At 43.4% G+C, this 144,179-nt stretch overlaps 1 protein-coding gene across 1 annotated transcript; it reads left to right on the forward strand.

The window, feature by feature from the left end:
- Positions 1-8,149: 8,149 nt before the first annotated feature.
- LOC145412148 (uncharacterized) lies at positions 8,150-113,234 on the forward strand. The gene is made up of 4 exons (XM_080282083.1): positions 8,150-8,663; positions 54,326-54,459; positions 106,367-106,424; positions 112,814-113,234. The coding sequence occupies exons 1-4, from the start codon at positions 8,609-8,611 to the stop codon at positions 112,951-112,953; spliced, it is 387 nt and encodes a 128-aa protein (XP_080138209.1). The 5' UTR covers positions 8,150-8,608; the 3' UTR covers positions 112,954-113,234.
- Positions 113,235-144,179: the final 30,945 nt, after the last annotated feature.

The following is a 144,179-nucleotide window of genomic DNA, read 5'->3' on the forward strand; positions in this document are numbered from 1 at the left end:
TGTGCAACTTACCTCCTGACTGTTTTTTGTGCCAATTAGGATACATCTCTCGTACTGAAGAGGTTAACGAAAGCTTGACCTAACCCCGCCAGTTCGAAAAGTCTCTCCTAAGCTAATATAAAAAGAATAAAATAAATAAATAGTAAAAACTGTTAAGACGTAGCAAGATAAACGATGAAAAATACATTAGCTTGAAAGGTGGAATATTGTACTCTGATTCAAGTTGTCGTTCGCCGTTGCCTGCTGGATATTCGTACGGGCTGTTCTGTTCAACGTATTTTCTCACACTTTTTCCCGCCGGTTGCAGCTGAAGGGACTGTTAATTCTATCAGCCCGAGGACTCACCCTGTATTTCATTTTAGTCAAAGCCAGACGATTCTTGCCAGTTTAGATCAGATACCCTCGAGGTGAAGGGGTTATGGGAGAAGGTGGGGATTTTTTTTTTTTTTTTTTTTTGCCTTCTCTTATTCTCGTACTGTGATTTAAGAAAGCTGTCCTCATACCGTAAAAAAATGGTAATATATATAAATAAAAACCATCATATATGGAGTAAGAGACCCACTACCACCATACCCTTGATTTGTGTCGGCAGGAAACAGTATGGCGGTGTATAAACCAGCCAACACGCATGAAACGGCCGCTGTATGTGTAGTAGTGCCAGAATACGTCAGTGGTTCATGGGTCACGTTATGGATATGGATACGTGAAGAGGATACACGGACACGCAGAGTTATGGGAGTATAAAATGGAACTGCTCTCTGTGTAAAGCCAAGTGCATCCGCGTAATGAAATGGGCTTCTGTGGAAAGTTCTGGGCGCCGTGAAGAGAAATGCTTTGGTGTGAAGGTCCAGACACATCGGTAATGAGCTGGATATCTGCAGGACGAACTAGCTCTCTTTGCAATGGCTCATGATTTAATTTTACTCCAAGTACCTAGACAACGGCATTAGATTACTGTGTTTTGCTACGTCGTAATGTCTTGTGTAATAGTCATCATTTTCATCGTTATAATCATCATCAACATTAACCTGAAGAACCCAACAGCAACAGGTACTGTACTTATGTGTCCTGGCACCGTATGTTCCTGTGTAATATTCATCATCATCATCATCCCTCTTCCCCCACCTAAGGATGTACTGAGGCTGGTCCAGGGGCAAGAAAAGCACGACAGAGAGAAACAGTGCATTATCTACTTTCAACTACCCCGGATGTTTACGCCCGAGGCTTCGCCACTGCAACAGGGGCGGTGATGAAGGGAGGGGGGAGGGGGGAGTCTACGATGCGTGCGTGAAAGTCAGGGTGAGAGAAGAAAGGAGTCCATAAGAAGTAAACTGGGAGAAAGAGAGAGGAGGTAGAATGGAGGAGAGAGAGGAGGTAGTATGCCGCGTCACGCTAAACCAGTGTAAAATCTGACCACTTCATCCCACCCCACCTGCCTTACCAACACACTTCCTCCACACCACCTTAATCAGCGCTGGAGCTATCACCATCACCACCATCTACTATCACCATCACCACCATCTGACACCACACCCCCTCCAAAGCTCCATATCAGTGCTGGAGTTACCTCCTTTATCACCATTATCATCGCCACCACTGTCTCCATCACCACGCCTTCTGCACTACCACCATCACCACCACCTAAAACCACAGCTTCATAATCAGTGCTGGAGTTATCACCTCTATCACCACCATCACAACTATCATCATCACCACGCCACCTGCACCACCACCATGCTATCTGTAGACCTTATCACCTGCAGTCACTACCTTTCTCACTATCACCAGTGTTACAACCATCCTCATCTGTACTATCACCACCTGCGCTAGGTACACCCTCCCCGTTATCACCACTTTCACCAACATGATCATCACCAACTCCAACACCACCGTTATCACATACTACAACACCACCATCGCCACCTACACTATCACCACCATCATCGCCACCTACACTATCACCACCACCATCACCATCACCCCTTACACTAGACCATCATCAACATTACCACCTATACCATTAACCCTATCACCACCTGCACCACCACCTATCACCACATCACCACTCTCAGCAGCACCTGAGCACCTGGTGTTGTGATAAGGGGCGAGAGAATGATGATTGAGGGTAAGCCTGCATGACCTTCCGTGTGGAGAGATGGAGAGAAGAGGAGAGAAGAGTCAGGACAGGTGTGGAGAGAAGAGCGGCGGAGAGATGGGCAGATGTGGAGAGGAATGGAGAGTAAGCCATATGTGGAGAAAAAGGTGTGGAGAGTACTGTATAGTGGAGGGTAGGTGTGGACAAACAGGTGTGAAGCGGAGGGCAAGTGTGTAGAGACAAGTGTGAAGGGAAAGGCAGGTGTGGAGTGACAAGTGTGGAGTGGGAGGGCAGGTGTGGAGAGGAGGGCAGGTGTGGAGAGAAGGGAGATCGAGATACCGACGTAGAGAGGAGAGCGGGTGTGGAGAGAAGGGGAGAGGAAAGATGGGCGGGTATGGAGTGACAAGTGTGGAGATAAGAACAGGTGTGGGAGGGAAAGATGCTGGACAGAAGGAAGTATGCAGAGAAGACGTAAAGAAGAAAAGTGTGAATACGGGTATAAGAGGTGTGAGAAACGAGAAGTATGGAGAAAAGAGCAAAGAGAAGGGAACGTGAGAGAGAGAGAGAGAGAGAGAGAGACAGAGAGAGAGAGAGAGAGAGAACAGCTGCTCAGAAGTGAAAATAATTGGAGAGATAAAGCAAGGTGTTAGTTCAAGATGATAGATACAGAACGTAGAGAGAAGAAATGTGGAAAGTAGAGGTGAAAAGAGAAGAGGATAGGAGCGGAGAGGAAAGACATGGAGAAGAAAAAAGGGAGATACGATATGACAATGAAAGATAAGGCTAGATAAAGGCCAGATTAAGAAGAGGAAGGAAAATTTTGGTGATGGCAAGGTGGATGGTGGGGAGATATTTACTATGGCGAGGTGTTGTGGAGAGAGGAGGAGAAAATTGATAATGGAGACGGGGGCAGGCGTGGTGAGATGAAAGGAAAAGGTGGAAGGATGAAGGGAGAGAGAGAGAGAGAGAGAGAGAGAGAGCGTATAAGCCTTGGGGGTCGAGGAAAAAAATGATGGCGAAAAATATGCATGTTACCCCTTCAGTATGATGACGCACTGAATTTAATTTTTATTCCTGCTGCCGCCAGACGATTTTATTCAGCTCTGGGTAAGCCTCTCGTAGTGAAGGGGTTTACTGCCCCCCCCCTCAACTGCCCCTGGATACGCCATATTATCCTTTGTAAATATTTAAAGAGCTTCCATTTCCCTTCAACTCTTTAGCCCGAAGACCTTTTTTTATTCTTGCTACCAACAGATAAGATTCTATTATTATTATCATCATTATTACTATTATTATTATTATTATTAGCAAATTCATCATCATCATCATCATCATTATTATTATTATTATTATTACCATTATCATCATCATCATTATCATTATTATCATTGTTATTATTATTATTATCATATTTATTCCTCTTATTATTTTTGCTCAAGGGACGTGTGGCAGTGAAGCAGGTAATGTATACCTTCCAAAATTCCGAAAAATCCTGAGTAGAAAAAATGATATGGAGGGTGGGAGAGTATAACATAAAAATTATTAAATAGTAGGGAGGTTAAATAAGGGTCTTTAATTTATTCCATGCCCGGAAAAAGGTCGCCAAGCTGGATAAATCGGCTGGTGACAGGGGCAACGAAACATTTAAGCGACGTCTTGCCTTCTGCAGTGTTATTTTAGACGGATATTGAGTGGCGAACAAAGTAGGGATGATGATGATGAAACTATTGACGATGATGATGAAAATGATGATGAAACTATTAATGATGGTGATGATGACAGTAACGATAATAAAAATAGTGGTGATGATGATGATAATAATAATAATGATGAATGACGAAGACGATGATAATGACAATGATAATTGATGATGATGATGATGATACCACTACTAATGATAATGATGATGATAATGACGAAGAAAATAACAATGATGACGTCAGTGCAATAATCCTACCATTTCACAAGATGCAAACTCCTGTGAACGAAGCCGCTCTGGCATCAGTGTCAACTACGTATGTTAATCATGGGCAGACAAAAATGTGTGTGTGTGTGTGTGTGTGTGTGTGTGTGTGTGTGTGTGTGTGTGTGTTTGTGTGTGTTTTGGGGGACGAGAGAATTAATTAGGTTTTCTCTCCTCTATCCTGCACCACACACACACACACACACACACACACACACACAAATCATCAAGACAGGTTAGTGAGTACCAGGGGATTATCGTAATTTTTTTCTCTCTCAAACAAGAGAGAGAGAGAGAGAGAGAGAGAGAGAAATTACGCTGGCGAGTGTGGTCAGGTTTGGTGCCGTAAAAAATGGTGGGAAATGAGCTTGAAATTTTGAGAGCGAGGAAGAGAAAATAAAACACGAATAAGGGACAAGAAAGACACGGAACTGAAACCAAAGGGAGGGAAGGAGGAAGGCAAAAAAAAAAAGGGGGGGGGGAGGGGGGCAAGAGAAAAAGTGCTGGTACATATAGGACTGAAAATGAGCCCACTAAAAATTTATAAAAAGAAATACGGAAATATAAGGGAGGAAAAAGGCGAGAGATGAAGGTGGAAGAAGAAAACGAAGATAAATGAGGAAGAGGCGAAAGAGGATAAATGAGAAAGAAGAAAAAGAAGATAAAGGAGGAAGAGGAGAAAGAAGAAGAGGAGAAAGAAGAGAAAGGAAGAAGATGAGAAGGAATGAGAAATAGGAAAGGAGAAAGAGAGAAGGAGAGAAGGAAAGGAGAAAAAGAGGGAAGAAGGAAAGGAGAAAGAGAGGGGAAGGAAAGAAAAGCAGGAAAGGAGAATGAGAACAAAAAGAAAGACAAGTAGAAAAGGAGAAAGAGGGAAGGAAAGACGAGTAGGAAAGGAAAAAGGGAGAAGGAAAGAAAAGTAGGAAAGGAGAGAGAGAGAGAAGAATAGTTTGGTAAGACTGGGGTCAGGTTTAGCTAAAAATTATAATGGGAGAGGGGAAAAGGTGAAAAATAAGGTGAGAATGGCCTAATGGAAGGAGAAAAGAAAGACAAGTGGGAAAAAATGAAAAAGAGGAGAGAAAATGAGTGCTAGGACGTGTGGTGAGGCGGGAAAAACAGACTGGAAATATTTATCAAAGAGAAGATGCAAGGAGGAAGGGAGGAAAAGAGTGAAAGAAAGGAGGGAGAGGAAATAAAAGGAAGGTAGAAAAGGAAGAGAGAGACAGAGAGAGAGAGAGAGAGAGAGAGAGAGAGAGAGAGAGAGAGAGAGAGAATGGCAGAACATGGGGGGAAAAAATAAACAATAGCATTAGAGAAAAAACAGAAAGCGAAGAATTTAAACAAGATAGATTTGATGGCAAGGGGGAACATGGAAAAGAAATTAAAATGTGAAACGAGAAGATTTATGGCACGTGTGGAGGAACCAAAAAAAAAAAAGATGAATAATATTAATACGAAAAAACTAAGGAATATATAGGAAGAAAAAAAAGGGAGAAATGCAAGAAAAAAGAAAGGTATAGGAAGGAAAAATTAGCAGAACAGTAGCTGACAGTGATAAAATTCTCGTGTTGTAAAAACTGATGAAAGAGACTAGACATTTTTTTTTGAGAGGATAGGGAAAATAGGAGAGGAGAAGGATAAGAGCGATACACAATGCTCGTGAGCGTAGCGAGACTAGAAACGAAAGCATCAGATTTTTTTTATTATTATTATTTTTTTTTGAGAAGATGGAAGTATATAGGAATAGAAATGGACAAAGAAAGGTGAAGAAAAAAAATGTTCGACAGGTAGAAAAGACAGCAAAGCAAAAGAGTAAAAAAAACAGGAATGCTAGAGAATGTTAAAAAAAGAAAAAAAAAAGATAAAAGGAGGGTAGACAGCAGAAAGAAAACGAACAGGAGATGAAAAAAAAGAGAGACAGAAAAGCAAAAGGAAAAAGGAACACAAAAACTAGGAACTGAAATCACAGACACGAAGGTAAAAAAGCCAGAAACAAACATGACTGCTACAGAACAAGAAAAAAGAAAGAAAAAACTAAAGAATGTAGAAATGGAAAAAAAATAAATAAATAAATAAAATAACGCCAGAGAATGAGTTGAGGATCTGGTACGGTAAAGACTGGCCCAAAAATTAAAATATATATATTTTTGTTATTGCCAGCGTCCACAAAAGGTATCTCGGCCTCCAATTAAGCGGCTTAGTGCTGGTATGCCCTTGTCCTTTGTTCTGGGGGCATGTTTGGAGGCATCGTTTAATCATGGGGAAGGTCTAAGGTACGTGGGACGGCTTCTGGGCCTTAGGGAACGGGCCATCGAGTCTATGTCCAGATTAAGATACATAGAAAAAATGTGGAAAAGGTCCTCTCTAAATTGAATAAAATGGCCGAGTAGCACAATGGCAAAAGAACGGACGGACGGAGAGAGAGAGAGAGAGAGAGAGAGAGAGAGAGAGAGAGAATGGGGAACGAGTGGGTATGGCGAGGGTAGTACGCCTTGCAAAAATGGGTGCCGTAGGACGGACAATACAGGCGTGGTAAAGGTTTAATTCGTTTTCTAACAACAACAACAACAAAAACAAGTATGTATGTGGCTGCTCTCATGTATGCACAGTACAAAAGACGTCACCAGGAATTATCGTGGTGTGTGTGTGTGTGTGTGTGTGTGTGTGTGTGTGTGTGTGTGTGTGTGTGTGTGTGTGTGTGTGTGTGTGTGTGTGTGTGTGTGTGTGTGTGTGTGTGTGTGTGTGTGTGTGTGTGTGTGTGTGTGTGTGACCATTTGCCCGATAATAACTACTCCCGGCTAATTAAAATCATTCGTCGCTAGTCAAGATAAAACTAACCAAGTGCAATATCAAGCAATGAAGGATTAAGGCAGGATATAGGAAAGGGGTAGAGAGAACGTGGCATTGGAGGCATGGAGGGAAGGAAGAGATGGGTGGGAGGAAAGACGGTAGGAAGGATGGAAGGAAGAAAGGGAAGGAGGGAGGGAAGGAGGGAAGGAAAAGAGGGAGGGGAGGAGGAAAGAAGAAAAAGTTGAGCTGGGAGGAAGGGAAGAGACAGGAAGATGCGGGGGACATGTGACCAAGGAGTGAAAGGGAGGGAAGGACATGGGGAAGGAGAATGGGAAGGGAGAGAGAAAGGGAGAACGAGCAAAGAAAAGAGAAGAAGGGTAAAGGAGGAAGGAAACAGGGAGAGGGAGGGAAAGCATGTCGAGAGGAATTGAAGAGGGGGAGGGGGGGAAGCAAGAAGAAAAAGGGAAAGGGGAGAGGGAGGGAGGGAAAGAAGGAAGACAGAGAGAAAAGGAAGAAGAAGGAGGGAGGGAAGAGAGGTTAACCTAGGGTGAGATGGGGGAAGAAGAGCAAAGGAAAGGAAAAGGGAAGGAGGAATGGAAAAGAGGTGTAGGAATAATGAACAGAGAATGGGAAAGGAAAGAGCGGGGGAAGGGAAGAAAGGAGGATGGGGTAACCTAAAGAGGAATTAAGGAAAGGAGAAAGTAATTGGGATGAAGGGAAGGAGAAGGAAGGGTGAAGGACGGAAGGTAGATGAGGCATGCAAAGGGGAGAGGGAGGAAAGTAGGAATTAAAACGAGGGGTGAAAGTAAGAATGGGAGGGGAAGAGAAAGGATGGGAAGGAAGGACGAGGGGATAAGAAGAGGGAAAGGGAGGGTTAAAGAGAAGAAGGGAGGAAATGAAGGAGAGAGAGAGAAATGGGGATAGAGGGAGAGAAAAAGTAAGAAAGGGGGAGAGAGGGAGAGAGAGAGAAAAAAAAAAAAGGGGAAAGGGGGAGGGAAGGAGGGGGTATTTGGGAGGTTGGGGAAGGGGGGGGGAGGCACCTGGTCCGTCTACCTAGCAGCCTCAGTCTCCGAGCGGCCGCCTCCCAGTCCACTACCCATCCCCACGGTCACTCACACAATCACTCACCCCCACTCCGCCAGTCACTCCCGCTCACCCACCCACTCCTACAGTCAAGACGTCAATTCCACTCACTAAGCAACTACCGCTCAACCATTCCCACCCAGTGTCTCCCACAATTAGTCATTCCTCTTAAACTAATCACTCCCACTCAATCGCCTGAACTCCACTAATCGCCCAGCTCTGCCACTTAACTCTGTCCCGAAAAGTGTCACTCAGAGTCACTTAAAAGCAACTTAGCTAGAGAAGTAAGACTGACGAGTTGCTTGAAGTTATTGGAGTGAGTTAAGTTAGTGACTGAAGTTAGTGGACGAGGTGGTTTAAGAGTGGAGAGGTGAATTTAGTGGGGAAATTTCAGTTAGTGGAGAGGCTTAAGTTAGTTGACGTAGTAAAGGTAGTGGGAGCCAGGTGAACTAGTGAAGCGAAAGACCTGACGTGATCTGGTCAAGAGAGGCTAAATAAGTTTGACCCGATGACCAGGAGGTGACCCCTGACCCTTCTCTCTCAACACATACACACACACACACACACACACACACACACACACACACACACACCGAGTCTCCCCGTGCTGTGTCGCCGTGTACACCTGAACCAAACGTGTGCACGTACTGCCGCCGTGTGCGTGTGAAAGGCGTGTAGACATGAGGGGGGGACGGTGTGTCGGAGTGATAGCCACGCTGATCACTCTATTAGCAGGTGAGTTTATATACTTTGTTAATTTCAACTTTTGGGCAGACACATGTAGATAACAGATGTTTACAAAATTCTCTTAGGCGATTCATTTGATGCTGACCTTCATCTCTTGCAGAAATGCCTCGCTTCCCTATTTCCCCTCCCCCCCCCTTCCACCCGCATCGACAATGGGAACTCATGAGAACGCCAGGTTTTAGGTGGGGTAAATGCTAAGAAAAGAATAATCTCCAACAGAAAATAAAGGTTAAAATAACTTTAATAAAAAAAAAAAAAAAAACGTTCTTTATCCAAACTTAACCACTACAGCCCCCAGCACCCCCAAACATTAATCTAACCTTATCTAGCCAAACCAGTCCGCATGTAATGAAAACGACAAAACTAAACGTGCGATTTTACACAACTCCAACCTCATCCAATCAAGCGTGATCTAACCTAACCTACAGCCGAACTCGTTTCCGTTATTGCAAATTCCCAAAGCATAAGGCCTAACCCAGTATGATGACACTAACCTAGCATACAGTATGATAAGTATATGAACAGTTCCTTTAAAATGTGTATATCATATTTACATTAATCCTCTTCTGGCATTACGATTTTATTTAACTGAGGGTGAATTATTGGAGCCTGAGAGAATACTGTCGTTACTAGTTCACTCACTTTAACTTGGCCAATACTTTCGTCCTTTTGCAACTTATTTGAAGGAGTTAAGTGACTGGAAGAGGCACTGCTACAGTTCTACATCCTTCCCGCAGCACTCTTTAATGACTAACATCATATTCTTGTGTTAATCTCTTGATACAGCTTAGCATTCAAGGTGGAAAGACGACAATATTAAGCCAAGTTAAACTGAACAGCGTACAACTCTCTCACGGTGGGGGCAACTCTATTATAGTATTTCACTTAACGTCAGGCTACTTACTGAACTGAGAGTCAAACGAGCCTGACTGTCAAAAGTTTTATGCCGTCTGATTTCCATTATGTATCCGACCCCGGCTATGGATCAGATATTCCATTCCCTGAGGGCGAACGATAATATACACCAGTAAATGATGTACACACCAGACACACCAACACGCGGCACCACTTGGGCATCAATATCGAACCTGCTCTAATGAGATGTGCCCGGGGCTGTCTCATTCAGGGCTGGTGTGGCGGTATTGTGCTGGTGTTTTTAATGACATGGCTCTCATGGAGGATCAGTAATGACAGGGTTAAAGAAAATTCAGATCTGGGGAATGATATGAGTGTCTGGCTTCAGGTAACGGACTGTCTAGCGTATGCCCTGAGTCGGATACATAAATGCAAAGGAAATCGGACAGCAGAAATAGTATGGCACTCAGACTCCTACCACCCACCCTCAGCTGAATAAAATCGTCTGGTGTTAGCTGGAAGAGAACAAGGAATACTAGAATTGTCCCCCCATCACCAATCTTACGTTATATCGGACAGTCTTCAACAATATTTCAGCAGTTTTCTATACTCTTTTTTTTAGCTAGTCCTTTCATCGTATCTATACAATTCCACGAAGCGAAACCATTCATCTTGTTCCTTTCATCTCTCTCTCTCTCTCTCTCTCTCATATTTATAATTCTCCAAAGCAAGTTCATGCATCTTGTTCCTCAGTCACCTATACCCTCCTTCACGTCTCCCATCCCTTTCTCTCACGTCAACAATCCCTCAGTATTTCTTCGTTCTAAAATGTTTTCTCCACACATGTGTCTTTCCAAAAGCCTCCAGTGATCCTTTCAGCTCGCCCTCAGATGCCTCACTCCCGACATGGATCCGCTCTCTCGACTAACAAGCTCTCTCTTTATACTACATGACTTCTATCTCTCCTCGTTACCTTCCAAATTTAGCCTTTATACTGTGACGTCTTCCATCATCTCTTATTGCTCGCTTTATACTGTGTGGGTCCTGGAGAGAGACGCCTTCCTGCGGTGGCACCGATATAACTCGGTGGCTCCGCGGCCCAGCTATACAAACGTCCCTTAATTCCCTCCTTATTCCGCCATTTTCAGCCAGTAGTCCACTGGGTTGACGTTTCAGATGACTCAGAAATTACAGGTACCAGGTACTACGATACTTATTCTACACGATCTCTCTCTCTCTCTCTCTCTCTCTCTCTCTCTCTCTCTCTCTCCGAAAATCTCCTAATTCCTTCAGCTCGAGGACGTCTGTAGTTTATTTTTCTACCACCCACGACTTCACTCAACATTATGCTGGATATCTATAGTTCACTCACCATAACCTGGTCCCAGATGTTTTCGTCCTTCTGTAGCTAATTTCTCGTGGCTCAGCGGCAGGAAAAAGAAAAAAAGGAATATTACAACTCTACATCCTTGCCTTACCAGTTCTTCGTGACTGGCATCATATCTTAGTGTTAATCTATTGTTACAACTCGGTGTTCAAGGAGAGATGGCAATAACAGGTCAAATTAGAGTAAAAGGACTATAGTAGCGAGGGGCTGATTTTAGCTATATCGAAAGCCACCCTCCCCCCGTTCAAAAAGTTTCTCTCCAAAGTTGAAACAGAAAAAACGTCATCGGAGGGAAAGGGTTAATAGCTACACGGGTTATGCACTGCCATATTTCTCACTGCTACACACCACCAAACTTCACACTGCCATACTTCACACTGCTACCCCTTACACAACCCAGCCTTACACTGCCACTGCTCATACTGCCATCACCTCACACTACCATACCAGTTTTCATTTGACCATAACTCACACTGCTAAGGCTCACACCGTCATGCTTCACACGGCTACACTTCACACTACCAGATCTCACAATGCCATACTTTACACTACTAAGCCTCACAGTGACGCACATCACACTGCTACACCTCACAATACCACAACTCGCATCACCACACATCGCATCATCAAACATCACATTACCACACATCACCACACATCATACCACCGAACCACACCGCTACACATCACACTATCAAACCACACACTTCATCCCCCTAAAAAAAAAACACACACACACACACACACAACCACAATTCACCCTTGCACACCACCTCACACAGACACCCCCCAGTATTCCAGGATTTTTTTCCAGACTACAGTTAACTCGCGCTGCCCAGTTTAAAACATTATTCTACGGTCCTTCAAAACCTGTAATAAAAATCTATCACGAAATAACAAATCTTCCTTAAACTAACCATTCTGAACCGCCATAGTCAGTGTTTTATTTTTCGTGTGTGTGTGTGTGTGTGTGTGTGTGTGTGTGTGTGTGTGTGTGAGAGACCAATTTACCAACGCTCTTCACAGGCTTCGCCACGCTTCCCAACTCCTTCAAAACCTCCTTCAGTATTTTCCTTGAGCTACCTTCTGCCAGCCTCAGTGTCCCTGAACCAACGTATTATATTCCGTCGCCGCCTTGCTGACATTTTTCTCGTGCTATTTTCCAGACTAATTTTCAAACGTCGTGACGTGCGCCAGATTCTCTACATCCTCTCAAAGACAAGCCCAATACTTTCCTCAGAAGCCCGCCGCCACTGTCACTTACTCTCACACTCTGACTCACTCTGGCTCTCTTTCTCTCTTACTTGCTCCCTCTGACACTCTTTCTTACTTGTTCACTCTGACTCTCTTTCTCTCTTACTTGCTCACTCTGACTTTCCCAGTAACTCTCGCTCTATCTTACTTGTTCTCATTCCGTTTCTGTGTCTCTTACTAACCCTCACATTCTCATTTTTCTTTTACTTGATCTCACTGTCTTTGTCACTAACTACCTCTCAGTTTCTCTCTGTCACTGTCTGTCTGTCTGTCTGTCTAACTATTTACCTATCTTACTGTCTATTTACCTATCTACCTGTCTGTCTGTCTCTCTAAAACAATTTCCACGCCAACCCCCCCGCCGCTGTTCCTCCTCGCCAATCCCTCATTCGCACTGCCACACTTTTATGCAGAACCTTCGTTTAACTTGAAGCTTTTATTCCACGCTTTTTTTTTTTTCACTTCTCTTAGTCCTTCAACTTTGCTCACTCACTCTCTCTCTCTCTCTCTCAACAGCTTCTGTTTCCACGGATAGCCACCTCTCTCTCGGCTTTGATTGCTATTCACTTTTCCAATATCTTCATCCAACACTCCACTATATCCCTTCACCTCTCTCTCTTTCTCTCTCTCTCTCTCATCACCCCTTCACGACGATGACTAATTAAAAATAGTACTACTTTCCCTGGCTACCATATGTCATTCACCTACAATGTCGGGTATTTTCCTCCCTTGCCAACATATTTCACGTTGACAATACCACGGCTCTACATCCTTTCCACTGCATTTTATCGTGACTAGCATAATTTTTGGTTTCAATCTCTTCCTACAGTTCAGGGTTCAAGATGCAGAGATGCCAATTATTCGCCTAGTTAACGTAAAAATAATATAGTATGTTTTATGGGGCTTAATGTGGCTGCCCTGGAAGTGGGTGAAAGAATTTTTGGTCATAAGGGTGTGATGGTGTTGTGTTGAGATCTTTTGCTTTCTGTATCTGCTTTAACTCTGGTAGGAAAGTAGTATAGTAACAGTTTACTAACAATGCAGTGGTAGGTGGTGGCTACCATCATCCACTCGCCTGATGTACTATCGCCTACTTCCTACTCCTTCATCATTCTATTTCTGTGTCTGCCCTCCTCTCTTCCGACTTACCTTTCCGTCCTGTCACTTTTTACAACTCTTCTTACCACTTCAGGTGGCTACAACACCGAATGACAAGTCTAATGGTTTCCTGTAACCCAGAAAAACATTTACAGCGCTGAGTGGTAACCATATAACCAGATCACGGGCCTTCTATGGTGCTCTTGTTAACTGGGTGGAGAGACACAAACGTGGTATCCACAAAGGAACAAAACCTCCACACTTTTCCCCACGCCTCGCCACACCGAGGCGCTGCCAACCGCAGGGGAACTTCGGGTCATTGTTTGAGAGGGCTCCGCAGGGTTTGTTGCTTCACTGTCCGTGATGGGTCTGTTTGAAAAAAAAAAAAAAAAAAAAAAAAAAAAAAAATCCAAAGTTACGACAGACAATCCATCGTAACTGTTTCTGAGAATCCCATCCCCGATTGCCTCATCCCTTAGCCGGCTTTCTTGTTAGCTGAGGGAATCTTAGTGGTTTGGAGGATTTCGCATCACATCTCCCCTATCGATTTATTCTGTACATTACACCTCAGTAATCTTTTGTGTGTTATTATTGCAAACTTGAACAGCCAAGATAGTTGTTGCTGGACGTTTGGAAGCCACTGGTCCAAAAAGGAACAAAAGGGACCCAAGACAACCTTAAAAGGAAATTTTATGAATGACTGTATTCATAAGGAATGTTAATATATTTTCCAACTTAGGAGTCTTTGAAAATGACTCAGATCAACGAGGAAACACCGCCTAGCATCAGGGTTGACACTGTGAAGATTGCCACTCGTAGAGCCACCCTGGGTGCTCAGTCTGGCCCAGTTCTTTCCTGGTTACAACGAGTGGCTCTCCGGGTTACAGCAAGTAACTCCTTCCTGGTTACAACACGTGACTCAAAAACAGATGCGTTGATGGGCCGGCCCCTGCCGCTAGCAGGGCCAGGCAACGATGTCAATAACAAAGCTTTATAAAGCAAAGAGTATACAGGGTGGTGCAAAAGTAGGTTGACATTACAGAGGCCTGCCAGGAAATCAACACCAACCTGGACCTGTGCATTACTGTGTCGAAGTGTGGCTGACAGACTCCAGGAATGTGTCAATGGTGAGGGCGGACACTTTGAACACTTACGAGACTAAAAGTGTGTCTTTTGTGTTGGAATAAATGGTAAATGTCAACCTACTTTTGCACCACCCTGTATAGAAAATGGGTCTACGATCCTTTCTAACACCTCTTCCTTGGCATGTTATTTAACACGTTACACCAATTTATTCCTTTCTATGTAATTATATATTCCATAAACAAACATATTTCACACACTGCATACACGAAAATGTTAATATACCAAATGCAGGTATTAACAAATGAAGAACAAGTCATTTAAAGATCCCGCTTGTTGTTGTGGCCCCAGGCTCATATGAACGTGGACCCAGTGCACTACAGGCTGCAGTATTCCTTTTCCTGCAGTCTACCGTCATCATTTCAGGCGACGGAGAAGGAGCTGAGGGACGTCTGTGTAACCAGGTAGTGAAATCACAGTTATATCAGTGCCACCACATAAAGGCGTCCACATCCAGCACCTTAACCGACAAGAATACGTGTATAGAGAGAGGTGTCCGCCCGCCTCCTCTACCTGTTTTATTACATTTTTACGACACTGTTGGAACAAGTGGGTAGTATTCCTTCCTCTCGATCTCCACGAGTTTATTATGATGACAAAGGGTGCGTCCTCTGACAATAAAATTGGAGAAAAAGGGCAGGGTACATATTTCCGTCTTTGAAGCCTTTCTGCCTCCGCCAACGAAGTTGGAGGAAGCTATATATTCACCTGTGTTGGTCCGTCTGTAATCTCAAAAAGTTGTTATCGGATTTGAATGAAATTTAGTGGTCTGGTAGGCAGTCGGTCCGGATACAGGAATAAATAACAAATTTCAACGCGTCAGTGGAGGAATGCGATCTCTGTGATTCAGTAACAGGGCAGACTAAGACCGCAGAATTAACTGATTGACTGTAAAGCAACTGATGTGACCGTAAAGTATTCTTCTGGTAGGAAAGAGGAATTACAGCAGTAAATCTTGAATTTCATTGGGGTTGGAGGAGGTATGCACTCTCGGAGTGATTTCCTCTAAGCGTTCTCGTATCTCGATAGTCGCTCTTAGTCTGTATACCTGTAACCCTAACCTAAGCTGACAAACTGACAAACTTGTCTAGCCAAAACTAATCTGACTGAACCCGAAGAGACTAACCTAACCTGGCCTGGTCCTGACAGACGAATTCCCATCCTAACCTAACCTACTGGCAACGGATCACACTAACCTAACCAGGTCCTAACAAAGTAACTTAACCCAACGTAACCTAACTCCACAGATTAACCCAACCTAACCTAACCAGACCCTGACAATTCCCAACCTAACCTAAGTTATCTGGCCATAACAAATTAACCTAAACTAACGTAACCTAATATAACCGTGCAAACTAACCTAACGTAGCCCAAGATGACCTGACCTGACCTGACCTAGCCTAACCTAACCTAACCCTCACCTCGACTCTACTAACCTGAACTAACATAACCTAATTTAGCCTTACCTATCCCTCACCTCACCTCACCTAACTTAAACGAACCCAACCTAATCTAATTTAGCCTAGACACCCCTGGAAAAAAAATGTCCAAATCATCGACAGTTTGAAAATCAGAGGCAGGAGACAAAGGATGGGGGGATGGTTGGGATTTTGGTGAGTGGAAAGAGAAAGCGTCGTGTCAAACGGTTTGGGAAGTACTGCGCTCTAATCCTGACATTTTTCTAAATGTTATATAGCATCTAAATATAAAATCAGATTCTCTCTCTCTCTCTCTCTCTCTCTCTCCACCACACAAACACTCTCCAGTAAATGGCTCGTGTCTCCCACACTCTCCATGCATCTCCTCACCTCCTGAGCCAGCCGCGCCTCCTCCTGCTCCTTGACCTGAAGACATGTGGGCGTGCGTTTGGGCATGACATGAAGTGGGCCAGCCTGTGAGGTGTTGGTACTGCACGGATATCTGACTATGCAATTCAAAAATATATACACACCCACACCCACATCTACACCCACACCCACACCCACATCTACACACACACACACACACACACACACACACACACACATATATATATATATATATATATATATATATATATATATATATATATATATATATATATATATATGTGTGTCGTACACATACGTATCCTACTTATTCACGCACGCAGGAGCACCCAAAACCTGCCGTAACCTTCATACAGTTTCAGTGTTGGCACAGTGGATGCTAACTCCGACACTGGCTTACATCTCGCACTGCCTTACATCAACACTCGCATATACACACAAGCTTCACTTCAACGCTTCTCTTCGCATTCTAACCCTCGACAGCAGTATATATCTTAGCTATTCAATTCACTAACAACAGACGATTCTCTTCAGTTTACAATCACGGTTCTACCCTTGTGGGTTTACAATAAAGAAAATCATCTTGGAAATATTTGAGCAGGTTTGTTATTAAACGAGGGAGGGGGGGAGAGGCTGAATGTCCAAACAGGCTGACGGTTTTGCATGAGTGTGTGCGAGTTACGGGCTGTTTTGGCGAGAAGTTTATCAGTAATGAGTGGATGGGAGCAGGATTTGGTGTGTGTGTGTGTGTGTGTGTGTGTGTGTGTGTGTGTGTGTGTGTGTGTGTGTGTGTGTGTGTGTGTGTGTTTAATTATGCCTGGCTTAGTTACGAGAGGTTACATCACCTGGCTTTCTAACTTTGGACAGTTACTAGGCGTTTTGTTACGTTGGTGGTGACTGCCTCTGGACTGACTGTATGCGGGCAGTGGATATGTGAGTTTGACTGAATGGGAGTTGGGGTGATTTAACTTGACTGAATGGGAGTTGGGGTGATTTAACTTGACTGAATGGGAGTTGGGGTGATTTAACTTGACTGAATGGGAGTTGGGGTGATTTAACTTGACTGAATGGGAGTTGGGGTGATTTAACTTGACTGAATGGGAGTTGGGGTGATTTAGGTACGGTAAATGAATAGGAGTTGGAGTAATTTACGTTGACTGAATGGGAGTTGGGGTGATTTAACTTGACTGAATGGAAGTTGGGTGATTTAAGCTGACTGATTACGAGTTAGTATGACCACGAGCTGTGGTAATCTTAACTGACTGGATGGAAGGGGTGCTGTCTATTAGCTGAACTGATAACTAACAGCCAACCATCTAAGCTGACTGGAGAGGAGCGGTGATGCTAATTAACTAGTGATTGCCAGGGTGACTGCATGCAAGCTGTGTCAGAAGCTGGGGGTTGACTGAATACAGCTTATGTGAAGCGTGGAAACGAAGACGAAGAATCTGCAGCATAATTTGTCACCCCTTCTGCTCTCATGACCCGTCTTACAATGCCACCTCTGCCACCCCAACCTCATTTCCATTCTTCATATCTCCTCCTCTCACCACCACCACCACCACAACCACCACCACTTTGAATGGAAACAAAGTGACATAATTGTAACACACTGACAAGAAAAAAGGAAAAATCTGGGATAAAAATAATCGTTTCTCGAACCTTCTCCATCCCCTTCCCATAACTTCCCCACCACCACCACAACAACAGCAACTGATCGCAGTGACTTACCTACAGTACACACCGAAACCATAACTTCCGTGGTTGAGATAATCGTTCCTTCAACTCTCATCAACCCCTCCTCACAATTCAATTTTCTTCCCATCCCACAACTCCCCCTATGCTTCCCCTCCCTCCAACACGGCTATATTAAAAAAAAAAGTTAAAAAAGTTAAAAAAAAAAAAAAAAAGTTAAAAAAAAAAAAAAAAAAGATTGACTAACATAAAGAACATTGACAAAATTTTTTCTGAATAAACACGATCACTTCTTCAATCCTCATCCGTTCTTCCTCACACATGGAATATACATGAATACAAACTGACTTACTTCTTGCATACTGACGAATACAAAACTGCAGGAGTACAAAATAATCCCTCCTTGAACCCTCTCCATCCCGCCTCCTCTGCTACCTCCATATTCACCATCGCCTCCTTTGCAACTCACCTGCAATGCAATGAAATAGAGCTATGTTGATTCGTAAAGTTTGCAACAGGGTCTACTTGCATTGTTCCGCCCCGCCACATCTCCGGTTTGAGCTACTGGGTGACAATTATAATATATGCAGGTTGAGTTACTGTGTGTGTGTGTGTGTGTGTGTGTGTGTGTGTGTGTGTGTGTGTGTGTGAGAGAGAGAGAGAGAGAGAGAGAGAGAGAGAGAGACGGGTATAGGAAGTAGAGATATAGCATGTCTTCATATTATAACAGTACTCAAGAGTCGATGAAATTAATGAATCATACCCAAATACTGATATGATGTTTATTGCGAGGACAACAGTTTAGGCCCTGCTTGGACCCTCTAAAGATTTACACTTATTTGGGTTCAGGTTGGCTCAAGAATGCACAGCAGAAGCATCCACACACCTCACTCACCTGAACAGAGACAGCAAATGGATCAAACACCGAAAAACATGGGTAGTGCACCGAGTAATTATTTTGTAGACTAAATTCATGATCGATTCAGCTGTGATGAGGGAAGAAAGAGACTCCAGTATTTCCCAAAGAACAGTGACGTCTTTTATACAGCATTCTTAGTAACGCCAGACGATTTTATTCAGCTTAGGTGGTGACCCCTCGTAATGAAGGAGGGTCATACATACAGAATGGACAGAGCACTTATTTTTCTAAATATTTTTATATACAGTATTTATTTCTGCTACAGCAAAACGATTGTCCTTGTCAGCAGCTACAGCAGTGGGAGGTCAAATAGCGAGAAATGAACAGAGAATCGATTTCTTGCTCGAAGTTTATGTTAGGTTCAGGTGTGATGAAGATTGTTGTCGTTATTGCTGCTCTACCTTGGTATGTCTTGCCGAGCAGAAACATCGACCACAAGCAAGCAGCCGCCTTTCTATGGCAGACAGCGCCTCGCCAGGCCCGGAACAGGATCCTTCCACATGGCTAGTTGTAGGAAAAAGCAGAAGGCATAGCCCCCAACAGGATAAGCGGTGTATAGAAGATATGTATGAATAGTTGTCTCCGCCCAGACTTTGACTACTTGGTAAATAAGGCTCAGTTTCCCGTCTGAGTTTTCTGCAAGGCCAGCTACCGGGTCTTGTCTCCACGTAACTTCCATCGTTGTACCTCCCGGGACGATAGTAACCATCCAACTACAACCTTTGTGGTGGGTTAGCGGATGCTGCACCTTGCCCAAGGGCGACCCTGAACTGTGTGGGGTAGAAGCGTCCATCAGGATACACGCTTCAGCCGCATACCAGTTGTGAGTCTTGTATGCCATATTCCTGCTACCGTTAGGCGATTTTATTTACCACAAAGGAGACATCGAAGGGGGGTTAAGCACTGAGAAATGGAGGCAGCCCTGATTTTTCCTTTCTACCATTTTTATGTGAGGTTCAGCTGTGATGGTGGGTATCGTGAGGATGTGCGTGAGTGTGAGTTATGGCCCTGTCCCCCGCCATCAAGACAAGATTTTATGTCCACTCCCTCTACTCATGTCAACCTCTACTGACCACTTCCCAGATTCATAAACTCTCCTAAGCTGAAACTGAGTATAAGATTGGTTGAATATAGGTTTGCCTTCACTCATACAATTGGCAACACTTCACAGCCAAATAAGAATATTAATTAAAATGCCATATAATAATGAAGTGTTATGGAGACTTGTTTATTTTGTCTGCTGACTTGGATCCTTTATACATACATCCCCTATTTTCGTGTCCTCCACACCTGGATTCTCTCTTGGTCTATTCTCGCTTGATCTACTAACCGTATAATATATATATATATATATATATATATATATATATATATATATATATATATATATATATATATATATATATATATGTATATATATATATATATATATATATATATATATATATATATATATATATATATATATATATATATGACTTATTCCCCTGATGGTAACTGTCATTTATGGTACAGTTTCTTTTCTTTCTTCCTTTTTTTTTTTACGATTTATCACAACATATCGGGATATTATCACCTTACTTGCAGAAATTTAAGGCCAGACCACCACACCAGAACTTCAAGGGCAGGTATCAAGTTGGTGACCCCAGTGGCATTACGTGTACGAGAAACATCCAATAACTTCATGGGACTATATACCTGCACACAGCACATAACCACTCCGACTGGCGCTCTTAGGTCACGACACCATCAGGCGGCTTGTCATATAGCATCATACTGTTCAGAATGCCACTCATCTATTGGTACATGATATTCTGTATGTAGCTTAAAAACAACCTGAAATATGGACAAATATTATGACACCTGGGTGACATTGTGATTTAAATGCAAATATTACCCTAGCGATCTTTTATTCCTCGAAATTACACAAACTGCACGATACAGAATTTTGCACATGATGAAGTTTGTAGATCTGCCTGTTTGATTTTTTTCATATCACTGGAATCCCCGTGACGCGATATCTTTTTGGTTGGGTGTACACAGAAGCTCACGCTGTTGTCATATGCGGGTCATTTCAGACTTTAAATGGGTACGGTTTCTCTCTGCTGAATAAAATCATCAGGAGGCAAAAACACATTCATACACCTGCAATATCAACACTATAATTCATAACACACATATATATCGACAGTGACGTATATTTCACTTAGGGTATATTTGGGCAGGTTGGGCTTCGTATTTGCCTCAGTCAGATACACAGACGCATCAGCAGCACCGAGGAGGTTAACTGAGGTAGCTTGCAATCCTCTAACTAAAATGATTTCCTTTAGCTGAGTAAAATCGTCTTGAACTTGCCTGAATCAAATCCCCAGGCGAGGTCGCAGACGCAAAAATGTTAATCGAGGTGCTCTTTAATCCCCTGCCCGCCTAAATTCCTCTCGGTCAGGTAAAATCGTCTGACACAAGCCTGAATTAAATACCCAGGCACCTCTATAGCAGCGAAAGGATTGATCTACGTAGTTTCTAATTCTCTCACAGCTACGATTTTCCTCAGGTGGGGAAAAAAATCGTCTGGTACTTGAGTTAAACATCCTGGTGCGACCCTTGCGTGAAAAGAGTTAAGCCTCTCACATGTAAACATAACTGCGCACCTTTTTTTTGTGAGTGGGATGAGTTGGAAGGGAGGAGTTAAGAGAAGTCAAGAGTGGGGCTTAGGGGACAAGCGTGGGAGAGGGGAACGAGAAATGGAGAGGGAAGTGAGAGAAGAATGAGGAGAGAGAGAGGGAGGGAAGAGGAGAGAGAAAGGGGAGAAAAAGAGATGTAAGGGGGAGGGAAGAGAAGGAGTAACGAGGGAGTGGGAGGCAAGAGAAGAGAGCGAGAGGGGGTAAGAGGGACAGACAAAACAGACGAGAGAGAGAGAGAGAGAGAGAGAGAGAGAGAGAGAGAGAGAGAGAGAGAGAGAGCGTAAAAGAAGCTAGAGAGGAATGAAAGAGGGGGAAACAAGGAGGGGTATGAAAGTATGAAAACCGAGAGAATGAAAAATACATTGGCAAGAGAGACGGGGATGCAAGAAAGAGAGAATGAGATACGAGAGAGGGAAGCGAGGGGGAGGAGTAGAGCACGGAAGGAGAAGGGATGAGAGGGGTGGGGGAGGAGGGATGGGAGGGGATGGGACCTACCTCTATGGATGAGAAGGATGGTGGAGGGAGGATGGGAGGTGTTGGGGGTGAGACAGGGGTGGGGGTGAAGAGGGGTTGAGGTCAAATTCAACTTGTGACAGAGAGGCTCACAAAGCCAGCTAACGTACGTGCCAAGTTTGGTGGCAATACGGTCACCAATGTAAAGAGGCCACGGCACGGACACGGACTGGGATAAGAGACAGGGGCTGGGACGAAAAGAGACAGGGGCAGGGACGTAAAGAGACAGGAACAAGGATGTAACAGACACAGGGGCAGTGACAGGGACAGAGAAAGGAGATAGGGGCAGGGATACAAGACAGGGACAGGGTTGAACAAGGGCAGGGACAGGGATGGGAGAGAGTGACGGGACTGTAAGAAGGAAGGAACAGGGGCAGGGACGGGGAAAGAAAAAAGGAACAGTGAAGTAATGGAAGCTCGTGACTCCTCCTTTCTCCTAAACCCCTTCTCGAATAAAACCTCCCTGACAGAGAAAGAATTTAAATGGTGTTGAATGGGATAATATGAAAACTGTTCTCTCCACGGCTACTAGTTACAATAATTAAAACTGGGTCGCGTGCTCGTGGACTTAGTATGTTCTCAAGCACCATTTTCTTACCGATTTATTCCTGCATAAAGTACGTTGCATGGTATTTATACAAACTACAAACACGTTCAGATAAAAAAACAAATATAAGGTAAATGAGAATATTAACGTAGCATGCAAAATACATCGCCAACTAGGAGATAATAGGGAGCTTTCTAAGCCAAAAGGAGTATCATCTTCTGGCAGCTGGAATTTCTCAGCTAATATATATATATATATATATATATATATATATATATATATATATATATATATACCTGTACTCGTATATACGTCTATTTATCAGCCTATCTATCCGTGTCTACATTTGTCCACTTACCTATCCACCTACCTACCCATCCATCTTTTTTTTCTGTCTATCCCTTCATCTATCTATCTATCTACTGTATCCATGAATTCTGAAAAGTGTAAATTAACGGTCAAAAAAATGTTGCATCCAAGTTACTAAGAATGTGGATCCTCTTATGTAGTCCCGGCATTATGTTCTTGTGAGTGCTCTTATCTCGGCTGGCTGCAAGGGGAGGGGGAGCCGGAGGGGATTGAGGTGGGGGAAGGAAGGGGGAAAGAGGGGAGGGAGGGAAGAAGATGGGGTGAGGAAGGGGAGGGGAGATGGGAAAAGGGGATGGGAATCAAGGAGGGACAGAAAAGGCTAAGAGATGGGGAGGGGACGACAGGAGAGGAGAAGTAGGGGAGACGCGAGAGGGGAAGAAAGGGGTAGGGTAGGGGTGGGGGAAGGAATGGTGAAGGAAAATGGAAAGGGAAAGAGTAGAGGGTGGGGGAGGGAAATAAAAAGGGAACGAGGAAATGAAGGAATGAAAGAACGGAAGGAATATGGCATGAGAAAGAGAGATGGAAGTTGGTACAGGTGGGGGAGGAGGAAGGAGAATGAGGGAGAGAATGAAAGAAGGAATGGAAAATAGAGGGAGGGGAAGAGGAAGAAGGAAAGGAGAGGGAAGAAAAGAGGGAGGTAGAGGAAAGAGTAGTGGCAGGAAAGGAGGGCGAGTTTTTTCAGAGTATCCGGAGCAGTAAGGAGTTGGAAGTTTTTCTCTCGCAAACTTTGGAAATACTGTACTCTTTGCATAGTTGAAACATGTGTGTGTGTGTGTGTGTGTGTGTGTGTGTGTGTGTGTGTGTGTGTGTGTGTGTGTGTGTGTGTGTGTGTGTGTGTGTGTGTGTGTGTGTGTGTGTGTGTGTGTGTGTGTGTGTGTGTGTGTGTGTGTGTGTGTTCATAACAATCAAAGGATCTATATTCTCCCGATCCTAGCTCTAAACTGCATGTGGTAAGGCCAGGATCGCTATAACACTTCTATTAACCTGCTGTAATATTAGATACTGTTTTAAACCTGCCCACTGAACGGAGGTGTGGGTGTGTAATGGCATCCAAGGTGGACGCACAATATCCAACCTTACCTAACACAATTCCTAACAATATCACACCCAACACCTAACCAAACCAACCCTAACCTAAACCCATGAACCAATACTAAACCTAATCTTGCATAACCTAGTTTAAAGAAACACAACACCTAACCCAACCTTGCTAAATCTATCATAATCTAACCTAACCTAGTCTACCCTAACCCAGCTGAACCTCCCTAGCCATCTGAGGCGTGGATTGTGTGTGGCAGAAGCTGGCGTAGACACCCAATATGACCCTCTAAGGAAATATTCAGTGACGGCGCTGCGTACCTGATCTTGGAAATAATGGGTGCGTTCAGGAATCTCGAAATGATCGGATCTTGAATTTGGCTCTCTCTTGTATTTCGTTTTTCTCTTGGAGGGAACTGTTATTGCGGGCTCATGGCCTTTGGTTCCTTCTTCCTCGCATAAAAAAAAAAAAAAAAAAGCTGGTGGCAGTCTTGGAATCTCTCTCTCTCTCTCTCTCTCTCTCTCTCTCTCTCTCTCTCTCTCACACACACACACACACACACACACACACACACACATCACCAGTTTTTGATAGTGACCTCGTTAGGACCGGCATATTATCATAACTATTAAGCGAATTAACAAGCGGCCATTAGCACTACGACCTGTTATTATTATAGCAAGACAGTGAGAGGAGCAGCCGGAGGGGGAGAGGAGTGAGGGAGCACCACAATGCTTTTTTTATTTTAACTTGGCCTAGAACTGCAATCGATCCATCTTGAATGTTGAGTTGGTGCTAGTCACGAAATAGTTTTATGGAAAGGATATAGAACCGCAGCATAGTCTATTTTTGCCACTAAGCTACGTGAAATAAGCTGTAGAAGGATGAAAATCTTGGCCATGTTGTGGTGAAAGACCTATACGGGTCGCCTCCACAGAAATACAACAGCACTTTCTTTTCAGCTGGAACTAGGTTGATGGCATTGAAATCGAACACTGAATTCAGACTGACATACTCTGTATCTATGTGCATGTACAAGTGCCAGTATGTATGAGGTAAATGGACCTTCTGTTTGGAGGGAGGCTGATAGGAAGGATTAATCCAAACTCTTGCTGGTCAGGTACGACTCAGGAAGAATTGCCAGTAGTGAGAGTAGTGCAAGTAGAGGGAGAAGTGTTGTACTGGCTAGGTTTGTGAGTGCCAGGGTCCGTATCTGCCATTGCTACGAATTTACAGAGTGACAACCCGAGCTAGCAAACGATAAACGATGTACTACTAGCGCCCTCTTCAAATACAGTATGTACCACGGCCGGATTGGAACCCAGACTCAAGGCATCGCTGAACGGGACGTAAACTCGATATACAGTGGGCCAATCTCGCTTCATTACACATATAATAGACAGGTACGTGGATGGTTACGGTAGGAAAATATAAATGTAAGTATGTGACTGCTGATACTAGATACCAACGTCGCACCAGGAAGAAGAAGGCACCTCATTCAGTCACAGCCATTCTCTAGCCACCGTGTATTAAAAAAGAAAAAATATTAAGGCTTAGTCGAGTATCCTTCACCTCCTCCTCGGCGCTACATTATCCACGTTACATTTTAATATTCTCCGTTACTTAATTTATCCCCTTTAGTATCGAAAACAACACGCAATATCAAGGTGCCATTACGTACAAACAAACGGGGCAGGAGGAGGCAGTATTGAGTTCGCCCCGCCATCAAGAACAGCGCCCTACCTGGAGTTTCCGTAATGAGGCGGCTGGATTACTCGGTGGTGTGTCCTTTGTCCACACCGCTTTACTACCTGCTTGTTACAGATCAATGGCTCCACGTCCCTTTAACCCACCACCCCACCCACTATGCCCCCTCCTATAGCCCATCATCCCCTACTCACCAACCCCTTTCCGTCCTATAACTCCCTCCTCCATCCCCCTTTCCCTCCTGTTACCCCTCCTCCATCCATCTTTCCCTACTATTACCCCTCCTCCATCCATCTTTCCCTCCTATTACCCCCTCCTCCATCCCCCTTTCCCTCCTTTAACCCCATCCTCCATCCTCCTTTCCCTCATATTATCCCTCCTCCATCCACCTTTCCCTCCTGTTGCCCCTCCTTCATACACCTTTTCCTCCTATTACTCCCACCTGCATACCCCTTTACCTCCTTTACCCCCATCCTCCATCCCCCTTTCCCCTTATTACCCCCTCCTCCATACCCCTTTCCCTCCTTTAACCCCCTCCTCCACTTCCTTCCCTCCCCACCTCATCCCCTGCCTTCCTTTAACCCCCACCCCAACCCCATTCCCTCCAATTCCACACGCATTCTATTTGTTCTGTTCCACACAAGAACCAACTCGTGAACAAGGAAACCCACTAGAACCCCCTCCTTGGTTATTTAATTTTACGCGTGTCTAATTATTTTCTAGTACAAGTATGTCATCTGTGTTGCTTTTAAATGGGATACAAAGAGATAATGATGATGGTGATGGTGATGATGATGATTAATACTGCCACAGTTTATTTAATCACATCAGTCTCTCTATCAATCGCCTAACGATGCCTCCTGTGAGAGATAACATCTACAACAAGACCTCTAGGCAGTTCTGTCCCTACTCAGTGTCGACCCCTCTTAACATGTCACATCATCCATCCCAGCATATTCTCGTAGCTTAGTTTTCCACCTTGTTCTCAGCCTTCCTCCTCTTCTCCCTCCAACCACCTCACTCATACACTCTCCTAGATGTAGAAACTTGCAATTCCCGGCTCATCTGAAGCTGAACCCAGTGGCATGCAGGTTGTACAGTAGTTGCCCTTTTCCTGCAGTTTACCATACACCTCTCGTGGGATTGGGGGGGAGTTGAGGGACATTTGCATAACCGTTTATATCACTGCCATAAAATCTGCAGTCAGGTTATACACAGCGTCCATTTCCTTCATTCTGGCTCGGTCTCTGCGCCTGTGAAGTAAACGACCACCACCCAGGTATATAATGTGTGTCGTACAGAGACCAGAGGGGCGCAAGTGGTGGTATAAAAACGACCCCTTTTACTTAGAAGCAGAGGAAAGAGCCATCCCACTTCATTTTTTAGGAAGTTTCGTGAGGTGTGGGAAACAGGAGGGAAAAAATTGTAAACAGGACTTCATCCTTCTCTGATCCATGTCGTAAGTGATTATGGAGTGTTTTGCTCGAGATCTCCCCAGCCCACGTTTACTCTCTCTCTCTCTCTCTCTCTCTCTCTCTCACACACACACACACACATGTCAGCTAACGGCCCTTACCATCCGGAAATAATGATAAGACATGGGCTGAACTCGACAGCAACAACAACACTGAATAGGGCCTTGAAATTCTTGATCCCATCCTCCCAAACACTCCAACACTCTGCTGACTCTACACCAAACAGGAAATAGTCTCTCTCTCTCTCTCTCCACTTCACTTCAATGCGCTCTACCTCAGAAGAGTCAGGATTCAAGATACGAAGCGATTTTTCAGTTTCTCCTCTTTTATCTTATTTTGCCCGAGCATCTATTTCTCGACCGTCCTATTTCACGTCGGTTCCATTTAATCTTCCTGGAACTGGGTATTTTACGGATCACCTTTTCATTTCTACTTTTATCCCATCCCTGATAAGAATTACACATATTTTTCGGTCGTCCTATTTCTGCTCCTGCTTAATCTGCCCTCATGTGAGTATTTTACCGGCCAGTTTTTCCCACTCTACAGAATGGGCATGGAACGGTATGTCTCCAGGGGTATGACGATGGAGGAGGAGGTTCTAAAAGGAAGCCTTTTCTAGCGACCAGGAGTGCCCGGGAGCACCTTGGAAAACGAGATTTTGCGCAGTGTTAGACCTCTACCCAGGCCAGGGGTTAGGTAGGGTAAGCCCCCAAGGGACGGTTAATTTCCAGTCAGACCAAGTTCTACACAGGATGCGACTCTGCCCCTAGAGGGAGAGGGCGAAACCGGGGTGGGGGATGAAGGGGGAATGCGTTTTTCCCTTCCACCTAGGAACATGAAATGTTGCACAGTGGCAGACCTCCTCCCGGACCAGGCTTTAGGCAGAATGGGACTCCCGAGGGTCCCCTCCATGAAACAGCGGCCCCCCTTCTTGGGAGGGAGGGAGGGATGCCACCACATGCATGGCCATTGTTTCTTTACCTAGGGAATGAAATTTTGCACAATAGTAAACCTCGACCTGGACCAAGTTTCAGCCAGAGCGGAACGGTTCCCCCTCCCCCTCCAAAAATAATAATTTATTCCCCGTAGAATACTTTCTGGATGGGTGGGGCTATATGAAATGTCCTTTGTCTTGCTGAGGTTAGCTATGGAATTTCTGGCGATTTCTTTAACCCTCGAGGTTTCTTAGTCCTCTGCTGTGAAGCGGGACTGAACAATTTTGCTATGCTTGACTTTTCCGTTCTTCCTTAGAAAAATATTCATATTATTCGACCGTCCTGTTTCATGTTCAATTTAATTTTCCTGTAAACACGTCAGCTGCTTTGCTGACATACATTCCCTGCCTTCTGGTCCGCGTGATGTGTGACTCCTCTCACCCCTGGCACCGTCTACAATAATAATAATAATAATAATAATGGGTATCCTTGGCTACGAGGTGGATCAGTTTACAGTTTCGTAACAGTCTATGGGAATCATTAAGTGTGGTTTTTACAGATGAAATTAAGGTAATATATTCAAATCTACATCCCCAGTGAAAAACGTTTACGGTACATTTTTACGTGTTATGTGCCTTATTGCATGACGCTAAGAGAGTTCGGATCTTTTTTGAATCATTGTGCCTGGACTAAACTATACAACCCATCTATTATTATTATTATTATTATTATTATTATTATTACCACCACCACCACTACCACTACGTTATTTGTGTATTTTCTCAGGGAAGTTAAGCATTGATTTGTGGTAACCCCTTGACTGACCAGGGTTTCTCTAAGCTAAATTAACTAGTCTAATATTAGTGAGGATAAATACAGGGTTGTCCATATATTACACAACCCAATGCCCGTAAATATATTAGAATTTCCAGCGTCTACCCTTCATTTTTTCCCTCACATAGCCTTTCCATATATATTTTTTACTTTTTCTTTTACCTTTTTTTTCAGTCTACCTTTTTTTTCTCCACTGACTGCATGAATGATCAGCAATTTCTCGAAGCTGCCTAAATATATGCACTCCCCACACCTGCAGACTGAGCCGTGCCCGCAACACACAAGAGAAGGACGCAATATACGGAAGTTAGAACATGGTCGTGAATGGGAAAAAATATCTCCTTCTTCCCCTTTACTTAACTACAAAATCTTAGATGTCAATTTTTTAGTTTTTTTTCTTTTATCAGTCTCAAAAATTGGGAAGGAAAATGCACCATATATTCTTCGCGACTTAGTTGATACAGTTTCTTTTTGGAGGGACTGACAGCACACGGAAATTGGATGTCCAGCCGATATCCATGAGAGGAATGGATAAAACACACACACACACACACACACACACACACACACACACACACACACACACACACACACACACACACAGCATAAGGAAGTGTTAGGAAAAAGTGTGTGTGTGTGTGTGTGTGTGTGAAATAACAGTAGTATCAGGAGTGGTATTTGCCGAAGTATAATAGGCAACAGTAGTGGGTGAAGACCATTTATTGTTACAGAAATAACGAGACAGCCTTATGCTTTTTTTATCAGAGTTTCCCACATAGTAAATAGCATCGATTTGGAGACTACATTGTTACCAAGAAATCCTGGACGCCCTCACCCTACTCCTGCATACTAGCCAAGAGTAATGTCACACTTCCACGATCGGCCTAAGCAGTTTATAGTAACACAGACTTTTAGCTTATGTTATTGGTTTCTCATGTTGCTGTTGTTGGCTCATCAGAAACGTGAACACGGTGGACTGCAGACTGAACATGCCCCTCTCCTGCAGTCCACCATAGCCTCTTGGCCGCTCATAATGTACAATATGAAGGGAGAATTTATCACATCAACCCCTTAGCTCAGACGACGTGTTTCCTGGTTCCCTCTTGCTGCCTTCAGACGATTTTCTTCAGCTCATGAAGGTTCTCTCGTGACGAAGGGGTTAACAGAGGCCGTATCTAACCCCTCTGTCTCAAAAATCACTCCCAAATAAAATCGTCTGAATTACGTTATCGGATTGAAGGAGTTAACGGCCAAGGAGGGGAAGAGGTTATGTGTCTACCCCTATTGTTTTTTTATTAACGCTCACACAACTTGAGTAATTTATTTTTCAGGTAACACAAGATTATTTTCCTGAACTGAGAGTGTCATACCAGCCTGAGAGTGCTAATACACTGAATCCCAATTTACTGCATAAACAAGTCACATATTCTATTCCACGTAATTTTATTCAGACGTAAGAGACTGTCAGAGTTATTTTTCAATATTTATAAAGAAACACTTGAATCACAGACCCGAATTTTTACAAACATTCTCGCAAACTACCCTCCTCTCCCCTCACCCCTTCCTGGCACAAGGCTCTTACAATAAGGAGCTTTACCGTTCCATTCATCAGAGTCGAGGAAGTGAGTTATTTTCATCCCCAGAACAAAACACGACAAATCTCCACAGTTATTCCCGTACAAGACTGGGACAGAACACGAGCTCTTGTACAGATATTCTCCTTTTCAATCCCCAGTTTGCTGAGGCTGCAAGTGAAACGAGATAAACTGTGCTTTTGTGGGGAATCTTTTGAATGTCTAAGAAGATTAAGGAAGTCTGAGGATTGCCGGGTGGAAGAATGGTACCCGCGAACATATCTCGTTATATGTGGCTCAGGGGCGCACTATAAATGGCTTTGGTGATTTCGCAGCACTCCTTCATTAGCGATTTATACTGCACATTACTCCTCGTCCTCTTGCTTGATGTTAATGCAAACTATGACGATGTTAAAACGACATAACACACAAGAGAATGTAAAAGTGTGATATGAACAGATAAATAAAATATAATAAAAAATAATTTCCTAATGAAAAGGGGTTACGAACCTTCTTATGGGACTTAGAGTACGGGGCTTATACCTTCTATGTGGTGACGTATTTTTTTATTTAATACAGTTTACCTCCCGACGATTTTTATTAAATTTGAAAAGGGCTTCCAAAAGTCAAAAGGAAAATGAAGGCTGCAGTGTATATCTCAGTCCTGTAGTAACACACATCCCCGCCAAGCTTAATTAAATCGTCTGAGGATAGCAAGAATGAAGCAGAAAATACGTCCTTGGAATGAAGGGGGTTAAAGAGGCTGGAAGAGAGCGTTGGAAACCACTCTCTCATCGTCTGAAGTTGGGATGCAGAAACCCAACCACGTAGTACCTGTGTTGCATGCAGTCTCACTCCTACGGCACAGGAAAGAAGGAAGACTGTATGCGATGCTGCCTCTCCTCTGACTCATGTCCCAAAGGAGTCTAAAGAGCCTTATTCTGCGTCTTCCCACGTGACTGAACATAAGAAACTGTGTAGGATGATATTAAGTCAGCGTCTTAAAACTTTTGCGTGGACGGCACGACACACACTTCATTTGTTGTGCAGTGAATAATCTTGTCTCTCGTGGATCTAGAGACACAAAATTTACTGTTCCAGAGTATCTGTGTGTGTGTGTGTGTGTGTGTGTGTGTGTGTGTGTGTGTGTGTGTGTTCTGCTTAGGTCTCATGGATGGTTACTGTGCTGGGGAAATTCAGGTCTTCAGTACGTCACTTCCCCCGTCAAACCCTCATAAGCTAGGGTGGCGAGGGAATGTCATACCCCTGCCTAGTGGACAAGTCATAGGCTGGCACTAAATATTACTGAATTTCGTTTTACGTGGACGATACTGAAATCCGGTGAGCTATTACGAAAGCAGAATAGCAGTCAGGATTACATGTTGTCATAATGTATTTACAAAAAAAAATAATGTGTCATTTACGGCTGACCCACCGACCCTAAAGAATAAACCTTACTGAAGGGTCGCCACCAGAAGTAAGCATTTTTTTCGAAAGCCTGTTTTTTTCGTAAGCGTTTTTTTCGTAAGCGTTTTTTCGTTAGTGTTTTTCGTATGCGTTTGTTAGTTTTTTATTCGTAAGCGATTTTTTTGTTCGTAAGCGTTTGTTTTTTTCGTCCCCTTTTTTTTTTTTAACTTTTCCAGTCCAATGACCTACACTTCATTTAATTCTTGCTATTTATATACAATTCTCCTCAGCTCAGTGGAGACTTTTCAATATGGGGTGTTCAAATAGTCTTCATTCCTTCCTTTACCACCAGACGTCCTTCCAAAACTGAATAGTATTATCTAGTGGTAGCAAAAATACAATGCTGAAAGATGTACTCAGACTGAAGGGGTTAAGATAATGAAAGTTTGATCTTATTATGACAGTGAGGATGAGGGTGTGGTATTAGGGAACCTGGTGTAATTTGTGGTATTAGGGTAATGGATGTACTTACCTTAGGTTTTTCTGTTTTTTCTCTCTCTCTCCCTTGCTAGACCTAACCCATCTAACTGTATTTATTAGTGAGAGACTTGGTGAATGTAATGGATGATGACAATAATAATAATAATAATAATAATAACAATAATAATGATGATGATGATGATGATAAAGATCAGGATGACGACAACGACGATGATGATGATACTGACGATGATGACGATGATGTGATGATGATAATGAAAGTCAATATTAAATACATGACTACGACGACGACGACGACGACGACGATGATGATAACGATAATGAAAGTAAAAACGATGCAAACAGTGTCAATCCGAAGCAAGGGAAGTCATTGTAGGAGGTATTATTGTTATGACTGCAGAGGACTGGAATGGGGCACAGGCGACCACAACGATTACTGCGGCGACCTGATTACGCGGGGCCTTGTGTTGGTCTGCGTGGTCTGTGTGGTCTGTGCTGGGTCTGTGTGGTCTGTGTTGGGTCTGTGTCGTCTGTGTTGGGTTTGTGTAGTCTATGTAACAACGTAGGGCCATCAAGGGGGTTTAGTTGGTTCTCTCTCGCCTTCTGACATAAAAAAAAGATACCTGTGCAATCTCTAGGTCTGTGTGGTCTGCAGGTATGTATGATCTGGAGGCTGTGTGTCTACAGGTCCGTGTGGCTTGTAGGTCTGTGAGGCTTGTAGGGATGTGGGGCTTGAAGGTCTGTGTGGTCTGTAGGTCTGTGTGGTCTGTAGGTCTGTGTGGCTTGTTGGTCTGTGTGGTTTGTAGGTCTATATGGCGTGCGTGGTGTATGTGACAGGGCGGGTACAACACAGGAAGGTTAGTGGCCGTCTCCCCCCACCTCACCACCACCAAACAAACACCCATCACCATCTCTGTCTCTTTTACCACAAATATTAACTCCACAAGAAAATTTATAGAACCCTTTGCACCACACAGCTTTCTCATTCTCCCCCCACTCTCTCTCTCTCTCTCCCTCTCTCCTTGTTCATTTCTTTCCCTCCCCTTCCCTCTCCTTTCCCTCCTCCCATTCAATTCTCATACTTCACTTTAAGTTTTTCCTCTCTCCCTCCCTCCTTCCCCTCCTTGTTTCTTTCCTTCCCCTCCCCCCTTCCCTCTCCTCCTTTCCCTTCTCTCATTTCTCTCTCCATTTTTCCCTCCTTCCTCTTACGTCCCTTTTCTCCCCCTCTCCCTTCACTATCTCATATACCTCTTCCCTCTCCCTCTTACACCATTTGTTTTTCTCCCCTCTTATTTCTCCTAACCCTCCTTCCCCCTCTCATTCAAACCTCATCCACTTTCCTCTCCTTCACCCTCGTACGCTCTCTTCCCCCCCCCTCTTCTTACACCTCCTCCCCCTTCCTTTGCCCTCTCTCATACACCTCACCTCCTCCTTTCCTTCATTCCTTCTTTCCCTCCCTTTTTTTGCACCTTCCATCCTTCCCCTCCTCCTCCCTTTCTCGTACACCTTTACCCCCTGCCTGTCCTTAACCCCATTGCACTTTTTCCCATTCCCGCCCTCCTTCTCCTTCCCATGCCCTCAATTGTATCTCTATCCTTCCTTCTCCTTCACCATCTTTAAAGACTTTTTTTTATTTTCTCCTTCTCCTCCTTCTCCCCTCCTTTTCCCACATTCATACTACTCTCCATCCTTCCCCTGCTTCACCCTATTGTACTCTTCTTCTCTCTTTCTTCTTACTGTATGCCCCCTTTCCACCTCTTCCCCATCTCTCTCACGCCTCTTCTCCCTCCCTTTTCCCCTTCTCTCTCCTCTACACTCTTACACTCTTCATCTTCTTCTCCTACGCCTCCACCCCCACCTCTACAATTCTCCCTTCCTTCTTACATGCTTTTTTCCTCCCTCTCCTTACATCTCCTCCCTCCTTTCTTCCCCCTTCTCGCTCACAGTTCTTCCTCCTTATCTCTCCCTCACTGCCTTGCATTTCTTTTCCCTCTTTCTTCTTTTTTCCCCTCCCTGCTCTATTACCTGCCCTACCCTTTCCTCACACATCTAGCCCTTCCCCCTCTTATGTTCTCTTTTCCCCCTTCTTCCTTTCCCCTCCTTCACCATCTTAATGTACAGCCTTAAAAAATGAACAGGTAAGACGGAGGTGCTCAGGGAAATTCTTAACCTGGGGGAAAAAAAAGTCCTCAAGATCCGTATTTTCTCCTGTTTAGTATGGTTTCATTTTCTAGGAGAATTAATTTAACTTCTTTCAGGTAAATATCGTCTTCTATCAAACTTATATTTCCTAGTGATTTATTTTGCCTCTTAAACGCATGTACCCTCTCATGTGCTACTTATACCTGGAGAAAAATATTAGTCCACCTCTTAGTCGAACGATCATGGAACGTTTGCATAAAATTCTGAAGAGTTTGCTTGAGTCCACGGAATTAACCTTCTGACTCCTGTATTTCCCTCAGCTGAAAAAAATCGTCCGGCGTTAACTTGATTATGAGTCTCTCTCTCTCTCTCTCTCTCTCTCTCTCTCTCTCTCTCTCTCTCTCTCTCTCCACTCAATTTTGGGAGGCTGATTTTGGATTTGTGAGGGATAAAAATTAATTGGAAGAGTGGTTGGTGGTGAAGTGGTTAGATAATGAGAGGCTAACGAAGAGTAAGTGGATGATGCTGAAGGGAGGATGAGAGTGCATGAAGGTTAACGAAGAGAGTGTTTTGGGCGAGAGTGCACAGAGAGATTAACAGAGAATGAATGGAGGTTAAAGAAGAGTAAGGAGATGAGGCTGAAGGGAGAGTGTGAATGCAGAGGGTTAAGGAGGAGTGTATTACGGTGAGAGTGCATCAGAGTGAAGTTAACGAAGAAAGTGCACAGAGGTGAGGTGATTGGAGAGAGAGAGAGAGAGAGAGAGAGAGAGAGAGAGAGGGTGATGCTGTTAGGCTGGGATACTATTATAACTCCTCCTCTCCCTCCGCAGCTTAAAAGGAAATTTCTATAACTCTTGATATTGGGTCAGGGAGGATAGAGAGAAAAGAGGGTTTGTGTGGGGAGAGAGGAGGGGGAGAGTGGATGAGGAGAGGGGAGATGAGGGGAGGGGTGTGAGGCGAGGGAGAAAGAAAGAGGGTTGGCGGGGATGGAGTGGGGGAAAGGACAGATAAATAAATAAATAAATAAATAAAATAAAAATTGTTCCTGGGTTTTCCTGGTATTAAAAGTAAGATCACGTGTATTAATATTAGTAAAGTGTCAAGTTCTGGTCAAAATCAGGAGGTAGGGTTAATGGAAGGTGCTGTTTTATAGGGGCAAATACTGAGTGACATAAACTGCTTTTACAACGGTAGTCAATCATGTGTAAAGTAGGGGGATGGTGAGTGTGTAGTTCAGTATGTTTTGGAGTGAAATAAGAGTGTGTGTGATAAACTCGTGCTGAATCAGAGTGACTCAAAATTAACTAAAAAACATAATGCCACCGGTGCAGTAAAGGCTTTTTCGTATTTAGAAACCTTATAGATCCACATTTATTAAACGGGATGATGATTGATGATGATGATGATAATGAGAAGGATGATGGTGATGATGATGATAATGATGATGATGAGGAGGAGGAGGAGGAAGAGGAGAAGGAGAAGAAGGAGGAGGATGGTGATGATGATAAAATTACGTAAAATATGCAGTCCACTTGACAATAGGAGACAAAATCAACCTTCTATCTGTCACTTAAGTCCTCCCTAAAGTGTTTCCAGCCACGAATATCCTATCCATGTATATTTACCAGCTCACCTACAGTATCGCACTCCTACCTCCCCTTACACCCCTTCTTTTATTTCAACCGTGAAACACATGTATAAAGATATTGATATAATGTCGCGAATGTTAGTAAGGAGTGTAGTTTAACAGTCACACAGAAATTACTTATGAATTCCCTCTTAATGAGAGAGAGAGAGAGAGAGAGAGAGTGAGAGAGAGTGTATCTCAGCGTGAATATATTGCATGTCTCTATATATCCTTCCGTATAACGTACATTTGGTGCTGGGTAAAACTACCTCAAAACCAAGCTAACAGAAAGCTAGATTATCCCCCTCAAAAAAAGTCAGAAGGCAAGAACAAACGGTAAAAAAAAAAAAAAAATACAGATAAAAAAAGAATACCCGGTACGAAAATCAGGAGGCTTGGGTAGTATGCAAACTTGACCTCACGTAGTACAACACATAACAGCCCAACTACCTCATTACTACTGTCTAATTACCCACCACAGCACGTAACTGCCTAACCACCCAATTACTGCCACATCCACGGCCACCAGTAACAGCCACAGACACCACCACTGCCACTTCCGCGTCCGCATCCACTTACTGCGTCTGCCTCCACGAGTCGACTTGTGAATTTCCGAGGACTGAAATCCTGAAGGAGTATGCAAATCACTGCCAGCCTGTTTCTGTCCGTGTGTGTGTGTGTGTGTGTGTGTGTGTGTGTGTGTGTGTGTGTGTGTGTGTGTGTGTGTGTGTGTGTGTGTGTGTGTGTGTGCCACAAACCTGTTTTCTAACCTCTGACCCTACCAGTACGGGGTGCCTTTCCTTAGCTGAATAAAATCTTCCGTCAACAGCAAAAGTAAAATACAGAGCGTCACGATATACCAGACTTTAATGAAGATTGTTAATAACCTACCTTAATATATTAAACCATACCATTTCTTTATTTCATTTTACACACACACACACACACACACACACACACACACACACACACACACACACACACACACACACACACACACACACACACACACACACACACTGCTTAACCGTTTGACTGTCTATGTCTTCTCTCCGCTGATCAACATTGTCTGCTGCTGGTGAAAACGTAAGGTCAAAGCTTGAACGACGCAGTGGAAAGGTTGCCGGAAGTGCTTGAACTGCTGTAGGCTTTTCTTTCCTGAATTATATTGTTTGTTGTTAGTGAGCATAAAATACAATAAAATACAAAACTGTGAGTAGTACAGTAACGGTAGGGGAAACACTCAATCCACATTATTCCTTTTGGCCTGGACGTATGGGGGGACGAAGGCAAAGCTACCATGGTCCAGATCATTTAAACTTTGCACACCACCCTACGTCTCTGGAAAGGTGTATGAGAAAGTCAACCCTCTTATCACCTCCTGGATTCGAGCCATAAACCCGTCAGCACGATCTCTTCCTATTTAAGACCCCTTCCACCGTGCCAGTGACATTGCGAGGCATCATTTGCAAACATTTCCCCCACAATCGTCTGGGAGTGCATTACCCTCAGAGCTATAGCACCACATACACCACCACCCACGCGGCCTAACCTCGCAATATATTACATTCTTTTCCCCCCGCCCTCACTGCATATTTTTCCCATTTATTTTCCGGCCTGAAGTTAAAAAAAAAAAAAAAAAAAAAAAAAAAAGAAAAGAAAGAAATTGGGGACAAAACAAACTCTCCGGCAAAAGTCGTATTGAGGTTCATTTTAAATTTTGGGAAGAAACTAAAAAAAATAAATAAAGTTGGTTCGGAAGGAAGCTCTGCGGCTACACACACACACACACACACACACACACATGGGCACGCACCTCCACCACCCCAAACTTTCCCACGTTGGCATTAATTTTCCCACACTGTTCAATATTCTCCCACGCTCTTTCATTTCCTCTCTCTCTCTCTCTCTCTCTCTCTCTCTCTCTCTCTCTCTCTCACACACACACACACACACACACACACACACACACACACACACGGGTGGTATACATAGACATTTTGCGGCTGGCTTCAATCATTCATCTTCTGGGTAGTATTTCCCCCCCTCCTCTCTCTCTCTCTCTCTCTCTCTCTCTCAGGAGGGTGTGAGACAGCGAGAACTTTCTGGCTTGGTATCCTCTTCTTAAACTTCAGTAATTAGAGACCTGAGTCCAATTACTATCATGGTCAGAACACCTAGTTAGGACCTGGAGAACTGTGTGGTCTGTGTATCTATGTAACTCTGGGTGTGTAATCTCTCTCTCTCTCTCTCTCTCTCTCTCTCTCTCTCTTTCTCTCTCTCCCCTTAACATTTCCTCGCTCTCTCTTTTCACTCATTCACTGCAGCTTTCACTTACATTGCCACATTTTTCTCCTCATCTCACTGCCACACTTTCTCACTCTCTTTTATAACCGGCTACCTGAGTTCTCTCTCTCTCTCTCTCTCTCTCTTGCACTTTTACATTTCTTTCTTTGCCCATCCTTCCTCTCTTCTTTTCATCTCGTCTCACATCTTCATTCCGTCCTTCTTCCTCTCTTCCTACCTCCCGTCCTTCATTCCTTCAATTTTTTCTCCCTCCTTCCTTCCTTCCCTCTTTCCAGCTTCTTTCTCTTCCCTCCTTTTTTCCTCCTCCCTTCCTTCCTCCATGTCTCCTTTCTTCCTTCCCCTGTTTCCCTGCTTCCTTCCTCCTTCATCTCTCCCTCTTTCCTTCCCTCCTCCTCCCTCCCCCTGCCGCTGTCCGCCACCTATTATAGATGATATTGTTTCTGACGTGAGAGTGGCTGAGACCCTGCTCCCATGCTACCCCACCCTGCTACCCTGCCACCCCACCCCTGTCACCCTTCCCCTTCCTGCCACCCTTCCCATACCACCCTACTTTCCTTTCCCTGCAGTCCTACCACCCCTTCCCTTGCCAGTCTGTCACCCACTACATGCCGACCTGCCAACCCTCCACTGTCACCCTGCAACCTTGGCACCCCTTCACTGCCACCCTCCCTCCCCTTCCTGCCACCCTGCTACCCCTCCCCTGCCACACTGCCACCCCTCCCTTGCTACTCTTTCCCTGCCACCTCCTGCGCAGGGTTTGGTCGGTGGAAGAAGCCGAGAGAGAGAGAGAGAGAGAGAGAGAGAGAGAGAGAGAGAGAGAATATTACACCGTAGTACACGAGACACCTACAACAAAACACCCCATCCCCCTACCGTGAGAGAGTAAAAAAAAAAAAAAAAAATCATCATCAACTTGAATTAAACCACTGCATGGCCGAATTTCCTCTCACCTTTCCCCACTCTGTTATATTTGATGTTAGCCTGTTCCATCCAGCCTCAGCACTGTTACGGATTTCACCTCTCCATTCTGTTCTGTTCCTTCTCCTCACACCCCATCTCTATCTCTTTCTGTCTCCCCCTCCCCTCCCCTCCATCATCTTTATCTCTCCCAATCTCCTCCTCTCTTTCCATCTCTGTCTTATTCTCTCCCAATCTCCTCCTCTCACCATCATCTCCTCCATTATATTCTGCCATTTTCTCCTCTCGTTTCATCTCATTTTCTTTATCCCCTCCTCGTACCTAATCTCCTCCATCGTCTTCTTACCTTATCTCCTCCTGTCATCCCATCGCCTATACAATATTCTGTCACTGTCTCCTCTCACTCCAACTCCGTCATGTTCTCCCTATGTCTTTTCCTCACCTTGTCTCCCCGTCTTATTCAGTCCATATCTATTCCTCCCACCCCATCTCGTAGAGAGGGACACCTTCTCGCAGTGGCACTGACATAGCTGGACGGCTGGGAGATTCCGCTGTCTGGTTATGCAAGCGTCCCTCAGCTCCCTCCCTATCCCCTGAAAGGAGGATGGTGAACTGCAGGCGGGGGTGTAACCAGCCTCCAATCTACTGAGTTCATATCTCACATGAGCCTGGTTTATCAACTGCCACTACTTCTAATATTATTATTACTACTATTACGCCGTCTCCATTTCATTCTCTCCTTATCTCTTCGTCTCACCTCAACTGCTCCAGTATATTCTTTCCTTGTCTTCTTTCACATCATGTTCATTATATTCCGTCCCTGTCTCCTCCGCTCGCGCCATCTAATCACTACATTATATCACTCTCTCCTCCTCTTGTTTCATCTCCTCTTATATTCTATCCCTCTTCTCCTCTCACCTTCTCTTCCCATTAAATTCTCTCCCTCTCTCCTCTTACCTCATCTCCTCATTACCTTCTATCCCCCTCTCCTCCTTGCATTTCCATCCCCATCTTTCTCTTCCTATCACCTCTTTTCACTGCACTTCCATCATTCTCTCCGTATCTCCTCCTCTCACTTCACCTCCCCATCTGCGTCTCTCACCTCTCTCACTTTATCTCCTCTTCTTATTCTGTCCCTCATCTCCTCATCTTATTCTGTCCCTCATCTCCCCATCTTATTCTGTCCCTCATCTCCTCATCTTATTCTGTCCCTCATCTACACATCTTATTCTGTCCCTCATCTCCTCATCTTATTCTGTCCCTCATCTCCCCATCTTATTCTGTCCCTCATCTCCTCATCTTATTCTGTCCCTCATCTACACATCTTATTCTGTCCCTCATCTCATCATATTCTGTCTCTCATCTCCCCATCTTCTTCCGTCCCTCATCTCCCTCCCTCACCCCATCTCCGGATTGCCACTCAGCTACCCTAATTGTCCATCTCTTCTTCGAAAAACGTGACCTGCCCGTATCCATTTCTTGTTATTTGTTGACGACGTACCCTACTTTCGTGTTCCCATACTCACGCTCCTTCTCCATCCATGTCGTACGTCACATTATCCTTCCCATTCCTCTCTACGCACTCCTAAGGCTTCCGTCACGATCTTAATTTCACCCACAGAATATTTAACAGCAAGGACGCACTGATTTCTTCAAGTAGTTCTTCATTTACCTCTTCTTTTTAGCTATTATGCCTTTATTCTGCTTCACTCATTATCTATACTCATTTAACCTTAACCTGGCCTAAAATTTCCATCTCTCCTTCATGAATGCTAACCTGAAACAATTGATCTACACTACATTATGGTGCTACTCACGAGGAAAGACTATGAAAAAGATGTAGAGACTAACACTGTATTCTCCTGTCACCGAACTATGTGACACAAACTGCAAAAGAGTGAAAACTTGGGTCATGCTAAGGTGAAAAGAATATAATAGTACTTACTTTGAATGAGCGAACAAAACTCTGCTGCCTCTCTCTTTCACTGATAGAAAGTTTGCTGTTTCCTAAGAATCAGTCAATAGTCAATCTTACCTCCTTCCAAGAACTTGTACACTCTGACATTTCAACATTCTGTGCACACTTCCACCATTAAATCTACTCCTAAGCACGCAAGCACGCACGCGCACACACACACACACACACACACACACACACACACACACACACACACACACACACACACACAAACAAACACACACACACAAACACACACACACACACACATACCTCGACTGCAGCACAGGACGACACACATCAGTCGATCGTGACTGGCCACAGTTAATTTGTGTGTGTTTTGTGAGAGAGAGAGAGAGAGAGAGAGAGGAGGAGGAGGAGACTTGATGCAATATACTGAAGAACTGAAGACAAACGATGGGGATAAAACAGAATTAAGAACAGATGCAATAAAGAACAAAAAAGAGAAAAAGAAAAAAGAAAAACTGGCAGGTGACGAAAGGGGAGAAGGATGAATATAAAAATGGAAAGCTGCGAAGAGATAGAATTTATGGAGGAGCAGACGGAGTGACAGACGGGAGGAAGAGGAAGACGAAGAAGAAGGAAAGGAGGGAGAAGAAGAGAGGAGAAAAATATGGTAAGTTGGGCGAGGAGGTAAAGGGAAGAAGGGAGGAAAAAGTTATGGCGTGGAAGGAGAGAATATAAAACACAAAAGAATGAGGAAGACATGCACACTCTTTCCTATTCTCTCTCTCTCCTTCAATTTATCCCAATTTCTTTAGGGCCCAGTTCTCTGTCTCCCCATCTCTCTCATTTCCCACACATTCCCTTCGCTTCATCTCCTTTTCTATCCCTTATTTTTTCGTCTCTGTTTACTTTCCTCTTCCTTCTCTGCCATCCCTTCCTACCCCATCTTCTGTTAACACTCTACCCACTTTTCCTTCCCTGCCCCATGTTTCTCCTTCTTCTTTCTCTCTCATTTCCTCCTAGCCTCTCTACTCCCGTCCCTCATCCGCAATCCCTTCCCAGTCCTAACCACCTCATGACCTATTATCCCCTTCTCACTGCTATACATCCCTTATCTATCCCTTCCTTCCCTTCCCCTAGCCCCAGTCCTCTCATCTCCTCCTCCTCTTCATTCCCTCCCCTACTTCTCTAACCCCTTCCATATCCCCTCCCTTACCTCCTTTCCTACCCCTTCCCTTACCTCTGCAATCTCTCCACTCCCTTCTCTTACTCCCTCTCTTTCCTCCCCATCCCTCCCCCTTCCCTCCTCATCTCATTACCTCCCCCTCCTCCCCCCGGTCACCAATTGTATACGTGATATAATAAGACACCGGCGGACACTTGGCCTCTCATATTGACGCTCAGAGTGACGTGTGTCCCTGTATTCTCTCCAGGCAGGAAGAAAAAATACGTATACATAGAAGACACGGACCAGAATGGACGTCTGTATGTATTTATGTATGTGTATTTATGTATGTATGTGCTGTAGGAAGGTACGTAGGTATATAGGTATGTCAGGTAGGTTAGTAGGTAAGTGTGAATTTATGGATGCATTTATGTATCTATCTATGCGTGTCCGTGTATGTCTGTATGCACGTATGTACTCGTATGTATGCATGTATGTATGGAAACGTCGGCCAAACCACTAAACGGATCTGGCTCAAGCTTAGCACTGGGTTCAATACGTTCAACTGGTTCAGAAGATTGCCTGATACCTTAACATTAAATCCTTGTAAAACCTTCCCTTCCAAACGCATTACAAGGGATGGTGAGAAAGTAGCTGTAATAAAGAACGACTAAGAAGGAGGAATAACAGGAAGGAAGATGAGCAAGGAGAAAGATTGGGAGGAGAAAGAGGGAGATTTGAGATGGACAAGGAGAAAGTGTAAGGAGAAGAATGAGAAGAAAGAAAAGGCACCAAGAAGGAGGGAGGAGAATTGGAAGAAAAACTGAGCATGAAGGGAAAAATGTTAATATCAGAGAGGCCGACAGAAGGCGTAATGATGGAGAGAGAGAGAGAGAGAGAGAGAGAGAGAGAGAGTCGCGGAATAAGAAGAAAGCAACCAGGAAGACAAAGAGTGAGTGGCAGTGGGAGGAACAATGAGGAAGAAGGAGGAGGAGAAGGAGGAGGAGGAGGAGGAAAAGTGAAAGAAAAAAGAAGAAAAGGTCATAAGAAAAGGAAAGAAAGAGGAAAAGCAAGAGAAAATAAGAGAAAAGGAAGGTAATTTTCTTTCTGCTGGGTGTGGAATTGGTGATGAAGGATGGAATGAGTTGGGACATATGCGGAGAGGATGTCCTTTTGTCCGGGGCATCTCTTTCAGGAGGCAACGTCAGGCGATAGACACAGACAGATAGATAGACAGATGGATAGAGACAGACCTAAAGAGACAGACAGGTAGATTCAGATAGACAGACAGAGACAGATAGATACACATACATACATACATACACAGACAGACAGATACATAGATGGAAAGATAGGCAGAAAGACAGGCAGAATGTCAAGATATCACCATCATCATCATCCTCATCACCACCACCACCACCACCACCACCATCACCATCATTCTTACTCAACCTACCAATGAACCATAAAACGGGGCATGAAGAAGATTAAAAAAACAAAACAAAACAAAACAAAAAAACACTAGGCATCAGGAAACAAACGTCAAGATTTCATATAATTTCGTGAAGTCCCATAAGGCTGAGGGAGACGATTCTTTTTATTAGATTTTCATCCTTAAATTCCCCTCCATTCGCACCAAGACAGATAGGTACAAAAAGAGGGAGAAGGGAGAGATGGAGGGAGTGGGAAGGAGGGAGGAGGTAAAAAGGAAGGGAAAGGAAAGGAAAGGAAAGGACAGGAAAGGAGAGCAGAGCAGGGCAGAGGAAAGGAGAGGAGAGGAGACGGATGGGGAGAGATGGAGGGAGTGGGAAGGAAGGAGGAGGAAAAGAGAACGGGAGAAGGGAAAGAGAGAAAGATGGGAGCGAAGAGAAAGGGAAAAAAGGGGGAAAGAGAGAAGAGAGAAAGAAATGGGGGAGGAAGACGGAAAGGGTAGGAAGGAGAGAGGAAGTAAATGGGAAAGGAGAGAGAGACAAAGTGGTGGGAGGGAGGAGGAAGGGAAGAGTGATGAGAGAGAGAAAAAAAAGGGAGAGGAGGGAGAAGATAAAGAGAGGAGAAGGGGGGAGAGAAAATTGCGGAACAAGAACGAGGAACAGAAAAAATAACTAAAGGAGAGTAATAAAAATGGAGGAAGCGAAGGAGAGAGGAAAAAACTGGGAGAGGAGGGAAAAGAGAATTTTAAAGAGCAGGGAGAAAAGAGGGAGGGAAAAGAGAGAGGAAATACGGTAAGAAACAATGGAGAGAGAGAGAGAGAGAGAGAGAAACTCAGGGGAGGGGAGGAGAAACAATAAGCATGTGATGATGAAAGATCCTGGACGGACAAAGAAAATGGAGAAAGAAATAAGAAAGAAGGAAAAAGAGCAGAGAGAGAGAGAGAGAGAGAGAGAGAGAGAGAGAGAGAGAGAGAGAGAGAGAGCCAGGATGAAAGGAGGAAGGAAGAAGATGAGAAAGGATAGGAAAGATGGAGAGAAAAAGAGCGTATGTATATGAAGGTAATATTAGACACAGAATTAATTACAGTGGAAACAGGTGTACAGGTAGCTATTTCTCACCTTCTCCCCGAACAAATTCTCACCCCCGATTTACTCTCCATCACCCCTTACCTGCATTCTCACCCCATACTCACTATCACCCCTTACCTCCATCCTCACCCCATTTCCACTCTCCATTACCCGTCCCCTTCCTTTCCTACACCATATTCAGACCCCATTTTCGCTATTCATCACCCCTCCCTCCTCTCCCCACTTATAACTCCCCTTTGTTCACCTCAAATACACCCCATTCACTGCTTAATAATACCTTCGCCCTGTTCTAATTAACTCTTATCTTCCCAACCTATTTTCACCCACTTAACCCCACCTGCATCCACACCACCTACACATCCATTCAAGACCCATCTCTTACTACATGCATTTCATTATCACCATCCCTCACCCCCTATCTCTTCCCCAACCCCATTCCCATCCCCTCTCACTCCATCCCTCCCTTCTTCCCCTCTCAATCCCCACTCTTCACTTTGAATCCTCTTCCCTTAACTTTCCCTCCACTAATTCCTCCATCCCCTCCCCTCCCCCTCCATCAATTTCTCTGTCCCTTTCCCTTCCTCTCCACAATCCCCTCCCTCATCTCCCCTTCCCTTGCTCCGTGCCCTCAGCTACCAACCCTTCCTCTTCCCTTCCCTCCCTCAAATCCTTCCTCCTTTTTCCTATCCCTTCCACTGCATTCCCCCTCTCACAAATCCGTCCCTCCCCAATCCCCCTCCCCCCCTCTCCTCTCACCCCTAGTCCCCTCCACCTCCCCTCCTCTCATCCCCTGCCCTCTCCCCATCCACTCACCCCGTGCCCCCCCTCCCAGTCTCAGCTTCCACTCCTTCCCTCGTGCCTAATCAAACCCTGTGTCTCCTTGCCTCATGTCCTTGGTTCTGAGGGGCTGTTGTTGTTGTTGTTGTTTATTGTACCTGTTTTGTTACTGGTGTTTGTTGCCGTTTGTTTTTGCTTTCCTGTTGTATTGCTTGTCGTCCATACTTAGTATTAAACCTTTTGTCTATAGTTATTTTGTTAGTGTGTGTGTGTGTGTGTGTGTGTGTGTGTGTGTGTGTGTGTGTGTGTGTGTGTGTGTGTGTGTGTGTATTAATCACATATTTTTCCTTTAGCATAGTTTCCAAATCCTGATAATTAAAATTTTAGTTCATATCTCCCTGAATGTCTGCGCATGCGATATACAACCTGCACTGAGTCTCAACCTCATTACGCAATATACTGAAGAGAAAACTGCACTTACTGTATAGATTTTTTTCCGCGAGGCCATGCACAAAAGTTTGGGGGAAAAACAGACCAGAGTTTTTGATAGACTTCCAAAGCGATTTTTTTTTTTTTTTGATAGCATTTTTATATAAAGTTCCTACAGTGGATGCAATTAAAAAAGTTCATACGTCATTGTTTGTTTTCATTTCCCCTCAGTTTGATTTCGGATTTTTAAGGCACATAAATATAGTGAATAGGAACCTTTGCACTCTGGTTTACGGTCCTGAAAGTAAATGTGAATAAAACTGACAATGGAAGGGGAAGGTTTCCTGAAGTGGCGTAAGAGATTTCGTTGGGCCTCTTCTTTAGCGATTTATTTGGCACATTACACCTTAACATTCTCTTGTATGCTATTTATATCTTTTTAATATCAATCCATTATGCGTGAGGAGTAAATCGCCAAGGAAGAAGTGTTACGAAATCCCCCAAATCACTTTCAATCCGACCCTGAAAGTGGATGTGCTGGTGAAGGGAGGGAAGCCCGTATTGATGGAAGGAGCTGAACCCGTCCGTGCAGTAATAGAAACGGGGTTCAATGCGAGAAGGAAGTGGAGAGTGGATTGGCTCAAGGAAGAAAGGTGGCCGGTGATGTGAAGGCCTTGATACGAAATGGAGGAGTGTGTGTGGCAGCTGCTGGAGGATTGCATGTAGAGTTTGTATGGATGAGAGACTGGTATGGTACGAATGTGGAAAGGCCATTGTGAGAGCAGTGGACATAGGTGTGTGTGTGTGTGTGTGTGTGTGTGTGTGTGTGTGTGTGTGTGTGTGTGTGTGTGTGTGTGTGTGTGTGTGTGTGTGTGTGTGTGTGTGCTTATATGTCTTATAAGTCTGTGTCTGGGCGTGTGCGCTATGTACCTGCGTTTTCAGAAATTAGATGGAATCCAAAACAGATTCGTGAAAGACGTGGATTAGGAAAATTTACTGACGAAGATGGAGCGTACTTAGGCTGGCATGGACAAAGAGAGAACGAATATATTGCCTACGCTGGGTGGTGACAGGAGCATATATGAGTAAGTCTGAAGGAGGGAGTAGGAGAGTTAGGTCAAGGTGAATGGATGTGTGGGTGGTTTTGCCTGTGAGGTGGGGCCGGGATTCTCAAGGCTTGAATTATGTATGAATGCTTGTGGGGCCCATTTCACGGTGCATGCTGCCTGGTGGTTCTTCAAGTTGCTGTGCTTTCTTATTTTTTGTTTCTCAGTCCTACCTCACCCCCATCTCTGAGGCGGAATGTGGGGTAGGATGATTAATGACTGATGAATGATGACGATAATGAAGATGAAGATGATGATGATGATGATAATTTAATCCGATGTCCCTAAACGCGTAAAAAGTGTGCGTGATGCAGAACTGTGCTTACAGGAAGGAGAGAGAAACATGAAACGAGGACGGAGGAAAAAGTGAGAAAGAAAAGGCAGGGACAAAAGCGAGAGGGTAAAAGGGGAGAGACAAAAATGGAGGAAAAGGAAGAGGACAGGTGGGAAGAGGAAAAAAAGGAAAAGAGGGAAAGAAACAAAAAGCCGAGCAGGGAAATGAAGAAGAGAAAAAATGGAGGGGGAGAGTGGGAGACAAAAATAATGAGGGAAGAGAAAAAAACAGGTAAAGGAAAGAGAAAAAACGGGGAAGTGAAGGAAGGAAGCAGGAACAGAAAATCGGTGAGACGGAAAAAATAAAGAAGAAAAGAAAGTGAAGAAAGAAAAAGTAGGAAGAAACGAAGATGAAAGGAGGTAAGACGGAATGAAAAAAAAATTACAAGGCAGAAGTAATCAGGAGAAGAGGAAAGAAGGGAAGAAAAGAAAAAGCAGGAACAAGGAAGAAGTAATCAGGAAAAGAGAAAAAAGGGGTAAACCAAGGAAAGGCGATGTAGGGAGAAGGTGAAGCAGGTAACACAACACAGTCTTTCATTATGTCACAAAATAGGTTAGTTACAGCAAGAAAACATCTCCTCTAAACACAATCATCTCGCCCCACCCCTCCTTCTCTCTTCCTATTATTTTCTCTTCCCCTCAACCTTTTCCCTCTTCCTGTCTTTCTTACTTCTCCTTCCCCCTTTCCTTTTCTGCGCCCCTCCCTCTCCATCCCTGTCCTTCCCCTTCCCTTCCCTTCCCTTCCCTTCCCCTATCTTTTTATCCTCCATCCCCCTCCCAATGCCCATTTCTCTTCCTCGCCATCCCACTCTCACATTCTCTCACTTCCTCTCCTCCATTTCCTCTCTGTCCCGTCCACCTCTCTTCTCCTTCCCTTCTCTCTCCCACCCCCCATCTCTCTCTCTCTCTCTCTCGTGGATATACCAAGTGGGTGCGCGGTCACAAAAACACCACTTAAAATGCAAAGCCGGTGTGTGTGTGTGTGTGTGTGTGTGTGTGTGTGTGTGTGTGTGTGTGTGTGTGTGTGTGTGTGTGAGAGAGAGAGAGAGAGAGAGAGAGAGAGAGACTGACTTAAAAAATGAAGTAACATTTCTCACTACCAGGTTCCTTTTCTCCCTCTGATTCCATTCCACCTCTTACCTTCCATGGCCTCTCTCTCTCTCTCTCTCTCTCTCTCTCTCTCTCTCTCTCTCTCTCTCTCTCTCTCTCTCTCTCTCTCCAACGTGTGAGAGGTGATGGTCCAGAGAGATAGGGCTTCTCCTCCTCCCTCTTAACCAGAAGGAAAGAGGGAGGGGGGAGGGAAGAAAGGAGGGAGGGAATACATTAGAGAGGGAAGAGAAGAGGGAGGGAGGCAGGAAGAGAGGGAGGGAAGAAAAGAGGGAGAGAGGACGGGAGGGAAGGAAGGAGAAGGAGGAAGAAGATGGAGGCAAAGAGTAGACAGGGAGAGCTGAAGGAATGAGGAAGGATGAGAAATGGCGGGAGAAAATGAGGGAATATGGAAGGAGGGAGGCAGAGAAGGAATGCGGCTGAGATTGGATATGATGATGGTAATGATGATGATGATGGTTCCTTCTGCCCTTATCTAACTCAATTTCTTACTCACTCCTTTTTTTTTATGCTCCTTTCCTCTCTTCCATCTACCTGTTCTCCCCTCCTTACTCTCTTCCATCTACCTGTTCTCCCCTCCTTACTCTCTTCCTTCCTTCCTCCCTGCATCCCTTTTCAGCCTGACTTCTGTATTCGTTCTCTTACTTCAAAATAATAGCCTCCAGTTTCTCACTCACTCCTCTCCTTCCCGCCCCTCCCCTCCCTCCCTTCCTTCCTCCCTGCACCCTTGTTCAGCCTGAATCCTTATTTACACTTTTGCTTCAAAATGCTTGACTCCATTTTATGACTCACTATACTTTCTTTCTCCCCTCCCCACCTGCCTCCCTCCAGTTTTCCCTCCCGTCCTTCTTTCCTTCCTCCTTTTCTTCCTTCCGTCGTACAATCTTACCCACTCTTACTCCCTTATTTACTCTCTTGCTGTAAAATAATTCTTGGCTCCACCCCACAGGCACAAGCATCCACGCCTCTGTTTCGGTTTGCTAACTTTCTTCCCCAGCACCTGCTCATTTCTCATTCTTCAACTTTTTCCACAGAATTCGCAACTTTTACCAATGACACTTTCTCGGGTCCCTCACTCCTTCCCTCTGCACCTCCAGACTCAGCCATATTAACACTCCCGCACGCTTATGACTCACTCCCAGCTGAATAAACTCGTCATATGTTAATTGATATTACATGGGGGGTTGGATGGATGGTTGAATGGATGGAGAAAGGACTGACGGATGAACAGGTTAGAAATCACTGAGTGGATGGATAGGTGGATGGACAGACGGAGGGACGGGCGGACGAATGGATGGATGAATGATTAAATCAGATAGATAAGCGGATGGAGGTCGCTTGCTTAAACCGATAATCGCAAAGTGAAGTGCAAACCCCTAATTTCTGACGGCGATTTATGGAACACCTGCGGGTATTAGGTATGGTCAGCCTGCATACCATACTACAGAATGCAGTCAACAATCATACAGGAAGACTAAATACATTCCATCATCGCCAAGTACGTCAAAAATTATCGTCAATATTTTGGGGTCTGCATCCCATTTCTCGATTTCAGGTTTAGGCATACGACCTATTAAAAAAACCTGAGTTGTTCGGATAATGGAAGTTAATGGTAGCAGTATTAACACTCTCAGGCTCAGCTAAGTAAAATTGTATAGCAAATAACAGGAATAAAATACTAGAGTTGTCCCAGTCATAAGAGTTAATGGTGATTGTATATGGACTGCCAACACGCCCAAGGAAATGCAAGATGGTCTCCACACCGCTACGGTACACTAGCATACTTCGGTGCATATTTCCACGATGATCAGTGAAAATATAAGAACATGGGATTGAAAAATTTGTGTGTCTGCGAGTTTGATCACTGACACCACGAATCACTTTAAAAGACCAAAATAAAAAAAATAAAAAATGTCTCGGGGTATTTGACCAAGGAAGAATTGTACCAAGTTTGACGAGAATAGATGAACAAGTAACAAGAACGGCGCCAAGATGAAAAGGGTATTTGGGAGAAAGAAAGAGGAAAAAAGAAGAAGCAAAACAAAGAACATGAAGAAATACAGCAGGTCGTCAAACTAAGGTGTGAAGACGTAAATAAAACTCTCAGGTTCTTTAGTTACCTGGAAAATACAAGACCTGTCCCGCTCATGAGGGAGTTCGCCATTTCTCCTTCATTTTTGAGCATTTTTTTCACTTTCATCCCTCCTAATTAATCACTTTTTTCCCACATTAATCACATTTCCGCGCCTCTTTTTCAGGGAAGGTCGGATTCATTTTCCTACGCAGCTCTTCATTAGTCCTTTTATTTTTCTCTTTACTCTTCTCTTACACCCACCAGACACTCAGCATATTTTCTTTTGTTTTCCAATGCTCTTTCTGGTTCTATATCCCTTCAGGCTACTTCCTCTCATGTTCTCTGATCTTACTGCGCGCACACACACACACACACACACACACACACACACACACACACACACACACACACACACAGAATGTCAGAATATACGTAAGATGATGATGGGATGGAAAGGAGCAAAAGACAGAATCAGACAGACCAAACCAGAAAGGAGACACACCAACTGACAAAAAAAACTGAAAAAGAAACAGAGAACAAACACGCCAACCTACCAACTGACAGACAGACAGACAGACAGAAAGCCGGTAGGAAAATCACAAACGTAAAAACATTTCCTACAAAATGTCATCAAAAATATGAGTGTGAGAGGTGGAGTGAAACCCAGCCCAGAGGATGAATGCAGGGCTGGATCCCGTCATGAAAAGCAAGATTATTTGTAAACATTGATGACTCGGCAGTTTTAAGTCGACGGATGGTGGGGGAGCGTGGTGGTGGTGGTGGTGGTGGTGTTGGAAGCTTATGTGAAAGTGAGTGACTGGGATATATATAGATGGACTGACGGATACAGACAGACATTTAGTTGGTACACAGATAGACAGAGAGAGACGGTATATATGCATGTAAATAATGTATGTACGTATATTGAGTACACAGAGAAGGGAAGGATAGAAAGCTCAACGCATCAGGATAACAGAAAAAGGATAAAGAGAGACCAAGAAATTTCACAGTGAAGGAATGTTAGAGGGATAAAAGAAAAAAGAAAAAGAAAGAGAACTGGATATTGGCAGAGCGACAGAGCGAAATAGAAAAGCCATAGGTATAGACAAGATTGGACAGCTGGGAGAGACAAATGCAAGAGAGAGAGAGAGAGGGGGGGGGAGGGGAGAACTCTGCCTATTCAATCTGCTTACTTCAGTCTTCCATTTGCTTTACTTTCTGTCCCTTCGTTTCATGCAAGTCTTTAATTCCTCCTGCCTAAGAACGCCTTTTTTATTATCTTATTCCGTCTAGCATAAGGCTATTATAGTCAGCTAACGAGAAGTGCCACGATTTATATAGAATAACTCTTTCTTTGATAAACTGAAGCACGTAGGTTAAATGAAACACGCTGGTTGTTCACTGTTAAAAAATCCATGCCTTAAAGTTCAGATAAAGGAAATCCATCAGTAACAAAAACGGGATAATTATTCTTTTTTGCCTTTAAACCTCGTAGGAATATGTTACTATACCATTTTTACTCTAACCTGGCCTAAAATTGCCATCCCCCATCTTGAACGCTGAGTTGTAACAATATTTTAACACTAAAATGTATTTCTAGTCATGAAGATTTGCTATGTCAAAGTTGTAGGGCCGTAGTACTGTCTTTTTCTGCCACTGAGCTACGTGAAATAAGCTGCAAAAGGACGAAAATCAGGCCAGGTTAAGGTAAAAGATCAATAATTAACTCGAACGCAAGACGATTTTTACCAGCCAATGAGAAATCTACTGAAGTCGGAGGATAAATAATAAAGGCAGACGATTTTTTCTACTTCCACGCTGCTCAGTCCTCTCACACCTCCCTCATCGGAGTGTTGTTCCAGTCTCTCTTTTTTCCTACTGCCGTTGTGTCTGTCCTGCTGGTGAACTGCTCCCTAGGTGGACATTCCCCATTCACTCACTCACTGCCTCGCCCTATTTTACTGCCTCTTACACTCTTACTCCTCAGTCTCCCCTACGTCTTTTCCTTTTCAGCCTGTACTTCTAGCCTCCTCCTTCTCCTCTCCTCCTTTTTCCTCTGCCTCTCTTCCTCCTTCTTCTTTGTCTCTTCTCATCTCCTCCTTCTCTATTTCTCCTCTCAACCTTTCCATCTCTCCTCCTCTGCCTCTCCACCCAGTCTCCCCTCTTTCTCCCCGAGCCTAATTTTTTCCCCCTCTCTCTCTCTCTCTCTCTCTCTCTCTCTCTCCTCCTCCTCCTCCTCTTCGCTCATCCCTCCCCCTCTATGTTTGCTTTTCCACCCAACTTCTCCTCCCCTGCCTCTCCTCACCCTCTCCTCTGTCATTCTTCTCCTCCTCTTTTAATTCTCTCCTCCTCCTCCTCTTCCTCTTCCCATGTGAAGTGAGGGAACCTTTAAATCCCTCTTACTAAACCCTGCCATATCCTCCCCTGCTTGCCCCCCCCTACATAATCCCATGCCTCTCTCACCCCTGCATATTCTAGCCTCAACTCTACTTCACCTCCTCCTCGTCCCTCACCTCCCTCTGCCTCATTCACCCTGCCTCTCTTCCTCCCTACCTCACCTCCTCCCTGCCTCACCTCCTCCCAGCCTCACCTCTCCCTGCCTCACCTCTCCCTGCCTCACTTCACCTTGCCTCATCTCGCTCTACCTCACTTCCCCTTGCCTCATCTATCTCTTGCCTCACTTCACCCTACTCACCTCTTCCTCTTTCACTTAAGCCTCTCCTGCCTCACCTCATCTGCCTTTTCCTTACTCTTTCCCACAAACTTTTCTACTCTCCCTTCTTCCATCTATCTTATCTTCCTACCTCACTGACGCCTTCCATCATCATTTAGGCTTCCATCCATCCCTGCCCTGCCTAACCTTCTGTGCCTCAACATGCCTGATGTGCCTGATGATGCCTTAACCTGCCTGATGTGCCTGAACCTGCATGATGTGCCTAAACCTATGTGAGATGCCTGAACCTATTTGATGTGCCTGAACCTGTCTGATGTGCCGAAACTAGTCTGACGTGCCAACCTACTTCAGCTACGCAGACATCCCTCTCACTCGTTATCGTTCTATCTTAAAAGTCCCTCGCTACTCTAGGTCTATTACTCCTCTCTCTTTCTCTCTCTCTCTCTCTCTCTCTCTCTCTCTCTCTCTCTCTCTCTCTCTCCACACACACACACACAATTTATATATATATATATATATATATATATATATATATATGATTCTTATCGTTCCCATATAATATCCTGAAAGTTGCTGCTTGCTTCTGTCCCTCTAACTCTGTTAAGCTGAGTCACCATGGAAGGATTACAAGGACTGAGTGTATCACTGAGTCTCCACGTATCAAATTATTTCCTCCTCTGCTCCCCGTCTTTCCACTCACCCCATCTTTCTTCCTTTCTGCCTTTCTCCTTGCTTTATCATTCTCTCATTCTCCAATCCTCCTCCTGCCTAAATTGTGACTAACGCTATCTCTTTCTGACGCAGTGGTGTCCCGCGTGGGGTGCCTGCGGTGCTACCAGTGCGGCACCCTGCAGGATGGCATGTCCACCGTCAACCCCTGCTTCGGCATCAAGCCAGAGGACAACCAGGAGTGCCCGCCCTCCCACAATCACTGCAAGGTAGGACACAGGGAGGAACAGGAGGGGATAGGGCATGGTGTCGAGTGGTAGGGTGGGCAGGGCACGAAAGAAACTAGGGTATGACAAGGAGGAGCGAGGTACGACAAGGAAAGGACAGTGTAGAGAAGGGAAAAGGTAGGAAGGACTGGGCAGGGCAGGGCAGGGCGGAGAAAGGAACATGGAAGGAGGCAGGGCATGGCAGAGAGCAACAGGGCATCACACGGCACGGCAGGAAAGAGATCAACTTGGAAAACGGGATGAGAGACACGTTGAGAAATTTAGGGAAGCATGGGTAAGATATGGAGAGAGAGGGAGGAGCCAGAGAATCCCTTACATAGTCCTACTCTCTTTGTGAGGGGAACAGGAAGGGGAAGTAACGATATGTGATGAAGGAGGATGAGACGGTGAGGAGCACTGTAAGGCAGCTGAAGTAGGCGCTGAAGGTGTGGTGAGGCAGAGAAGGGTATGATTAGGCAGGGTGAGGCAGGACAAGGTAGCATAGTGGGTATGGTTAGGCAGGGTGAGGTAGCATGGTGAGGCAGGGAAAGACAGTATGGTGAGGCGCTATAAAGTATGGTGTGTGTGTGTGTGTGTGTGTGTGTGTGTGTGTGTGTGTGTGTGTGTGTGTGTGAGAGAGAGAGAGAGAGAGAGAGAGAGAGAGAGAGAGAGACCATTACGTTAAGTGTCCTGCAGTACCACAACACTGCAGAGAGACAGGTCGGGGCAAGGTAACACTGAGGGGCGGGGGTGGGGGGTGAAGAGAGAGTTTTTAAAAATGGAGAGGAAAAGGGAAAAAGAGACAGGGGGAACAGAGCAAGAGACAGGAGAGAAAGAGGGTAAAAAGAAGCAGGGGAAGCGGAAGATGAAACAAGGAAGAAAGGCGATGAAATACGGGAGGAAGGGAGAAGAAAGATGACATGGAAGAAACAGGGGAGGGAGAGAATGAAACAGGGTGGAAGATAATGAAACAGGGGAAGAAACAGGGAAGAAGCAGAGTGAGAAAAGGAGTGGCTGAGGAAGGCACGAGAAGGCAGAGAAACACAAATGAAGCAGAAGCGATGAGTGGGCGGGTGAAAAGCAGAATAAGACAGGGGGAGGTTGACAAAGAAATGTGGCGACTGAGGAAGAAGCAAAAGGAGGGTGGAACACGGAGGGAGCGGGAGAAGAAGAATGAGAGGGTGGAAGGGGAAGGCAAGAGGAGAAAAGAAGGGTACGCAGGGGAAGACAATGTGAGGAAGGGGAGGCAGGGAATGGTAAAGGGAGATTAATAAAGGAAGAAAAGAATGTTAGTTTTGGGTGGATGACAAAAAAAATTAAGGAGACAGATAGACAGATACATAGATAGATAGAGAGAGACAGATAGATAGACAGACAGATAGTTAGATGGATAGACAGATAGATAGACAGACAGACAAACAGAAAAATAGACAGACAGATAGTGAGACGGGGAGAGAGAGAGAGAGAGAGAGAGAGAGAGAGAGAGAGAGGGGGGGGGAGGAAAGAGGGTAAACGCAAAAGACGAAAATGCAGGGAGGAATAAATGCAATCATGTGATGTTTGCTGAGCCTGTGTGTGTGTCGAACCGTATGTTATGTATGTCAGTGTACGTATGTATGCATGTATGTCTGTATGATTTAATTCGTGTGTGTGTGTGTGTGTGTGTGTGTGTGTGGGTGGGTGTGTGTGTGTGAGGCACAGAATATGACAGACAGGCAGAAAAACATGCAAATATATGAGAGAGAGAGAGAGAGAGAGAGAGAGAGAGAGAGAGAGAGCTAGTTCACATCTGTCCAAGGATGCGTGGACACTTTATTAATGGTCTGCCTACTGCACTCCCTGTACCACTACCACCACAACCACCGCCATGCCTACCAAAGTAACCATAACTCACACCATTTGCCACAGCCACTGCCACAACTACAACCACTACCACCAAAACCATACTATCACAACCTACCACAAGTAACACCATTTACTACAACTACCACCACAACTAGGCTACCACACCTACCACAACTAATATAATTTTCCACGTGCCACAATCTACTACAACTTGAAAAATTACTATAACTACTACTACATTTACCACTACCACCATTACCACCACACCTATCACAACCTATCGCAACTATTACAACGATTACCACCATCACCATCACCACCATCTGCAAACGTACCACAACCTACCATAACTAACACCTTACCACAACTACCATTACCACAACTACAAACACATCCTACCACAACCACCATCAATTGTCCCACCTACTTTCATCTGTTACTTTTTCTTCATTTCCGCGCGCAAACACACACACACACACACACACACACACACACACACACACACACACACACACACACACACACACACACACACACAGTACATTTGTAACACCATCACTGATGTTCTGTATTACAACCACTACTCTGTGTGTGTGTGTGTGAGAGAGAGAGAGAGAGAGAGAGAGAGAGAGAGAGAGAGACCTTAGAACGCAATGAGGTACATTACTAAGCTTCTACAATGACCATCTCCGCCTCTACCACATTCACTAACATCAACAGCAATACCAACATTCCCCAGCCAAAATTACCACCCCAATCAAACGTTAAATCTCCCACAATCACAATCCAGAATCACAATAAGTCCCCCAATCACGTAAACAATCTTCCACAATCACTATCACAATAACAATCACCAAACATCGCAGGCAGAAAATCAGTCTTTTTACAATCACACTTACACTAACAGTCTTGCACGGTCACTCTTACAGTTTTTCACAATCACATTTACAGCCTCTCACAAGCATTACCTCGTCCACAATCACAATCATCCGCCCGTCACCGCAATCAGCCACAATCCATCGCAATCACGCGCCCAGGAGGTGAAGGCAGAGAGAGAGAGAGAGAGAGAGAGAGAGAGAGAGAGAATCATTTCTTCCCCCCCTCAAATACCTCTCCCCTCCCCTCTCTCTCTCTCTCTCTCAGATTTTCTTCCCGTCTGCTTTGTCTTGCGGTAAGGCTTTTCTTTTTTTCATTCATTTTTCTTCTTCCCGCTAAAAATCATATTCTCTCTGTCCTTAGAAACCAGAAGCCTCCCTCGCTCTCACCCAGTCAGTTTTCTCCCTCCTCGTATTTCACCTTTCTTTCAGTCTCTTCCTACATTCTCTGTGATTGTTCTTGCTTATTTTCTCGCTTACTCTCTTTTCAATCTGATTTTGCCTTGCTTTTCTGTCTTACTCTCTCATTTCACTGGCTTTCTTTTTTCTTTATTTCCTGTTACTGAATGCTGTTTTTTTTTTCTTGCTTAATATCTGTCCTACATTATGCATCATATTAGCAGTTCGGCTCTACTTCTGTAAATTTGAGGCAGCATACAAACACCAAGCCCCACATTTCTGACAATTTCTGAAGCCCGAACACAACGTATCGGGCCTCTTTATAGCATTTCTGACTGCACTCTTTACTGTGGGAGCTAATAATAACCACATGCCTTCCACAAATGTTTCTTCTGGCAAATACCTATAATCCAAAAGAGTAACATGAAACTATTATACTCTACTTTGGGTTCCTTTCTTCGTCTCAATTCTCTTCTTTTTCACCTCTATTTTTATATACCCAACACTCTTCTCTCCTTTTTATTATTATTTTTTTTAACCTCCTTCAGCTCACTGAGGTACACCCACTCCTTCAGTCACTTATTGCCTTTCTCCCCTTCATCTCTTCGTCTATTGTTTACAAACAAAAACCCCGGCGGCCATCTTGAGCAACCCGTTCCCGCTCCTGATTGGCTGAGACAAAGAGAGTCGCCACAGGCCGCCACATCCTCTGACTTATGGTTCCTCATTTAAAAAACCGATGATAGTACCAGATGTTATTGGATTTTTCAGCCCCTGGGTGACAGGAAGAAATACTAGACATATTTGCTTGAAGCCTCCTTACACCCCGTGTTTGTCTACCGTGAAAAAAAAAAAAAAAAAAAAAAAAAAAAAAATCAAACTAACGAGCAGCTTATGGTACGTCCCGCATTTTCTTTTGTATAGGTTAAGCTTGCGTAAAGTAAATAAGGTTCACGGTACGTCGACTACAACTCCTTCAGTACAGTCACGTCCTCTGGGGTCTCCAGACGATTTCATTCACCTTAATTTGTACGACATGGAGGGGTTAGGTAAAGGCTCTAATCACCCTTTCACTACAAGACGTGCCCCTAAATTTGAATAAGAGTCTGGCATGAGCAAAAACAACATATGGAAGATGCCCCATAGTAGAAGGGGTTACCAAAAGTTTTTTACCTGCAATAGTTCCACATCACTTTCCATCTGAGACACGCTTTTATACAAAAAATAAATCCAATTTTAATCAATAAAACATCTGACACATTGACTGGTGAGGGAAAAAAAATCTCAAAGGTTGATATTTGATTATATCTCCCTTTCTTTTCCAACCTGACGATGATCCCCAACGTTTTCAGCTCAAACGATGACCAGGTGTAGTCTAACTGGAGGGCTGACAAGAGTAGTAAACAAGGAAACTCATCCCTCCTTCATAACCAGGGCCCATCGAGTGTCGAGTGAAAACAACTTATAATCCGAGAAGTGGAATCGGCCCAGTTCCTTTGGGTGAATGCATACCGACTATACCAAGGTTTCAAATATATAAAGAAATAAAACGAGTGATATAATGCCAAGCTTGGAAAGAATGGAAAACTGGCTGGCAAAAGGGAAGGCAGAGTTAAGAGCCGCAGGGCGGTGGGAACAGGCACGCGAGAGCAAGAGGAGGAGGAGTCAGGAAGCCGAAAACAAGTGAGAAACGCAAAATGCAAGAGCGGGAGGGCACGAAAAGGATGAACAGGGGTACAGGAAAAGAGGAGGACTAAGGAAGAATAAGAAAAAACAAGCAACAGAAGGAAAGGAAAACAGGCTACCAAGGAAAACAGTAAGACAATGAGGACTGAACAGACAATACAAAACCGAAGAACAGATGAGAAAAGAGAGTGACTTGGAAGAAAAGGAAGGAGCAATAACACAAAAGGAAAATGTGACACGAGAAAGAACACGAGGGAAGAAGAAAACGAGGCTTAGAAAAGAAGAAAAAAAAAAAAACATGAGGAGAAGGGGGACTTACATGGAGGCAGATATGTATGAAACGAAAATGAAAATTGGTCCGGAGAACACGAGAGAGAGAGAGAGAGAGAGAGAGAGAGAGAGAGAGAGAGAGAGAGGCAAGAAGTTATAACAAGATGAGCCAATTTTTGAACAGAACAGAAATGGTAGGGAAAGTGAGAGGAATGAAAAATTGGAAAGGGGGAAGAACGGGAAAGGAACTGGAGAGATAAGAGCTCGAAACAGAACAAAAAGGAGAACAATGACGTTGAAGGAGAGGCACAAGGAAAAAAAAGGAGGAGAGATAGAGGTGGAACAAAAGGAACGGTTAGTGAGCAAAACAACAAGATCAAAAAAGAGGAGGAGTATTAGAGAGGAAGAGAAGAGAGCGCAGGAGAGTGAAAGAAAAGAAATATACCACAGAACATGAACGAAGCGGAAGAAGGAAGAGCAGGAGAACAAAAGAACCTGAAGAACTGAACTGCCCAAGAAATACTCGTACAATAGAAGAAAAAAGGAGAACAACTGGAAACAGAGAAATTAGAATAAGTAACACGAAAAAATATATAACGTGAAACAGCAATGCAATAACAATAACCTAAGAAAGAAGTGCATAACAAATAACAGAACAAACAAAACGAAAGCGAGCAATAACACTGAAATCTAATTATGAATGAGTGAATGAATGAATCAAAGAGTAGTGGAAGGAAGGAAGAAAGGAAGGAACGAAGGGACGGCGGAAGTAAGGAAGAAAGTACGGAAAAGAGCGAGAACGAAGTAGCAGAAACAGCAAAACAATAATGAACAAAGTTAATGAAATTCAGAATATCGATCACGAGAAAAAGCAGAACAAGTTACAGAGAGGAAATGTTGACCAAATAACAAAGCAAAGAAGGAAATGAAAGAAAAAATATATATATATATATAAAGGAAAGAAACAAAGGATGAAAAAGGAGAAACAATGAAAAAGGAAGGAAGGAAGCAAGCAAGCAAGGAAGCAGGCAAGCAAGGAAGCAGGCAAGCAAGGAAAATAAACACCCCGTCCAGCCTTTGACCCTCACCGATAACCATAACATTTGATCGATGTGAACCAAATCCTCATCAATTCTTTCCATCCCAACACATAATTATACCCCAAGTTTGACCCAGATCCAACACGACATGAAAAATTTCGCTAACATACACATATATACTGTACACACTGACAGATTAACAGTACAGCTTCACACACGGTACATAGGCCGTCGTAGTCGCTAATTACGGAAGGGAGAATGAATAAGGTAAAAGGATGACGAGGTAGAAAGACAAGAAGGGAGAAATGAAGTGAAGAACAAGAGGCATGACACTGGGCGGGGTTGGAGCCATCAATGTGGGGTCGATACCTGAGTGAGTGTTGACCTGACCAGAAGTGGCTCTCCCTCTCTCACTCACTCTCTCCCCCCTCCTGCTGAAAGAGAGAGAGAGAGAGAGAGAGAGAGAGAGAGAGAGAGCATTAAGGTGCGTGTATCACTACGTGCATTGTTAATCTGATAAACAGACTATAGAGACACTCCTATCCAAACATGAGCACAAAACTCTCTCTCTCTCTCTCTCTCTCTCCACTGGCCAGGCACAAAAAAAAAGTGACGAACAGGTACCTCGCAGGACGAAACGAGATTGTAGGAGAAATTTTATGGGACAGTCGGAAAAGTGCTAAAAACTGTCCTCTGAGTCATCAATTTGGTGTGTGTGTGTGTGTGTGTGTGTGTGTGTGTGTGTGTGTGTGTGTGTGTGTGTGTGTGTGTGTGTGTGTGTGTGTGTGTGTGTGTGTGTGTGTGTGTGTGTGATGTCTTTGTACCACATAATGCTGTTATTCAAGTAATTTATCATGAAAGAGATAGTCATTATTTTCAAACTACAAGTATGATAATGACAGAGAGAGAGAGAGAGAGAGAGAGAGAGAGAGAGAGAGACTGCTGAGTAATGGAACAAACGAGAGGATGCACAAAAAAAGAATAAAGGAAAAGGGGAAACTCGGAAATAAAAATTGAAAGAGAGGTGACGGCAGGAAAGAGAAAGTGTGAAAGAGAACTTGGAAGGTAAAGAAACGAGAGAAAGGGAATCTGGGAAAAAATGCAGTAACGACCATAACTTGAGAGAGAGAGAGAGAGAGAGAGAGAGAGAGAGAGAGAGAATCTTGCGGTAGTCTGAGAAAAATAACCCAGTGCGTCCACATAAGATGAAGGGGTTATTAGCGCATTATGCAAAAATGAATCGCTTAGAAGAAGGCGATACAATGCTTTCTGTGGCTTTCTGTGGCAACGAAAAAAAAAAAGTCAAAAAGGGGTGGGAGTGGGGGGTATAGAAACCCCTCTCTTCCTTCCTCCTTTGATTCACGTCCCAAATTAAAAATATATATTGTCATGTAACTGTAACTAGCGATTGTTTCTCCTTTGCTTCATGTCCCAAATAAAAACGGATAGTCATGTAACTGTACCTGCGGCTTCTTCTCTCCTCTGGCGCATGTCCCAAATGAAACTGCTGACACCGTTTCTTGATCTCGTATCCCTCAGCAGCGCAGTCCACTACCCCTCCCGGCCACAACCTACTTCATTACCAGCATTCACGGGGCTTCTTTGATACTCCCCCACATCACTCCGCCGAATTAATGTTACGCACTGGCCTTTCCTTTCAACGCCACCAGGAGAATTTTTTTTTCCTCTCTCTCTCTCTCTCCTTATGGAAAGCTTGGACGGCGTAAACATGGACATTAAAACCACACGCACGTACCACGCACCTCGAACCCAAGAAAAGTTGGTAAAAATAGTCTTCAAATTAGTCTACTCAACGTCTACCTGAATTTAATTTTTCCCTCCTAGTTATATTTGGCCTGAGACATGGCAGTTCGTTTCCTGAGGCCCAGCAATTCTCCTGCGTGCCACAGATCTTCACAAGTCACCTCTGCAGCGCTAATACCCACCGCCTATACCGAATATGTATATTTTTGTGAAGTATTTCTCTATATATTCTGTAAACATATCCTCTCTCATAACACGCCACCCTTCTTCATACACTCCGCCACACTGTCTCTCCACCTCACTCTCGGCCTGCCTCCCCTTCTTCTATCAACCTCCTGATTCTTAATAGCACCAAATTTGTCAACTATTTACTGTCCATTCACTCCATACGGCCGAACATTTTCCTTGGTTCACCAGACGCAGAAAATATAACACGTCGACAGGAGGAAAATTACCAACATCTCGAATCCAAAAAGTCCCGCCCATGCGACATTACGCCGAATAGGGAAAGTCAGGATAATTCAAACAAAGACGTTGCTATAGTGGCCAGGTTAAGGAGTGGCTGTACTTAGGAACTGAAACTTTAGGATCATATGAACGTAAACCCAGTGGACTGCAGGCTGAAATTACCGTTCTGTAGTCCACACACACACACACACACACACACACACACACACACACACACACACACACAGACAAACGACCTCCATATTTAAGTCTCCATAACTTCCCAAACAAAATACAAAAAGCACGATATAAAATCGAAAAAATCTCAAAATAAACTCCATAATATTTATCACTTGAGCTACGAGATTGGATGCCTTTGCTGGTGTTTTGCGTGATCGTTCAGTGATAGGCCCCGCTGCCCGCTGAATAACGCCAATATTATCAGACGTAATATCACATGTATTTTCAGACATAACACTGATACACCTACACCTCCCCATCCCACCCCGCTGCCCGCCTCGCTACCCCCCTCCCCACCCCATACCTTGCCTTAACCGGTGAGTGGTGTGGGTAGGGGGTGTGTTGGTGTCTCTTGGAGGGAAGGGGAGAGGAGAGGGGAGGGGAGGAGAAGAAGGGAAGGGGAGGGAAGGAATGAAGGGGATATGGCAGGGAATGGTAAAAGGGAGAGGAGATGGGAGAACAGAAAAGAAGATAAAAGAAACAAAACTAGAGGAAAGGAGAGGACAGGAGGAATGGGAAGGCAAGGGAGAAGAGAAGAAGGGAAAGGAAATGGAAGGGAAAGTTAAATGGAGAGAAGAGGAGAGGAAAGAACAGAAAAGAAGAGGACGGAAAGAAAATTAAAGGAAAGGAGAGAGGAAGGGAGGAATGGAAAATCAAAGGAAGTATGCAAAGAAAATGAGGAGATGAAAGAGGATGGATGTGTGTGTGTGTGTGTGTGTGTGTGTGTGTGTGTGTGTGTGTGTGTGTGTGTGTGTGTGTGTGTGTGTGTGTGTGTGTGTGTGTGTGTGTGTGTGTGTTAATCAAATACACATCCAGGAACATAAAAACTGTACTTCATAATCTAAATGCGGTCACACAAAGTTACTACATGATGATAATATTGTAAAATTATGTGTTCGGCTGCTCTTATCTACACAGTTTATGACCCAATTAAATACTGTGCATAGTTAATGATTTTATTGTGTAGTGTTTTCATGTGCCAAAAAAATCATCTACAGTCAGCCAAAATAAAGTGCAAAGAGGGTAATTACAAGCATCAAGGGTAAGTGAGATAAATATTTACATTCTTCCTACTGTAGTTTTCGTGAGTCAAATGGAGTGTCAAGAGAGAATCAGAATCCATAAAACACAAAGTCCGTAAGCCGCAGCAGGTGTTGAAACCAAAAATCTTACTGATTATTTTTACTCTTCAGTCCGATGACCTATATTGTCTTTAATCTTGCTACTACCATAATTATAAGGTTATCCAATTTTGGGGTGCCTTTTCGAACTGCAGGGCTCAGACATAACCTGTATTAATCCCTTCATTGCTGGATACCATTCCGAAACTCAGTAAGGTCACGTGGAGGTAGCAGGCGTAAACTAATATGATACGGCATCAGAGTGAAGGGGTTAAATGTGGTCACTCTGGGCTGTTATGTGACTGAAAAAATTTGCTGGCTCTCACTAACGGCGCTTATGATGTGGCTGTCTCACTGCATACATAAGGTGACCAGAACTGTACTGCATATTCCAAATGTGTCCTAATGTGTGTAGTATGACTATAAATTTCGTTGCTCTTATCTGCGTTGTTCATGATTTGGATGTATTCATGTAGAGTTAAACCTTCAAGTAGGATGTCTTTTCTACTTCACTCTTTCTACCACCAGACGATTTTACTCAGCTTTATAAGGACTTTCGATGTGGAAGGGTTCGATAAGGCCTTCATTAACCCCTTCAGTATAAGACATCTCCACAAAACTGAAAAAATCAACTGGAGATAACAAGAAATTACTGAAAAGGAGGTTAAGAAGATCAGAACTGTACTACCTAATCCAGATGTGGTCGTACTAGGCTGCTGGATAATGGTATGACAATGGGTCTACGTTTGTGAGTGAAATTTCGTGTTCAAAGAGAGAAAAGTGTGTCAGAATGAGAAAAAACGAGAATTAATTAAGGAAAAGAGAGAGAGAGAGAGAGAGAGAGAGAGAGAGAGAGAGAGAGAGAGAGAGAGAGAGAGCGAGAGCACGCACACACACACACACACACACACACACACACACACACACACACACACACACAGCAGCAGAAAAAGCAATATAAAGAACAATATAAAAAACGAACCAAACACACACACACAAAAAAAAAAAACTGAAAAAAAAAAAAGCCATAAACACTGTAAATTGAAAGCACCACTACGGCTCCAGTTACAAATTCGGCCCTACCTCATCAATTCACGCTCCCCCCCCTCTCTCCCCCCTCTCCCTCTCTCTCTCCCTTCTCCCTCTTTTCTCCTCTCCACGTCCCCTCCCCTTTCCCCCCATCGGGTAACTGGGGAGCCGAAACGAACCACCCATCACCCCTGGACCTGTTATCGCCGAACGTGCAGTGAAACGAGTGTGTATATTTCTGGGTCGCTGGAGCCGGGACGAATTCTCCTAAAACCCCGAGGCGGAGAGGAGCCAGTGTGAAGAGACGGATAATTGAGAGAGAGAGGGAGGAAGAGACTGGAGGAGAAAGTAGAGGAAAGAAGGGAAAAGAGAGAGAGAGAGAGAGAGAGAGAGAGAGAGAGAGAGAGAGAGAGAGAGAGAGAATTAATGACTAACGATCAAAATTTCACCGGCAAACCACACTCACTTTTTCGTCCTGCGAATAAAAAAACAAAAAACAAAAAAACAGCAACACCTATTTTTCACATTTTTCTCAAACCCTTCAGCCCGAGGACATTTTATACTTTCTTTTAGCTACCCCCAGACGATTTTATTCAGCTCAAACGTTCCCATCATACAGAAGGGGTTGGTGAAGGGGAAGTCTAAATAAACCACCCCCCGTCCCTCCTCCTCCAATTCGACATCTCCCCTCAGCTGAATAAAATCGTCTGGAACTGGCACGAATACAATAATCAACTTTCAGAGGGTTGACGGGCTAGCCACTTCACTCTGATGACGTATATCTTCATTCTGTTCCCCCTTGCTTCAGACAAATACTCTTACCTCAGGGGAGAGCCAGGTAAAGCCTTCACTATATTATTCTTCACTTCGAGAGATCTCCCCAACACTATATAATCTTTTCACAGCCTGAGTAAACGTTCTCGGGCTGAAGAGGTTAAGTGCTTGTGATGTGCGTTCGTGGATCTCATGACTTCGCTCAACGTACAATGAGACGAGAGATCAGAAGAGGGAAGGACAACGTGATGGATTACCTGAAGGAAGCTTTTGGGGGTGTTAGGAGAGGGTATGTGTCGAAGGAATATGTGGAAGGAGTGCGTGAGTGAGAGCTGAAGGAGGTGGAGGAGAAATTCGTGAGTGTTATTGTTATTATTGTCGAGATTACGTAGCACTCTTCCTCAGTGATTTAATTTATTACACCTTACTACCTTTTCATATGTTACGGAGACCAAGGATGAGATGGGGGGATAGGGTCGAGAGATATATAAGAGAGTGGCGGTGGTGTTAGATGGAGGGCAGCCTAATGACAGAGGATTGGGGGACACGCAGGCGATTTGTTTGTGGCCACCTCTTACGGGATTCAGACGCCTGGTCATAGATAAATATGTGATTCTGATGGATGAAAGGAAGGTTTTGTGGAATGGCAGGAGGAGGAGTAGGTGAGTTCCAGGAGTTTGGGGGCGTTTTATCTATCTGTCTATCTATCTACCTATCCATTCATTTATCCATCTATTTTACCTATCTATCTACCCATCTATATTAATTATCAGTTTACCTACCTACCTACCTACCCACTTACCTATCTGTCTACCTGTACCTACCAATCTATCTATATACCTACCAATCTACCTGCCAGCCTACCTACCTGTCTATCTACCAACCTATCTACCAACCTTCCCCCACGACCCAATCCCAGGGTTCACCCAAATATTTAGCACACAAGATCCTCCACTTCTTGCACTCTTTGAGAAACTACGACAGAGTACGTATTAGGGTCGGTTAATCTAGTTGGGGGCATGTGTGTGTGTGTGTGTGTGTGTGTGTGTGTGTGTGTGTGTGTGTGTGTGTGTGTGTGTGTGTGTGTGTGTGTGTGTGTGTGTGTGTGTGTGTGTGTGTGTGTGTGTGTGTGTGTGTGTGTGTGTGTGTGTGTGTGTGTGTGTGTGTGTGGAGGCTTATGTAACGATTCTCCCTTTCCTTCCTTCTCCCTCTTCACACACACACACACACACACACACACACACACACACACACACACACACACACACACACACACACACACACACACACACACACACACACACACACACACACACACACACACACAAGCAGCATCTAATTCTTTAGAACTCAGTAATTTGAATACCTTACCTTCCTCTCTCTCTCTCTCTCTCTCTCTCTCTCTCTCTCTCCAAAATGTGGGTCAAAGTGGGAGGGAGAGAAGGAGACAAATGGTAGGAGAGAGAAAGAGGGGGGGAGGTGGAGGAGGAAGAGGAGAAACAAAAGAGACAGGGAAGGAGAAAGAGACAAGACGCGATTTGGGAGGAAGGGAGGGAGGGAGGGGAGGTAGGTTGGGGAGGGAGTGGGGAGGTAGGTTGGGGAGGGAGTGGGAAGAGAAGCAGTGGGAGAGAGGAGAGAGATAAAGAGAAAGAGGAGGAGAGAGGAACAAGAGACAGGGAGAGAGAAGGAGGCATGACAGAGACCAGGAGGGAAGGGAGGGGGATGAAGATGGAAGGAGGGAGGGAAGGGAGGGACAAGGAGGGGGGTAAAGGTTTGTCATGATGTGATTGATGATGCATAGGGGTATGTTGGATATGGGGGAAGGAGGAGGGGGAGGAGAGGGGGTCGAGGTAGGGTGGGGGTGAGGGAAAGGGGGAGGGAGGGAGGTGGGGATGGAGGATGGTGCAGGGTGGGGGAGGAATTGGATATGGTAGAGAGAGTGGGTTAATGGGAACGCGAAATTGGAAGAGGAAGGGAAACTGTGGGGATGTGAGAAGGAAAGGGAAGGGACGGAAATGGACAGGAAGGAAATAGAAGGAAAGGGAAAGGAAGGTAATGGAAGGCAGGGCAAGACAAAGGAAAGGTGTGGAAGGGAAAGAAATAAATAAAAAGGAAGAGGCAGGGTGATGGGGAGGGGAGAGAATGAAAAGGAAACGAAGGTACGAGGAGAGAGAGGGTGATGAAGGGATGAGGGTTGGAGGAAGAAAGGAAAGGACAGGTGGCAGGAGATAGATGAGGAAGGGAAGAAAAAGAAGGTGAGTTTGTGGGAAGGAGGAGCGTGGAGAGGAAGATGAGTGTGGCGGAAGAGGAAGGAAGGAAGATGAGGAGGGAAGGGGAAGGTAGGTGGAAAGGAAGGTATGGGAATTAAAGGAAGAGAGCTGGGTGGACCGAAGGAAGGGTACGAAAGGAATGAGTGGCGGAGTGAAAGGAATGGGAATGGAAGGGACGGAAGAGTGTGAAGGAAGAAGATGAATGGGGAATGAATAGATGAGAGTGATGGAAGAAGAAGGAATGAAAGGATAAATGGAAATGGAAAAGGAAGAGAGTGGGGTACAGGAAGGGAGGAAAGAGAAGAAGAACAAGGAAGGAAAGGTGAAGACAGGCGGGATGAAAAGGGAGGAGTGAAACAGGGAAAGGAGGATGGAAAGAGAGAGACAATAGAAAATATTAAATGGGACGGGGAAACTAAGAGAGGGAACGTACGAAAATGGAAACAACAGGAGAGAGGAAAGAAAGGAACGGGGAAGAACAGTAGAACAGGAGAGAGAGAGAGAGAGAGAGAGAGAGAGAGAGAGAGAGAGAGAGAGAGAGAGAGAGAGAGAGAGAGAGAGAGAGAGAGAGTTACGTAATCACTTAATACATACGACACAGTCCTTACGAACGAGGTGATTATGCCTTTAGATTAACAGCGAAACTTATTCCTTAGGTACGGCACTTGTTGTTGTTGTTGTTGTTTATGGTCTCCGCTGAAACTGGCGTGAACCCGATGGACTGCAAATTTTAGATCACTTCAACCGAGCGCTCCCAGAGATTTTTTATTTTTTGTTACTGATGATGATGATGATGATGGTGATGATGAAAAAGGTGAAGATAATGATGATGGTGAGGAGGAGGAGGAAGAGGAAAAGGAGGAGAAAGATGAGGAAGAGGAGAAAGAAGAAGATGGGAAATTCGAAGGAGCGAAGACAAAGGGAAAGGAAAGAGACGGAAAGATGAAAAGTGGGAAGGAAGGAGAGAAGAGAAGGGAGGAAATGAAGAGATAGAAGAATGGTGGGGAAGGGGAAGGGAAGGATGTACGGAAGGGAAAGAAGAACGGAGGGAAGATGATTAGGGAGGAAAGAACAAAGAGAGAGAGGGAAAATAAAAAGGACTGAGGGAAGGAAAAAGTGAAGGAGGGAAGGCAGGAAGGAGAGAAGGCACAAGGAAAGGAAGGAAAAGGAATAGCAAAGAAGCGGGAGGAGAGGAACAAAGGAAAAAATGAAGGGAGGAGGAAAGAAGAGAGGGGGAGGGAGGAAGGGAAAAGGAAGGAGTAAAGAGAGGGAGGGATGGAGAGCGAAGGAAAGAACGAAGAGAAGGGAAGGAAGGAGGAAATACGAGGGGACTGTAAGGTAGAGCAACAAGAGAGAGGGAAGGAGTAAAGAATGGAAGGAAAGGCAGAAAGTGAGATGGAGAGGAAGAAAAAATGAGATGGGGAGGAAAAGAGGAAAGACAGATGGAGGGAAACAAGGAAAGATAGGAAAGAAGAATCTGGAGAAGAGGCAGAGGGTAGGAACTCAGCAATGTGGAGGTGGGAGAGGAAAGGAGGGAGGAAATTGGGAAGGAAAGAAATGACGGCCGGAAAGAAAGGAGAGAACGAAAGAGGGAGGAAAGAAGAGGCGAAAGAAGAGTGAATGCAAGAAGGATGGGGGAAACAGAAAAAAAAAAAAAGACGAAGGAGGGAAGTAAAGGAAGGAAAGGAGGAGGAAGATAGAGAAGAAAAGGAAGAAGAAGAAAGAGGAGAGAAAGACAGAAAGAGAAGAAGGTAAGACAAGTGAAGAAAGGAAAGAAATGAAAGAAGAGGAAAGGGAATGAGGGAGATGAAAGAAAGGAAAGGAAAGGCAGGGAAAAACAGTAAGGGAGGGGTATGAAAGGGAGGTAAGGAATGGAAAGGGAAGAGGAAAGTAATCAGACGAAAGAAAAGTAAATGGAGGAATGAAAAAGAGAAAGAGAAAGATGAAGGGAAAGGGAGGAAAGGAGAGAGAAGGAAGGAGAAGGGTAGGGAAGGAGGGAGAGAAGGGGAGAGAAGCGGAGAGGCAGGAAAGGAGAGAAGGAGAGGGAAGAGGAGAGGTAGGGACACAAGCTCGCTTACCTGAGTTAACAAGTTCGGGAGATTACCACTTCTGGTTCTTCATCATCTTCATCCTCACTATTCCCTTCCCTTTCCGCTCCATCCCTTCCCTTCCCTTCCCGTTCTGCCCCTTCCTTCCCTTCCCTTTCCTCTCCGTTTTGCTTCTTCCCTTCCCTACTCTCCCTTCTCCTCCCTTCCTTCACCTTACCGTTACTTTCCTTCCTCGCTTGCCCTCTTTCTCTCTTCGTTCTCTCTCCCACCTTCCTTCTTCCTTCCTTCTCTCCTTCCCTTCCTTCCCCAGACACTTCAAGGCCACCAAACAAGAGGAGGAATATGGGAGAGTCCGCTGATAATGCTTCCTGTCTGTTTGTCTCGTATTCTCGTTCGTAACAATTCCTCCTTTGCGACTTATTTTGCTTCTGACTCCTTGATACTCCTGTGTATGTCGTTTGCATCTTCTTAACACCCATACAGTTTCCATCAGCACCATACTAGAGGAAATTTAGGTGTCATGCACGGAATAATTCGCTGAGAGAGGCGTTAAGGAATATTCAATACCAAAACTATACTCCTGATCTAAAGTTGGCATCTCTTTATCTTAGCTTTGGATGTAACACTTTTTCTTAACCCGGAAAGTCTAGGTTAGGTTAGGTTAGCTTTCTTAGTGTCGGGTTAGGTTAGTTTGTATAGGTTCATCTGTTAGGTTAGGTTAGGATACATTATATTAGATTAAAGAGATAACGAAAGAAGGGTAATAGGATCACCCAAGGAAAATCAAAATTAGCGTGTAGTGCAAAAAAAAAAAAAAATGTATATATAGAACGGAAATATGCCGGTCATACTGTTGGACAAAGTTTGTTTCCTCTCTGTTCATTTTTTATTTTTATTTTTATTTTTTTTTTTTTTTTTTTTTTTTCAAGTAGATTAAATGGGGACCTGGGTGTCAGTGAGATTGGTGAGGGTTTTGGTCTAAGGTAAGACTGGAGCCTAAACGTCTTTTACTCTAACTTGGTTAGCCTAAAACTGCCACCTCTTCACCTTGTGTTATGAGTTACAAAAACAGATTATCACCAGAATATGATGCTAGTCACGAAGAAGCGACGTGGAAAGGTTGCAGTATTGTCTTTTTTTTTGGGGGGGAGGGGGGCCAATCAACTACATGAAATAAACTGCAAGAGGACAAAATCTGGGCCAAGGTAGAGTAAAAACATTATAGAAAAAAAAAGCTATTGTCTTCCTTTAAAATCATCCTGTTATCAATGTGCATTTTTACAAGCGTTTTTCTAGACCTGAGGCTAACGAAAAATGGGCTTCAGATTATTTTTTTCTTTTTATCTCGGCGCATCGTAAACCAGCGAAGAATATCGTAGTTTTGCACCGAACCGCGGGGAAAACTTGTAAATTCCTGGAGCGCGTGAGTGTTGCTGAAAACCTCTGGCCTGTTGTTCATCAGATATCTTGGGTTAAAGGAGAAGTGGCAGGCGGGTAGCAGATGAGAGTGGCCCCAGGGTGTGTGGGGGAAAGAGTGGGGAGGAAGGGTGGGGAGTGGCGAAGAGTGGAGAGTGGAAGAGTGGGAAATGGGGGGGAGTGGGGAGGAAGAGTGGGGAATGGGGAGGAAGAGTGGGGAGTACGGAGGAAGGGTGAGGAGTGGGAGGAACAGTAGGGAGTGGGAGGAAAAATGGGGAATGGGGAAGAGTGGGGAAAGAGTGGGGGGTGGGGGAAGGGTGGTGAGTGCGAGGAAGTGGGGAATGGGGGGAAGCGTAGAGAGTGGGGGGAAGCGTCCGGAGTGGGGAGAAGAGTGGGGAGTGGGAGGAAGAGCGGGGAGTGGGGGAAGAGTGGGAAGTAGGGGATAGAGTAGGGAATAGGGGAAAGAGTAGCGAGTTGGGGAAATGTGGAGAGTGGGGGGAAATGTGGAGAGTGGGGGGAAGAGTAGGAGTGGGGAGAGAGTGAAGAGGGGGGAAGACTGGGAGGCGAAGGGAAAAGTGAGGAGTGGGAAGGGGAAGGGCACGTAGGGAGCGAATTTAGTAGGACGGGAAACACCTGGTCAAAACTGAGCAAAAATATTATGGTGATGCGTGTTTGGAGTGCGGGCGAAAATCGAGAGGAAAATACAAGGTGGTCCACTTATAACGCTCCTCTTCCACCCACGTCCTAGGTACCGACATAGGAGTTTCTAGTGAAATGCTATTTATGGACCACCTTGAATGGCTCTGAGTCCGGATTCACAAACTTGCGATTATTTCTCTGTCGTAAATATTGTTCTTTTACCTTAACTTGCCCTAGATTTTCGTCCTTTTGTAGCTCATTCCACGTAGTTCAGGAGCTGTATAGGTCAATGCAACGGCTCTGCATACTTTCCTTAGCACTTCCCTGTGACCAGCATTATTTTACGCTGTGAATCTAATGCTATAACTCTGCATTCAAGACGGATGGGTGGCAATTTCACGTCGTTAGGGAAAAAATTGTATAATATTTGTCTAGAAGAGTGCAGAATCTATTCGTATTTGTATTTTCGGGGTTAAAACGAGAGTAGCGGACTAAGGAGTGTGGTGGCCTCAGGGTGTGCAAAGGAAACTGGTAGATAACACGTGGATTTTACAGACAGACACGCAGGCATCTTCCCAAAGTTTGACGAATACATAGTGGAAAAATTAAACCATCTGAACCACGCACCAAGCTTTTTCTTTTTTACTATAACTTGGCCCAAATTTTTATCCTTTTGCAGCTTATTGCACGTAGCTCTGTGGCAGAAAGAGACAATGCTGCCGCTCTACATACTTTCCATGGCACTTTTTGTGACTAGCGTCATAATCCAGTGTCAGTCTTTTCTTACAAACTCAACATTCAAGACGGAGGTATAGGAATTTCAGACCATGTTAGAGAGGAAAAAAAAGTAAAGCAGAGATAGGATTTCACTGTATTTCACCAGCTGTAAATTTTCTTCGAATGGAACTAAGACGATGGTTGTTTTTTTGTCTGTACGTTTATTGGGGCTGACAACACGTGCTCAAAATATACTTGTAATGTATTCCTGAGTGGCCTCCTACAGTAAATGCCAACGTTTTTCTCCAATTTCACCCATCTAGCCACAACGGAAATCTCAATTCTTCTATTCTTTCAAACTCCAGACAATGTTTTTCAGCTTGGCGAGTAGTCTGTCGTCGTCTGAGTGTTAAAAATAAGTCTCAAGTAGTCTTTCAATGGCAGAAATTCCAACTACTCTCTTTTCACCTTGACATGACGCAGATTTTCGCCCTTTTACAGCTTACTTCCTATAGCTCGATAGCTGAAAAATGCAATACTACAGCTCTACATCCTGCCCACAGCACTTCTTCCTGACTAGCGCTATATTCTAGTGTTAATTCATTGATAAAAGTCAGCATTTATGGTGAGACTGCAATTTTAAAGAAAGTTAGAGGAGAAAAAAATCACAGTTAATGCCTGCTATCCCCAGACGATTATTTTAACACTAGGTAAGACGTATTTTCGTGTAAGAGTGCGTGTTGATAATTTACTGTTACAACTCAAGATGGCAATTTTAGGCCAACATAAAGTGAAGGGAGTAGAGTCAGTGGCTACACAATATCACTGTTGGTAATGGACTATGGCTGGAAAAAGTAAGAAGGATAGTGTGTGTATGTATACTTGACTGTCTGCCTGTCTGTCTGTCTGGCTGGTTGATTAAAGAGCTCTCTCTCTCTCTCTCTCTCTCTCTCTCTCCAACTATTCAAATTATCATTGCAATCGTATGTGTGTGTGTGTGTGTGTGTGTGTGTGTGTGTGTGTGTGTGTGTGTGTGTGAATGTAGGTATGTGTGTAAATATATAAATTAGGCATGTCTCAGTCTGTTGCATACGCCTGTCTGACTGTCTATGTGTCTGTCAGTCTGTCTGTCTGTGTTCGTCGGGCCGTGCGTCTTCAAATTGCGTTCTGACGTGATTGTAGAATTTTCTGAGGAAATCGTTTAATCTCTTGGCCTAAAACTCGAGGCGGGCATGATTGTTATTTTTTTACTTCTCTTCCGTCATCATTTCTTCATTAATTCCTTTCGCACTCCGTCTTTCATTTTTCTCTTTTCTTCTATACCTTCTTCATTCATTCCTTTCTCCATTCGTCTTTAAATTTTTTCCGTCCTTCCTTCCTGCCTTTTTTCCTTCCATCCTTCCTTCCTTCCCTCATTAATTCTTTCCTTCTTCAATTTTTCTCGCGCTCTTCCCGTTTTTCCTTCCTTCCTACCTTTTTTTTTTTCTTGTTATATTCTTTTCTCTATACTTCCTTCTTGTTCTCTGTCTTTTCTTCCTCCTTTAATTCTTATTCTTTCCTTCCTTTCGTCATTTATCTCCTTCCTTCTTTTGTCTACCCTTTTCCATTCTTTTCTCTTTCCATCTTCTTTCCCTCCCTCCATCTCCTCTTCCTTCCTTTGTTACTTACTTTATTCCTTCCTTTCTTCCTTCCTTCCTTTTATATTCCTTTCTTTCTTCTTTCTTTCAACATTTTCTTTACTAGTCCTTTCTTTCTTTTAGTATCTTCTTTCTTTGTTTCTTTCTTCACGCATTTCATTTTTCTTTCTTCCTTTCTCTCAACCCTGTCTTTAGCTGGCTTTCTATAATTCTTCTTCCCTCTGCCCTCTTTTCTCTTCCATCAACCCTAGTGTTTCCGTTCATTTATCTTGCCTCTCTCAACACACACACACACACACACACACACACACACACACACACACACACACACACACACACACACACACACACCAACATAACCCACTCACCAACCATTACCCCAACTACCAACATCACAGCTACCAACATTACCGCACCTACCAACATTACTACAACAACCAACATTACCACTACCTACCAATATTCGGCTATAAAAAAGTAACCTCAACTACCAACATTCTCCCCAGCTACCACCATATACCAACATTCTCTCCAGCTACCACTATCTGCATAATCCAGCGCCTTAGTTATCTGATAATTAACATTTATTGATCACCGGGACTAAGTTATGGGGTAAAGGAGGGAAGGGAAGGGAAACAGGAGGGAGAAGAGAGAGAGAGAGAGAGAGAGAGAGAGAGAGAGAGAGAGAGAGAGAGAGAGAGAGAGAGAGAGAGAGAGAGAAAGGAGAGGGAGGGAGGATTAAAGGGAGATTAGAGCAGAGTAGAGAATAGGACTGAAGGTGAGGTAGAGGCAGAGTAGGGTGAAAGTGACAGTAAAAGAGGGTTTAGCCGCGAAAATGAGAGTGATACTGAGCAATAAGTGTGACAGCAGAGCACAGGAAGCCAGGATAAAGTACAGCACGGAAAAACAGAGTGACAGTATCGTAGAGCAGAGTGACAGGGTGAGAGCTGGGTAAGGAAGACGGAGTAAGAGTAGAGACAAATAGTGCCGGAGTAAAGCAGCGAAGTCTAGAATAGTGAGAGGAAAGAACACAATGAGTATTTTTTTTTCCGTATTCAGTGTGTCCCAGAAGGAAAGGGCACAACTCTGGAAAATTGCAGATGCGAGAACTTCGAGGGAAAAAAATGCTACGTAAACACAGGTCTAAGTCTCAATGGTTACGGCGCTACAGATATTGATGGCCTTAGGGATCAATTCTAAGGTACAGCATTTTCGCTCAAAAGGTCTTCAGAATTTGTTGCTTAGGGTTCCCTCATCTCTCACAGTTACGATCTTTCCTTCGAAGAAACCCTGGACATGTTCACTATTTATTTATTTATTTATTTATACATCACCTTGGTACACGTGACTCATTAAGATGCAGGTATCCACAAAGACTAAATCAAACACGAATTTCCCAGACGCCTTGTTGTATTCACCTCGTCAGAAAAGATGTGAATATCCGATATCGCTTGATCTTTTAACCTTATATCAAAATACATACATACAAACAGAGAGAGAGAGAGAGAGAGAGAGAGAGAGAGATAAGGTGAAAAACTAGGGCGTGGGAGAGAGAGAGAGAGAGAGAGATGGAGGAGGTAGGGAGAGGGAGGGAAAGCCATTCTGAAGAAGGGAGGATGAGATATGGATAGAAAATTAGGGATGACGAGGGGGCGTGGAGGGAGGGAGGGAAGGAGAGTAGGAAGAAGGGAGGCGTCGAGAGAGAGAGAGAGAGAGAGAGAGAGAGAGAGAGAGAGAGAGAGAGACGGGGGGGTAAGGAGGGAATGAGGTACAGAGGGAATGAATGAGGGGAGGAAGGAAACGGATGTAAGTTACAAAAATATAGCAGGGAAATATAAAAGGAAGGAAGAGGTATGAAAGAGGAGGGGAAGAGAGAGAGAGAGAGAGAGGGGGGGGGACCACGTAGGGAGTGAGGAAGGGAGAGGGAAAGATAGGTAAGTAGGGAGGGGAGGGAAGAGAGAGAGGGCGGGAAAGGAGACGAAACAGAAATACAAAAAGTAAATATGGAAGAAGGAAGAAAAAAGGAAGCAGATGGAGGATGAAAGGTGATATAAAGGAAAATCAGAGAAAGAATGGGAACAGAAAGGAAGGCGGAAAGGAAACAAGGAGATAGAGAAAGTGGGAGAGAAGGAAAGACAGAGGGGAGGCGGAGAGAAATTGCCTAAACGAGGAGACAAGGCATATACGCTGAAGCAGGAAATGAGAGAGAGAGAGAGAGAGAGAGAGAGAGAGAGGAAGAAACTGAGCGAAAAGTGCTGAAAAATTGAGAAATTATGGAAAAACAAGATCGCCAACACTACCAAGGGAATGCAAGATGGTCTCCACATACTCCATCACCCCAACATACCTCCTTGCAGACTCCCATAATGATTAACGAACACACAAAAACACTATCCCAAAATTTGTTTCATTTATCTGGCTTGACGTTTAATCTCACCAATCCCTTTAAAATAACTAAATAAAAATAAATAAAGAGGGAGTCCTTGGTTATTGGCCCAAACAATAACTGTGCAAAGACTGAAGGAAATAGGAAGGAAATAAACGAATGACGCCAAGATGAAAAAGCGTTTGGAAAAAGGGGAAAAAATGAAGGAAACAGAGTAGGTGATATCAATAAGGGTGAAGAATGAAGATGAAGGAAGACAGGGAGAGAGGAATAGCCTTGAAGGAAGGAGGGAAAATCTAAAAGGAGAAATGAGGGGAAAATGAGAGAGAGTGAAAAGAGAGAGGAGGCTAACGAAGGGGGTGGATTTAGGGAGAAAAGAGAGAAAGAGAAGAAGGGGCAAAAAAGAGATAAGAGAGGGAGGAAAAGAGAGAAAGGGGGGAAAAACAGTAAAGTAAGGGAAGAGAAGAGGAAGAGGGGGGAAAAGAAAGAAGAGAAAGACGATATTGGATTACGCTAAGGCGAATTCAATGCTGAGAGAGAGAGAGAGAGAGAGAGAGAGAGAGAGAGAGAGAGAGTACAATATCCCTCAGCAGCTGCCAAATAAAATAAATTGAATCTGAATTTTTGGATGGAACAGATTTGACCCATTTAATTAGATGAGGCGAAAATCCACTATGAAATGTTCCCTTTTTTTTTTAATACTTATACGATAGCTTTGAAAATTATATATAAAATTCTGACCTGAGCCAATTAAGTTTAGTCAGCGTGTGTGTGTGTGTGTGTGTGTGTGTGTGTGTGTGTGTGTGTGTGTGTGTGTGTGTGTGTGTGTGTGTGTGTGTGTGTGTGTGTGTGTGTGTGTGTGTGTGTGTGTGTGTGTGTGTGTGTGTGTGAAAAAGATGGGACCTATTACCGTCGGAAATTCTGACGATAATTCTCATATTTCTTTTGCCTGACGATGAGGATGCTACTGATAATGATAATAATGATAGTGATGATATTAATAATGATGACTACTACTGCTAATAATAACAAGAGAAAGTATAATGACGATAACGATAATGAAGATGAATTATGAAGACGACGATGACCAGACGAGTGACAGGATGTAATGACAGTGAAACTAATAAAGACGACGAGGAAAGGGAAGGCTTTACTACGTCTCCCAAGATAGATAGATAGATAGATAGATAGACAGATACCCATGGCCTCTGAATCTTCTTTATCGTCAATGTGTCTCTTTTCTAAATACTCCTTCATTGGGTTACAGAGCGCACAGTTCCAACAATATTATTATAGTGTGAAGTATTCTAGATGCCTCTGGAGATTTCCTAACACCTCTTCCTTAGCGATTTATTCCAAGCATTACGTTTCATTCTTGTATGTTACTGATGCAAACTATACCGATAATAAAACGACATAATTAACATACGAGAATACTGTGATGTTAGCTGGTAGACAAGATAAATCGCTAAGAAAGAGGTGGTACGAAGCCTCCTGTGCCAATCAAGGTACGGCCCTAAACCCCAAGGAAGACCCGTGTGATCTTGAGAGTGTCTGGTAGATTTCTTTACCTGTGTCGTGTGTCGCCATTTATGTGAGAGCGTCGCGTGCTTAACTGATAGTCGTTGTTATTGTTGTTCTTGTGCTTGGAGAAAACTTTGCATCATGACACCACCACGCCCATACCACCCCACCTACAACGTCAGTCTTCACATAGTCTATCACCCCCAGCCAGATCCACCAGACACCACCCTCATAGCCCGTCCTACCCAGTCCTCTTTACCCACTCAACTCTTCTTTCTTCCCCTCTACAACTCCCATTTTAACAAAGCAGCCTCGTCCCGTCTAGTCTCATCACCCAACACCATAGCAGCCCATCCCACCCTCTTCTTTTCGCTCACCCTGCCATTTTTTTTACCCCCCACCTCTGATTTACATCTTACAGGCCTACCCACAACTCATCTTCACAGGGCATACTTTCCCTCGGCATGTCACACCACTCAGCGCTATCTCACTCGCTCCTCCTCAACTACTGAGCCATCTTGTGCCCTGTTGAGGTGACGGAGCGATATATGAACAGACAGACAGGAACAGAATAACGACAGTACGTATAAGTAGACAACTACACTCCTTGATAATCGTAGGCAGCGGACAGACAATCAAAAACAGAGGGGTACATGAAAAAGCAGACAGACAGACAGACAGACAGACAAATGCGTTCATATGAGGACAGGTAAACTTCAAGACATACGCAGGGAGGCAAACACACAGGTAGATATACAGAGGTACAAGAAATCGGCAGACAGACACACACGCATAAAAGCAGAGAGACACATATTAATAGCCACAAGCATATAAACAGACAGACAGATATATGAACACACATACATTCAGACATTTTTTTGAAAATTAATATCTACACACACACACACACACACACACACACACACACACACACACCGACATATTCCGACAGGCACGTATAGAGGGCAGTGGAACATCCATCCTTTTTCCAATTCTCGGACACACACACACACACACACACACACACACACACACACACACACACACACACACACACACACACACACCAGAGTTGCCAACTTATCGCTTTTGGCGCTAGATCAAGTGCTTTTCATAATAATTTAGCGCCAAAAAATATTAGATTTTCTTCTATATCTAGCGCGTTTTGAAGTCCAATTTTGCGCGAAAATTTGAACTGTTTACCTATAGTTTAGCGCGTTTTAAAGTTGAGCTTAGCGCTTTTGAAGATTTCTGCTTGGCAACACTCACACACACACACACACACACACACACACACACACACACACACACACACACACACACACACACACACACATTCAGAAACAACGGCTCTGTGAAGTATTCATCCTTCTTCCAATGCCTCTCTCTCTCTCTCTCTCTCTCTCTCTCTCTCTCTCTCTCTCATACACACACACACACACACACACACACACACACAGATATATACAGAGCTCTCTGAAGCATTCATTCTTCTAACGCTCAGACGGTTAAAGGGAAACAGAAAATATGAGGCAGAGAAGCAGTGAGAAGAAGGACGTGAATGAGCAGTGAAAGAAGGAGTGGAATGAGCAGTGAAGAAAGAAAGTGCAGGAGCAATGAGAGAAGGAAGTGAAAAATGAAAGAAGAAAAAAGAATAACAGCTAAAGGAACAGAAAGGCAACGATTGAAGGAAAAGTAACATTAGAGAGATGAAGAATGAAGCAACAAAAGAAAAACAATTACAACAAAGAATAGAAAGAGACCAGTGAATGAAGGAAGACAGGCACTGAAAAAGGACCAGAAGCACAGCAAGCGAGGCGAGAAACTTACAATAAAGAAAAGGGAAGAAAAGAAGAACATTTTAAAAAAGGTGTGAAAGAATGATGTGAAAGAATAAGGAAGAATGACATAAAGAAAGGGAACTGACTGACGAAATGAAGGAGAGAAGAAGGAACTGCACGAAGGAAAATAAGGAGGAGGGTGGGAGAAGATTACCTGAATAAAGAAATGAGACTGGAAGGAAGGATGACGGGAAGGAAGGAAAGGAATGGTCAGCAAGTTGCACGATGGGAATGAGGAAAAAAAATTAAGGAGGGAAGAAGGGAAAGAATGGAAGAAAAGATGGAAGGGAACACTAAAACAAAAGATGAAAACGATATTCACAAAGGAAGACGTAAAGACAACAGTTATGAAGGAAGGAAAGGCTACAAGAAAAGAAAGGAAAATTACAAGAAAAGAGGAAACGTTAGTAGAGAATGAGGCAGAAACGAAAACTAGCTGGTTAAATAGGCAATAAAGGGAGGAAAAGGTGAGGAGAAAGGGAGGAAGAAGAAAGAACCACTCAATCATTAATTAGGATATTCCTTCCATTTTTATGATGAATATTCTCGTAAACCTACAATAATACATACATCTATCAGGCAAGCTGGTAGTCACTTAAAACTCAAAAAAAATAAATAAAAAAATAAATAAAAATGTTAAAGTACAAAGAATAGTTTAGTATGTATTACAAAAATATAGTGTGTACCGTAAGTCAGAGGCGATATTTAACCTCGTGGGTACTTACACTAATACACAAATAAACTTCGCATATAGTCCGTCTGTATTCATCTAACAGAACTGGGGTACTCAGCTCCATATTCGCTAAGTCCTAGATATGAGGCAGAACTGAGTCTCCCTGATTACTAGTCAAAACACCCCTCCAGTCTGACCACACTTTACCATCAGCTGAACTGAAAGGGATTACAGATTTTTGTCGAGTGAAAATAACCCGATCATAACAAAATATGGTAAAGTATTATACAAGTAAGTCATTGTTAAGTAAACTGTTGGTAGAAAATGTGGGCAAAGATTGAAAAGACGGGAAAAAGACAGTGTGCTAAAGAAAATATGAGACAGAGAGGACAGCGACCCACCAAAGCGAGGATAAAGGAACTGAGGAACGAGACAGGAGACAGTTAGAGTGAGAGAGGTGCGTGGGGGCAGGAGACAGCGAGTGTGAGATAGGAAGAAGGGAGACAGTTACGGGTGAGTAAGGAGGGGGAGAGAGGGAAGAGGGGGCGATATATGACAGGAGGCCGAAGGAAGGAGGAGACGGGGAGATGGGAAAAGGAGAAGGAAATGGAAGACAGACGGGGAGGGAGAGAATAGAGAGAGGGTAAAGAGGGAAAGAATGGAAGACTATGAGAAAAGAGAGTGAAACAACATGGCAAGAATAAAAGAGTAAGTGATGATACTGACAGAGAGAGAGAGAGAGAGAGAGAGAGAGAGAGAGAGAGAGAGAGAGAGAGAGAGAAATACATATATACTGACAGGCAGACAGAGACAACCAGACTAAAAGACAGACAGACAGACACATAGAGACAGACAGACAGACACACGGAGGGATTGACAGAATGAGATAGAGAACTATGAAAGATGACAAAATTTCGCACGTCTTCTAATTAAGCATATTTCTACATCAAAGTATATATTCCTCTGATGATGCAGCATTTGTCCGTCTGTCTGCCTGCCTCTATGTCTGCCTGTCTGCCTCTGTCTGCCTGCCTGTCTGCCTCTGTCTGCCTGCCTGTCTGTCTATCTGCTTTTCTGTGTTTGCCTCTCTGTGTAACTTTTGTCTTTCTGTCAGTCTGTCTAACTATCTGTCCGTCTGTCTGTCTATTTATACTTGCTCTGTTAGTCTGTTCATTCTTGTCTTCATCCGTTGTCTGTCTGCTTTATGGCTGGATATTTTCATTCCACGGAAATCTGAGTTGTGGTTAAATGGAGAAGGAAGGAGAGGGTGGTTTGATGGATGGACAGAAACTGGGAGAGGGAGAGAAAGAACTAGAGGCAAGGAGAGGGATTTGAGGGGAGCAAGAAAATGTCCATCTTCGTTAGAGGAAGTAATAATAATAATAATAAATAATAATAACTGTAGTAGTAGTAGTAGTAGTAGTAATGATAATAATAATAATACGGTAATAATAATAATAATAATAATAATAATAATAATAATAATAATAATAAAATAATAATAATAATAATAATAATAAAATAATAATAATAATAATAATAATAATAATAATAATAATAATAACAGTAAAAATAATAAGGCAAAGAAGCAGAATGGGTTGCAGGAAGTCTGTAAAACAACATTATGAAAAGTATACTGTATGTAGCTTAAAAAGGAAGGTCCATTACGGGACTGTCCTTCTTGCTCTAACTTATGGATCGTATAAACCTGTGCCGAACAAAAAACAAGAACGTGATTTTGGAGTTCTGAGAGGGGAATGGAGAGAGGAATTCTGGGGATCACTAGCTAGAATTATGGGATGTGTCGAGAAAAGGTGACGACGGATTAAAAGATCATCATCATCATCATCATCATCCAGACCTCTTTTCCCACCAAAGGACAGGGTGAGGTAGAATCCAGAGAGCAAGGGAACAAATTAATAGAACTGATGATTATTATAATTACAATTAAAATGGGGAGATGGACAAGAACAGGTCACATTTTCTCGTAGAAAGGATTCGGATGAACAATTTTTATATGAAAAAGGCACCAAAGAGATGGCGTGAGACAACGAGGGAGACAAAGAAGTAGTTGGATCGGAGAAATTCGTAAATCTGCCAAGTCAAGATGGAGCATGTCAGAACTGTTGAAGTTCGGAAAAGTCTTACAGTGGTAAAGCACGAGCTGATGATGATGACAATAATAATACTCATGATGATGATGATAATAATAATATTAATATTAATAATAATAATAATAATGAACATGATGATGATGGTGGTGGTGGTGAAGTCCTGCCGTGGGAGAGCACAAGCTAAAGATGACGACAATAAGAATGATGAAGGTGCTGCTGTTGGTGATGATGATGATGGTAATACTGCTACTGCTGGTCCCGCTGCTGCTGATAATGATGATGATGATGATAACAAGTGATGAAAGCAACCCTGCCCAATACTCTTCCCCACAAAACCGCTCACACCACCACCACCCCCCTACCTCCTTGCTCCCTACGACCCCCCACCCACCCCCTTCTTAACAAAACCCCCAAACGTACGATGGGCCAAGATTTTTGCAGTTACAGAATTTTTGGCTGTGTTTCAGGGACTTAGAAATCCACTCGGCATAACTTAATTACAAGAGGTCATTTGAGGTTCAGTTTGGGGGCGTCTGTTTCCAAGCGCTCTCTGAATCCTCCAGTCTCCCCCCCCCAGCCCCCCCAACCCTCCCCCCAAAAAGAAAAATGGTCAAAATCTTATTCCCGCCATTCCTAGTCTTATTCCCTCCTTCCTGGAACTCTAAATCCTCCTGTGCTCCCCCCACCCCGCCCTCCCTCAACCTTTGTTTCCCCTCCCCACACAAGAAAATAGTCCCACCCCCCCACAGCCAAAAATTCCGGTCCCCCCCCCCCTCCTTAATCCTTCGTCCCCCTTCTCCCTCCTAAAATTGCCCTGAAGTTCCTTATCCCCAGGGCTAAAAATTCAAGTCCACTCTCCTTCGGCCCTGCTTTACCCTCCCCACAGGCGAAGCTCAAAGTCTCCCCATTATTAGTCCTCTACACCCCTCCTCCCCACCTTCAGTCCTCGCCTCCCTCAGACTGATATCCTAGCCCCCTCCTCTAGCCTGATATCCTAGCCCCTCACCTCTAGACTGATATCCTATTGTAGTCCCCTTCGAACAGACTGATACCATAGTCCCATTCCCCTAGACCACTATCCTTATCCACTCACCCTAAATTCAAGTCCCCACCCCCCCATCCTCCCTTCCAGGTCCCTCCCCATTTTCAGACCTTCAGACCAATACCATGGTCTCCGTTCCCAAGTCCCTCTGCCCCCCAGCCCCACCTCTATGCCCCGCCACTACCACTTGTTAGTTCCTTCCCTCGGGCCCCTCTCATTAATTCTACCTTCACAGATTCTTGTTCTTCCTCTCCAATTCTAAGCTTCTCGCCCCCCACACAGTCCCACCACACGTTTCTACCCCCCTCCCCCTTCCCGTCAAATCTCTACTTCCCTGCTCCCCTTACCACCACCACCACCACACTGACTTCCCCTCACCACACATATAGGTTATCCTTCCCCTGCGCCAGAAGATTAACCCCAACCCATCATTCCAGCCACCTGTTTCATAGTCCAGGATCTAGTTCCATATTCCAGCCACAGGTTTAGCGTTCCAGGACCCAGCTCTTCATTTCAGTTGCTCTATCCAGCCCCCTTCACTTCATTCCCAACCCCTACCCTTCCTTCCAGCTCCCACCCTACATTAAGCTCCCTACCCCATCATTCTAACACTTCTCCCCTATTCCAGTCCCCTGCCCCACACTGCACCTTCTTTTCAACACATTAAACCCTTCACTCCATCCCCTCCACTTTATTCCACTCTTTTCATCCATACCTTGCTCATCATTCCATCCCCTGCCCTTCATTCCAGCAAAGTCTTACATTCCAGTCCTTAAACTTCATTCCAGCCCTCTATTCCAACCCAAAGTCCTTCATTCCAGTCCCAAGCCCTTCAGTGGAAACCTTTGCCCTTCATTCCAGTCCCAAGCCCTTCAGTGGAAACCTTTGCCCTTCATTCCAGCCCCACCAGACCAGGCCACAATGATAAGAATTGAGGACATTAGCCAGGCCGGGTCATTTCCTTCAGTCCTTCCTCATTTCCGATTTCTATACCCGATCCTGGCATTACCATTCCAGCCTTCATTCAATTGCATTAGAGGGGATTCTCCAGCTAAAATTTTTCGTAACTGCGATGGTCTCATATTTCAGTAAGTTAAATTTCCGTACGAACAATCATCGACTCCATCCCTGCATCCTTCCTCTTTCCAGTCTCTCTCTCATAAATCCCCTCCACATCTCATCTTCCTTTCCTCCTTCAACGTCATCTGAAAAACTAATTAATTTCCTTCCCTAACTCCTACGAATCTCGTTACTCGAAATTGATTTTTGGCCCCGGGCTCGTCGCTTCCCTGTTCCTCCCCGTCCTCCCTTCGTCGTGTCTGCTCAACCTTCAGCAGACTTCACCCCATTCCGTGAGGCCCCCTTGTCGTAAAATTCTAAGGGCGCCGATCTTCATGTTTCACTATACTACCTAACACACACACACACACACACACACACACACACACACACACACACACACACATACACACACACAAAGAGAGAGCGGAGGGCAAAAACAAAGACAGAGACAGAGAGAATGAGGAAGGGAGGGGGGGTGATGGGAGCGAAAGAGTTAACTAAGGGGCAACAGCGTCCACACACACACACACACACACACACACACACACACACACACACACACACACACACACACACACACACACACACACACACACACACACACACACACACCTCTGCCTCGCTAATAACTGTCCCTCCTGTTGTCTCCTGAGGAATGGTGGGACGTGACGGTGGTGACGGGTTACGGCGCTGAAGACGGGACGGCAGGGTGAGAGGGAGGTAGGCTGAGAGAGGGAAGGAGTGGGAGGTAGAGTGACAGGAAGAAGAGTGAGAGGGAGGTAGGGTGAGAGGGGAAGGGAGGAGAGTGAGGAAGGGTGAGGAGGAGGTAGGGTGAGAGGGAGATAAGGTAAGAGGAAAGTTGGGTAAGAGGGAAAAGGGTGAGAGGGAAATAGGGTGAGGAGAGGCAGGGAGAGAAGGAGAGAGGGTGAGGGACGGAATGCGGTACAACGTTAAGGTGACTCGACACTAAGTGGCAATCCAAATTGTTCCCGCGATCCAGACAACCTTTTTCTACGCTGGGTGGTGATCATACAACCAAGTAAGACGTCTGGTGGTCTGGTGGGTTAAGGCGCTCAAACAGGATGGGGTCCATACGTGTTTCCACCTCAAAGTCGGGCGAGGCTGGTCAAAATTGCTTTAAATGTTGGGACTGAGTAACCCAACCCTTGACCCCTACGCTCCTGATGGGACGAGAGAGAGAGAGAGAGAGAGAGAGAGAGACTGGATACACAGATAGGTAAAGACAGATTTGCTTGCTTCAGTAAAACAATATTATTCTTCCTAAGTAAGGCATCTCACAATGAAGAGGTTAGAAGCACTCTACATTAAATTCTCAAATATTAAGCGTCTTTTTAAAAATTTTATTATTGCTCTGGCTAGTCCATTTCATCTGTTTAAGGGAGAGAAGATATAAAACAATGAAATAAAAGAACAATGGAAATATGAGGTATCAGGGAAAAGGAATCAATTAACCAGACTTTTTCCTCTCTCTCTCCCTTTTCTGGCATTCTTTGAGGTGGACCCTGATACTGAATTACCCACATTCTGCCCTAACCATAAAATTTTAATGGGGAATGGGAAGCCAACCCTTAATTTCTAACCGATATTACTAGAACGTCCTATGGGTTTTTTTAATCGAGCAACCTGCATCCCAAATTTCAGAGTGCAGTCAGCAAGGATACAGAAAGGCATGACGTGTTCCATCATCGCCAAGTGGTTCAGAAATTATCGTTAAAAATTATTCTGTTGTCCTTCGGGAATAAAGTTTTAACCTCCTGAATCCGATGACGCTAATTTTCAGCTCATTGTTGCTACCATCAGACTGTTTTATTTAATTTACGAAGGACGCCTAGCAAAACACAAGGGTTACTGAAGGCCATGTATGCCTCCTTCATTTCTTAAAGTCTCTCATACGTTAAAAAAAAATCGGCTCGTGACAGAAAGATGCATAACTAACACGCATGAATGGCCAATTATTCTACTGTTCTGACATCAACAGTCAACACCAAGTCTGCTGGTCTTTGTTTCCCTGCCTCTCTCCTCTGCCTTCCAATTTCATGCATTCCTCCTTCTTTGCCTCCCTCTCACCTTGGTTCGCTGTCGCCCTGCTTTCCTCCTTACTTACCTTCCTCTCTACTTTACCCCCTCCAAACTTACCCACTGCCTTTACATTTCCCTCCTTCCCTCTCTCCCTCCCACCCTCCTACCTTCACCCGTCCCTCTCTGTTTCACTCCCTCCCTACCTTCACAACCTACCCTCCTCCCTACTTCCTTCCCTGCCTCCCTTCATTCATTGATGCCTCTCTGTCTCCTTGCTTTTTTCCCTATCTCGATCCTTCCCTATGTTCCCCTTCCTCCATGCCTTACTTCCTCTTTTCTTCCTCCCTCCATACCAGTCTCTACACCTTTCCCTCCACCTTCTCTCCTTCCCTTCTTCATGTATCTTTAATTATTTGACTTACCCCCCCCCCTTCCCTCAACGCACACTTCCTTGTCTTCATCAGTCCCTCACTGTCTTCACACACACACACACACACACACACACACACACACACACACGCACGCACGCACGCACGCACGCACGCACGCACGCACGCTCTCTCTCTCTCTCTCTCTCACAGATTTCTTCCCTCCCTTATTCACGGCTCCCCTATATTTTTACCTCCCTTATTAATTCCTGGTCTCCTTCCTTTCTTGTCAAATTTCTCTCCCTTCCCATTTCCCTCCCATTTTCATTCCCTGTTCTACCTCCATATTCATCACCAGATTCCTGCTCTCCCTCTCATCATCATCATCAACATCCTCATCATCATTAGCTGTAGCATTTCCTTCTATCTCTCCCCTTTTCCCTCATTCATTTCCCACATTATTGTCTCCTCTTTGCTTCATCATCATCATCATCATCATCATCATCACCATCTGTCTTTCTCTTACCTTTCTCTTTCCTCCCCTCTTCTAATCCTCTCATACGTCCCTCCTTCCTTCAACACCTTCCCTCACCTCCCCTACCTAATACCTAATCCCTACCGAAAATCCCTTACCACACCTCACTTCCATTATTCTCTCTCTCTCTCTCCCTCTCTCTGTCAAGGGAGGCAAAAGAACAAGTAAGCAGGTACGTAGGTAGACACAGACAGGTAGTTGGGTTGGGTGGTAGTAGACAGGAAAGCAGGTAGAAAAGTAGATATCAAGACAGGTAAACATGAAGGGAGGAAGACAGGTAAGTAAGAAGACAGGTAGGCAGGTAAGCAGGAAGGCAGGCTGGTATGTAGGCAGATAGCCAAGTATGTATGTATGCATATATGTAAGTAGTTAGGCAGGTAGGTAGGTGGGTAGGCAGGTAGATTTGAAGACAGGCAGACATGAGGCAGGAAGACAGGAGGGAGGTAGGCAGGCAGAGAAGGAGGCTGGTAGGGGTTAGTAGGTATAAAGTTGAATAGGCAGGCAAGTAGGCAGAGGACAGATAGGCCAGCAGGTTAAGTAGGCAGGTAGCAGTTAATAAAGTAGGCAGGTAAGCAGGGAGGTAGGCAGCTTTGACAAAAGTTGGGGTGGTTGTTTGTTGCCTTAATATAAACTTTATCCTCTGCCAGCCAGCCAGGGGCCAGAGTTTCCACGCTGACCCCCTCATATTCACTCACTTCCTCTCATTTTCAGTCACTCTCGCTTTCATTCATTCACTTCATTCATTCTTGCTCACCAACTTTCACTCACTCACTCTCAGTCACTAATTTTTATTCACTCAGTCATTTTCACTCACTTCCACTCACTCATTTTCACACACCTCACTTTCACTCATTTTCACTCACTCACAGTCTATTTCACCAATCATCATATTTCTACGCACTTCCCTGTATTCTCGTCAGTTAAAGAAGTTCCCTAGCATCTCTTCCTTAGCGATTTATTTTGAGGTACGACAATTTAATGTCAACGTATGTGTTATGCATACTGAGTATGATTTTTTTTTATGCGAGGAAGAAGGAACCAAAGGCCATGATGGCATTTAAATGATTTAAAGAACACGGAAGAGGACAGTATGGAGTAATAAGCAAAATAAATCGGTTAGGAAGAGGTGTTGGGGTCACTGTCTCACATTTATAACACTTTCCCTCTCTTCACCACTCATCGCCACCCTGCCTCATCACCTCCTCACAAACTCATCACAAATTATCCACTGGTAAACGATGGACGAGTTTAGTCCCTTCACAACAATGACCTCTTTTACCATAACTCTACCCCTGATGACACTAGACTTTTTATTTAACTTAGGGGAGATTTTTCGAGCTGGGGGGTTAGATAATGGCCTTAATTAATCCTTTATTGACCGTGGGAAAGACTTAATAAGTTGGAGGGGTTAGTTAACAGCTCTCCTCAATCCCCCTACCTAATCATTTTCTTCTGTAGCCAGGAGATAAGTAATATGACGTCATGGTACTGAAGAGGCTGACTTTCATTGCCTGTATCTTTTCTTTTACCCTTTAAACCTGAATAAAACCCTTAAGTACATCAGTGGCAGCGAAAAGGTTAAACACAGTATGAAAACTCTCTTATTACCTGGTGTTCTTTGCTAAATAAATAAATAAAATAAATGAAAATAAATCTGGTGATAGGTTAGATTTGTTGCAACGTACATCCATACCAGCAAAAGAATTAGTCGACGTTCCTTGCCCTTTGACGACCAGGATTTCCCTCAGCTAGAGAAAAAATCCTCTGGGGTCAGGCTGAATAAATCTGGCTTTAAAATGTGTTCCGAAACAATAAGAGGTAAAGGGAAAACAGGGGAATAATGCGTGGATGCCTCTCAGGTGATTTAAAGCAAGGCGGATCCCATGTCAACTTCACCCTCCCGTACCCGATACCGAGCCCGAATGTTATGTGTTGTTTAAAGCTCGTGTTGTCATGGAATCGGGAAATTGTCTATCACCTCTCCCTTAATAATTATACCCCTTTTACACTTACTTGGCCTGAAATTTTCGTCTCTCCGTCAAGAATGCTGAGTCGTAAGATTACATGGGCACCAGGATACGATGCCAGTCACGAAGAAATACTGTGGAGAGTATGTAGAGCCATAGTATTGTCTTTTCCTGCCACTGAGCAACGTGAAATACGCTGAAAAAAGACGAATATCTGGGCCAAGCTAAAGTAATACGCACACTTTATTCCACATACGACTTATTAATTTTCTCTTTTCTTTCATTATGCAAACGCTGTCCATAATACGATAATAATGGATATACACAAGAGAATACTTTAAAATAATATACAAAGTAAACAGCTACGGACAGCCTGCTATGGATTATCCCCCGTACAAGAGAATTCGCCTTTATGTTCATCCGTCTTCTGTTGGTCTGCCCCTCAGTGAAATTGCGTTTTTGGCCCTTGATCAGTAGGCTATATTTCTGTTAATCTCACTTGCTGATATGAAAGTACTTGAGTGTCCATTTAGCCTAACACCAGAATATTTATTTATTTATCTATGTACTTTAGTTATGTGTAACTCTAAACGTCAAGTGTTCAAGATGTTTATATGAAAATGTTATAAAGCTGAAAAAATCGGTGTGGTTTCCGTACTGCAGTAGGCTACTGTGGTAAACTGAAGAAATCCTACTGTGGTGAACGTGTGGTGAGGCTTTATCCTACGTTAGGCCAATTTAGGGGTGGCACAGGCGGTCGTGTGGTGGAATATTCTGTTGGAGTGGGCTTTGGTGTGGAGTGTGCATGAGTATGTATGTCACTGTTCCGGGGTAGGGCTAGACGCGAATGTATATGGAAGTTGGCGTACATAAACTCGTATTCGGCCACGTCTTTAAGTATTTTAAGACTAAATTTTCCAATGTCATGTGTCTAGTAATGTGCTCAATACACCACCCTCGTTTGCGCTAATGTTCTCATATATTAACATTCTGATATACATCCTTAAGCTTCGTTTTATATTCATAACGTGGATTATTTTCTTCAATTATTGGCATGTAAGTACACAATTTTAAACTGGGCAATTCACACGGGTATACTTTATGTGAGGGAGGCTTCTGAGGAGGGTAGGGTGGGAGGGGTATGTGATAACGTGTACTTTCAAAGTGGTGGTGTTTGCAAGAGTCTTTTTTTTTTTTTGTCATTAATGCAGTCGCGAACAGGGTGCAAACATCTGAGAACACACACACACACACACACACACACACACACACACACACACACACACTGCCACACCAACTTCAATGTCCACTTCCGGCTGGGACTAAACTGAGGCAGCAGGGGTGTAAGCCAGTCTCTAGTACTAAACCGAGTGAGCAGGGGTGACAGTAGTGTAAATAAATGTAGATCTGCTGTAATGGGTACGCTTGTGTGTGTGTGTGTGTGTGTGTGTGTGTGTGTGTGTGTGTGTGTGTGTGTGTGTGTGTGTGTGTGTGTGTGTGTGTGTGTGTGTGTGTGTGTGTGTGTGTGTGTGTGTGTGTGTGTGTGTGTGTGTGTGTGTGTGTGTGCGCGGGCTCCCTGATATTATGTCATATTACGAACCAACAGAGAGCAAACATTAACGAGTAAATACTAGGCCATACTCCACAATGGCACTCACTTAAATGTCCGCCACGGTTGGATTTCGAACCCAGCCTCAGGACACACGCGGATGGAGGGGGAAGCAGGAAAACTTAAGAGCGCCTCGCGGTCCGTTGAAGCGAGACGGTTGGCTGAGGATTAGACGAAAGGAAGGGGAGTGTACAATGCAACGAGAGAGAGAGAGAGAGAGAGAGAGAGAGAGAGAGAGAGAGAGAGAGAGAGAGAGAGAGGGGGGGGGGTGCGCGCTCGTATCTATGAATCCGAGAAAGAGAGTAGAGAGAGAGAGAATGAGGCTATTTTTCTTCATTCTCCTATTTTCCCCTCCACCTCCTTCAGCATTATCATACTTAACATACACACTCATCCATCACACTTTCCTCTCCTCTCCACACTCTCACCAAATCGTCTTTAGATGGGAAACAATGATGATGATGATGATGATGATGATGATGACGATGCTGATGAAGATTATAACATTATTCCATTCTTCGTCATATCTAAAGTCACTAAAAAAGGCATAATTCTTTTTTTTTTTTCTAGTTTGTGGGTTGGAGGGAGGACTGCTTTATCTCTTGGGTTTTATCTTGTCCTTGGTGCCTCTTCATTTGCATATCTAACTTTGCGGAAATGTGCTTAAGTCTATATTAGTTTTTATCGTGCTTGCTTGGCGGTTTGTTAAGAAGAGTTTTAGTGTGGGGGATAAGGAATGTGTGTGTGTGTGTGTGTGTGTGTGTGTGTGTGTGTGTGTGTGTGTGTGTGTGTGTGTGTGTGAGAGAGAGAGAGAGAGAGAGAGAGAGAGAGAGAGAGAGATTGCATTCAAGTGGCGATTTCTCTATATTTGCCTCTTATTTCCATTCCCCAGTCTCCTCCATTATTTAACCCCGTCCTTCTTATCTTTTATCTTTACGTTCTCCACGCTATCTTATTAAGCTTAGGAGAAAATTTTCCTACCATACCCTGTTCATTTTAACTGGGCGAAAAAACTGCCAGCTCTCCATTTTGAATCCTAAGCTTTAACAGATTAACACTAGAATTCCATGCTAGTCATAAAGAAGTACTATGAGAGGGATGCAGAGTCGTAGTAGTGTCATATTCTGCCACTGAGCTACGTGTAATACAAAGCACAAGGACAAAAATCTTAGTCAAGTTAAAGGGAATGGACTATAGAGGTGATACAATATAATTATATTCATTAACGTTTAGAGTGGGAGTTCATTCTTAAGCTGAATAAAATCGTCTGGAGGTGGCAAGATTAAGATAAAATACCATCGAAGTGAAGGGTTAATATTAATTCGCTTCATCTTTCTTTTTGCATTAATTGGACTCACATACTGAACCTGTATTTATCTGACTTTTCATCTGTTCACTGCCTTATTTTCTGTATATCTGATTCCCTCCCCTCCTCTCTTCTCTCCTCTCCCCTCCCCCTTCCTCAATCCTCGTCGCTTCTCTCCTCTTTCCATCCACCCCCTTCCATACCTTTCCCTCCCCTCCTCTCCTTCCCTTCCCTTCCACTTCTCTCTCTTCTCCTCTCCTCTCCCTATTCCCTCCCTTCCTCTTCTCTCATCACATATTGTCCCTTCTCTTTCCTCATCTCCTGTCTTGTCTTCTCTTCTCTTCTTCCCCATCTCCTCTCTCCTCTTCTCTCTTCCTTTCTCTCCTCCTCTCCAAACTTCTCTTCCCACATCTCCTCTTACCCATGTTGCCTTTTTACTTTCGTTATTCGTACATGCGGTTTTCTCCCTCTACTCTCTCTCTCTCCCTTCCCATTGTTCAGTTCATTCACGTCTCCACCTCCGACATTCAGTTCCTCCCTTCCTTCCTCTCTTTCCTTTTCTCCTCCCATACTCAGTTTCAGTCTCTCTTCCTCCCTTCCATTCTTTCTTCCTTTATTCCTCCTTTCTCATCTCCTGCTTTCCTTTCCTTCCTTTTTCTCCTTGCATCTTCTTTCCTTCCTTCCTATCATCCTTCCTTTTCTTCTTTCCAACGATCTCGTCCCTCCCTCTTTCCATCCTTCACTTCATAAATATTTCCCCCTTCCTACCCTCTCTTTTTCTCCTTGCATCGTTCTTTCCTTCCTTCCTTCAATCTCGTTCCCCCGTCTATCCTTCCTTCATTTCATAAATATTTCCCCCTTCCTTCCCCCCAATATCCCTCCTTTCTCTTCGTTCCTTCCTTCAGTCCTTTCTCTTCTCTTCCTGCCTGCCTTCTCTCCTTCCAACCTTCTCTCATTCTTTTTTTTTCTTGCTGGTTCCATCCTTCCTCCCTTAACTCCATTCATCTTTCCATTTTTTCTTCTCTCTCCTTTATTCCCTCCTAACCAGTTCTCCCCATACCTCCCTCCTGTCTCTTACCTTCTTTTTCTCCTCCATCTCCATTCATCTCATCTCTCTCCTTTCCTTTTTCATCTTTCCTTCGCTCTCATTTCATACCCCTCCCTCCCTCCCTTTCTCTTTCCATCTTTCCTTTGACGCTCCCTCCCTTCCTTCCTTCCTCCCTGCTCTCCTTCTTCCCTCGCCTTCCTTTCATAACTCTTTCTCTTTCACTTTTGCCTTCACGCTCACATTTCTCAACTATTATTCCCCTCCCGTTCTTTTCCCTCCCTTGTCTTTTCATACATCGTCTAATTCTCCATTGTAGCCATCTCTCTCTCTCTCTCTCTCTCTCTCTTTCCTTCCTTCCTAGTCAGTATCGAAACCCCTCTCCAACACAGTCCAGATGCCGCCCTTCCCATACTTCACTCGATACTGAGAGAGAGAGAGAGAGAGAGAGAATGGGTGACTAGAGGAGAATGGAGAAAGAGGTCATGATTTAAGATTAAGAAACAGAGAGGGGAAGGAAAGGAAAGAGAAGACAGGGAAAGAAGCTTAGGGGAGCAAGACGGAAACTAATATAAGACTGGAGGTACAATGACAGAGGATGGGAGAGAAGAGTGAGTCAGGGAGGGGAGGGAAGGGAGAGGAAGAAGGAAAATAAAACAGATGTAGAGAAATGACCACAGGAAGGAAGACAGAAGAAGGGAGGGGGGGTAGAGAGAGGGGGAAGTTAATAAATTAGTAGGTATACACAGGAATGGAAGAGGGACGGCTGTGGAAGAGAGAGTTAGGAATATGAAGAGGAAGAGGAGAAAAGAGGAACAAGGTTAGTGAAACAGAAAAACGGAAAAAGAGATATTAAGTCAAAATAAGGAGACTCTGTTAATATTTCATAGTGGGGATTAAGACTAGAATGATGACCTTGACCATGACAAAGAAAATGACACAAAAAAAATCATTATCACTATTATTTCAGTACTACCATTATTATTATCACTATCAACAGAGGGGATCAGGGTTGGAATGATGACAAAGATAATGATAACGACGACGACGACGACGACGATGATGATGATGGTGATGATATGATGATGATGATGACTGCCATGAATTTCGCGCTATGGCAAGTTGACTCCGGAAGCAAAATTTACTGGAATGACGGGCAGAGAGAGAAAGCCGAAAGGAAGAAAGGGAGAAAAGAGTAAGTGAGGTGGAAGGAGAATAATGAAAATGAGAAGTTGGAAGAGACTGGGAGAGAAAGGAGAGAGAGTTGTAAGAAAGACGAGGGAAGGAAAAGAGGAGGATGAGGATAGGGGCCGGAGAAGAACGGATGAGAGGACAGAAGTAAAGGGAGATGGGAGGAAAAAGATGAGCACAATAACGTAAGAAGGAACAAACGAAGGAGAAAAGGAGGGAAGAAACGAATGCAAGAAGGAAGAAGGGAAGGAAGAAATGAAAGCAAGAGGGAAAAAAGGAAGAATGAAAAAAGTGGTGAAAAGAAGGAAGGAAGGAAGGTAAGGAGAAAGAAAAGCCCACAGAAAGTGAGGCGAATGGAAGGAAAATGAGTGATTACTGGAAGTTAAATAGACGGAATGAAGGAAGTAGATAAGACAGAGAATGGAATAAATGTAAGTACGAAAACGGGTAAGAATTTAAGAACAAGTACAAGCAAATAGGCAGAAAGAAATGAGGGAAAAGAAAATATGCAGTATAGGAATGAAGGAAGTAAAGAAGGAAACACAAAGCAAAAAGTGAATGGAAGAAGGGAGGGAGAAATTGGAGGAGGGGAGGAAGGAGAGGAAACTGGAAAGAAAGAAAGATGTAAACACTAGAAGAGGACTGAAGATGTGTAAAGGAGGAGGAAAAGGGACGGAAGGAGGCGAGGGGAAGAGAAATAAAGGAGGGGAAAGGGAAATGAAGGAAGAAGGAAAGAAGATGAAAGAAACAAAAGCGAAGTGGAAGGAGTAATGAGCAAGGAATGGAAGAAAGGAGGAAGAGAGAATAAATCTTGGGGGAACAAAAGAAATGAAAGAAGGACGGGAAGGAGAGAAAATGTGAGAGAAAGAAGTCGGAAATGAGGGAATGAAGGAGAGAAAATAAAAGAGAGGGATGGAGAGAAATAAATGAAGGAAATGAAGGAAGGATGGAAGCCGAGGAGAAACAGTGCCCACCAATTCAAACCATATAATTAGGCTACCTCATTTCCATAACCCCTTAACCCTCTTATACCTGTCTACCTACTGCACTCATCTACTTACCTACCTGCTTACATCCTCCTCTTACTATCGTCCTACCCACATCCTTATTCCTTACTACTGACCTAACTACCTACCTACCTACCCACACTCGTCCCTCTCTACCAACTTATCTATATATCTACCTGCCTTCCTACCTATCTACACTCGTACCTATCCGCCAATCCCTTTAACTAAGTGTATTTTTACCACCTTGCCTACGTGCATATGCAACAGTGTGCATGTATGTATTGGCATGTATACATTACCGTCTATACATGTATGTTTTATCAGTGTCTCTGTATTGTAGGTGTATATCTGTTTATGAGTGTGTTCATGTGTGTGCACGTGTATCAGGATGAGTGCATGCATGCATGTGTTTGTATGCAAAATGTCTGTGTGAATGTGAGTGCATGTACTGTCACTTTTCACATCCTTCCGAAATGCCGGTAGCTACTGGACTACATGCCATTCACGCAGATACTCGTGTTCTTTTGCCTCGAGTGTGCACTTTGGAGCAGGTCTTGGCGGATCGAGAGAGGCAAGTGACATTCTCGGAAGAGATCTCATTTACTTTCCAGCACGTGTTGACCTTTCATTGTCTTGGCCTTCCTACTGTACACGTTCAAGCCGTATGTTACTGGCCCTGAAAAATAAATGGTCATGGAACTTCACTCTTTGTCGCTCGAGAAGTAATTCGCCCCTACCCAATGGGTTTACGCTTGGGTACAGGTGTCGAAGGTTTTGGAGTGTTAAGTGCCAAGTGCGTGAGGAAGCTCGGTGTTGGACTGGTTGTGTTTGTGAAAGAATCTGTATAATCATCAAGAGAACCAGACATGATAAGAACGTGTGAGACCAAACAAAAGGCCATAATTAGTGACTTCACTCAATCAAGTGATCATCCTGGGATGTGACCTACCTAGGTCAGGAGTAGTAGATACACATTTGACCTACCGGTACCCTTCCACAGGAGGCCCTGAATTCCAGTGCACCAAGGGGAGATACTCGGGGGAACGAATAGTGCTGTTATAATTCTTTTTCACTAACTTGGCCAGGATTTTTATCTTTTTTGCAGACTGTTTAACGTAGCTCAGTGGCATAAAAAGACATTGCTACAGCTCTACAATTTTTCCTTAGCACTTCTTTTTGATCAGTATCATATTAAGAGTATTAATCACGTGTGACAGATCAGCAGCGGAGAGAGATCGATGATAATTTTAGGCCACCATAGAATGAAACGAGTAAAGCTTCACTGACGTTCAATAAGCTCATCAACATGTCACAAACACCACTGCTGTTGCCATCGTACCAGCCTGTAATCCCACCAATTGGCAACCGATAAAATCACGTCTCTGGAGATCAAAGCAGTGGGAGGAAAAATAAAACACCTACCTAACACCCAGCCACCCTACCTACCACCCAACCCACCATCATACCACCCTACCCACCACCCTACTTGCCACCCTCCCCACCACCCTACCTTGCTACCCTCCCCACCACCCTACCTTGCCACCCTCCCCACCACCCTACCCTGCCACCCTCCCTACCACCCTACCCTGCCACCCTCCGCACCACCCTACCTTGCCACCCTCCGCACCACCCTACCTTGCCACCCTCCCCACCACCCTACCTTGCCACCCTCCCCACCACCCTACCCTGCTACCCTTCCCACCACCCTACCTTGCCACCCTCCGCACCACCCTACCTTGCCACCCTCCCCACCACCCTACCTTGCCACCCTCCCCACCACACTATCACCTACCAATCAATTTCCTCCCAACACGTACTTCCTGCCCTAACGCTATATCTACTGATCAACCGAGCGTCTATCTACTCATCAATCTATCTATTCATCAATCTCTATGGCTGGGGGTCATAACATTAACGCGTTTATGGAGGTATGAATAGATTATCAGGAAGTTCGGTGGGGGGAAAGAGGGAGGGGGGAGGTGAGGATGTAGGGGGAGAGGAGGGGGAGTTGTAAGGGAGGGAGGGAAGGGGAGAAAGAATGATGGTAGGGAGAGAGAGAGGGAAGGTGAGAAGCTGGAGGGAAACATGATGGTCAGGACTCAGGAGGGGAAGCGGAGGGAGAGTTGAAAGGAAGGGAGGAAATGGGAGAGGGAGAAGGAAGGCGAGAGGGAGGAGGGAAGGTTTAAGGACAGACAGCGAAGGAGGAAGGGAAGAATGGAGGACAGCAAGAGGAGGAGTTGAAAAGGAAGGAGGGAAGAAGAAAAGAAGGAGAGGGAGAGGGAAGAAAATGGGGAGTGGGAGGGAGGAAAGGGGAGAGAGGTTGGGAGGGACGACGAAGTAAAAGGGAGGAGGAATGTGAGAGGGGGGGGGGGGAGACGGAGGTGGCTGGGAGGAATCAGGCGAGCGGAAAAAATTGTTCAAAGCACGGAAGAAATCACATAACATGGCTATGAAAACAAATTTGACCGAGTGACACAGAAAATAACTAAGGAAATCACCAACTTCATCACCCTTCATTACATTACACAGAAAATATATATACACTAGATTACCTAACGAAAAGAAGAAACTATTTATGACACTAGACCGAACTCTGACAAATAAGGCCACCAGCGCAAATCAGATTGAGCAACACGAAACATATCACTAACTTATCCATACTTATTCCACATACAAGAAATTACAGTATACAACATTACCGATACCCATCTATGAACATTTGTGGCATTTTCCTAACTCTAAAATTACCGAAATCATACTCGCAGAAACCCCATGAACCGAAATAGTAAAACGATACCGAACGGAGCCAAGTGCGCGGCCTCACCATCTCATTAAACCCCTACCCCCTAAAAATGAAAGAAGGGCTGAAAGTCTTTTTTTTTTTTCTTTTCTTTTTTTTTAATCGAGAAGAGGCGGGAAAATGTAGAAGTTCATTGACAGGCACTAATTTCTTTGCTATAATGACGTCTTTTGCTGGTTCCTGTTACCTCCTGGCGATGTAATGATGGCTTTAATGAAGACTAAATCCTATCCTTCCTGTCCCAAGAATCTCTCCCACGCAAGAAAATCGTCTGGAAAGTGCAAGGATGAAGTATAAAAGAGATCTTGAGGCTAAGAGCGTTATGGAAAATAGAAGGACTAAATATTACGGCGTGCTAGATCGTGCTGAACATGAAAAATTTCAAATGCGTATACTTTAACTTGGAGTAAACTGTCATCCCTCCATTATGACAGCCAACTCGTAGCAATAATATTCACACATTAATATGGTGCTAGTCAAGAGGCAGTGCTATGGTAATAATGTAGACCTATAGTACTATCTTACTCAGCCACCGAGCGACGAAAATGAAGATGCAAAATGACAAAAATCTCCGTCTAGTCTAAATTAATGCACTGTAACAAAAAAAGTAATTATGGTTCCTTCATTTCTACATAACCACACACACGAAAAAGGCATAAGTAATGAGACATGCTTAATCCGACCACAATTCCGCTAATATTAACAGCCCCACCCCACCCCTGGCCTCCTAAAACCGCGGGTCATTAGCCAGGGAAAGAAAAGGGCTGATGTTTACAGTCTCACTTAGCGCCATTAGGGAGGAGCGCGGAGGGATCCAATGGGCCCAGCCTGTACAAAAGGCTTCTGTTTACTCCGCCACACCAAATAGTACCTCTTTGTGTTTAGATTTTTTCCATCTTGTTTCTTGTACGCTATACTACATATGTTACTGACAATCTGCATTCATTTTTTTTTTTAACTCATTCAGCCTGATGACGCCTCTTTTGATTTTGTTCTTAGCTACCTTATGGCAGCCTGTTGTACTCAGTTTGGATCTCCCTTGATGTGAAGGATTCAATGAAGGCAATATCTACAAACCCCTTGAAATAATAAGAAGTCTCTCCTGAGACTAACTAAATCGTCTGGAGACACGAAGAACGAAATGGAAACGACGTCATCGTAATGAAGGGTGTCAAAATGTATGGTACTTTTTTTACAACCCTATTATAACCCGTTCAGAACTATTAAGTCTAACATTTCCTTCATCTTTCGAGGGCAAAGTGTTGCTAAATATGTTGTAAGGATGAGGCATGGATCCTATATGCCAAGGACTATAACAGGGTGAAAGTGTTGAAAATAAATTGTCTAAGGTCTGCATTTGGGGTGAGATGGTCTGTATGAGGGGAGAGATGGTCTGACTGAGAAATGACAGGGTAAGTGAGAGCTGCGGAAGAAGACGCTGTATGATGGAAAAGACGGACCAAGGAGTGTTAAAATGGTAGGGCCATACGGAGAGAATGGTAGTGATAGATCAGACGTAAAAGGGGGTGAGAGAAATGGAAAGCCAAGGAACAGGTGAAATGATGGAGTGAATTATTCTGAATCGAGGAAGTCTAAGACGGCACATGGGTGAAATGTGTGTATGGAACAGAGAAAGTTTAATGAAGTAGTCGAGGGATAACTAGCTGTCAGTGATCTGTAGTACGCAAGAAATGAAGACGAGGGGTAACCGTAGAGTGGGGCCTTGTTGAAAATGGTTCAAAATTTCTTTAGTGTAGAACGTTATTTTTATTTATGGCAGTTGAGAGACTGCATGAGATCAATGAGCGTGCTTTCTGCTGTGTCCTGTTGCCACCCCGATGCAATTGGTGTCATCGAACAAGAAAAAAAAAAGAAAGGTGTTATGCAGTTATCAGATAATTAACTACTTTTTCATATGAGGAAAATGACGTGGACTTACTGCAAACCAAACCAGGATACCGAACACCTCAATCAGATTTTTTTTTCTGGTCTTGCTAGCTCCTGACACTCATACTTTAGACTAAGATAAACTCTCTAAATGTGAGGCATTAAATATAGCCTTCATTAATCTCTCTCCTAACCTCAAATCATATCATCTCCTACTGGGGTGCTCTCCTAACCTCAGTAATATCATCTGGAAGTAACAATAACAAAATAAATAAAACGGTCGTCGTACTGAATGGGTTAATAATATCATGCATGTCTCTCACTTGCCATATAGAAAAAATAAAATAAAATACAAGGTACAAGACAATTTCATGCAAAATCTATCAATAAGGATGGGGTGTTGGAAATCTCTCTATCCCAATATATAAGGGCCTCAATATAATATCCCTCTGCTTCAATATCCACCCCTCCCTCTCTCTCTCTCTTTCTCATCTATTTTGTATACGTAGGGAGAGGAATGATAATAATAATAGGCCAAATAATAACACCATTACGTTATGAAAATAAAAACCAGATGGATGAAGATGGTTATTCCTGTGTGGTAATGAGAGAGAGAGAGAGAGAGAGAGAGAGAGAGAGAGAGAGAGAGAGAGAGAGAGAGAGAATGAAAGGGACAAAAATCATGCTAGTAACCCAAGAGAAAATCATGCAAAACAATATTAATAAGGAACAGACGGCTGGAATCCCCCAACCCTATGCAATATTACGGCACCAATATAATATCCCTCTCACGAATATTCCCCTCACCCTCTCCTCCATCAATTTTGTACGTGGAGGGAGAGGGAGATCAGAGAGTGGACCTTATAATAATAATAATAATATATATATATATATATATATATATATATATATATATATATATATATATATATATATATAATATATATATAAAAAAAAAAAAGCGATACAAGGAAAGCAAAAACCATGAACACAAGATTATTATTATTGGTGTTCGCTGGTGTTATAGTGAAAATCCAGGAAAAGTAATTGTCACCAGAACAAAATTAATGAACCGATTAAAACTGGTGTCGCTGTCTTCACTATTACAGCAAAAAATTAACATATGAAAAAAACAAATAACGAGACAAATCCTTTACTGCGAAAACAAAAGCAGTGAACGGCTCAGTAAAAATAATTACCCACGTTTGTCATTGCAAAAAAAAAATGATAATAATACTGTAATAATAATAATAATAATAATAATGATAATGTAAATGAAATAACTGTATATAAAAAACTGATAAAGAAAACGACAGACCAAAAATAATTCTAGATACTACGAAAACGAAAGCAATAAAGAAAATAAAAATGGTTGCCCGTGATGGCTGTTGTCGGAAAAACAGATGAAGAAAAGAAAAATCCGAGACGAATCCTCTTAAAATCCTCAGTGCTGCCTGGTCTTGGGGATTTATATGAACCCTGGGAGCTCAAGCTGAGGGGGAGGGGGGATGGAGAGGGGAATGGAGGGAAGAAAGGAAAGTGTGGAGTGATGGGGAACGGGTGGGAGAGAAGGAGGGAAGAAGGAAATAGTAGGAAGAAAGGGAAGGTGGTAGAAGAGGAGCGTGGGAAGGGAGGGGGAGGGAAAGTAAAATAGGAAGGATGTGGAAAATAAGGAAAGAAGGGGCGTCAGAAAGGAAAGGGAAAACGGGAGGTGGTGAGGGATGAGAAAGGGATGGGATGGGAGACAGCGGTGGTGAGGGATGATCTAAAGATGGAAAAGGGGTGGGAAGGAAAGGAGAGGCGGGGAGGGGAATGACGAAGGTGGTGGAATGGACAGAAAGGTGGTGCCAAGAGGGACAGAGGGGAGGAGGAAGGGGAGGTGGAGAGGACAGAAAAGGGAGGGGAGAGGGAAGAAAGGGAAGAAGCAGGAAGGACTGCATGCAGAGGGAGAGTTGGCAGAGGATCGAAAGTTGGGGGAGAAAAAAAAAAAAAAAAAAAAAAAAAAAAAAAGGGGACAGAACGGGAGACAACGGAGTGGAACAGAAGAACGAAGTGGGAACCGCAAGGAGAGGGGAAAGCACAGGAGGAGGTCAAGAGGAAAAAGGGTGAAAGTGGGGAGAAGAGGAGAAGGGAGAGAGTGAGACAAGGACGCAGCAGGGAAAGATTGCAATGTACGAGGAGCCAGTAAGAGGATAACCGGGACTGCCACCAATAATATCGCACACGAGAGGAAAGAGCAGCTCATGAAAAATCCCTTGCAACAACCACCTCCATCCTTATAAAAAAAAAAAATTAGGAAAGAAAAGAATCATCATTGTCGTCGTCGTCGTCATTACCATCATCATCATCATCATCACCGCTGTGGCCTTTTCTCCAATACCAAAAAAGGAGGGTAATATTAAGACAGTGGAATGCAAGGATGGTTGAGGAAGAGCAGATGAGAATGGTAGGGTAGTGAGGGACAGAAGATGGAAAAGATGAAGAGGTAGAGAGAGATACTGAGATGGAGGAACAAGGATGAAACTAGAATGGCAAAGAGGGGAGCAAGGAAGGAAGCAGAGAAGGAGCAGGAGGAATGTAGACAAGAGAGAGGTGGAGAGAATAAAAGATGGGAGGGGAAGGGGGACGGAAGACCAGAACAAGGGCAGACTGCAGAGTAAGAGGAGCCAGGACGTTGATACCATAATCTTAACACCCACCGACAATAATATCACAAAAAGACCAATATATCGTTGTCAGCCTCTTTATCATTATCACCTCCAATATCATCATCGTTACCATAACCCTACTTCCCACTGCTAAACAGGATGGGTAGGAAACGGGATGGAACGAGACAGGAGGGGGAGGAGCAGAGAAGAGAAGGGATGGGAAGAAAGGGGGAAGACATGAGAAATGGGAAGAGGTAGGGAAACTGAAGAGGAGGGAAATAAGGACAAAAGGGAGGTGGGGAGGGGAGGGGGAAGTAAGCAGAACTGAAAAGGAGTATGGGAAAACAGGGACAGACTGAGAAGCGAAATGGGAGGTGAAGGAATGAAACTGAAGTTAGGGAAGTGGGAGAGAGGAAAGGAGGGAGACAAAGGCAGAAGGGGAAGAGAGAAACTGAAGTTGGGAGGGAGACAAGAAAAATAGGAGAATGAAGGAGGAAGTATGAAGAAATGGGAGATGAAGAGGTGACACACAGAAGAGGGAAGGGGGGAATCAAGGATAGAAGGGGATGAGAAGAGGAAGGTGGAGAGAGAAACATGGGAAGGGGAAGGAGAACAAGGACACAGGAGAGAAAGACTGCAGTGTAAGAGGAGCCAGTGAAAGGATGACCACGACAGCCGCCAGTAATATGACAGAGGAGGAACATATCTTGAAAATTCTCTTGCAACCATCAGTTCCATCCTTGCTCACAGAGAATCATCATTATCATCATCATCATAAACCTCTCTCCATCAATATTTGTGTCTGTGGTGTGGAGAATTAAGAAAAGGTATATAAAATCAAAACATATTACAAAACCATTTCTACCTTTACCCTCCTAAATAATATCATCACCATCATCAACAACAACAACAAAATCATAATCCTAAGTGTGTTTCTAAGTATATTTTTCCTTAACATAGACCACTGGAAGTACGCCCATACAGAAATCCTAGTAATCTCTCTCTCTCTCTCTCTCTCTCTCTCTCTCTCTCTCTCTCTCTCTCATAAATCCCCATTACTGACTTCGCAAGACAGACCAGCCAGGAGAGAGAGAGAGAGAGAGAGAGAGAGAGACAGAGAGAGAGAGAGAGAGAGAGAGAGAGAGAGAGAGAGAGACAGACAGACAGACAGAGAGAGAGAGAGAGAGAGAGAGAGACTAACTTCAGGTATTTCAGCCACGGGGGAGGTGAGTTTCAGGTCATTGGTCAGCCTCTCTCGTTTGCATATCTGCGTCCATTTGCATATCGGGTCTAATTTGCATATAATTGTGGAGGCTTACATGCTTAATGCTGTTCCTCTTGATTAAAACTATCTGGCCTTCACATACACCCCCTTACTCTGACCCCTATCTTTAATCTCTCTCTCTCTCTCTCTGTCTCTGTCTCTCTCTCTCTCTTCCATACTGACCCCTAGTCCTGAGGTGAGGATGCCAATTATGAAAGTTTTCCTAATTAAACTTAAAATGACGTAGGATTAGATTTCTTGGTGGGTCGGTAAAAGTGAGAGAGAGAGAGAGAGAGAGAGAGAGAGAGAGAGAGAGAGAGAGACAGAGACAGAGAGACAGACAGACAGAGACAGAGACAGAGAAAAAGAGAAAGAGAGAGAGAAAGAGAGAGAGTCATGTATCTCCTCGTCTTGTACTGCATTCAATGATGTGGTAGTATTCAGAATTATTCATCATTCCTAACTACCCCTGACTATCCTAACCTCTGTTCTAACTCTTCAAACAACTGTGCCCTGCCTTAACTACTGTACCTTAACTTTTCTAACTTCTATACTATACTTTAATTGAACTGAACAACTCTACCTCATCTAACGCACCTGTTCTAAAGAGATTCTAACTATGGTTCTAATTGCTTAAACCACTTTATCCTGCCTTAGTCACTGTACCTTAGGTGTAGTAACTACTTTATTGTACCTTAATTAACCTACCTATTTTACCTCAACTTCCAGGTGGTGGTGACCATCATCCACTCACCTGATGTAGTCCTAACTACTTTTTCCTTCACCTATACCATTTCTGTGTTTGTCCTCCTCTCTTCCTATTTCTCTTGCCTTTTCTTTCAGTTTTTATTATTCTTCTCTCCATTTCAGGTGATTTTATACGGCGTAACAAGTTTAATGGTTTCCTGTAACCCAGGAAACCGTTTACAACGCTGGGTGATAACCATTCAAACAAATAACGGTGTGATGTTAATTCTACTATGGTGCCCCGTTAACTGGATGCAGAGTCGCAAATGCGGCGTCCATTCGGGAACCAAAGTTTCACACTCTTCCTCGCACCTTGCTGTGGTGAGGCAATGTCTGTCCCGAAGGAACACCGGTTCACTGCACAGGACTGCCCAGCACAGGTGTTGATTTCATGCGATTGATGGGTCTGCTCGGCCAGACAAACGGGGTTACTCAACAACAACCTCGACTTCTGTACCCTAAACGCCCCAAATTTATTCTATACAGTGACCAATCAATCTCGCTATCATCAGTTTATCTATTGATTTATATCTATCTATCCCTCTGTCTATATATTTCTATCTCTTTACCCACCTCACCAACCCATCACTCCTTCCCCATCCCTAACCATCCTAACAACCGTACCATCTCGTTTCAGCGGTACAGCAACGAGGGCATCATAGTCCTGGCCTGCGCCGAGGAGTGCAAAGAGAGTCGTGAGTATCTGTAATTTGTAATCTTGCTCTCACTCTTAATCATTCTCTAACTCTTTATATTGCTCACACTCTTAACACTGCTCCCATGTATCGTTTTAATCACTCTTTAACTTGCTCTCATTTATTATTTATCTTACTCTTATTCTTTATCTCGCTCATTTTTAAGCTTTCTTTCATTAATTCGTTTGTCCTGTGGTTTCTTTATACTGTATATACTTATCTTACTATCGTTCTTAATGCATCTCTCTCTCTCTCTCTATTATATATATATATATATATATATATATATATATATATATATATATATATATACCGTTCTTAATACATCTCTCTCTCTCTCTCTCTCTCTATTTTATATATATATATATATATATATATATATATATATATATATATCACAGACACATCAATAGAAATATACAGACAGACAGAGATACGGTGTCTGCAGTGAGAAAAAGAGACATGAAAAGTATGAAGGCAATTACTATATACTCCACGCCAGCCACCTTAACCACAGAATTACATCTCCCAACCCTTGCCTCCAACTGACAAGGGCAATTTTTTTTCCGGTTAATAAAAAGCCGATCTGTATTATCCCCTATCTTCATATCTGTCTGAAAATTTCCCTCTCACCATCACTGAGTCTTGAACGGAGGCAGAGATGGTGAGGCTCTAAAAACGAGGTGGCAGAGTGTTGTATATTAAATAGAAACGTATAGCGAGTTTCCGACCAACCTACCAATGGGCTGAAAGGGAAAATATCAGGATGTATGAAAGGATGAATGCAGAGGTGAAAATCTGTAGATAAAATTAGAAATTCCACTGGCTTTGGAAACGAAAGAAGTTGTCTGGATAAGAATAAGTGCTGTGATAACTATGAACTGAAATAGAGAGGGTAGAAAGTAAAATAAAACAAAATAAATGAAAAAAAGTACCGGGTATATATGACAATTATTAAAGCATATTCCAAAGCTCCGAAAGCCGATAATGGCCTCCTGTAGGTATATAAAAAAAAAATCAAATATAATAGGCCAAGAGAGAGCAGCGTGGAAGAAAAAAAAGGCACAAGAAAAACAAAACTAAAATTCCCAATTCCATTAAAAGAAAAAAATACAGAAAAATGGGTATCAACTCAGATAAAGGCCCCGGAGTGGTGGATTTGGGTGAATATCATTAATTATCATCTAAAAAGGAAGCCCATCTCTGTCTGATTGGCTCTGTTGCCTCGTCGACTTTACAGAAGCATATTAAGGTCTACTTATCATTTTTTTTTCCTCCTGAGGCTTTGGGGCTACTCTGCTCTGTTCACTTTATCTTACCCTAACACTACCATCTTCCCATCTTGAATGCTGAGCTGTAACAATGAAACTGATGCAAGAATGAGGCGCTAGTTACGAAGAAGTGCTATGGAAAGAGTACGAAGAACTGCTATGGAATGGATGAAGAATTATAGCACTGTCTTTTCCTTTCACACATTACCTTGGCCTAACACTGCCATCTTTCCATCTTGAATGCTGAACTGAAACAACGGATTAACACGGGAATACGGTGCTAGTTACGAAGAACTGTTATGTAAAAGTATGAAGAGCAACAGCATTATCTTTCTCTGCCTCTGAGCTGTATGTGAAATAAGCTACAAAAAAGACAATCTGCACCAAGTTAGAAAAAAAACAAAACAATGTCTGTAGTCCTTATTCTCGTCAGCTTAAGATAATCTCTAGCGCCTCTTCTACTCTGGTGCTTTTTTCTCTAACTTGATCCATACTACTGTCCTTTTGAAGCTTATTTCACGTAGCTCTGTGGTAGAAAAAGACGAAAGTACGGCTCTACATTCTTCCCACTGCACTTCTTCGTGAAAGCCATAATATCCTAATCCCATGTCACACCTGAACATTCTAGCTGGATAGCGGTCATTTCTAGGCCAAGTCAAAGTGTTATAGTGAAAAGAGCTCAATAACGTAAAAGACAACAGCTGCTGTAGTACGCGAAACAAATTACCTAAAGGGAAAGAATATAGCCCAGTGAGATCAGTTATTACCGCACTAATTATCTCACTAATCTGCCTTCCCGAATGGACAGTTTATCAGAATGATGTTAACAGAAGTAAATCGATTCACAAATGATGTTGCAGACAAAGATTTAACATGAGCATTCCCTGTGACGCTCCACGCAAAGAAATACTGTACTGTAAAGCAAAATTACTCGTACATTTCGTAAGTCACTGTTGCATGACAGTCAGATCTGGTTCACGAGTGTCCATGAAAACTGCTAAAAGTCATTTCAAACAGTCAATACAAAAATTATTTTCAAAGATACCGTAACTGTATCTCACAGTATTTTAGACCAATATGTCAACGTTTAAATTTCTAAAGCAAAAAAAAGATCGGATATATGAGAGCGGCACGTAATGTTCTCCCGTTGCGGCTCCTCTTCGTTAAAAAAAGAAAATCATCAACTACGACCTCTTTCCAAGCTACAACACCACCTTCAATAAGTGTAAAACCTCCACCCTGACCCACCACCCACCACCACCCTAACCCGTCCTCCTCACTCCCCTGCGCCCACCCCATCCATTTACTGCTCCACCTCGAATTTTGAGTCGTGAATATCATAACCAGGCACAAACAATACCTATCTTCACAGGGTGTACCCCTCCCTTTCTCCACCACCACCCAAAGGAATGTCAGTTGTGTGTCTACGTATATAACACACACACACACACACACACACACACACACACACGTTACACTTTTCATTATGCAGGATTTTTCCATATCACTTTGACCCACCATGTGCTCTTCCCCACACCCATTCCCCCTAGGCCTGACAGATATGTATACGTTCGATCTGTATGGAAATCCTGGCATCACTCACCAGGACGCCTTGCAAACACGTTTTCTGAACCGGAGAAGTGACACCTTGACGCCCCGCTAGAGGGCTCGCCGGTTTGTTTATACTGGAACCCTACCCCGCCGCCTCCCAATCTCACCTTCCGTCCTCCTCGTCCCCTCCTCCTTGCTTCCCCTCTCACTTACGCTTCCCTTACCCCATCGGAATTTTGGAGGTGCGGTTTGGGAAGGGAGGCACAAAATTTCCCCCTTCCCTTCCTCGCCTCCCCTTCTCCACCTTTCTTCATCGTTTCCCCTCACACCATCTGTATGTGGAAGGTGGGGGGAGGGGCATCACAGAATTTACCTCCTCGAAACACGAATCCTTAAGCACGATGACATGCTTTTTTATAGCATAGCAATCTCCGGACAGCTTTACGATGACGTCTTAATGGAACATCTCTTGGAGCGACTCTGTCCATCTGTCTCTCACTGACGACCTTCGACAGCGCAGCAGGTTATAGGGACTAAAGCAAAGCCTCACCACACTACACCACACTCTACTACAATACACCAATCACCATAGCACCCTTTATTTCACCCTATAAAAAAAATCACTCTCCCACACCACATCATACAAAATCACCCTCCCACACCACACCACACCTCACCACCACACCAAAGACAGAAACCGACGGATCCCGAAGCTCTCACATTTACTGTGTACTTGCTTATTTCATTCTTGCTATCTCCAGACAATTTTATTCAATTTAAGGAAACTTTTTCATGCAAGAGGGGTCGGATATACTTTTCGATAACCCCAAGAATACAGGATGCCCTTTTGTAATCCGAATGAAATCGTCTGGTGGTAGAATTCACGACCCCCTACATACACAATCCATCCTACATCCTTCGCACCCCCACCATCCACCACACATACTTCAACACCAACCCACACACGCACACTCAGTTCAACACATAATTCATTCCTCCCCCCCCCTCTCTTTCTCTCTCTCTCTCTCTCTCTCACACACACACACACACACACACACACACACACACACACACACATCACATCCCAACCCATTTCAACACAAGCACACAGTTCCACAACTCACACCTCATCAACACATCCTTTCCACACACACTCCACCCCTACTTTCACCTCACCCACTAAACCACTAAACTTCCCACAGCCCTCGCTCACCCAACACACCTCAATCCCGACTCACGCTCCCAACAAACTCCACACACCCCACCAACTCCCCACACCTCAATTCCCATGCACCTTCCCTCAAACTCCACACACTCCGCCATCCCCCCACGCCTCATCTCCCTTCCCACACATTCACCTCCACCCCTTCCCCTGCTCCACCCCCACCCTCTCGCCACACACAATTCCACCCAGCTGCTCCAATATTCCGGATGTGTGTTTGTTTAATGGCTTTTTATTATTGGCCAACGTAGCGAAACCCCTAAATTTTTGCAGGTGCAGCGGCCGGTCCTCGCATTCCTCTGGCTACACTTGCATTTCAGACAAGCACACTCGGCCGCGTTTTTGTACCGGGGGACTTAGCTGAATGACGGGAGGTTTTTAAGTATTTGGGGCAGCTGGAGGGAGATGAATATGTGGGTGGGATACTGTGACGTTTCTCGTTTTCCCTCTTTTCTCTCTCTCTCTCTCTCTCTCTCTCTCACCACGCGGAATGGAAAAAGGACAAAATAGTGACTAAATTGAAACAGAAACCGGAGAGTTAGATGGATGGGACAGCATGAGACAGGAAACCATGACATGTGGATGCTAATATGGGGAGACGAGGAGTAGAAATGGGCAATGGGAGTGGATAGTGGGAGTAAATTATGGCCAGACAGTGAAATTTACAGTGTGACCAATGGAGCGGACAACAGAAATGATGGTAGTGAATGAGTGAATGACGGAAGTGAATGATGGAAGTAAATGAGGGAATGATGAAAGTGAATGAGTGAATGATGGAAGTAAATGAGGGAATGATGAAAGTGAATGAGTGAATGATGGGAGTGAACAACGGAAGTGGAAAACTGAGTGCATGACTCAGTGGATATTGGGGTGGATAATTGAATGCACAATGGAATGGATAATGGAAAGTATAATCGGTTGGATAATGAAGTGGAAAATTAATAAAAGGAGTTTTATAATGAAGTGGATATTGGAGTAGATGATAGAGTGGATAATGTAGTGGATAAAGGAGTTTATAATGGAGTGGATACTGGCGAGGACAATGGAGTGGATAATGGAATGGATAATGGAATGTGTCATAAGTGAATAATGGAGAGTATAACTAAGTGAATAATGGGGTGTTTAGTGGAGCGGTTACTGCGGTGTTTAGTGGAGTGTATAACGCAGTGCATAATAATGTGGATACTGGAATGGATAATGGGAATGGATGAATGGACACAGTTAACCCCTTCAGTATGATTATCCCATTTTCTTTCAGCTTAGGAAGGACGTGTCGAACTGAAATGTGCAAAAACTGTCTTCATTTACCCCTTCACACCGAGAGGTCTTCCCTAGGCCGAACAACATCGTCTGAGGGTAGAAATAATGAGTTTGAAAAGACGTCACCATTACTGAGAGGGTTAAGGTGAAAGGATTAAGATAGACTCGAAAAATTATCAGTTTCAATACTTCTCAAAATGGCCGCCAGGATACGCAGCATAAAAGGGCGAGTGTTAGGCCTATGTTATGATGCTAGTCACGATGAAGTGCCATGGAAAAGGACCTTGGGACGTAGTCTTGTCTTCTTTTGCCACTGAGCTACGTGAAGTAAGATGCAAAAGGACGAAAATCTGAGCCAAGTTAGATCAAAAGCAATAAAGTCTTAGATGATGCGGAGGATGTGGCATGGCACTGACTCCTACTGCTATGCTAAGGACATTACGTACAGTGACTTAGGCCCATATTCTCATCGATTAAGGAAGCTCCCTAACGCCTCTTCCTTGGCGATTTATTTTGCTTTTAATACGTTACTGTCGGTATTTGTGTTGCTCAGATCATCTTAATATTGCCATACTCTGCATAGGTAAGGTACAAAATATTAACCAGCCATATCTAAAAATCAATCGCCTAGGGAAATGTGTTACGGTGTTTCCTTACCCGACAAGAATACAGGCTTAGTGGTATGATGAGATGTATTGTGTGCTGATGCTTCATGAACCGAAGTGTCGAAACTAATTCTCAATATTTATTATAACTGCATATTGCTTAGTTTATATCAGAGTGTGTGTGTGTGTGTGTGTGTGTGTGTGTGTGTGTGTGTGTGTGTGTGTGTGTGTGTGTGTGAGAGAGAGAGAGAGAGAGAGAAAGAGGTCTAACGAGTTCCCTAATTAATGCCACCTTTTCACCTACACAGACAGCCGTAACAAAGACGTCATGTGCTGTGCTCTGTGTGTGTGTGTGTGTGTGTGTGTGTGTGTGTGTGTGTGTGTGTGTGTGTGTGTGTGTGTGTGTGTGTGTGAGGAGGGAGGGTGATAGAGACCTATGATTTGAGTTTCTAAATTAACTCCCTTTTTCTCCTCCCACAGACAGCCGCAACACAGACATCACCTGCTGCTCCACGGACGGATGCAACACTGGGTGGACTGCCGCGCCCTCAGCCCTCCTCCTGGCCCTAGCAGCCCTCATGCCGCCCCTCTCAGCAGCCACACTCGTATCAACACACTAACTCCACACCCACCTACCTGCCTGCCCACCTAATTAATACCCACCTGTTTACCCATCTAATTGACTGATACGGTATTTCTTTTTCGCCACGCTCGTTACCAACACAATAACTCCCTTCCCATCTACATGTCTACCCACCTGCCCAGCTGTTTCTCCACCTGATTGACTGATTACTTTGCCGCCACACTCGTATCAACACACCAACTCCCGGCCCACCTACTGTACCTGCCCACCTGATGAATTACATTAAACACCTGTCCTTAAGTGAATCCCCTTGAAACCGGTGACGTGTTTTCGTTAAGTTTATTCATCCTATCAACAGACAATTTTTTAGGGGTTAAAATCAGCCTCCATTAAACTTTCACAGCACGATGCTTCTACCTATGATGAGTCAAGTCGTCTGGAGGCTGGGAGAATAAGTTTTTTATATGCGTCATCGGATCGAAGGAATTCCTCATTTGATTATGTTCTGCACCAGTCAAGCAGCTGATCTATACTTTGCGCACCTGTCTTGGATTTGGCCAGACTGAGTACTTTTAACATCTGTCATAGAGGAAATCTTTAAGTACCTACACACTGTCAGCTCTCCTCATCATAATATTGTCTCCACCCACTTATTGTCCTTCAAAGCTTCCACCTACCTGACTGACTAATTAATTTGCACACCTGTTAAGGAGTTAACCCGTAAGAACCTACATTCTGTACTCATCCCCTAACTACAAGCTTGTCTCCACTTATCAATCCCCTGCTTTCATAACATACGAGTAAATGCCCATCTACTCGTGCATAACCTATCTGCCCATCTAAAACAAAAAGTTTACTTTCCTACCTACATTACCTAACTTCTCATCTTATCCTAACTGCCCATCCACGTTTCCACCCATGAACTGCCAACCATTTACCCAGTGCCCAATCGACTCATTAATCTGAACATTTGAGTTAATCTTTATTTTCCACACCTATTACGGATCTTTTTAAAGAATCGTCTCTTCCCTGTAACAATTATCTTTTTTTTTTTTTTTCACCTATTACCTGCCCACCTACCTGCCTGTTCCCCACCTGATAAGTCATTTTGCACATCTCATGGAGTTGATTTTTAAGTACCTAATCCTCCCTAACCCTAAACTTGTGTACATCAACTAACTGCCCATCGATCAACCTACCTACCTACATACGTACCTACCTACCTGTCAGTCTGGCTGTTTACTTACCACACCTGTCATGGAGTTATTCAATTAGTAACTTCTCTTCCCCAACCAAGAACTCGTTTCTTCCCGTGAAATGTCCCGCAGCCAACCCACGCATCAAAGCATCCGAACACTCTAATGCTACGACAACAAGACATACATACCCTCTCCTTCTACCACCCACCTACTCCCATACATACATACATACATACACTCAAATCTGCACACCCACAAATACACCTCCACACATGAATTATCCATGGATGCCCATCACACTCAGATCCATATCTAAACTGACCAAATTCACATCCTCCACCCCCACACCCACACCTACACCCCGATCACGCCTACGCCCATCCATATCTGAACTATCTAAATGTACAACCCTCACAGCCACACCCACACCCACCAACACCCACACTCACACCCTCAAAAGCAGCCCCCCTCACAACCAACCAGACGGCAAAACCCTTTACTATGCAAATCATCCCTTTTCTTTCCTCAAGCTCTTGGCTTTCTCTCCCTCCCTCCCTCACTCACGCCTTTTCTCTCATTCAGCACCATCTCCTTTCTTCTCTGATTCCCTCCCTCATTTCCCTCCTACGTTCTGCCCTCATCCCATCTCTCCTTCTGCCTCTCTTCTACTCACTGACTCCCGTAACTCAAGCCTTTTCTCTCCTCCGGCACTTCTCCTTTCTTCCTTTATTCCCTCCCTATTTTCTTCTCAGCCCTGCCAGCACTCCGTCTCCTCATTCTGCCTCATTTCTCTCCGTCTCTCCCCACTCACGCCTCTACTCTCCTCCAAGCACCCTCTCCTTTCTTCCATAATTCCCTCCTTCTTCATTTTCCTTAGCCCTGCCTTCATCTCATTTCTCCTTCTCCTTCCTTTTATTTTTAAGTCCTCTTTTCACTCGGTCACTGTCTTTATTACATCTCTCTCTCTCTCTCTCTCTCTCCAGCTTTATCCTCTCCTAAGTCTTGTGTTCAATTCATCTCTTTCACTTGCTACATTTCTCTCCTCTTCTTTTATTTAACAATCTCCTGTTTCTTCTGAATTTACTCTAGTTACCTTTTCATATTTTTCTCTCTCTCTTAGTTCTCTTTTCATTCTTCTTCACTCGTCCTTTTCCTATCCCACAGCAGTCTTTTCTCCTCTTCAATTTCCTTTTCCTACCCTCTCTCTTTCCTCAGTTAAATCCTCTTGCGTAACAAATCCTCCTTTTTTTTCAGCAACTCCTGTCTTTCGTCATCCCATTTTCCACACTACGTTTTCCCTTCTTCCTTGCCTCTTTTACGCTAAGTTTTCTCTCCCTCCTTCCTTCCTTCCTTCCTTCCTCCCTCCCTCATACACTTGTAAGTTTTCTCTCCCTCTTTCTTTCCTCCCATCTCTCATCTTGAGCCAGCCTCTAACCTAATTTCCAACCCAGTTCCACTTTTTCCAACATACGAAAGAGAAAAAAATACACACAATACACTAAGCCTTAACTCCTTCCTCCCTTCCTAAATCATCTTCCCTCCGTTTTCACCATAGTTTTTGTTTCCTCATATATTCCTAAATACTGCTAAAAACCCACAAACAAAACCTATGAACAGTTATCCATTGCACAGATACATGGACAGCATCCTGATCCCCTCTCCCAGTATTTATAAGGGATTACATCACGTTTGTCTCCCCACGCACGATGCTCTCTTGTTTCTCCGTAGGATTAGAAACTATTGTATAAACAGATGGAGCTTGTGTACAATTCAGAGGGCGCATTTAAGAAAAATATTGATACATACATGATCTATATAAAACTTAAGGCTAGTAATACAATAATGTAGATATTAAACCCTTTCTTTCTACGCTTGCTACTGTAACTTTAATGTTTATAATAAGTCAACAAATTACACTTCACGTCGCTAACGGTAAAATAAACACATGATTATGTGGTTTCTCCAGGAGTCTTCGTGTTTATTTATTTACTTTTAGGCGGTACTGTTCGAAGTCCATCAAAAGATCCATTCATACTGGTTACTTCTAGATTAAAAATTAAATATATCCCAAACTTCAAAGGTCATATTTTTGGCTTGACACATTATAAAAAAAAAAAAATGAGAGAGACGGGAAAAAAAAGACAAAACGAAGGCCTGGGAGAAACCAGATACTTCCTTTGCATAGCTTTATAAAAACTGTGAAACATACATAAATACTGAGGTTTTCCGGTGTTAGTTAAGTCTGTCCTCAATTATTCCTGTGTGCCAAAAAGAAAATGTTAACTTTTATTCTTCCCCCTAAATCCCCACCACCACCACCCCCTCAGTAGCAAAGGGGGTGGTTATGTATTAGGATAGTTGTGTACATAAGGCGTGGAGGTGTAGCTTCTCATTATGTAGGTTTATTGTACTCTGTGTGCCTGTGTGTGTACATGTGTGTCGTGTATGTGTGCGTATAAAAGACAAAGAATGTGTAGCTATATGTGTGTGTGTGTGTGTATCTACAGATATCCACAAGGGAGCAAAAAACACAGATATCTCTTTTGGTTATCAACGTAAACACAAATCACTTTCTTACAGAGTGATTTGTGTGTGTGTGTGTGTGTGTGTGTGTGTGTGTGTGTGTGTGTGTGTGTGTGTGTGTAGTTAGTTGTCCCTCCGATGTCGTTTGTTGGTGCACATGAGACTTGCAACTGACCTGTGACCCAAAGAAATGTGACCCCCCCAAAAACATGTGTGACCTACTGGCATAAATCACGAAAGATCTGATCAGACCTCACGCACCTACGATCTCACGTGACCTAAAGAACGTCCCTCCTTAAGAACGACCTCATGTGACCTCGAGTGATCTGATCTGATGCAAACACCTTCGACTTGATGTGACCACCTTAAGAAGAATTACATTACGCTTCCACGTGACCTCTTCAAGTGCTATGGATTTTGAAGCTTCCCAATGATCCTCAAACTGTCCTTCCTGAATCGACTAAATTACCACCAGGAATATCTCTGTAACCCAGCGTGACTTATATAACTGGTAATGACTCGTATATGACCGAACATGCTATAAATGCTTAATAAGGATCCATTTACGACCTTACGAGGTTTATTCAAGCGCTAACCAACCACCTGTTATCCCAACGTGACCTACACAATTAATACAGACTCGCTTATGATGACGTGACCTATAAAAGCGCTAATGACTCCTATACTACCTGATCTGACCTCCCTGTGACCTAATGTGATCTCCTGACCTGACCTCCAAGTGACCTATTGTGATCTCCATGTGACCTGACCTGACCTGACTTATGTAAACGTTAAGGACCGCTGTATTATCTGACCTGACCCCAATGTGACATGCCCAACCTCCATTTGACCTGACGACCTCAGTGTGACCTGACGTAACCCCCCCTGCTGCGTGACGACCCTAGGTGTGACCGTGGACAACTCGGAGGCTCAAGTTCTCTACAGGTAATTAGTTTAGCAGAAAAAGCCACTGCAAGGCGATTCACCCTAGACATCCCACCACCTTTCCTTCTCTCTCCCTCCCTCCCTACCCCTCCACCCCCGCCCTCGTCCTTTCTCCTTAAGTCTCTTTCCCCTATTCCCTTCCCTCCCATCTCCCACTCCTCTTTCCCTTCTTTATCCCTCTCCTTACTTATTCCCTCCTTTTCTCACTATTTCCCTCCTTTCATCCCTTCCCTTCTTTACTCCATCCCACCTTCTTTCCACCCTCAATCTCTTTCTCTCCCTGACTCTCCCTCCTAAATTCCTTTCCTTTCTATCTCTCTCTCTCTCTCCCACACTCTAATCCCTATGTCTTACTCCCTACATTCGCTCCTTCACTTCCTCTCTCACTTCCTCTCTTATATTACATTTTCATTTCCTCTCTCACTCCCTCCCACCTCTCCTTGACGGCTAAGGAGGGATTATTTTTCCTCCTCAGTCCTCCTCATTTTTCCTCCAATCTTCCCTGCCTCCTCCTCCTCCTCCTCCTCCTCCTCGTTGTCTGATTACTCTTCCTGCCTCATGCGCCAGACCCACCTTGCTCTCGTCAAATATAAACTTTTTGCACTCTGTCTGGTTTATTTTTTGTGCATCTCTTGTGTAATCCTTGGACTATTTCCCTTCTAATGATTCACCTTCTGGTTAAATATTCATCTCCTTAATTTCGTCTTGTGTCCCTCAGTTACCCACGATGTACCTCCCTTTTCCTCTCTCAGAAAATCCTTCGCTTTTACTCTTTTCTCCAGTGCTCTGAAATCCTCCTTCACCAACTGTACCCATCAGTTACGACGGATTTTTTCCCTCTCAGCTTCCGTCACCTTCTCGTAACATTCCCTACGTCTGTGTATCCATATGACTTCTTTTCCTGCTGTAATCTGCTTAGCTCTGTCCCTTCTAATGATAACTTTCCCTATAGTTTGTATCCTCATCTTCCTCATTTTAAGTATATTTTATTTTCTACTCCACTGATCGGATTTCTCTCACCCATCCTCTCCTTCATCTCTCTTATTTCCTCTGGTGTTCCCTTCCTCCTCTCCCATCCATTTTCACGATGCCCTCTTTTTCATTACTAGTTCCTTCCCTTTCCTTCATCCATCCATCTTACATCTTCTCTGCTCTCCGATGCTGATTTGTTCCCTGTGGCCTCCAATTTGTGCCTCCTCCTCTCCACACCTTCATCCCTCCTCTCTTCATCTCTCTCCTGTCTCCCTCTTCCCTCTCCTTCACCACCAAATCTATCACTCTCTTCCTTATCGCTCTTCCTTTCCACTCCTCTATCCATTATTTCCTCTCCTCTATTGCCCATTCTATCACTCTATCCTCATCTCTGTTCCATTTCCCCTTATTTCTTTTCTCTTCATCTTTCTCCTGTATCCCTTAATCCTCTCTCTCTTAACCTCTCCATCTCTCTCATATCTTCTACTCTCCACTCCCTCCCCCACTCTCCTCTTATCTCTTTATCTCTCTTCCATCTCCTTTACTTCATTCTTCACTCATTCCCTGTCTCCCATATATCTCCTCTCCTCTCCTCATCTCTCCATTCCTCATTCCTTCCCTCTCCCTCCACTCCTCTCCACTCCATGCCGCTGCCACCTACCACCCTTCGCCCTGTCCTCGCGTAGGCTACTGCTTGTGTTGACATTAGGAAATCTTCACTTTGTACTCACACCTCGAACGCCTACATTTAGAAATACAGATTATCGCACTACAATCTATACAGCACCTAGACTGTCAACAACTAAAATCTATGCAAACTAATGACAACTGAGATTTCTTTTTTTATGTATAATGATTAGGTTGCCAAATGACCTTAAAACTTGTGGAAAACTTGTCTGTTGAGCTAACATCAACATAAAAACCGTTAAACTGTCAACTGTGCCAAAAAAAACATAAAATCTAGAATGAGCTCAAAATCTATATGACAATCCCTTCAGAACACTAAAGTCTGCTCTTTCATTCTGGCTACGTAATGGACGATTTGAAGCCATTTAGGGGAAGGTTCTCGATGAGGGAATGGCCAAAGACCATTCCAAATTAATCTTCTCAATCTGACAGATCCTTCCTAGCTTCAATAAAATCGTCTGGTAAGAAAGTCAAGATTTAAACACTTCTCAGTTACAATGTTCCGCACTTTCTTAAATGTGGGTGTAGAGGTATAAGAATCCGCTGTCCCCCACCACCAGCATTGCACATTAGGGAAGAAGGAAATAAAACCTATATGTGCTGAGTGCTGGAGGGACCTGTGCTATCAGAAGGCTTCTTAGGAGTGTACTTTTAGCGTTCATTTTTGGCTCTTATGTGTACTGGAAATAAACTAGAAGATTCTGGCTTGTCTCATTCTCCTTGGTCCACATCCTGACTGGGTTTCAATAAACTAGTATGATTCCAAACTTCTCAGATTTCATAAACCAAGGACTACGTATGTGTCAAACTGTATAAGTCAAACTCCCCCGTGTTTCGAATTGTATAAGCATTACCTTTATCTCACACGAGTTTCAAACAATACATGCGTAATTCAATGTCAGGGCATATCTTAATATATATCAGTATCATTTCATATATAGGGATAAAAAGTTTCTCCTCACCGGCAGAGCCGAGACCTCATTCCAATCCAAGCCTCTTACATTCTGTGTTTAATAAAGGTAGGAGGATTGGGAAGCCCCTTATTAAACCTGAGGGGCATTTATATCGCTTATAAGTTACATGGCAAACGGATGTCATTTATTTCAATACTGAGGTGGTGTGAGAATATGCATGAGCCGAGAGAAGGGGTGTGTCGATTCTTCACTAAAACACAAATAAAATAGCCTAAGTTCAATTGAAATTGTTCCACATCTTGGACCTAATAAACAAGCACGAAAAGCAGAATAAAAATAAGCAAATACACCCCACACAACCAGAAATATACCGTAAGTCGAACAGGCTACGCTGACCTTCATCAATTTCAATGAGTTTCCGCTGCATTGAATTTTCTACCATTTTCTTTAAAAACATTTTTGAAGAAAATTGCATATTTACTGAGAAACTATAGTAATTCAAGTTCTAATCTAAAGCCTCCATTTAAGCTTTTATATCTGCACCTGTAATTCTGTCTGACAACTAAAAGAAATACTGCTTTTGTGTCCTACTCTTAAGATGAATTGAATCCTTTGGGTGGCAATTTCAAAAAGAAAAATCACCAATCTCGGAGGTTTAAGTTACATTTGTTGCCAATTCACTGACTGACCTTGCTTTTTCCGGCAGTAATCTTCCTCCCAGTTACTAAGCCCTTCAGCCTGTCGGAGTTGTTTCTCTCTTGTTCTAGCGATCTCTTTAGACCAGACATTTTGAGCTTGGACGATCAGATGGTCACAACGCTCTCATAATCTGCATGGTGGTAGCAAACAAACTGAAATTACCAACTCCGGCTCCAGATATTTGCACACACACACACACACACACACACACACACACACAAAACATTTACACCTGTGGTACTCTTTTCTAGATTTTATTTCTATGTGACTTGCCCTTTTTGTTTTCTTGCCATCCACAGACTATTTTATTCAGCCGAGAGGTGATTTATCGAACAGGAAGGAGTTAGGTGTAGTGCTGATTAACTCTTTCTGTACAAGAAGTCCAAAGTTCATTAATCCATTGAACCCGGTGATTTATTTTATTTTATTCCTGTCATCTCTTGACGATTTCATTCAGCTCAGGATAGACTACTTGAACTGATGGGGTTAGATATAGCCTTAATAAACCCCTTCAGCATGAGGCCTTCCCTAAGAGCTTGATAAAATCGTCTGGAAACAGGATAAATTACAAGCGGCGTCTAGGGCTTGAAATCGCCTGGCAGTTAACAAGCATAAATTACACAGGCCGTCATCTAACTGAAACGATTATGATGCCATATGACCGATACTAAACCCTTTCCATGCGATGACGTCTTTTCCTATATTTCTTTGCACCGCCAGACGATTTTCATCAAACTGAAGGTGTTAAAGAAGGGCCAACCCCTCTAATTCTAAGTCTCCTAACTCGAAGCAAAATGGTTTAATGTTTACTTTACCCCCAACTATATTTCCAGTGACTGCCACACGATTTTATTCAGCGATGTCAGGCTCTCAGGTAGGGAAGAGGTTGACATTCTATTCTCGCCACTGTCAGACGATTTTATTCAGCGGTGGATAGATCGCTCGGCCTGACGAGTCAAATTAATTCTTCAACGTTCCCTTCCCTACGACGACGATTTTATTTCTATAATATTCACGTTACAGCCAGACGATTTCACTCAGCAAGTAACTCTCGTACTGACGTGGTTAACCTTCATCATCACCATCATCATCATCATCCAGATCTCGTTTCCCCACCTTTTCTTACTCTATTTTCATCATCATCATCATATCATCCACACCTCCATTCCCACCCTCTTGATATTCTGCTATATTATTTGGGCTTACACCAGACGATTTTAATAAGCTAGCAATGAGTGACATAGGCCTGAGTGTAAAAGAATTGTCTCCCTTACCCCGCTGATGGCCACGTCATGACGTAAACTCTAGTTATTTTATTTGGAGACACACACACACACACACACACACACACACACACACACACAATGCTATTAATTCAAGGTAGCACACGGAGGTCTGAGCGTCCATTTGGCTCCATTAACCCCCTCTCAAGGTCGCAACAACTCTGGCATTATATTTGTGCTAACACCTGGTGATTCACTCAGGTGGTCATAATGGAAACCTGAATGTTAATATATTCCTTCACATGACCTAGATTTTTTTGTCCGAATATATTAGCCCACTGTCAGGCTTTGTTATAGCGATGATTCTCTCTCTCTCTCTCTCTCTCTCTCTCTCTCTCTCTCTCTTTCTGCGTGTGTGTGTGTGTGTGTGTGTGTGTGTGTGTGTGTGTGTGTGTGTGTGTGTGTGTATCAGAAATGACGTACACATATTAAGAACCAGGTGTCCCATAGCCTCATCCCGTGATTGCTTGATGTGACTGCTGTAACAGACGCAGTGAAAAGAGGATGGAAGGGCAACGAGTGGAGTCATCAACATATGAGTGGATGGGGCTAGATTGTGCAGCTCAGGTAAGTTCGATAAATATGAGGAAGAAATTTGGTGAAAGGAGAGAACCATGCGACACATTACTTATAGTTTTAGAAAAATACTGGCCGTCTACAGCAGCAACTACAAAACGATCAGGAAGGAAACTTGTGATGAAGGCACAGACAGAAGGACGGGAACCAAAAGTGGGTAGTCTGGATTTTGAATATCTGTGCCGCTTTTAAGATATATATCGTAATGGCAAAGTTTTCACCGAAATCAGAAAAGAATGATTACCAGGAAACAACAAGAAACATATGAAGACCGCCAATGGAGAATCCTTCACAGAAACCATACTGACGACATGAAAAAAGGTAATACCAAAAAAGTGCCTTAGGATCATCCTACTGAGCATAAACTCTCTTGGTAAATACTGCAAGATACTGAATCAAATCATATGAGCGACAGTGTGAGGGCTAGGGACGGTCACCCTTCATCGAGAAAGGCTGTATGAGAGCAAAATTCCAGCTCGAAGGAAAGGTGCAAAAAGCAAAGACGACAAGGTATAGTATTTTAACCCCTTCAGGACAAGGACGTCGTTTTTACTGTACATTTGCTATCTCCGGACGACATCATTCCCCTCGGAGGTGACTTTTCAAAGCTGGAGATTAGATAGTCTTCTTATTCTCTACTTGCCAGGTTGTGCTAAGCACAGGAAATTCGTCTGGTATTAGTAGGAACAAACTTTTTAAAAAAGATTATTTTAACAAACTTTTTAAAAAAGATTATTTTGAGAGGGTTTGGTATTAAAAAAAAAAAAAAAATCATGTTTTATAAATTTAATTATCGTTTTCCCGTTACTGATTATTCGCTATGCGTCGTCATTTCCGGGAACCGTGTGCGACTTATTTGACATTCCTGTGGCCTGACGGGGTGGCCTTGGTGCCGTGTTGTGTTGTGGTGGGATACACACATATAAACACCACACTTATACTTCCACTCACCCACACTCCACACTCCCCTTATACATACACTTACAAACATCACTTGTGCTACATACTCCTTACATAATCACCTGACACTTTTACTCAGCAACGGAAATTCGAACTGAAAATTCAGACACGCCTTTCATTAACCGCTTCACAGCAGGAGGTATATACTAAACTATGATAGTCTGGTGGCGGCAAGGACTAAACAAAAAATCGTCACTGTAACGAAGGTGTTAAAATTATATACTAGGCTAAATAATCTACAAGAGAATAAATCGGTAAGATGATGTTACAGTCTCCTGAGCCCAGACGCACGTACAAAGGGGAAAAAAAAATAAGAAGAAAATAAAAGGAAAAAATAATCGCGTCCATGGAGTTCGATAGATTTGAAAACGTGCAAATTCTTCTGACACACACTGATCTATTTAACCCTCTCATGGTCTGCACAGCTCCACAGTATTTCATTTCAGCTAACGCCAAACGATTTTATTCAGCCAAGACTGAGGAAAAGAAGCCCGAGGAACAGGCTGGTGTGTCAGACTGAAAACTTCACGTACTGCGCAGTTTTATGAAATTTTCCAGTAATATAAAGCAAAAAAAATAAAAATAAAAAAATAACTGGTATATACAATAAAAGTTCTTTCGTCCATGTTTCAAAATGTTATCCCGTTCGTCCTGAGGTAGATTATTATGCATTATTATCACTATTTCCAGATTATTTTATTCTGATTAGGCTCTTCGAACAGGAGGGGTTGGATATGGTAATCACAGCCTTCATTAAACCCATCTAAATGAGTTAAGTCAAATCTTGTGGAACTGACACGTACAGGGTGACAAAGCCGTCTGGAAGTAGCATGAATATACAAATCACGTCATCGTTCTGAAGGAGTCAATGGCAGTAAGTGGCACATTTTTTTTTTACGTGTTTTTTTTTAAATAACAGAAGAGAAAAACAAATGAAATAAAAAATAGTGTAAGAATGCTATGGCAGGCACTTTTAAACAGTACTGTATCTTATGGTCAATGACCCACCTTGATGATTACGATCCTCAACCCCTCCCCCCCCTCTCTCTCTCTATCTCTCTTCCATGAACCCTTCCCCGCCGCCAAAACAACCTTAAGTGCTTGTAAACATTGCCTGCAGTCTCATTAGTGGCCTCCTGTTTCTAGACACCACATCAGGTTCCTATATGCAAGGATTACGGGGTAAACTTCGTGGTATCGATTGCCTTCGTTCCTGCATAACTTTTGCTCCATGTAAGAACCAATACATCTCACTTTGTTTTTATATACACAATCCTGCTTTGATTTCATCGACAACCCTTTTGAGGGCTTGTATTAAATGGTAAGCAAAGAATCTATAATAAATAAATAAATAAATAATACAGAGGCCTAGGCAATCACAAAATATAGGGATATGGGAAGCGAGCCAAACGAATATGCCTTTTGTTGTTATACTGTATGTACTCTTGCGCAAATTATATTATTCGAAAAAATTAGAACCGATACATTGATTTCTTCTGAGCGAAATCCCAACGGACAGTTACATCCTGTCTCCATTAACCCCTTCAGTACGATGTCTTTCTTATCGTAACCTTGATACCGCCAGACGATTTCTTGCATCTTATCAGAGACTCCTTGCTAGTGAATGAGATAACCCACAATTGTTATAGTTGGGAAGTATTTTTTTTTTTTATGCGTTTACTGAGATCTTTGCTCAGCTAAGAGAGAGATTCTAGATTTAAAGGAAACTTAATATCGGATGGATTCCAGCATTTGACGCTCATCCCAGGAGGCATATTAATTACGAGTGTTCGTGTGCGTGCATGCGTAGCTGTGTGTGTGTGTGTGTGTGTACACGTGTGTGTGTGTGTGTGTGTGTGTGTGTGTGTGTGTGTGTGTGTGTGTGTGTGTGTGTGTGTGTGTGTGTGTGTGTGTGTGATAAACGACTAACTGATGGAAAATTATTCAACCAAGAGCAGCACATGTGTCTTACCAGTGTATTTACCTTAGCCTTCAACAACAGCGTCGCCTGCCTGGCCCACAGACGGTACAAAGGGGCTCACAGTGACGGCCCCCAGATCACTCTCAGACTCGACACAACACAGTGCAGTGAGTATTGCCTTTAACAAAAATCTGTCCATCCATCTTTGTATCTATAACTATCCATCTCTCTACTGTATATCTATATACCATCTATCTATCTACCTGTCTATCGATCTATCTATCATTGAGCAAGGGGTCCTTATATACTCTCCAAAATGCCTACACAATTCACAGTCAATGTAAAGTCTGGGGCTTCGCCAACGTAACCTCGGAAGATCAAGTATTCGGTTCTGCCTAGACATAAGCTATAACACGTTTTACCTCAGCAGAGAAACAAAGTTTCTGTCCCATTTGCAGATATTGTTGAATTACTTGCAAATATTTTCCAATTCATCATGAAGAGACGCTAGAAAGGGACGCCTTCATGCGGTGGCACCGATATAACAACCAGGCAGTGGTTATACAAACGTCTCTCGGCATCCCTCCTAATCCCCCGAATATGGGAAACTGGAGAGCAGGAAAATGACAACTTTACCCTGCAGTCTACCGAGTTCAGATTAAGATGAGAATGGGGCCACAGGAAACATAACATCATGAAACAATAATGTATTATCAACACGTGTCTATAATTTTTGCGCCAAACTCTCCTAATTAATTGGGATAACCGTTTCTGAGTGATAGTTCTTGTGAGGGATAGGGACACGAGGCAAGGCAACTGTAGTCCAAAACATTTATGTAATAATAAGGGGACAAACCGACCTATGGCCCTGGTAACAAAATTACCAATAAACCTCCAGCCTCCTCTTAGAAATTCGAAACGTTGTGTTATAAACAACTCCAAATTTTCACTCCGATTGGTGCCTCTGACCATTAAGCTACCTGTGACTCACCATACTAACACCACCAGCTAACGATGAACCGTACGTGAGTTACAAATAGCCTTGAGCTGTTGTTGCAGAAGGGGTGTTGGGGATGGAGGGGTGTGGGGGATGGAGGGGTGAAAGGGGGATGGGGAGTGAGTGATGGAGAGGGGAAGGATGGAGATGGGGTGGGAAGGGAAGGAGTGGGTGTTGTAAGTTATGCTGCGCCCCTCCCGACACAAATGTTTCCTGCTTCAGGCACATTCTGTTTACATCACATCCACGACGCCCCCCACACGTTTCCTTCCATCCGTGTGTGTGTGTGTGTGTGTGTGTGTGTGTGTGTGTGAGAGAGAGAGAGAGAGAGAGCACAAGGCTGAAAATTGTTATTAACCGCTGCACTTCGAAAATTATAGATAAAATCGTTTCAATGTAGCAGAGATAAATTAAAGACGCAATTGTTCAAAAAGGTATTGTTTTGCTTATCACCGTTACTTCTCGCCCCCCCCTCGTCTCTCTCTCTCTCTCTCTCTCTCTTTCTTTCTCCTGATCCACAGTCTTCAGTTATCATGTAAGTTCCCCTTCCTTCCAGCCTCCCTCAGGGCGCCTCTCATAATTTTGCTCTGTCCTTCACTGTTTCTCTCTCTCTCCCTCCCTACCTCTCTCTCTCGCTCTCTCTCTCTCTCTCTCTCTCTCTCTCTCTCTCTCTCTCTCTCTCTCTCTCTCTCTCTCTCTCTCTCTCTCTCTCTCCAAACAGACCTACTTCACACAGTAGCTTTAATTTCTTTACACCCACAGCCACATCCAAACAAGACTAATTCATCTAATACCGTCAATCTTATTTCCTGTCGCTACTGCACCTTTTCATTCTCCTAGTCTTCCGTATTTGCTCAGCACGCAATTGCTCCGTCTTCGCTTCCATAATGATGTTATCACAAAGACATCCGTAAAATAGTAACAAGTAACATACATACGTACACAGAAGTAACGACAAACAGTACTAACAACAGGGGAACAATCATGACTACGATCACCAATCACAGCAAAACAATAGACATCAAGATTTCAACAAAATAACTATTCATAAAGCAATAACATCTCCAGCATCAGAAAGTCCAGCAGTAACAATAAATCAACAAATTACTGTGCGCTACAAATACACGATAACAACGGCATTAAAATACAGTAACACCTAATAAAAATTATAGAAATGTCATCCTATACAATATAAAGGCTACAACAGTAATATCAGCTACAACAGAAGCACCTTCAACAACCCGACAATAATTGCAGCTGCAGAACAGCACGATATTTGTAACAACTAGAATGGCACTCAGTAGAGCGCATACCTCCGCCAACGCCCTATCTCGCAATGTTAGTGAAAAAAAAAAAAAAATATATCCTGGATCCGCACCTTTATCCGGATCCCCATCAAAATTTTAATGGAGTGTATTCTGGGCCAAGGCCCAATCATCTACCAAGTTTCATGGAAATCCGCCCAGTAGTTATTGTGGAATCTTGCTCACAAACCAACAAACAAACGAACAGAGGTGAAAAAATAACCTCCTTAGCGGAGGTAATAAAATGAACAATAAACAAGAACATCCTCAACTATCTAAATCTAACAAAAAATATATAAAACAATAATGACAAGTAACAAAAACATACTACTTCATAATAACAAGTACATTCATATTAAAATAACAGCTTACATTACGACTCGTCTTTGCATCCTGATTTACAGTAAGCGTTGATAATGTTTTGGAAAATCCTTACGAGCATAAGCAAAGTTTCTAAACCAATTATTATTATTTTTTCTTTTGCCTGTCGACCATTGGGGTCGAAACCCCTGTCATTAAAGCAATATATGTATATATTTATATACTTATACAATTAGCTACCATTGCCGGCAGTAGCTTACCATTCGTGTATTTTCATTTTAGTTTCGTGAATATTAACAGCTGCCAATATACGTGCACAGCAGACCCAATACACCTGTGAAGATTACTCAACGGTGACCCAGCCAGCTACCACAAACACGATTGCCAGAAAAATCGAAATCGTGAACTTAATTTCTTCTACCATTAGTTATATAATGTAACAAATATATTAAAAATATTTAATAAGAGCAATAACGATGCTACTTAAGTCAAGATGCAATATATTACGGTATGCTGTAAGTTACTAGGGTGCCTTCAAGATAGAGGACCTGCGGATTTCTATTTAACAGTCCCGCGCTGTTTAAAAAGCCTCTCTCTTATTGTTAAGTATCTACACTGGTGTGTGAAACCGTGAATTACAGTAATGTCACATGCCATAATATAAATAATACAAATAGAAAACGTAATTACAACGTAGCGTGGATTGTTTTACCTATCATATGCGGAAATGAAATACCTGTATTTGCTGATGGCAACCCCACCATTTTATTGGTCCTGTAATATTACATTTCTACTACGTAGTGGATGTTTGGTTCATTATATGTAGTTGGCTCAGACTGTAAATTAAGCCTAGTGGGTATCTGGACTCATTCAGTCTCTATGTTGGCTTAAATTTAATGCTGAGTAAATACTGATATTCAACATTTTGCCCACCCAAGTCACGCGTGCGCAGAAAAGGACAGTCTCCAATTCTGTTGTAAACTTCCTCATTCCACAGTCACTCACCCTGAACTCCTCTACATCTAGATATGCAGATTGTGAATACAAAACGTGACTTCCTGTATCTGCAGCGAAAACAGATGTCTTAGCTCGCTTTACCTTAAACGTCCGTCCTCATCCTGGTTTTGGGACGGTCTCCTTGACCGGATGAAATGCGATGGTGAATGCCAGTACTTACTCAACATTAAAATTAAGCCAATATAGAGATTAAATGAGTAAAGATACCCATTAGGCTTAATTTACAGTCTGAGCCACCTATATATTAAGAACCGAACTTCCACTATGTAGTAGAAATGTAATATTACGTGACCAATAAAATGGTGGGGTTGCCATCAGCAAATATTTCATTTCCGTATATAAATAAAACAATTCACGCTGTTTTACTTAGGTTTCCTATTTGTATGATTTATATTATAGCATGTGACATTACTGTGATTCAGTTTCACACAACAGTGCTGATTTTTAACACAGAGAACAGGCTTTTTAAACAGTGCGGGAGTGTTCAACTAGTCTGCAGGGCCTTCTATCGGGTTGGAGCTTTTCAGTTAGTATGGTTGCTTTAGATTAATATTACATTACCACTTCATGTTTTTCTTACACTTGCAATTCTCTAAACATATGAAAGTAAATTACCCATACGTTAGATCAACAAATGATCCTAACACATGGTTACTTACCTGACGATGGAATGACGCTGTCGAGTTGCAGGGTGTCAAATGATTCGAGAAGCTTATGAATTACCTCCATTTTCCCTACTCTCCAACACTTCCTCGCAAGCAAATCTTGTCTCGTGAAGTCCACATGCGTAAACACCACGGCACAACAGTAAAATAATTTCATGTACACGCGATACTTATCAACGAAGCGACGTTTTCCAACGTTACTTCACTCGCATGACACCCCGGCGGAATAGCGACTCAGTCTGCAGAGCCTTGGGAGGATAGGGGAAGGGCTAGCCTGGCGAAGGACTCGATCAACACATTTCTAAATAATATTTGCCAACGATTGCTGTAAACAGAATATCGATTATATTTTTTCTATATTCACAGGTAGTCGAAGAGTTATTGCGTAAATCTGATATTTCAAGATCGATACTTTTTTTTTTTTTTTTTTTTTTTTTTTTTTTTTTTAGTGACGTGGTCGTTTGTTTACAAGGAGAAATACTGTTTTAAATCGTCAATCCACCTATTGATCCTGCTCAGACATTTTATAATTATTCCAATTTAGATTTTTAAAAATTGTTCTGTAGATCATGTGGAACGTTGTACATACGAGTTGCACAACAGTCTATGGTTCCAATAACGAGCTCTACCAGGATGTCAGGCGTCGGGTTTATGTATCGAGGAATGACTGAGATTCCGAAGCACGGGGATTCGGTGCGGCAGGACTGAGCAGAGATGGAAGTACTCTACAGTACTGTTGTCGCCAAGTAACTGTAAACACCGAAGCCATGTTACGTAGCGTTATCAGTCTTTGTGCACATTAAATAAGTTTTTAGTCGTGTGCATATTGTAATTAGACTATTGCTTATAATAACACGAATTAAAACAAAATTATTTCAAAGTAGCTTTGCTAGTGACGTGCACAACTAACATTAGAACATCTTGAAGTGCAGTTCCTGTTCCTTTTCTATTCTTTCTAGGGAGTGCGGTAGATGAGTGTCGCGTATTCTAGTTGCCCTAGTTAAAAGGAAGGCTTATGCTTAAATCATGAGCACGTCCATATCACTAAAGATACAGTTTCCATATTCATAAGACTTACAGTATCACTCCCCCCCCCGCCCCACTACTCACCAACAACGCAGTCTATCCTTCTCACTCATCTCTTGTCCATCCACCAGTGGTATGCGCGGTGCAGCGGGTCCGGGTCCCGCAGATGCCCCCAGTGTGGGTCGGGGTCCCATACAATTATAGTCTCACCAATCTAAAACCAAGGTTTGGGTGGAGTCCAGCCGGGGATTTCCCGGAGTACAGCGTTGCCTTGTTTCCTATACTCTGATTGGGTAGTGGCTGACCTGACACCGTTAGAGTTCGTCCGCTCACACCTCGCCACCTGGCCTGACATGACTTCACCCACTTCTGTGTGTGTGTGTGTGTGTGTAAAGACAAACTAATTTAAGTTATAAATATAATTTAAGTTATATATATAACAGAAAGTGAACAGTGGAAGCACGTGACAGAAGCTTAAATCTCCGTCCAATGGATTAACTCCCAGTATGGGCCTGGTTGTTGCCGCTCGTGAGTGTTTTAACTTATTTATTTCTATTAAGAAAATAGCGTATGTTCTACTGATTCCTTCAAATTATATTATAAACGTAATTGTTACATTACTTACCCAACTTAGAACTACCGTGAAAGTCGGTAAAAGTAACTACATTTTTTTCAGCACCACTGTAAAATATGTATGCCACGTTTCTTTATTGATGTACAAGAGCCATATGCATTACAAGTTTACCTTCCTTTGATATGCTAGAATACTTACGTTTATATTGTATTAGTATGTGTGTACCTATCTGTGATGCCTATTACATATATAACAGAATCTACTCATCGCTCGTTTAGGAAGTATGGCATGGCTGCACCCAGCGCCAGACCCCACCCAAACCTTGGTTTTAGATTGGTGAGACTATAGTACTGAGGGTGCGCTACGAGTGAGGGTTCAACAGTGAAAAGTTTCCTGGGTGCGGGGAGGGCCAAGCAAAGTTCCTGGGATGTACACAATAGCTGATGCGGAGTCTACATCTGTCAGCTTTGCCGTGATTTGCGTCCTTACCGCAAAGTTACATCACCGAATTACCTGATAGATACCTGAGTTACTTGAGTCACCTGACATCTGAGTGTTACTTGATAGTCACTTTATAGCTACCTGACAGTCGTTACCTTACATTTTCCTGATAGTTACCTGACGGTTACATGATAGTTACCCGAGCTATAATATTATTTACGTTACCTGAGAGTTATGGATAGTTACCTGTAGGGTTACCTCAAAGTTCATTGGTCTCATTTATCTACTTACCTATAGTTACTCCAGAGTTACTTGCTAGCAACGTGAAAGATTTACTTCACAGAGTTATTAAGATTTACTTGCAAGTAAATTTGAGTATTTACTTGAGTTGCCTAAAAAAAATAATAATAATAATTAACTGACATTTACAGAGTTATGAATATTACCTGACAGAGTTACCAAACGTTACGTAACACTGTAGTCGTCAAGAGTTCCATGATATTACCTAGTTACCTAATAGTTACTGAAATGGGTAAAGAGAAACTGAGGTGACTAAAGTTATAGTTACCTGTCAATTACCTGAGAAGTACCTACAGAGCCACATATAGTAACCTAAATTCAACTGAGAAAGTTACCTGATCCTAAAAACGGTACCTGAAAAAGTTACCTGATTGAGAGTTGACAGAGATAAATTACAAAGTTACCTATTGTCATTAACCAGTAAAATCGAATAAAAACTGTCACTAGTCCTTTCACCTTAACTTGGCTCAGATTTCCGCCTTTTTGCAGTTGATTTCCCATAGATCATTGGCAGAAGACAGTATTAAAATCCTTCACCCTTTCCATACCACTTTTCATGACTATCATCACAGTCTACCGTTAATCAGTTGTAACATCTCAACATTCAAGATGGAGATGGGACAAGTTAGAATAAAAAGAGTATAGCGCTAACAAGACCAGAACACTTAATATTTCTTATGCCTCGCACGGGTAGTCATTTTTTAATATCACCTACTCTACAATTTTCCGCTAGTGAAAGTTGTAGCATGAATGAATATGGACAAATAGCTAAATATAAAACTGAAGGAACACTGTTAACCTGACGCCGGGAAGGGGGATGAGTCCGCCACAGGTGTACGTCACATCTGAGCATCACTGCAATCATGGCTGGAGTCTTATGTTTTACACTACACGTTGATAGATAGATAGATAGATAGATAGATGGAGGGAGGGGGGAAGGAATAGATAGTAGACAGACAGACTGACAGATGCTTACTGTACATCCATACATACATTAACAGACGGAGGAAGAAAAAATACTTTCGTTCACTTCGTTTCGTTCTGCTGTCTGAAAACTACGTCATCGCCTTTGTCGAGTCTTCCACTACTCGACGTCTCTCTAGTCCTAGGCCGAGAAAACAAAATCGTCTGGCGGTAACAATCATTAAAATTCAAAAATCAGAAGAAGAAAGAAGATGTTGTTGATGATGATGATGATGATGATGATGATGATGATGGTGGTGGTGGTTGTGGTGGTGGCGGTGCGGTGGTGAAGACGGAAACGTACTGAACTGGTTAATTATGTAGCGCATCATTTTTGCCCCCTTTTTATTGCCATAAACAACAGCTAAATTTGGAATGAACAGTGTTCTAGAACAATTCCTATCTGGCAGCTGTGGAGTGTTGCGAAGCCAGGTGTATCCCACTCACTTGGTGCGCGTGCCAGACTGAACGGTGAGTGGACGTGTAGCTATTGTGTGTGTGTTTGAAGATCCCAAACTCCTGAAGGTGTAGTGCATTAATTTTGTTCTAACTCTTGGAACTGTAGTGTGTCTGTTGTAGCCCCATGAAAATACATAATTCCTGTAACTATAGTGCGTTTGTTCTAAGCTGATGAGGACCCCTAATTCCTGGAAATATAGTGTTTGTTCTCATCTAACGAAAATCCCGAACTCTGAAACTATATTCTGTTCTAACCTGACAGAATCGTTTGGAGATAGCAAGAATATAATAAGAAATACTAGGTACGTCGTCAGACTGAACGGATAAAAAAAAAAAAGGTAAAATATATAACGAATCAGGAGTGGTGGGGTGTAACTACCAGTCATGTTTATATAGACGCTGTGGAGTGTAGTAGTGGTGGTGGCAGTAGCAGCAGAAGTAGTAGTTGTAATAGTAGTAATTCCTACCCCAGGTTCATCTGAAAGTGAACCAAGTGGACAGCAGACCAAAGTTAACGTCTGCAGTTCACCGTCCTCCTGTCAGGAAGGGGACTGAGAGACGTTTGTATAACCGGGTAGCTCAACCGTCCGGCTATATCGGTGCCACCAGTTGAAGGCACGTTTCTGCAGTACCGGTGGTGTGACGTGCATAAAAAGTTACTATTATATCTACAGGTGGGCCACAGAACTAGGCGTACAGGACGTAGGGCTATCTGCGTTTATGCTTCCAGACGTGTGTGTCACTGAGTCATATTTCGTTGACCATCTTGCTGCCATCAGGCGATTTTATGCAGGTTGGAACAGAAACACAGACGGAAAGAAACAACAGAAGTCTCACTGTCCCCTCCCCTACTTCAGACAGATAAAAATACAGACAGTAGTTATTTAAAAAAAAAAAAAAAAAATCACAGCCCCCCTCCCCAACCTCAGACATAGAAACAGCAGACTGAAATAAAAGAAGACCCGTAACCACCCTCTCCTACCTCAGACGGACAGAAGTACAGACACAAATGATAAATATAATAATAATAATAATAATAATAATAATAATAATAATAGTAGTAGTAGTAGTAGTAGTACCTGTTGTATTAGTAGCAACAGTAGTAGTAGTAGTAGTAGTAGTAGTAGTAGCAGTAGTAGTAGTAGCAGTAGTAGTAAATAATAAAATTATATCACTAACACTCTCCCTTACTTCATCTAGATAACCAACAAGATGGCGTCTCTGCTGCTGCCGCTGACCCTGCTGACCCTGCTGCTGACCTCCTATCCCGGTCTGGCCCATCCCGGAGGCTTCGCACACACGTTCGTCAGCACCTCCAACACGGGGGCCGTGGGCGCCGCGGAGTCTAAGGTGACGGGGCCGGACGGGGCGACGGAGGGCGAGTGTGTCTTCTCTGAGGGTGGACGCACAATTAAGGTGAGATGTGGTGGTGATTTACTTGTAAGCATTTTAGGTTTCATGAAAGACAAATAATACTGAAAACAGAATAAAACTCCTACGTCCCTGGCAGCATTTTACATAACAGAAAATCCTCCAGCCACCTCATGCAATCGAACCGTAACAAAGAAAGAACGTAACTTGAAGAACAATGGCCAAACGCTCGTACCCTCTTCAAACTTAAACCAAATACCTTGCCTCATGTGAGAAATGTACCCTTCGCGGTTCGTAGATGGTGTGCAACGTAATAGCAAAACTGTCATTAACGTAAATATACGTATACAGTAGAACCCCGGAATTCGTACACAATTCGTTCCTGGAGGCTGTACAAGTTGCAAATTGTTCGAAAACCGAATCATTTTTTTCCATAAGAAACATTGTAATTTGCATTAATCCGTTCTTTAGTATGGATGAAACGGTAGATTTCGCCATACTATAGTGAATGGCAAGATCGGAGACACGGGTTCCACTTTCAAACTTTGCAGTTAGTTCTTTTTTCAGCTCAATTATTGTTCTCATTGCTTTACTTTTAGCTCCAGCTGACTCACTAATCTTCATAGGGCCCATGATTATGTACAACTTTCTAACGAAAATAGGTAATTCATCACAAAGTTTAATCAAGCCTGTATGGCTGATGCATAGCTGGCGGAAGACAAGGCCAGACTGGCGTCCATGTGGCACGTACGACGCCGCATCTCTTTGTGCAAATACCGGGTCACCGTACGAAAACTGGAGCGATTTTTGGGCGAAAAAGCTGTACGAAAACCGAGTTGTACGAGTAGAGAGGCGTACGAATTCCGGGGTTCCACTGTATGTGTGTTTGTTCATCAGTCTAATCGCTAAAATACTTGAAAGCGAATGAGGGGTGGAACAATATCACTGAAGGCGCGACAGTAAATATTCTGTAAGGTGACACGCTGCTGGAGAATTTTGCATATATGGGAAATTAGTTTTAAAAAGGTGGTAGGATGAATAAACCAGTGGGAAAGAGGACCCATCAGGGAAGGAAAGTAGCAGGTAGGAATTTGAATTAAAAAAAAAAAAATTCTGGATGAGTTAGTGCCAGTTTTGTATACTGGGAGTCAGATATGGACTGCACGACAGAGACAAAGGCCAAGACAAAGGGCAGGAAATATGAGATACCTGGGCAGTGCTTAAAAAGTTACCTGGAGAAGTAGGGGCACCAGTGAATGAGTAGGCAGACAGTGCGTAATGAAGGCCGACGTAATAGGAGTAGTTAAGAGGTGCGTGTGTGGAATTAAATGAGTGGGAAACTAGGAGAGGTAGTCAGTTATGATGATGATGATGATGATGATGATGATGAAATAGTATGGCGATGATATTTTGTACGTAGCAAGAGGAGAACCGTAACTCCTATCTGTCTATCTTTTCATTTCCCTGTCTGTCTATGTATATATTATGTATCTGTCTGTCTATCTCTATCATTAGCTCTTTATTTATTTATTTACCTATTCATTTATCTATTTATCCAATTATAAATTTATTAATTATTTGGCAGGTGAAGTACAGAGAGGAGGCTAGCGGGTCCCTGCGCGCCCAGGCCGAAGGTGTGAGTGAGGAGGAAGCCCTGACGCTCTTGAAGAAGTGCCGTACCAAAGTGCTGGCCGTCGGGAAGGCCGTGGATGGTGTGATGAAGGAGACTCAGAAGACATTCGAAGCCATTGAGGAGGACATGGAGCAGAAAATGGAGAAGGTGAACAAGAAATTCCAGGAGTTTAACAGGAAGATGGAAGAAATGTCGCCCACAGACAAGCTTCAGGACCACATGGAGAAGATGGAGGAGAAAATAAAGAAGAAGCAGATGACCTTTGCTAAGAAGATGGACCGTATGAGGGAGAAGGTAAGCCGCAAAAGTGACTGGTAAGTGGCCTACGGGACGGTTATCATGAAAAGCTGATGATGATGATGTGTTCTTTCATTTCATTCTTGCTACCACCAGGCAATTATATTCAGCTTAAAAGAGCCCCGTTGGTAGTGAAGGGATAGTGAAGGCTATATCTAACCCCCTTTGCAGTGCCACTCCTAATCTGAATAAACTCATCTGGAACTAGCAAGAATGAAACTGAATGACATCCTTGGCCTAAAGAGAAAAAAAGATGCAGTGTTCTCTAATTGTGTGTGTGTGTGTGTGTGTGTGTGTGTGTGTGTGTGTGTGTGTGTGTGTGTGTTTACCTGCGGCGATAGCCAGCAGGTAAATGTGTACCCGACGTTCTTCTTCTTCTTCTGCTTCTGGCGGATTTTTTAAAAGGAGGTCACTGGAGACACATAAGTGGTACCGTGCAAGGTAATTTGACATGGAGAATCCAAATTTGCCATCAGCTGACACCTGAGGTGGAGCATTCGAGCGACAACTTTCGTACAAGTGCTTAAGTTAAGCCTATTGAGACATACAGCAAAAGAGTCTCGCCGCAGGTCCCAGAGCAATTCTACTTTTTTTTTTTTATTGGAACTATATTACCTGCGGCGATAACCAGTAGGTCAATGAGTGGCCAGCGTTCTTCTTCTGCTTCGTCTACTTTTGGCGGATTTGTTAAAAGGAAGCCATTTGAGACATAAAAGTGGTACCATAAAGGGTAATTTGACAGAGAATCCAAATCTGCCATCAGCTGACACCTGTGGTGGTGACATATAGTAGCAACTTTGGTAAAAACTCTTCATTTGAAACAAGAACCTCTCCACAGGTCCCAAAGCAATTCTGCTCTTGTTATTAGATAAGTGGTTCCAAGAGTTACATTGTTTTAGCAGTACTGTTTGTTGGTTGGCAATTCAGAAATACTTGTTGTTAGGCACCTTGTGACTGCGCGAGTTGTGTAGTGATGACAACATGACAACGATAACTGTGGTAGTGGTGACATTTTTAATCCCTTCAGTCTGATGACGTTCCCTTCTGATGACAATCAGGCGAGTCTGTTCAATGTAGGAGAGACCTCAGAAGGGGTTACTGAAGGCTACATCTAACTCCTCCAGTAAGGGTGACTGTATGGTGGTGGCAACAGCTGTGGTAGGGATGGCAGTTGTGGCAAGGGAGAAAGAATTGTGGTTGTGATGACAATTGTAGTATCGGTAGAAACTGTGGTAGTATTAACAAATCTGGTTGCGGTGATGGGTGTGGTAGTAGTAAAAGTTGTGGTAGTGATGACAGTTGTGGTAGGGGTGACAGTTGTGGTAGGGGTGACAGTTGTGGTAGGGGTGACAGTTGTGGTAGAGGTGACATTATGGTGACGGCCGCTACCCTTCCACAGATGCAGAGGCAACAGGAAGAGATGTTCCAGTTCCAGAAGAAGATGATGGAGCAGCAGCGCGCCTTCATGGACAGCCTCCCCTTCTGAGCCCTGCATAGTGACGGAGACGGCTTGCCTGCATGTTGATCGGCTGGTTCACAGGTCATAGGTTCGATTTTTAACCCCCTCACTACGAGACAGTGTGTGAGCAGATTATTACATCGTCCAGTGGTAGGAAGGAAATACAGTAAAGCAATAAAAAGAAAGAGAAAAATTGGTGACGTCTTTCTGTATTTCTGCTACCGCCAGACGATTTTATTCAGATTAAGAGAGATTTTGGGAACTGGAAGGGTTAATACAGCCTTCATTAACCCCTTCAGTACGAGGGGTTCTCATAAACTCAATCAAGCAGTTCAACAGCAGCAAGAGTGACGTAAAGACATGTCTTCGTACTGAGGCAGCTAATGGAGGCTGTCAATAACCATTTCAGTACGAGAGGTCTCCCCAAGAAATACTATGATACAGAAAATAAAGCGGATAAAGCACCATTGTACTGAAAGGGTTAACGCTATCATGACGTCAGAATGATATATATAGAGTAATAAAGAGACTGTGTTTACTTGCTTAAGGCTTCAATGTATCCCTTTACTAGTGTTTTACCTTACAGAGAGTGAGATGTTTCAAACTGTTGTTTCATAGCATTCAGATGTATCATAATGAGGTGTTTCTGAAGAGTGACTATTTTGTAGTTATTTTGTTTTTTCTGTCGCTGATCATGTTAACATAAGTTCTTCTATAACTAGTATTCGGAAATGTTTAATGTATTGGTCTGAACTATGTAACTTATGTGTAGAATCTCAAACTAGAACTATATATATATATATATATATATATATATATATATATATATATATATATATATATATATACATATATATATATCCCAAATTTTCAGTGTCATATAAACACTTCCCTGCGATGACGTACACTTGCACTAAATTCTTTGTTGCCAGGCGATTTTGCTAAGCTTAGTTCCCCCCCCCCGAACTGGAGAGGTTAGCTACAGCCTTCATTAACCCCGTAACAGTCTTCACTACAAGAGGGCTTCCCTAAGCTGAACAGAAGCGTCTGGAGGTAGCAAGAATATATCAGAAAGGGCGTCATCGGATTGAGGGGAATAACATAGTTCCTGATATGTCACAGGGTCATATTCTAGATGGCGCTAAAGATTTCGTAACACCTCTTCCTTAGCGATTAATCTTGCACACTGCACTTCAATAGTTACTTATATGTTATCAATGCAACATACTATATCGGTATCGCAGTACTTAAAATAACGTACAAGAGAGAGTTACGGTGTAATAATGAGAATAAATCGGTATGGAAAAGGTATTACGAAGCCTCCTGTCACCTAAAATCCGACCCATAGAAAGCAAGGGTTCATTGTACTGTATTCTGTATTTTAAAGAAATTTGGAGCCACACCTTATGATAATATGTAAGAAAAAATATACTGTCTTAGTTTTCTCCTACTTTTTTTTTTTTTTTTTTCCGACGTTGAGGGTATCACTCCTGTTGGCCAATGAGATTTCGTGGCACTTCTTTGGCGATGTATTTTCCGTGTTACACTTTAATATTCTCTTGTTTGTTATGTATATCTTTTTAATACTAGCATAGTTTGCATCGCTGACGCACGGCAAACGGTAAAAGACACTCCCTTGTTATTCCCTGCTGGGTGTAGGGGCTGAGGCGAGGCTACTGTATTCAGGTAAAAAGTGGTTAACTGATCTGTTTCCCATTGTGACCTCCAGTCGCCATTAGGATCGAACCTATGCAAGGCCATCACTCCAACATGGGCCCAATAAATACCATACCATCAGGAGAATATTAACGTGCGGCAGGCTTAGGTTAACGAGGTGGTTGTTAACGAAATCTGAGATAACGAGAATCAGACACCGATTATCAGTCAGAACAAAACTGAGGAGAAGGATGATAGAAAAGGAGGCATAGGATTAATTATTATCCTTACGGGATTAAAATGTTTGATGATAGATTGCACGAGGGTTTTTACAGCAGACAGTCACTGCCACATCACAGTCTTCCCCTAAAATGCAACACGTACCAATTGAATTAACATCCAGGTTTCTAGTTATACATCTTTTTTTTTTTTTTTTTAAATAAATAACAGAACGGAGGAAGGAAAAACAAATGGGTAAAAAAAAAAATAATAATCCATACACCAGATTGCTGGTGTCCTCTGTTCATAAAATATCTGTAACAATTAGACTTGAACAGTTGTGGGTTGAAATTTGGAGGAAAACAACTCTGGGGAAGCGAGTTCCAGAGAGATGCAGTTCGGGGAATGAAAGAATTCTGATAGGCAGAAGTTCTGCAATATGGTTGAGTGACATTCCAGTCATGAGCGCTACCAGATACCCGTGTAGCACGAGGGAAGGCATAGAGAGGTGGCACCATGGACGCAACTTTGTCTGAGCATTTGCCAAAAAAATATCTGTAAAATAATGCAAGGGAGGCAACATTCCTCCTTACTTGCAGGGGAGGTAGTTTATATGTAGTGGCAGGGTTGTTAATGATTCTAACAGCTTTATTCTGAATTTTGTCTAGTTGTCTTAATGCAACCTCTCCACAACCATTCCACAAGGGTGAGCAATATTCAAGCTGAGAGCGCACATGACTCTTATAAATTATAGCTAACTGCTCATCGGCGAAGAAGTTACGGACTCTGTACAATAATCCAAGTTTCTTTGAGGCGGTTTTAGCAAGTGATCTGACATGAGAGGTCCAGCTGAGGGCACTGTTAAGTGAGACACCAAGAATTTCAATACTTTTGGAGATGGGAATATTAGTAGCACTGAAGGTAATGTACGAATCTGGCAATATCTGTCTATTAGTAAACTGTATATATTTAGTTTTACTAGCATTAAAAGAGACAAGGTTGTTTTGTCCCCATTCACTGATTGTAGATAGATCTTGATTTATGGAGATGGCTGTACTGAGTTGAGAGGTAGAGATATTAGACTTTGTAAATGGATGTCTGAATGTGAATGAACCATGTAGTGTTGAGTCATCTGCATATGAGTGAATGGAATTGTGAGTGACAGATAAGAGATCATTAATATGAACCAGAAATAGGGTTGGCGCCAGAACTGATCCCTGCGTCACGCCGGCGTTAATTGAGTGGAAATTCGAATATACATCATCTACTTTTACTCTTATTTTCCTGTCACTAAGATAAGAAGAAATCGAAGGAACAAAAGACGTTAGTCCATAGCAAGGGAGTTTGGACAGCAGGGAACGGTGCCATACTCTGTCGAAAGCTTTAGAGATATCAAGAGCTACTGCATGAGTTTCTCCAAAAAGATCAATTGATTGATGGATGGTATGAGTTGAGAGATTGAGTATGTCAATGGTGGATCTTTCGTGGCGAAAACCGTATTGTCTATCACTAATTAAGTTGTTGGATTCAAGATGTTTAACAATATGCTTATTAATTAAAGTTTCAAATACCTTACCAAGAGAAGATGTGACAGCTATTGGTCTGTAATTGGATGGGTCAGACGAACTTCCTTTCTTCGGAACTGGGTGGATATTGGCTTCTTTCCATGAATTTGGGAATAAAGAAGTACGTATGCATAGTCTGAATAATTTAGCTAAGACAGAGGCAAGTTCAGGGGAACACTTTTTCAAAACAATTGGCGGAAATCCATCTGGGCCTGGAGCTTTGTTGGTAGGTAAATTGTCTAGGATGGAGTTTACATATCTTGTCTGTATTTTAAGTGGGGCAATTTCGGGAGAATCAAGTTCCAGTACTAAGACATTCTGGCTGATATCATCTATGGTAGAGTTTCTGGCAAGGGTACTAGCAAAGATATCTGCTTTCCCACGTGGGTCATTTGTAATATTGCCATCTGAAGATTTTAGTGGGGGAATGGAAGATGACTTGTTAAAGTTATTATTGAAAGAATTAAGAGTTGACCAGAATATTCTATTGTCATTAGGGTTGTTAAGTAGTTTTGATGCTTGCTTTTGAAGAAAGTTTGATTTAGATAGATTTATTACAGCTTTTGCATGATTTCTAGCAATTTTAAATTGGGAGAGTGATTCAGATATTTTTGATTTTAAGTAAGAGTTATATGCTAATGACTTTTGGGCTGTTGCTCTGGCACAATTGCCATCAAACCATTTTGGAGAGTTTGATCTTTTAGTGAATTGTTGATTTGGTATGAATAAATCCATACCAGCTAGTATTAAGTCGCAGATGTGGGTCTGGGTAGAATTGGGATCACTAGAGAAGAAAGACTGCCATGGAATATCAGCAAGATAATTTCTAAATCCATCCCAGTCTGCCCTGTCAAAGTGCCATCGGGTCACCCTGACAGGTTCAGAATGGGGAGGTGTAGGAGGGTTAACTAATGAGGCTTTGATGAGATTGTGGTCAGAGGATCCAAGTGGTGCCAGTACCTCTATCCTGTACTGATCTGGATTATTTGTCAAGAATAAATCCAAGAGATGGGCATTATGGTCAGGATTATCAGGTATTCTGGTTGGTTGCTTTACCAACTGGGTGAGGTTAAACGATTCCGCAAACAGCTCGCATTCTAGACCAGCGTCGTCAGTCCGGGCAGAATGCAATAACCATTCAACATTGTGTATGTTAAAATCACCCAAAATGGTAATTTCATTGCCAAGGGCAAGGTCAAGGTTACTCAACTGAGTGGATATGGAATCAAATACACTAGGTTCCGAAGAAGCATTGGGGGAACGATAAATTACACAGATATATTTGGTAATGTTTTGGCAATTTAATTTATATAATGAGTAATCAAAACTGGATGAAGTGAAGTTTAAAATAGTGTCAACTGCATATTGGGATTTGATATAACAACAGGTGCCGCCCTTGTTACGAAAGTTTGTAAGAAGATGGTAACCGGGAAAACAAAATGGAGATATATTGGTAGAGGGCGAGATTTGTGGTTCTGTGAGGAAAAGGGCCAAAGGGGATATGGACTGAAGGAAAAAATGAACCGAGTTTAAATTTGTGGTAAGGCCGTGGATGTTGGTAAAGAATAAGGCCGCACCGTCACCTCTTCGCCGACGAGCATTCCCGGAAATAGCAACAGTCGCTGCCGGCACAGTCGCTTGATGGCGACCAGGAGGACCCTGTGCCTCCAGCCCTACCCTGCCGGTGGTGGCAATCCGAGGTACCACCTCATATGATATTAAGATTGCAGCGGCCATTACTAAAGATGTGAATAGAAGGTGTGATATGTTATGCACATGTAGTGTGGTGTAGACAGTTGAAGGTAGAGGTATTATGAGAGCATGCTGGCCTACTCTCTGTGTAAATGAATGCACTGAAAATGTTCAGAAAAGGGAGATGGTCAGGATCAAATCCTGAGGGCTGGTGAAACGGGAGCTCCAGCTCTCTCTATCACCAGCTTGCCATCAACCTCGGGAGTACTGCCCTGTTCGACTGGTGCTACAGTCTACTCCTCTGGATGAACAGGGACACTAGGGAAGCAAGACAACCGGTTATACCGGTACCACAACGAGAAGCTTTCTCTCTCCAGTACACGGTGAGCCTACGCCTGAGCACAGTACCGCGTGATCACTTGGGCCGTTTTCGGGTCTGGTCCTTGCTGTTGGACTGCCAGTGAAGTGACGTGAGCAAACTTCAAGAGACAGCAGCTGTCTTTTACATTGGTGCCATCAAAACATGGATTCCAGCAACACCCGGGTGACGTCGGAGGAACCACAGAAAGTGAGATTGTGAGGATTACAAGGGAAGACTCAGAAGTTGGGGACTGATTTTCTTTTC

This window comes from Coenobita brevimanus, chromosome 92 (genome assembly GCF_032717465.1).
Source record: "Coenobita brevimanus isolate Jiangsu-jjx chromosome 92, ASM3271746v2, whole genome shotgun sequence".
In the NCBI taxonomy this organism is placed as follows: Eukaryota; Metazoa; Arthropoda; class Malacostraca; order Decapoda; family Coenobitidae; genus Coenobita; species Coenobita brevimanus.

Coding starts and splice junctions, on each gene's coding strand:
- LOC145412148 (XM_080282083.1), top strand. CDS start 8,609: ATGAGGGGGGGACGGTGTGTCGGAGTGATAGCCACGCTGATCACTCTA. Junction 8,664..54,325: donor GCTGATCACTCTATTAGCAG/GTGAGTTTATAT, acceptor TTTCTGACGCAG/TGGTGTCCCGCGTGGGGTGC. Junction 54,460..106,366: donor CCTCCCACAATCACTGCAAG/GTAGGACACAGG, acceptor ATCTCGTTTCAG/CGGTACAGCAACGAGGGCAT.